A 144,179-nucleotide genomic window follows, 5' to 3' on the forward strand; every position below is an offset into this window, starting at 1 on the left:
CCGTAACCCGACGATGATGATCCATCCATCCCAGCGAGTGACTGTAAAGAAAAAAAATATATTAGTTATCTTTGATCATCAACACTCATCATCAATCATCATGGTATATTGGCAAACAGTGAGTCCAAGGACATTTAACATATTGGAAAATGCAACGTAGTGGGCCCTGCAGTTGAAGTACAATTTGAATTAAACAAGGTAAAAAAAAGCATAGTAGACTTGAGTTTCTTTAAGTGTGTAAAAGATTAAATAATAACAGAAGAGATTCATTTCATGCACAACAAACAAACAGCAATTGCTTCTATGAGAGCCAGACAGCCATTGCTGTCCACTGCATGCCATCTTCTCATTATTCATTCATTACCTGATCCACTTTTTGTCCGCATCTTCTTCTGGAAGTGAAGTCCCACAGGGCAGCCTCTCCTGTCAATTTCAGAAGTAACTGCGTCAGCCATCATTAATGTGGACTCAGTAATTCCAGTCCCACTTGAGGGGACTCGTCTACGAAGGCAAAGTTCTTTCTTCATTGTGCGGAATCCAGCCATCTGCTTTGAGGGAAATGGATAGGGGGAGTCTGGAGGAGGAGGATAGAGGAGCATGACTGAGTTCTTGTGAACTTGTGAACCTGAGGAATGCAGACTGCGGCACCTTCAAATCAATAAGGAAATAAGTGAAGACAGTTCTGCTGCTGGGCTTGTTGTTGTGATTAGGTGATTAAAGTGTTGTCGTGGTAAAAGTTGCAAAACAAAGAAAGACACACAGGAATAAAAGTGAATAAGGACGAAAAAGAAAGTAAGTAATTTTCAGGGCTCGGTGTCAGGGAAGTAGAGCTCGTCCTCAAACTCTGCGAATTGAGACGAGAGTAGGTCAGGTAACAGAGAAGAACTTCTGTCATCTAAGTCGGTGTCCTCTTCTTCCGCCGTGCATTCACGTATTTTGTAATCTGGTGGTATGAAGTGCTGATTCATCTTGATCATTGTTAACCTCTCCACATTTTTGGCCGAGAGGCGGCTCCTTTTTGAGGTTACAATGCCACCAGCAGCACTGAAAACACGTTCAGAAGACATGCTTGCGAGTGGACAAGACAAGTAATTTATAGCCAGGTTGGTGATCTGTCGCCATAGATGCCTTTTCCCATACCAATACACCAATGGGTTCTGATTAACAAAGACCTCTGTTGGGTCTTCCAGATAGGCCTGCACCATCGACTCAAGGTTCTCCAGGGTTCCTCCACTTTGCGTACTTTATTCTGTGGCCTTTACATCTCTGGAACGAGCAAACCCTTGCTGAGTTAGCCAATCCGCTTCCGACAATATTATGGCTGGGCCTGGTGCAGGTGAGGATGATGATACGGTTGCTGGTGTCGTTAACGGCTCAGAGGGAAAGTGACTCACTTCGGCCACAGATTCAGAAGTGGACCTTGATGCCGGATGGCCTGCTGATTCAGTACTACTACTGCCGCTTCCTTCAATTTTCTGCCGCTCTTTTTCGAACAGAGTGGCTGACACAGCTAGCCAATGTTTGTACTTTGTAACATCTGCTTCATCAAAAGGAATGAATGCTTTGCTGGCCACTGCCTTTTTGTACCGTGGATCCAGAATAGTGGCACAAATGTAATGTTGTTCTGTATGTATTTTTCTAAGCCTTTGATTGCCAACTAGGCGGCTTAATAAGATCTCGGCCAACTGATATGCGTCTTGCTTGTCAGTATCCTCTTTGAACGTTGAAGACACCGCCTTCAGTTGGTGCTCTAGCATGCGCAACAATGGGATAGCTTTGCCCAAAGTACAGTCCTCCCTGCTGACTTCACGCGTGAAGACCTCAAAAGGACGAAGCATGTCTGTCAGGCTTTTAACTAGCTTCCATTCCTCCAACTCTAGCCACATGTCTTTTGTTAGAAATGGGATCCCTGGCTGGCCATGGCTTGCGCCAAAGTCAGTCAGAGACCACCACTTCCACGTCAGGGCAAGGGAGTTACACGCCAAGATAACCCCTGCTCACCCCCTTGGTAACGTAGCACGAGTAGTAAGGCTAAACTTGGAGGCAATGTGAGTTAAGTGTTTGCGCACGCACCCCCAGCAACAACACCCAAGGCCCACCACAAAGGAAACTCCACACAAGGTTATATATAAAAATAGCCTTAGTATTACACCAAAACACATTAGATAAAAACACACACTTTACAAAGTGCCAACAGGCACGGGCAGAATTTACAGGGGATATGTACAAGACTGGGCCACCTGGACCACTATCAGGAATAAGCACTTGGTAAAGAAATAGCACTTTTAGAACTTAGCACTAGGTATAATTAGCACTTAGCACATATAATAACAATCACTGTAGCACAAAATAGAACATAACCAGTAACTACTGGTAACAGGTAAGTACCACCTACGCAACCCTAACCACCTTAGGAACAGGTCACACAGGGAACCAGGACCTCACTAGCACCACCTGTACTAGCAAGAACAACCACCTAAGTATCACAATACCTGTAGGGGTATAAGCACATTACACATGATGCATCACAACACATTCAGAGGTGTAGGGAAGGAAAACACATGATGCATAACATACATTCAGCGGTGTAAGAACATGGCACATGACGCATTAAAACACATTTAGAGGTGCAGGAAATCCCGATAGCGCAAAACTCACATAAGTCACCACCTGTGACTGTCCCTAGGCCAACTGGCCTTGTTGGGGCTAGGACGCCCTGTCTCCCAATGTCAGTGGGGCCTAAACGTAGCAGCTGCCGACGAAGTGCTGGGCAGCTGTGAAGACAATGACGGGCCAACACGATGTGGGAGCCTTGCAGGCTCTAAATAAACAAATATGCCCCACGAGCGTCTCTGGGCTCGCAGCTAACAAAGGGATGCCCCTAGAGCCCTCGTGGCTCTAAAGCAATAATGCCCCCTGAGCGTGGGAGCCTCTTGGCTCTAAAAGCTACTGTGGCGCCTGAGCCCCTCGTGGCTCTCAACGATAACTGTGGTGCCTGAGCCCCTCATGGGCTCTAAATTAGCAACTGCGGGCGTTCGTTGGAGTCCCTCCTCGGGGGACTTGAAAACGGAAATGCCCCCGGAGCCCTCCCAGGGCTCTACACACGAATGGCCCACTCGTTGGAGTCCCGCTCGGGGGACTCAGAATCAGGAATTGCCCCCAAGAGCCTCTCAGGCTCAATTAGGAATGCCCCGAGGTGGGAGCAGCCCTCAACGGCGGCCCGCTCGGAACAGGAGCCGGGATGGGAACGGCCCCTCTGTTACCCTCGGGGAGCCCCCACCAGCCCTCTGGGACTCGCCGGCGGTCCCGGGGACTCTGCTTCTCGTCGGAGCCCCGCTCTCCTTCTCTCTGCGACGGCTCCTACCGGCGACTCGGGCTATCTCTCCTGGGCGGCGGGGCTCTCCTCCCTACGACGGAGCCCCGCCCGCACCTTCCGCCACCTCGTCTGCTACCCGCACTTCTCCCTACCACTCTGGAGCGCGGGGTGGGCTCCCGTCCGCTTCCGGTTCTCGGGGGCGGGACTTCCGGGTCGTCGCAGGCAGCCCGGCGGCCCGGCGGGGGCTGCACACACTCCTGGGCTGCGGCGGTGACAATTTCACGGGGCAATGCCAGGTGGGCACCGGCTTGTTTAAAATAAACAATAAATCGAGGTGGGCACTCGATTGGGACAGCAATCCAGCACGCAGGCAAAGATGCCGGGTGGGCACCGGCCAAAGCACCCAGAGTGCTCCCAAGCGCCAAAGATGAGCACAGCGCTTCCAGGTGCTTAGGGGAGAAATAAAGCGCTACCAAGCGCTTAGGGATTTAGGAGCACAGGCAAAGCGCTCCCCAGGCCCAGGGGAAAGTTCAGGCCCCAAAGTCAGCAACCAAGTCCTTCAGGAACGTGGGGGGGGGGCAAGGCTGGGCCCAGAGCCAGCACACTGGGCCCTCCAGGCAGGAAGGCAATCCCAAGTGGCGGTCCTCCGGGCGCTCAGCCACAGCAGCAGCCCCCCTCTAGATAGGATCAAGACGAGAACAAATTGAAAGGGGACAGAGCCCCTTCTTATACTGTAAATTCCTTTGTCTGTAGGTGCAGGGTAGGGGAGAAACCAGTCGCAGCTGGTTTTGGAGCACCTTGGATGTGCTCAACCACCCTTTCTATTCACTAGGGAGGCTACAGGGTCGTTATATGCACCACAGGGGGCGGAGCCAGCATTGTGTGGGGAAAGCCCAGCCCCATTCAGGACCCAGGTGCACTCCTCCCCAGCCATCAGCATGCTAATCTCTACATTCACCACCGGGGCAGACCCACACAGACTCTTGGAGCCAGAATCCCCAGCCAGCTTCAGCCAATCACGCGCCAGCATACTTACTGCACACGCACACCCATGTCTAGAAGTGGCACTTCCACACTAGACACATACACGCCGCTTACATCATCTCGCAGCATTCAATCACCTGAGTCCGCACATATCAGACTCGAGCCTGCACACCCCACGCATCAGGAACTACCAGGGACACATACATTCCTATGGGAGGGCAGGCCTATCTCACCACATGCACTCAGAGTGTGCACGCACTTTCCACTGGGACACAGTGAAAGTGCGCCGAACCCAAAAATCACCATCACCAGGTCACCATTAAAAGCAAAAAGTTTAGGGCTGAACCTGCCAGAAGGGCCAAGTCCAACATCTTTCATAGTAGAACCCAGTCCAAAGACATACTGATTGGTTACCACCCACGGCTCAGACAGACGCTCAAGCATGTAGAAGGTTGAGTTCCAACGTGTTACTACCTCCTGGATGAGTCCTTTGACTTCCAACTGGATTGCCACCTCAACTACATACAACATCTGGACCAAGGCCGCTTGAAAGCAAAACAACTGCTCTTTGCATTTAAAAGTCTACACCAAAAGCTTTCAGGCTGCTCAACAGGGCACTTGCTCAAAGTAATAGCTGCTAAAGTCCTACCCTCCATTGCATACGGCTCAGAAATATTGAATACCAAAGACGCCACAGCACTAAACACAGCTCAATCCACCCTTTTCAAACGCTTGTTCTCGATTCCCCGATATATTTGCAGTTTATTAAGAATACCCTGTTGTGCGTTTAGGAGCAGACTGTTGCAGTAGTCTAGGCGTGATAGCACTAGACTGGTGACCACTGTTTTTTTATGCTCTTCTGCAAGAAACGGTAGAACTTTCCGAATTGTTTTGAGCATAAAATGGATGGATGAGGAAAGGGTATTTATATGAGGCCTGAAGGATAAAGAGTCATCCATCATGACTCCCAGATTTTTAACTTTCGTGACCGGTGTCGGAGGAGTCCCCATTTCCTGATGATGACTTCTTCAAACCAGTTAGGCCCAGTGATGTAGTTTTTCGCATTGGAGTCTCTCCCAGACTCTTAGTGTGCCTCGTACATGTTGCAGGGGTAGAGGGTGTGGGCGCTACCACTGCAGTGCTGCTGGGTGAACCAGAAAAAATGTCTGTCGCTTCTTCACTTCCCCTCTGCACAATCAGCCTCTCATCATCATCAGATGCAATATCAATGGATACATTTGGATTTGTTTTTCTTTTGGGTTCCTCGATAATGTGGATAATGTGGTGTTTTTTTAGATAACCTCTCTGGCCTCCGGTTCCATAGTTGGTACCAAGCTTACCCCGACTAACTAATGTTTTACAAATCAAACAAACAACCATGTTTTCCGCACTTTGGCTAACAGTAAAGAAGTCCCAAACTGGGGACTGGAAATGTCTGCTGGTGGTGGAGGTGCTACTTTGACTTTCAATGCCAGATGAAATGGAGGATGGGCGTGGCTGAATTTGTTTCTGTTGTTCACTTACATCACCACTACTTGAGGTCGAGCTGGATGGAGGTCCATGCCGGCCCTTCTGACTACAAAATATGGAAGCTGTAGGTCGTGTTGGTGTTGTAGTTAACTGCATTGGTGGTGGTACCAGTGCCACGCCGCCCACATCCCGCTCAGCAGCCATTCGGGCTAGGGTGAAAATGTCGGTCTGCTGCATGCCCGCTGGGGTTGGAGTGATGACTGTGATGACTGGGTCATCGTCAGACTGTTCATCAGCAGCAGGAGACACCAGTTCTTATTCGTCGTTATCACCCATAACTCGAAGCCTTGCGGGAACTTTCCTTTTAGGCTTAGCTACCTTTGTCGTCTCATGGCGTGACTCACTCTCAGACTGCATTGCTGGGTTCCAATCACGATCAAGGTCATCAGAATGAAGGGGGCTTGAAGAAGAACTTGTAGTAGTATCCCTCCTTGACTTTTTTCTTGCTGGGGATCTGGAAGACAATGGATTATCATCAGGAGGAGTGGCTTCCTCGGATGATGATACCCCCGCTTGAATATCAATTTCCTGATGTGCCCCTACTTATGGAGGAACAAGCGTTCTAGGCAGTTGTGCCGCTCCATGAACCTCTAGTTGCACTTCTCCATGCACCTGTCCATGCGCCTCTCCTTGCGCCTCTCCTTGTGGCTCTACTTGCGCCTCTCCTTGCGCCTCTCCTTGCGCATCTACTTGCGCCTCTCCTTGCTCATGTACTTGCGCTTGTACTAGTTGCACCTGTGGTTGTCGTTGCGGCTGTGATTGTTGAACACTCGTCAGCTGAGTTTCCCCCGGCGTTGATTGGATGGTACTTTCTTGTGATGAGCCAACATCACTAGTCGATGGTGATTGAGGAAGTAAAGTGGCTGCCTCAGCAGCACTCATAGTCTTGGACCCAACTTGGCGTGGTTGCACTGAGCCCAATGAAGCGGAGGTGCTGCTTCCAGCTTGGTCCCTGGCGGACACCGCTGCTGCTGCAGGCGTAGTTTTTTTTCTCCCAAAAAAGGTGTCGGTGGGCACACCAGTCTCCTTGGTAGGTGGTGCCACTTGCTTCTTCTGCTCCTTCTTACTGGCAGTGGCACTGACAACTTTTTTCGCTGAGGCGCTACGGCCACCTTTCTTTGGGCCCATCTTCTTCAGATGTCAGAATAGCAGGCCGCTGTAGGAGAGTAGGGTCTGCTATCCTATGGTCACCCCAAATTTTTGCTTTTTGCTTCACTGGTTTTCGACTACTGAGGCTGTGGGCCTGCTGATCAGACCCCCAGCCTGCTGTTCTCTCACTAAATTACTGACACATGTGCTATAGGCACATACCAATTGGAAATGGACTCCTTGTCAGCCCCTGTATAATGCACTATAGGTGCACAGGGCATAGGGGCCACCAAGGCCTACCAGGGGCTGCAGCATATCTTTTGCCACCCCTGGCTGGTTCTTAAATTGACACAACTGGCTGATCACTCAGCTGGGGTAAGGTGGTGTAAACACCCCTTGCTTAGATATAGTATACCTATGTCTAAACCTATATCTGGACACATGTAAACCTGTGAGCCACTCCTATAGAAGGCCTCATCAATCCTGGAGGCTGAGTGCGTGGTTTTTATGTGAGATGGAGCTCTAGCATGAGCTGAGCCTGTCTGCAGCTGTCGGGAACAACTCCCTAGGCTGTTTCAGGATAATGCCATACCATATACTCTTAAGTGCCTTATAATCCTCGCGGTTAAATAGCAACTTTGGTTTGGCTTTATCAAAACATGTCGTGTAAGGTGTCATACGATTTGGAATACCATCCCCTCGCCAGTTCTGGCGACGGGGATGGCATTCCACCCCTCTAGAGGGGTAAGACATGTTGCTTTACTGAAACGCGGTTAATTTCTCCAAAGACCTTAGATCCACAAAATGGATGCCTCTGCCACAGACAAATGTCTGGACCCCTGTAGCTGACCGAAACTCAGCCAAAGGGGTCCTGGACAAAGGGTTTCCTGTCACAGGAGGGTGTCACCGCCCTCCAGACAGGAGATAGTGGATTGTAGCAGGGAGGTTTGAAAGAAACCAGACACTGCCTGGGGCGCACAAGGCTGCCCCTTGCATAATCCGGCCAAACCGGTTCTGGGGCACTCCAGCCCTCGTGCCAGGGCGGCCTGGATCAAAGGAAGGGGGTGTATCCACCCACTTCCTGGGTTCCACCCATAGGGGTGGACCTAGCAGGTAATCACGCCCCCCAGATTCGAATAAGAGTGGGAGCAGTGCCAATGCACATCAGATTTCCTGGAAGAAACATTTGAAACGAAATTCTGGACCCTTCGCCCTCCATCTCAACGTGGAAGCCCGAAGAATCTCCCTTGTGGTCAAGGAGTGACCACCCTGCAGCAGCAGGCACCATCCAGCCCTCGACGTCTACTTAGTTGCAGTTCCCGCCGGAACTCGAGCGACTGAGATCGACGAGATCAAGCCTGCCTGCCTTCTAACAGCCCGATCCACAGTCCCTGCAAAGCTGAGACCCGTGGAGGCGACCGGAAGGCTCTATTTGGCTCAACGCGTTGGCCCGGTCACTTGCCAGCTGGCTAGTGGTCCCTGTGCCGACGAACTAACTAAGAAGACTCGTGAATCTGGTTGCTCCAGATCCACACCAGCTCCCCTGAAAAGGAGCCCCGACTCTGACCTTCCTGGTCCGAGTGAGAAGCAATCTTCCGATCCCGCGTGGATTGCTCTTGCCAAGGCTTGTTTGCTCCAAACTTGAAGCCGACTGCACCGACGGTGAGAGCCTGCGTGGGACAGATCGTGACCTGCTCCTGGACGTCGCAGATGCCCCAGAGCCCACGTGACAGCGGAGAGAAGCTCCTCGACGACCACCTGATTGCGCCCGACATTGCCTGGTTCCGTCCTGGTTCCACCCTGGTCACTGCTGAGTGACCCAGACTCTGTCCCCTCTGCTTTCAGGTACTCTACAACTTGAGTCCACCCTTGGACTCCACCGGACACTTCATCTTTAACCCGCCTGCAGCCCTTTCAGCTTCAAGCACCAAGAGCCTGCGAGTCAGAACCCGACGCCACTTCGACCCTGTGCACCCACTTCCTGTGGGTGAGGTAACTTTGCTCCGCCGGTGTTCCCACACTGGTGCACACCTCTAGGGTCTGTGTGTTAAGTTTTGTTCCTCTAGGTTCAGCGGAAGTGTCCTTTAACTTTAACTTTACAACTTTTACGCACCATTGGTTAACATTGGTGCGTGCGTGCGCTTTCCGCACATCTCCCGAATCCCGAGGGCCATTCCCGACTTCAGCATTGCTTGTCCTGACTGCTCCCAGCGATTCCCTAGGCCCTAGGCCTAACCACTGCTCGAGTGGCATCTCTTATACCACTTGTTTAGTATATGGTTTGAGTGGCCCCCTGCCCTCATCCATAATGGTGCAACTTTGTATGTTTAAACAGTGCTTTTGATTTAACGCTTGTGCCCCTTTATTCATAAAGAATACTGGGGATTGTTTTTAGTAATAAACACATATATTTTTATAATATATACTTGTGTGGTGTCCTTTCATTTGGTATTACAGGATTGTATGTGGTAAAACAGCTCGCTTAACACGACCTCTTAAGTTAAGCCTTTAGGCTGCTTAGTCCATGCTACCCCTAGGATAGCTTGTCTAATAAGGTTGACTTACAACCAGACACCATAAGGGATTGTTTGGTCAGGTAGTAGGTGGTTCCAGAATTGGAAACATCCCCTACCAGGCCAACTTCTCACAGCCGCAGTTGCACGGGTTGCAGAGTTGTCTTGTCTGTGGCCACTAGTGACGTCACGTGACGTTGTGCTGCACACACCACTGCAGGACTTCTTCCTGACACTGGTGGTTCTCTTGTGCACCTAAAAGCAATGGAAGCCAGAGGAACATCAGTTAAACACCCCAAAAAGTCGAAAAACACACACAAATCACCACAATCCAATGCCATCCATGCCCTCAATGATGTTTAAATTCAAGACACCCCACAGAAAGACTAGGTCCATGCACCACTGAGTACCCCTGGGCATAATGGATGAAAGCAGGGCAAAATGGGTGCAGGCCTGAGCACACTGCCTGGCTTCAAAATGGTCCCTTGACCCTCACCACATGGCCAGGCCCTGCCTGTATCAGGCCTCAAAATGGCCCCCACCCACTTGGCCAGGCCCCAACAACACCCCAAAAAGTCGAAAAACACACAGAAATCACCACAATCCAATGCCATCCATGCCCTCAATGATGTTTAAATTCAAGACACCCCACAGAAAGACTAGGTCCATGCACCACTCACTACCCCTGGGCCTACTGGCTAGTGAGGCTTTACAGGCACCACACAATTTAAAAAAAATAATAATCATATAACAGTGAGCTAAAATTCCATGACATAAATGAGATTTAAGTTCAAAAACTCACAGAAACAGTTGTATCATGCACCCATGAATAACCCTGGGCCTACTGGATACTGTGGCTACCCACAATATATATATTTTTAAAGTTGTGAAAAAAGTTTTAAAACTGTAGTTACAGCAACTGCAATGCCCCAAACAAACAACACCAACTTACTTGTAAAATCTGAAGTCCAAAAGTGATCCAAACTCCAAAGTCCAAAAAGTCCTCAAATACAAATATCCAGCAGCAGCCACAAAAAGTAATCCTTCCAGCTCCAGATCCAAATCAAAAGTTACCAGGACATGGACAAAGCACTGGGAGGAGCCTGCTGGACAGAACCAGGAAGTTGGAGACTCTGGGGCACTTCCTTCCTCCCACCCCCCTCCCCCCAAAATGGACTCCTTGCACCAAAAAGTGCAGCGAAATGTCAATCTGAGGAGTTATTCTGATAAAAATCATCATTTTCAGAAGGTTTATGCTTCCTGCGGTGGATTTCTTGTGCAGAATTGCAATTTTTGCAATTTCGGGAAAGCGAGTTGTTCAAATCTCCCGCCGGAAGTCAGCTGCGCGCCGCATTTACGTGTTCGGCATTGTTTACTCCCGCAATGCGTAATCGCGGGCCCTTATGACGTATTCCCGTTGTCAAACTCTCGCTGTGCAAGATGGCGAGCCGCGATGAAGTAATTGCGTTCAAAAAGCTCTCGCGCGATCACGCAGCAAGATCGAAAATGGCGCAGCACATGCATACCGGGAGAAAAACAACTCGGCGGACTCAGAATCACGGTAAGTCAACGCCGCGCGCGCGATATTGTATTTTTCAAGCGCAACCAAGCAAAATAATTCGCAGCTTGCGAATTTGCAGAATTTTGGGCAACTTTGCGTGATTCACGGACCGCGAATTTGTCAAAAATCCACAAATTCCGCGAACGAAATGGATTTTTCGCCCACGCTTAGTATAAACATGTCTTTTTCCCAAAGGCCAAAGGCACATTTCCAGACGTGATGCTCCAAATTCTCATAAGGCAACAGGTAGGGATCTAATCACCCAGGTGCTAGAGCCCCACTACTCCCTAGTTAGAGCAAAAGATGAATTTATTCAACTTTGGCTGATTACTGTAGATAATTCTAGCACGTTTTTCACCCACAGTTTTGATCCCTACAGATAATATCAAGGGCCCATCCCACCGGACAGGTGTCTGGGATGAAACAGGGGCCTATGATGAAGCAAGGCACACAATCTCATCTAATAACAGGGATCCTGTGTTCTGTCAACATTTAATGCGTTTCATGACCTCATGATGATACTAAAAAAGGTTGTGTCACAAGCTCTCTACTTCTCACCCCCTTCCTTGAGTCCATTGTCTTCATTACCTGTACATTGTGGGTCTGACCTTCCCATTGAAGGTCACTTCAAGAATGCATGCAGAATGTTCAATCGCTTCTATTCCTCCCACTTCAATCACTCACTGGAGGCTCGTTCACAAGCAATAAATAGATAAGAGTTTGATGAGGAGGTGTAAGGAGAAACCTAACAGGCGCACATTTTTATCAATCTTACAATGTCGTATTACTGTGTTTTCCACCACATGTTATAGACCTGCGAGCTGCGATCGCCATACTGCCAATAACATTTCAATGAAGGAATATCAACCCTGTCTACTATGATGAAGTCCATACAGCTGATTCACAAAAAGAAAGAAGGCGCAACCGTGGATTTTTTACTTTGCATGGCTGGAGATTTCATACTTCTAGAAAACCTCTGCACAGTTGTCTCCCACATTTTTTACATAAGGAAATTGTATAAGTGCAAACTACGGAGTAGACCCTTGCCCAATCTCATCCACAATATTTGGGGTTTACCTTCCTATCCTGAAAAAGGACTTACACCTGAGCTTGACTAGGGCTAGGATTGTCTGTAAGGTCCTGGTCTCCTATTGGGTCTAGATTTTAGGGTTAATGTTGTGATTGGATAGTGTTAGGGCTAGGGGTTCCCATTGGCTGAAGGGGACACCTGATTACAAGGGCTATAAAAGGCCAGGCGTAGGGCGTCTCAGCCCGGGCGTTGAGGCTAAAGGCAGAGGGGACAAGGGCAGCTGCCTGTTTGAACGTGTTTTATACTGACCAGGGCCAGCAATGCTGCCCATATTCCCATTTAGCAATACCCAGCCCACACCATCCACATCCACAAACTTAACCACTTGGATGCTAAGTCTATTTTTTCTTCTTCATGTAATTTCCATTGAAACCAATGGAAACTCCATGACGAGCTGGGCTCGTCATGAGCGTCGAAGGGGTTAAGGTACTTATGGATCTATTTATTTATCACTTTCTTCTAATTTAGCATTTCCAATGCACCCTATTTCTCAGCCTATACTTCGCTCAATATATCTTCTAGCCCAACCTTCTGACTCATCTTAAACTTCTTCTACTACTCTTTCCAATGCACTACCATATCTCTCATCCTATACATCTATCAATATATCATCTACATCCACTCTCTCATTTATCCCAAACCCCATACCACTACTATGATCGCCAAAATAACCCTTTCTAGACTCTCTCCTACTCTACCCCCTCCTTGTATCATCTGACACCTCTTTCTACTATACCAGTGCTTCCCAAACTGTGCGCCGCGGCACCCCGGTGCGCCGTGATTAGAAGCCAGGGGCGCCGCTCCGCCGCGCACAATGAAGAAATTGGAGCCTCAGAAACTTGCAGGGCAGGGTTTGAAATGCCACCTAAAAAATGTTTTGGCCGAAGAGCGCACTGCTATACGTGCGTCTGTATGAACAATTGAAAATGCGTTTGAATGCGTAGTCTTCACATTACTCTGCCCACGCAGCTCAGAGCATTTCAGTGGCGTTGTTCCTGCCTGCAGTGTTGTGCCGTGCCTTGCCTCGTGGGATCGTGATAATTGTACTATGGGCATGAGTTTATGATATGACATGGAATCAGTTACCATTGTATGATTTTACGTATGTTTGCATGTACTTATGTCTTATAGCACAACGTTCATGAATGAACCTGTGTGCCACAAATACGGGAGGCGGTTTACTCTGTTTTTTCTTCATGAGCAAAGGTGCAGTTTGATCAGTGTTCATCAGGATGCATATATGTCATGTGCCTGTCCAGAAGAAGCACTGTTGGAGTGTCTTACGATGAACCATGAACATAAAACCATTATTAAACAACTATTTACTAGACTGCACACCAGCTGCAAGTAATTAGCTTACATGATTTTTTTCCTAAGCACATTTTAGCAATTCCATTTACAGATAAATAAAACATTTTGCCTGCAATCAATTGATTTTGGTGACATCACAGAAATGGGACTAGGACTCAGGACTGCATGTTCCAAGGTCAAAATGAAGACCTTTTGTTTCAATGCTGATAAAAAAATGTTTCTCAAATTTTGGTCCCCCAAGCCAAATTAATCTCTTACCTGTTTTGCAACTTTCCTAACCCTCACTAGAAAAAAGGTGCCTTTCAACATTTACAAAATTGATTTTTGGGAAGAAGAAGCAAAAATAGAAACAGATTTACAAAATGTTCTTCTTTCTCTCGAGTGGCAGGTTTAAAGTATGAAGTGATGTATTGTGGACTATAAGTATATTTCCTACTTTTGCTTCTGGAAACTTACATAAAGAGATATGATATACTCTTTCCTATTGTCTGTTACGCCTGAAAAAAATGGTGGGGAGCCACGGCCAACTGCTAATGAGGTCAAGGGAGCCAGGGGTCAAAAAAGTTTGGGAACCACTGTACTATACCTATCTCCCAAAACAAACCTTTCTAAACTCTTCCCTCTGACTCCTCCCTTCCAAAACTCCTTTTTACTCATCCAAAAGCCTCTTCCTACTGCTAAGACCTAAAAAAAAAAATCTTTCACCCTTTTATCTCTCCACTATCCTTTTCAATCTAAATTAACAGACTAACTTCTCAAATTCCATATTCAACTATACTGATTCACCACTAATCTGTATGGGTTCCAGAGTGGCGTGCTTCAACACCCATCAGGGGTAACAAGTGCTATATGAATGCAAACCTTTCTTCCCCTTTTATCCCTCCGCTATTTCTCACTCCAAATAACTGACTAATATCCACCATTGAGATTACTTTCATATTTCACCATACTAATTCACCACTAGTCCTTTATGGGCTTCCGCAGTAGTGTTCTTCAACACCCATCAGCAGTAACAAGCGCTATATAAATACAACCCTTTTTCCCTCCTCTATCCTTCTGCTATCATTCCAAATCCAAATAACTGACTAACGTATCCACCGCTTAAAATGTACTTGCATGTTTCACTATACTAATTCAACACTAATCCTCTATGGGTCCCGGAGTAGCGTGCTACTCGCCGAAAAAGCGCTTTGACGCCTCGTCAGGGGTAGTAAGCGCTATATAAATGCAATTACAATACAATACAATACAATTGAGGTTTCAGTGCAGCCAGCCTGTATTTGTTTATTCTTATTGCAGTCTTGGCTGCACCAAGAGAGGTGACTGGGTTGTCATGGAAACGTCTTCTGGGCCCAGCTTATTACAATATTGTGCATTGTTTCTCGCGCACACGCCCGGAAACAGTAATGAAAGCGTCTCTGACCCTAAGCATCTGCTCTGTTCACACCTCCAGTCCAGGGATGGACCGGCTTATAGGACACTGTGACTGTGCCAGGACTGGTCCCAAAGGTCAGTATGAGGGCCATGGTGTTGGCTGCCTGTGGGGCTGTTTCATGGACTGGTGGGCCATATTTTTTACTATAGATTTTCATGACATTTATATCGCATAGACTGTAATTTGTATAGCAACCAAAAGTCTGATCCCGACGCATTACCTGTATCCATTGGGGGTGTTTCAGCACCCCCAGCATGCCTTAATGATTGCGCACCCCTCCAATTTGAAGACAGATGTGTGATCGAGTGGACCTCCCTCAGTCATGGGTTGCTCTCCAAGCCCCAAAGCGATTAAAGCTTTTACAGGAGCTCATTTCCATCCCGTGCCCCTTGCTGTTTGTCAAGAACCGGCGTTTCCCGTTATGGGTGTATTGGAATGGTGGGAGGAATCAAGATTGTTCTGCTGTTGCCTCAAGCAGGGCATTTCCTCATGGACGGTGTGGCTGCGGGCCCATCCTTCACTGGAAGAAGGCCAGTCAGTCCATTGAGTTGAGGTGTCACTCTCTTAACTGATGGGAGAGGATGTGGCATTAGGGCCGGAGCCATTGACTTTGGAAGCTGCGGCATCCCTGGCTAAAACAGCCTCCCTGAGGGGTTTGAAGCTCTTTTACCCTAATGGGGACTGCTCACCTGACCACAAACATTGCCTGCAGCAAGCACAAACACGCAAAGTCTCCCATCCCTTGCAAAACACCCGCTCACTGTGTCTTTGCCGGACCAAAACGACCCCAATTCTATGTCAGGACCAGAGACGAGGATTCTGCATATCTTTCTTCACCTTTATTTACATAGCAGGTTCAAAGGTAAAATAAAACAGCAACTTCACAAACTACATCTCCCATGAACCTTAGGGAGTAACCATAGAAACCAATAGTCCAATCCATTCACAGTCCGACAGTCTATAAAACCCACAATGAAACGTAGTCCATCCTCTTTATTCACTGTTACACCATCAGTTAAGTCGCCTTACTTTTCCTTCTTGACACTGTTAGGAGGAGAGTGGGACTTTGTCCGACGCTTTGTTTTTATATTATGGTTTGCTTCATTGCCTGGAGTGCTCTATTATAGCGATTGCTTTTTCCCTTGCCTAATTACCTCAGGCTTACTGCGCAGCAGGCAAAGCACCCGAGAGCTTCCTAGCACCACCAGAGTGCACTGAAGGGCACATTTCGTGCCTTCCATGCATAAACCCATTTTGCAAAGTTCAGGAGCCCGTGGATGCCGCTCGGGCGTGAAACCACACAAAAGACAGGGAATTGTCCCCCCCTGTCCCGGTCCTCCCTAGAAAGGTGCCCAGAGCTCCTCCAGGTGGTTAAATGATTCTGTCTTGTTGAATCTTGGCCCCTGGGAGCCTCTGACTGGCTAGGACAGCTGAGTAGCATCCTTGACCCCCTGTGATAGGTGGATAAACAGGTAAGAGGTTCTTCCCCTTTTTATGGTTCCTTATCAGCTCCGCTGAGGGTGGGTCCTTAGATTTGTTATGTTATGTTATGTTATGTTATGTTCATTTATTACGCGCACAGCTGCTCCAGCGAAGGAGCGTCCCGGCGCCCGACAAGATAACAACATAACACAGCTAAAGTGGAAGACTAAAGGTACTAAAGGTACAGCAATTAAGTAAATAGGAAGGTCTTGACGGCCCTACGAAACGAAAAAAGAACGTCAAGGGCACGAATCTTTGAAGGGAGGGAATTCCACAGGGCCGCAGACAACAACATCTAGATCCAACTGCCTGTTTTCTGAAGACTGTCCATAGACTCTTCTGTGGGTGGACTCTGGAACTCTGATGTTCTTGAAGCCAGGACTTATGACATGACTGCTTCAGTGGGAAGATTCCTGCTGCATCTTTGTCCCTGTGCTTTTTCAAGTTCTGCAACTCTGTGGCGTGCGTCCTCTGAGTCGCCAATGACTCAGCCTGCATCCCAGCTAAAAGGAATCTCCATTGAAATGAAGGAGTCGCTTCCCTGCATCTGCAGGCGCCTCTATAACAACGACAGGTTTGCTGATCCTATTGTCCCACGGATTTCGCCCAGCTCTGCCACACAACTGGTGGCTAGTTGGCTATCGAGAGGCCTGATCAGTTTTCCCTGCAAGTGGGGTGGCTGTATTCCCGCTCCAGCCGACGTGAACTGCCTCCCTGTGCACCGTGTCTGTCTGTCGTTACCAAGGCTTGTTGGCTATCTTTACTGAAGATCTTCGAGCTCAAAGAAGCCCCATTCTGGCACAGCTCCAAGAACAATGTCCTGCCTGCATCCTCTGAATCCCGGGCCTTCATCTCCTGTGTGCTGCTGAGGCTTCCTTGCGACTCCATGTACCTGCTGGCAGAGGGTCCTCGAGGGAGCTACAAGGATTCCTGCTGGCAGAGGGTCCTCGAGGGAGCTCCATGGATTCCTGCTGGCTCTCCTGCGTGCTGAGGGCAGCCCTGATTTACCAATTGCTGGTTTAGTCCCACAGGCCTTGCTGGTCTAAACACAGCATCCTCTCCTACGAAACGGTGTTTACATTTACCAAGGCTTGTTGGTGATTATGCCAGACACTGACCTTCCTTCACTTGTCGACCAGGGTGGGACAGATCGTTGATGGCTCCGATGCTCCAGCATCGTTGACTGGGCTCCACAACTGCTGCGTCATCCACACCGTGCTACAGCAGAACCCCCGACCAGGGCTGATACTGTGCTCCGGTGCCTCCTGATAGGACTCCTAACTTTAGGACTCCTAAACTGAGAAAAATCCTAACTTTAAGACTTTTGGTATTCACAGAAGACTCCTAGGACTCCTAACTTCTGTGAATACCGAAATGAGTAAGTGCCTTCTGTGAATACCAAAATGATTAAGTACCTTCCGTGAATACCGAAATGAGTAAGTGCCTTCTGTGAACACCAATATGAGTAAGTGCCTTCTGTGAATACCGAAATGAGTAAGTGCCTTCTGTGAACATCAAAATGAGTAAGTGCCTTCTGTGAACACCAATATGAGTAAGTGCCTTCTGTGAATACCGAAATGAGTAAGTGCCTTCTGTGAATACCGAAATGAGTAAGTGCCTTCTGTGAATACCGAAATGAGTAAGTGCCTTCTGTGAATACCAAAATGAGTAAGTGCCTTCTGTGAATACTGAAATGAGTAAGTGCCTTCTCTGAATACCAAAATGAGTAAGTGCCTTCTGTGAATACCAAAATGAGTAAGTGCCTTCTGTGAACATCAAAATGAGTAAGTGCCGGGGGCGGAGCCGGGCCGGCGGCCAAGATGGCCGCACCGAGTCCCGTCTCCGCCGACCTTCCCTCCTCGCCGCCTGTTCTGCTTGCCTGCCCAGTGAGAGCGCGGAGCTTCCGTGCGTCGGAAGGGACGCTGAGGTGAGGCGTCCGATCCCGGCGAAATTTCTGACTCCGGGGACGGAGATACGCTCGTCAGAGTAGGGCGGCCTGCCCGATGCCGGTGACCGGGACCTCGCGTTTCGCTGCACCCGACCGCCAGTGCAACAGCAGCGGACACATCGACCTGTGAGGCGCCGGTCTCCCGCCAGGGAGCCTGAAAATACCCTCGACACCGCCGCAGCCCTTTCCAGGTGCACTGCACAATTCTCCTGTGCTGCTAGCTTCTCCTCCCTCATTACTCCCCCCCCCCCAGCGATTTTTGTTGGCTGCCGGACTCTGAGACTTGCTCCCTGCCTGTCTGGGGCATTCTGCATGCCTGCAAATTGAATCGACGTTTTATCTCCAGCTCATGGGCGCTGGTGAGTGCACGATATTACGGTGCTTTTTGGGCTGGGGGGGCCGCTAACGATACTTGGTAGTGGGGAGGAGGGCATCCTGTGTTGCCCATTGCTGATACACAGACAATCCGCCATCTTGACTGGAAAGGGACCGAAGACTCCTGAGCCTGCCCGTGTGGTGCCGTGGCGCTGCTTGTTGGAACAGTGGCGATCCGATGGATTATATCTTGTGCGGCGAATGGGTGTATTGGAGGCCGGTGGACGGCGACTGTACTTCTCTAAGGGGCCGCGGCCCTATATTCTGGTGATGATGAGAAGTAGTCCTGCTTATTATTGAATCGAGGTTTTCTTGGGGCCGTCACCAGCTTCATCCGCCACTTTCGTTGTGGTAAAGGTTACTGCTATCACGGCGATAATGCGGCTCGACGTAGCAGTGGCTTACTGATGGCGACATTGTGGACTTGCTCCCTTGGGGGGTCTTCCTGATGTCTCACGGCGGATCGGCTACAGGACAGCGTATTCCTTGGACTACGATCGGTGGTGGCTGATTGCTCTTTTCATGTACCTTTGGAGAGGTTTTGGTTATTCCTGGACTGCCATGACTGTTTCACTTTGTGGTTTCTACCCCGGTCCGGCATTTTGGGGCGGGTGGGACCTGCATCATTGATCCTGTTTCCCTGTGAGAATCGAATGTGCGTAGGGCGCCATTTCTGTGGTTGGGAGTGTATTATGCCCCCTCTGTGGGACTTTGACTGTGTAGCGACTGATACATCCTGATTAAGTAGGTGCTCCCAATATTGTCTATTTGTTCTCTGATTGATTTTAAAGGTGGGCGGGGGGGAGGGGGGTTGGGGTTCCCGCACGGGGAGTCTCCCCCATGTCTCTTTCCCTATTGTGGGCTGTTGGTTATTTTTTCCTTTTCCCTTTTTATTTCCTTAGTTCTCTTAATCTTGTCTATATTTCGGGTTCACAATGGGCGACAGGCACGCTGCTGGGGGGGTGGGCCGTAGCCACATGCAGGGGTGCAGGGTGGGGGGATGGGGGCGGGGTGTTGTCGTTTTCTTCTTTTTCTTTGTTTCTATGGCCTTCTTATCTTCTTGTTCTTGGCTAATTCTATTTTCTCCTTTTTTTTTATTTGGGATCTTTGTGGGGGTAGTTTTCTGCACACTTACCTACTTCGATCCTTAAGGGGGATTTAGACTGCTTTGTTATGGCAATCGGGAACTGTTGGTGGGCGGACTACTTGTTTTTTTGATTATCCTGGTACCGAGTGGAATCATTACGTCCCACTGGCAGTTCTCCTGGACTACGATCATCCTGCCCCTTGAACTTCCCATGATTTGTTCTGATTTACATATACTGCCACAGATCCTGCCCCTTCTACTTTATCGTAAAATTAAACCTTCATTGATCCTGTTGTTCTGACAAAATAGCTCTCCTGGGTTGCAACCGAACATTTGTGGGACGGAAATTTGCACTGCCATGGTCTAATTGCTTTGCTCTGTTTGAATCTGTTCCGATGGCTGATTATGATGTTCTGCTTTGTATCGATTGTAACTGAACTCGCTTTTAATAAAGGTTTTAAAAAAAAAAAAAAAAAATGAGTAAGTGCCTTCTGTGAACACCAATATGAGTAAGTGCCTTCTGTGAATACCGAAATGAGTAAGTGCCTTCTGTGAATACCGAAATAAGTAAGTGCCTCTGTGAATACCAAAATGAGTAACTGCCTTCTGTGAATACCGAAATGAGTAAGTGCCTTCTGTGAATACCAAAATGGAAGTAATTTTAGGATTTTGTCTTAAGTTAGTTCTGTGAATCAGGCCCTCTGTTCACAAAAATCTCCCTCTGAGGGTGGATCACAATCCTCCTCTTTCACTAGTAATAAACCTTGTTGGTGCTTTGTTTGTAAGCAAACGTCCATAGGACAAATGATCCAATTTGTCCTAAATAAGGCACCAAGACTGCTACTACTCACCCTAGTGTCCCTAGCAGTAGCACTAGTAGCAGTAAGCCCCAACAGGGTGTAGCTGGGTTCACCTTGGGTACAACAGTGAGCTCTGACCTCGCCAGAGAAGTCACTGAGGCTGTCCCGCTATCAGAGGGTGGCACTGAACTTGCCACTTTGGCTGCCCGGCCTCCTAATATGAGGAGTTTGAGGCAGTTTCCACTCATCAATGGTATGGAAGCAGAAGCTTACAGGGACGCAGGTGCCAGTGTCACTATGGTGGCAGAAAGACTGGTGTCACATAAGCTATACTCACTTGGGCAACACTTACCAAGTTACCAACGCAGACGATATCACAAACAGCCACCCCATGGCAGCGATCAATCTCCGCTGGGGTAGGGGGTTTCTGGCCCTAAAAAGGTGGTGGTACCCTCTAACATTCCTGTAGGGTTTCTTATGGGCAATGATTTGGAGACGTCAGCAGGGGATGAGGTTGAGTTGAGGACTCATGAATCCATACTTGGGATCTCTGAGAATGTACAAATACCCCAATGCACAACTTCGGGAAAGCTCGGGAAGTCGATGCACTAGCAAATGTACAGGATGTCCAGTATTTCCAGTCCCACATCTCTCGTGATAGCTACAGGTCTCAGCTTTGTTGGGCACTCGTGTCAGCCTCGAAAATGTCTGGAAGTCCATGTCCTGTGTCGCAGATTCTTCAGGATCCATCGGGAGCTTTGAAAATGCAGACCGGCAAGATGCATCTATGGTGCCTGTTTGAACAGGGGAGTCACTCCTTGACCCCAAGGGAGATTTCTTCCATCTTCCAGTCGATATGGAATGTCAAAGGTCCAAGATTTCTGTTTCAGAGTTTCGTCCAGGGTAATCTAAAGTCCTAGTGACTGGGTTCCTATACTTATACTAAGTTTAGGGGTTGGACTAACTCTAAGGTCCCACCTATGGGAGGACCTGGGCAGGGGGTGGTTACACCCCTTCCCCTTTGTCCAGTTTCCTGCCAGAGCTGGGGCTGAGTGCCCCAGCAACCGGTTTGAACTGGGAAATGTAGGGGACACCTTGTGTGCCCCAGGCACTGTCTGAAAAGCATTTACTGAATGCAACTCACCCTGCCCCATTACACTAAAGCCTGTCTGGCAGCTCCCTGGACAGGAAACCTATTGTCCAGGCCTCCCCTGGTGGAGTTTCATCTAGCAGCAGCATCCATTTTGTGATGCAGGGGCTCTATTTACCTTCTACCAGTCAGGTATGTGTGTACATGTCTTCTCTAGAAGGGTGGAATTCTACCCCCGCTGCCAGAACTGGCACGGGGGGTAGGATTCCAAAGTGTTTGACACCAAACACGACATTTTTTGATGCAGCCATCCTAAAGTTAGCATTTACCGCGAGGTTATAATGCACTTAAGAACATATGGTATGGCTGTATCATAGAACAGCTATAAGGAAGGGATTCAGAAAGCTGCAGAGGGGCTCAGCTCATGCTAGGGCACCCTCTCACACAAAACCAAGCACTCTGCCTTCCGGATTGTCAAGACCTGCCATAGGAGTGACTTATAGGTTTCTATGTGTCTATATATATATATATATATATATATATATATATAGGTAGATATAGGTATAGTATATCTAAGTAAGGGGTACTTACACCACCTTACACAGGCTGCAAGTGCAGACCTGTGGTGCCATTTTGGAAGGCTTCCCAGGGGTGGCATAATACATGCTTCAGCCCCTGGTAGGCCTCTGGAGTACCTATGCCCTTGGTACCTAAGGTACCATATACTAGGGACTCACAAGGGTAACCCAGTAACCAATTTGGAGTGTACCTAATGTACATGCAATCAATTTAGAAAGAGAACAGCGAGGTTGTGGTCCTGATTAGCAGGGCCACAGCCACACTAAAGTTGATAGACCAGTGAAACACAGCAAAAAGTGGGGGTAACCATAGGAAGCAGATACTACTCTCCTACACATAGTAGCTTGGACCTGACATGGCAGAGCTGCTGGAAGCAAGGGAACCCCCAGGGAGGAATTGAATCTGGTGCAGAAATCCTGCCCCTCGTTTGAGTGCCTCAGGCAGCAAGCTGCTGCAGGGGATGTCAGTGGAACCCACAAGGTCTACTGGTAGGATGAACTCCTTTATTTTGAGACTAAGGACCCCAAACCTGGTGACACCAAGAGGATGGTCATACCTCAGACATTTAGGGAGTTCCTCTTGCTCTCTCCTGTGTGTACACTTTGATGCCGTACAAGGGTCTCCTTATGAGAAAAGAGCTTTGAACACACAGTGCAGTGATGAGGTCTCTCTCCGGTGTGTACGCTTTTATGCCGTACAAGGCCTTTCTTATAAGCAAAGCGCTGGGAACACTCAGTGCAGTGATACGGCTTCTCTCCTGTGTGTGTTCTTTGACGCAACACAAGGTGTGCCTTCTGAGAAAAGCACTTTGAACACACAGTGCAATGATAAGGTTTCTCCCTTGTGTGTTTTCTTTGGTGCTGTAGTAGATTTGTCTTTAGACTGAAGCTCTTCTCACACATGGTGCAGTGATAATGCTTCTTTCCTGTGTGTACGCTTTGATGCCGTACAAGGCCTTTCTTATCAGCAAAGCACTTGGAACACACTCTGCAGTGATAAGGCTGCTCTCCTGTGTGAGTTGTTTGATGCAGTACAAGGTGTGACTTCCGAGAAAAGGATTTGGAACACACAGTGCAGTGATGAGGCCTCTCTCCTGTGTGTACACTTTGATGCCGAACAAGGGTTGCCTTACAAGAAAAGCGCTTTGAACACACAGTGCAGTGATGAGGCTTCTCTCCTGTGTGTACACTTTGATGCCGTACAAGGGTTGACGTACGAGAAAAGCGCTTCTCACACATGGTGCAGTGATAAGGCTTTTCTCCTGTGTGTATGCGTTTATGCTCATGAAGAATTTTCTTTTGAGTGAAGCTCTTGGCACATACAGTACAGTGATGAGGCCTCTCTCCTGTGTGTACACTTTGATGCCGTACAAGGCTATTCTTATGAGCAAAGCGCTTGGAACACTCTGTGCAGTGATACGGCCTCTCTCCAGTGTGTGTTCTTTGATGCTGTAAAAAAGTTGCCTTTTGACTGAAACACTTTTTACACGTTTCGCAGGGATATGGCCTGAGGATGGTGTGTCCTTTTTTGTGCCTCACAAGAAGTGTCTCATTGATAAATCCTTTGTCACACACATTACAAACAAAGCGTCTCTCCCTCATGTGCATTCTGCGCCGTTTCTTTAAGTAGATATTTTGAGTTATATTCATCTTGCCTCCGGAACATTTATGGCTTTCTTTCCCATTCATACTTTCTAGCTGTGATTGTTGTTCTGCAAAATAGAAAAAACATTGAAAATTACATGAAGACAATATTTCTTGAAAAAGCTGCATTGATATAATATGGAGAAGTGAACAGTTACAATTCAGGGGAAAATGTATGTTCTAAGAAGAAGAGTCACACTTCCCTTTAAGACACAAATGGTGGCTAGTCCTCCTACACAAAGTGCGGTGACTTAGTTTGCAGCAGGAGCATGCTGGGAAATCAAATGATTCACAAGAACCACTGTTGGACATGGGGTTTCTGGTTGGCTAGGGTAGGCACCTAAGCCAGGCAGAATCCACCACTCTAGTCAGGGTAAGCCAGATACACACCTGAGATAACCTGCGCTCATCCTCGGGTAGCTTGGCGCAGAGCAGTCAGGCTAGTTTAAAGATGCAATGTTCAGAGCATTTGTGCAACGCACTAGCGCAGCAACACAGTGAGTAAATCACAAAAGGGAATCCACGCAGGATTATGTAAAAATAAATTCTATATTGTACATCAAACAAGACCAAAATGACTTAAATCACACCGTTAGTGCAAATAATGCAGGTTTGACAGAGAAAAACGCAAATTACTATGAAAACATAGGTCACAGCGCACCTGCGCTCCTATTACACTTCATACGGTAACTGTAGTGAACGTGGTTGAAGTGATTGCATTTAGAAACCAAACGTAGGGTGCAGGAGCACCTACTAAACGCTAAACAGTAATTGAGCTTGGGTCTTACAGCTGTTCTCCTCTATGGATGGCCCTGCACCATTCTTGAGGTCATCTCCAGAGCAGAGACAATGCTGAACAAGAAATGCCCCTCACGCTCTTGTGAATTTGGAACCCGCTGGGGCTGCTTGAATCGCGTCTCTTTGCCCAAGGGAAACCAAGCCACCCGTGAAGGAGAGCAGGGAGGCTTTACCACTCTTCTGGACCCAACCCGCCTCACAGTACCTTTGTGGGTGCAGGGTCACTGTCCTCAGGACATCTGTAACTTGCTAACAATGTTGCCATGTCTCTGGAGTGCGACCCGACGTTGAGAGCTTCGTGCAGTATACGCGTTAAAACCAGAGGGCGAGGCTGGCTGGAATGAACCTCGGAATGCTGTCCCGCCGCATGTTACGGAACAACATGTCGTTGAAAGGCCTGCCTTGAAGGCTTCGTGCAGCTCAGGTAGCTCTGCAGCCTTAGATGCTGCACTGTACCACCTCAGAGCAGTACAAGTCTTCAGGGGGCTGTTCCTCGGGTCTCAAGGCCAGAGGGGACACACTGGTTTGTTCTTTGTGGCATCTGACGGTGGCGATATATTGCCAGACTCTGGGGGTGAGGTTCACAATCCAATGCAGCTGCAGTGAGCACGCTGGCTCAAGGACGTGTTTGTTTCTCTGGTAATGCCTCCAGGCGAAACAACGCTGTTCTCGCTGCAGAAAAAAACGCTCACCACTTGCTGGTTTGTAAAACATGGAGCACTTCCCTAGAATGCACAAAGGCACTCCCCTGGTCAGAGCACTGCACTGTAGGCCCATGGTGCACTGTCCTGTAATGCACAAAGTTTTACCTTGGTGCAGAAGGGAGCACTGGGGACATGCTAGCCCTTGTGAAATGGCTCTCCCAGCAGAAGTCTTGGAGAAAAGAGGCAACAAGGTTGTTGATGGCCCAGAGATCTCGAGAGAACAGCGGGCAAGCAAACAAACCCTTGGAGAGCCCTTTGGGGCACAAAAGGAGATAGCAGGCAGCAGACAGCACATAGTTAGGTTGCAAATTGGAAGTCCCTCTTGCAGCCCAGCAGCAGCAGGTCAACACAACAAGGCAGTTAGTCAAAATGGTGGTTGCTCCTGGCAGCACAGCAGTCCTCATGGCAATGAGCAGTTTATAGAGCCAACAGTGTCTGGTTACAAGTCTCAAGCAGTGTCTAAAAACATGGGATCAGAGCTCTAGTTCATATACTCAAAAATGTCTGATGAACGGGTGACTCCAAATGAACCCTCAGAAGTGTGCAACAGTCTCTTGCAGCCCAGTCCTGCCTCCAGACGATCAGTAGGGGGTAAATCAGCCCTAGTCTAGTGGTATGCCCTTGGGTAAGATCTGAGAATGTAGAATTCCCTCCAACAGCGCTCTTTCCGGGCACAGGTAATGTATCCGGGCATCTGGGTGGTACCAGCGATATGTGTAGTGGCACTGGGTTACCAAGTAATAAAAGTGTAGATCTGGCACCTCAAGGCCTCCACGCTCATGAGGGAGTGTATGCGTGTCCTACCGAATACGGGGGCGAGCCCCCGCCCAGATCAGCCATATCAGGGCTCCGCGAAGTGCACGAAAGAAGTGTTGGGACATATAAATGCCCAAGTATTTTGTCCCATCCACGGCCCATTTAAGAAGGAACTCTGCAGGTGGTGGATGAGTCACCTCAGCCAGTGGAAATAGTTCCAACTTAACCCACTTTATACGAAGGCCAGAAAGTTTGCCAAATTGCGCTATCTCCTGCATAAATGGGGGGAGATTGAGATGGGGTTTCCAAATAAAAAACAGGATGTCATCTGCATATAGTGACATACAAAGGGGCCCCTATGTAAGCTGTAGTCCAAGGTGCAGATGCAATTTCTGCATCACCTGGACCGGAACAGGAGGGGGGATAACGGACACCCCTGTCTGGGGCAACATAGAATCTGGAATGCAGGGTGCCGTTTACCCATACCCGGGCAATGAGGCTGGTGTATAAGAGCATGATTAATGCGATGAATGAGGTGAATACTGAGTTCACCCCAAACAGCCTAAGGAAAGGCCACTCAAGAGAGTCAAAGGCCTTTTCTGCATCCAACAGGGCGACTGCAGCAGGGATGGAGGGGGACATTTTATTGAGCACCACAAAGATGGTTCTGAGATTGAGAGAGGTGGATCTGTTTGGAACAAAGCCAGACTGGGAAGGGGCAGATAAGCTGTTCCATTAGCAGGGCCAGTCGGGTCGCCAGTACTTTAGCCAAACTTTTATCATCTATGTTGAGTAGTGACAGAGGACGGTATGAAGCGCAATCACTAGGGTCCCTGCCAAATTTCAACAGGAGGATGAATACCACCTCACGAAGTGTGGGGGGTAGGGTGGCAGTCGTTATGGCCTCGTTATATAATGCCAGAAGGTGCAGGGTGATCTTTATAGAAGTCCCCAGTTAGGCCATCAAGGCCAGGGGCCTTGGACCCATCTAAAGTATCGATGGGCTGTGTCACTCCTTCCAAATTTAGCGCTTCACACAGAAATTGCCTCTGTCCATCTGGAAGCCATACCATTGCTGCGATATGAAGATATTGCATCTGGGTCATGAGGGATATGAGAAGCGTAAAGGTCCTGGTAATATGACTGAAATCTAGTAATGATACATTACCCACCTGTGACAGTCTCCCCGTATAAGGGTCCCTCTCCCTCTCCATAGCGACGTGCCTGAACATGTTTACCCATGTACCCGATTTCTTTCTCTGCCTAATCCCGGTATACAGACAGGAGCTGCACCCGTTTAGCAACCAAAGATCCCCACGGCTATTGCTTTAAGCTCCAAGTCCCGTATTTCTCCCTCTACCCAGCCCAGTTGCGTGCGGATATCCCGAAGAATACCCACTTGCTTGGAAATACATACTACCCGGACATATGCCTTGAAGGCCTCCCACAGTGTGGCCTGTGTCGACACGGTTCCGGCGTTGATCTTGAAATACTCTAGGACAGAGCTTTGCAGCTCACTATGGAACACCTGGTCCCGGAGCGCATTGCCATGAAATCGCCAGCTGTATTCAAGGCCGCATCCATGTGGGATCTGGAGTTTCAAAAGAACGGGATTGTGGTCCAAGAGTGTCTGTGGGAGCACAGTGATCTCAGACACCCACATGTGTGCGGCAGCCGACATAAACCAATAATCTAAACTTGACCAAACCGCGTGTGGCGCCAAATAGAACGTGAAGTGATGGTGGGGTGAAAGGTCTGCCAATCGTCATGCAGTGTGTAGGTGTCAGTGATATGGAGAAATACCACCCTATCCCGGGGTTTATCTGATGGTTGTGCACTAGTGGAGTCGGTTTGCAGGCAGGGTGGTATGTTAAGGTCGCCGCTAATTATTAAATGGTCCACCCTGAAACCATCTAGTCGGGAATATAGGTTGCGAAAAAAGTCAGGGTCATCAATGTTTGGAGCATAAATATTTACTAACAAAATGCTTATGTCCCCAAGCGTTCCGTCCGATAACAAGTACCGACCTCCTGCATCTGAATTATCAGAATGGCAAATGAATGGTATTGTCCTATGGATTAGTATACAGGCACCTTGAGAATATGAGCTGTAACTTAAAAAATAGCAATGTGTGCCCCAGTTCTTGCGAAGGAGGAGATGCGTTTCCTGAAGGAAGGCAATTTTAACGGAGTTTCTATTAAGATATGACAATACCTGCTTCAACTGTTTCTGTGGTGGTTGCTGTGTCTCTTGTACAACTATGAGTCCCAGGGGGCCAGAGGAGTCAGCCCGCACCTGAGCCTGATCGTGCCTGCTGCCTACATAGCGCCTCGCCGCTCCCGCTTCGCGGGAGCCACTTCAACTGTTTCTGTGGTGGTTGCTGTGTCTCTTGTGCAACTACGAGTCCCAGGGGGCCAGAGGAGTCAGCCCGCACCTGAGCCTGATCGCGGCTGCTGCCTACATAGCGCCTCGCCACTCCCGCTATGGAGAACGCGCGTGGCATGTGCCGGGCGAAGCCCGGGCCAAGGGCGGGCCTGTTTTAGCCTGTTGGAGACCGGAAGAGGCCGGGCCGACCCCTCCTCTAACATCGCTCACTCCAGTGGTCTGGCAGGTCTGTCTGTTTGACATTCATCCTTTTTAGCCTCCCTGGGTTATTAATTTTATGGGCTTTCTTTGTTTATTGACCCCAGCGTGAGATGAATATCTGCGAAGGAAAGACTAGACTTCCACCTACGGGAGGAAGTGTTGCAGGGACCTGGGCCAATTTTTAATCAGGGCCTGTTCTGTCCTTGCACATGAGATCGCCCTGACTGAGCGCCGACTATCCCTAGATGTCCTACAATCCAAACGATCATCATTGGGTGGTCTGTCTTCGGCGTGTACGCCTTAACGCTGCTTGGTCACAGGCGCTGACTTTGGTGGCTTATCTGAGGGTGTTAGTCTGCCATGACATGCCTCAGTGGATTTATCGGTGTTTGGGGAGACTCTAAATATTGCACCTATTGATGATCGGGCATGTCAAGGTGTATCTGCTGGCGCTAAAACACGTGCGGCTACTAGGTCTGTGCCTAATCCCATAGCCCAACCCAAGGAATGTACAGTAACCAGGCCGGAGCCATCTACAAAGAGGAAGAGAGGAGGGGGGCAGCAAAGGCAGAGAAGCGCAAAAATGCAGAAGACCAATAAGAATGGCAGGACACTGATTATGACACCTTCTTTAATCACTGATTATGAGCCTATGACACCTAGTAATGGTACTCTGAATCTGGATCTGCTGGGTGTTTCTTCGGAAGCTTTAGTGGCTCTATGTGTGAAAATGGGGCTCCACGACTCCACACCCTCCTCCTTGGTTTAAAAACTCAAAATCTCTGGTACACAAAAAGGATTGAGAGATACTAACGTCCTCCTGCTGGAACAAGCGACATTCAGGCAAGAACGCCTTTTGAAACACGCCTTCTCTGCCAGTGCTACAAGGATCTGGAACTCCCTCCCATAACGTCCTTGCACAACCACAAGTCATGCCACAAACAACAAGCATTTGCAATGCAAAAGGTCTTGCATTTATGAGAGTTTGGGCTATTGACATTGCAAATAACAATGCCTTTTATTTTTGTTTGTTTTTTAAAACATAAATAAAAGGCATTGTCATTTACAATGCCAATAGCTTAAACTTGCGTAAATACGAGACGTATTTCATTGCAAATGCTAGTCTCAACAGGTGAACTCATGCTAGCCGCACAGCGGAATAATGCCTCCTGCTTCAAGGTAATGTGTGGGGTATGAAAAGCAGGAGCTATTGTTTCATACACTCAATGTCTGTTATTTTAGGTTCATATCTTCCTGTTATCAACAGTAGCTCTTGGTCTATGGTGACTCCAGAAAATAGTGGTTTATTCTAGGGTCTCTTTGTACAGGCCGTAATGGGTGGATATGATGTGTTAAGGGTTCATCCTGATTGTCTGAAATAACCATTGACACCATTGTTATTATATTGCCTAGTTATGCTATGCCCTTGTGAATTACTCATAGACATCCTACTATTTATTGTTAAGAATTAGGCAGCAGTGCCTTTCATGATATCTTTGTACACCTCGAGATTCCTTGTATGTAGCAGTGTTTGTTAGTTCATTTTGACAGCCCAGTCTCTGAAACATTGTAATCATACACGTGGGCCCGGTGTTCAAACTGAAGAATCAGAACACGTGCGGAGCGCTAGACTCGTGCAGACGCTCGCGCGCTGTCAACTATAAACCCCCCACCTCATTGCAGAACGGTGCTTCGCTTCGTCGCATTCACCGCTCACCGCTGGGATCCCCGGACAAGTTTCCAAGACCCTGCTTACCTGATAGAGAAGTCGTCTTCGAGTCCGCTCCTCTTCTTCTGCTTCCCTGCTGCATCCTTCGGTTCCCTCGATTCCTCAGCCCTGCCGGAACTTCTCCCGACTCCTTCCTGGATCGGCGTTCCTGCCAAGAGCTTTTCTTTAAACCTGATGGAAGAAAAGAAAGCAAAAGAAAGATTACTTCAAACGCTGCAACCGGTAATTCATTCTAGTGCTGAATCTAAAACCAGAGAAGCTTCGGTAAGCGTTCTTTTTGGGCATATGTTGACATTCTTGCTTAAACTTGCATATTTTGATGAATAACATCATAGATAACATCGCGCCTTGAAGAAAAAGCCCAAGAGACACGTGTTAACAGTTCTGCGACGTGAGAGACAATTATTTAGCGCTCCTACAAACATTTTGAGACATATTAAAAGAACTTGTTCTTGCGCTCCGATTAATGAATAATTACCAGATAAACAATTATTCCTAGTAAGTGCAAGTACTTCCTGACTTTAAGGGAGTTTAAAGGTGCATAAAGTGCATATTTGTTCTGTGTTGTTTTCTGATTTGTAATTTCAGAACCCCTTCAGAATAAGTGGTCCCTGAGAAAGAAAGGTATGATTTAGCATTTGCCAACTTTTCTTAACACGACTAATCCTCTAACTCCATGAAAGAAGTAATATATATCTATATGTATTGATTAATGCTGATGCTAATTATTCTCTTACCGTATTTAGAGTTCTTCATGAGGATGTAAAAGTTATTAACCATTGAAGTGTGCACATGAGCTCTTGCAAGATTAGGTAGGCAGACTCCAGAATCATTTGATATTGTATCAAGTTATTGTATTATTCATATAGCTACATTGTTGTTCTCCTATGCATAGATCATAAGAAAAGAGAGCTCAGAGTCACTTCCAGTTGAGAAACAACTACACGGCTACCTCAAGAAGACGCAGTCCAGTGGTTGTCTTGTTTTCTCATTCCACTTCCTCTTTCCCCCAGGGATCATTCAGACTGACAGGAATTATTACAATTTTGTTGGTTTGACTGGTTCAGGGAGGATTTTGGAACACGCAGCACCAAGATCGAAACAATCGGAGACTTGGGAGATCCTGGTAAGTGACATCGTGACAGAAAGAGAAGCCAAACGCCTCTCCCTTGTTTCCTTTTTGCTTCTGAATCTTGAAACCATGGATACTGAACAATTAACACAGTTAGTTCACGAGTTAAATGAGGAGATGCAGGAAATGCTGGTGGAGAATCAGAGTCTAAGACAGGAATTAGATAGAACTAGAGTACGTTTTATAAGCTGGAGGGATCCGATGGGTAAAACTAAAAAACCTATTCTCTCTCCCCCAACGTACAGTTCTACTACCTTCACTTCAAGGATTACTTCAGGCCAAACCACTGAACAACAATAGCAGGTTAATGTAATTACCCCTAGTCCGGTGCCTCTTGCTAACCCAGAAAGATTCACAGGAGACAGCAGTCGTTATTCGACTTTCATGAGTCAGTGCAAGCCCCAGGTGTTTACTAATGATACATCTAAGGTTGCCTTCATAATCTCATACTTGGGAGGTGTAGCAGCCAATTGGGCCATGCCCATGGTAGACTCTTATGATCCCCCATTGCATAATTTAGTCAACTTTAAAGCAACCGTGTCTAGTCTAATTGCTAAACATGTCTTTATTCAGGCCTCTGACAATGAACTTCTGAATCTCCGTCAAGGAACCAAGGATCTGTTAACCTATGTCCCCACCTTTAATAGATTATTAGCCGAGACTCATTTGCCCGAAAATGAAAGGATATCATTATGTTACAGAGGGCTTAAAGAGGACCTAAAGGATTCTTTAGCACATATTGTTAATTTGCCTGAAGATTATGCTGAGGTTTTAGACTTAGTAGTAAAACTAGATCACAGACTGAAACTCTATTATAGACTACATTTTCATGTCCCCTATGTTATTGAATAAGGTTAATTTTTACAACGCTCAGGAATCTCCTTTGAGTGATCATAACCCGGTTATTTTAATCCTGGACACTACTTGTGGCATTCTGGGCAAGGGAGGCAGGAATTGAGTCCCGAATAAGGTGCTACCCTGTGATCAGGGGAGGAGGCTTAGACAGGCTAATATAACCCTAGACACATTTCTCAAGGGCCTGTGGGAGAAATGGTCTGTAGGCATTATGTTATGTTATGTTTAGTAGCTTTTATATAGCGCTGGTTCACCATCAGGTCTCTTCGTGCTTCGAGGGGGGAGTTTACGACAAACAGTGCGTATGAGCTAGTGTGGACGAATTATTTCATGGTCAAGGCCTCCATTACCATCTGCACTGACCCCCTAAGCACTAAGGATGCGGTTCTTAGAGCTTTTGAGGGCATCTGTAGTCAGATAAGCAATGACCTAACTACAAACACCAAACTGAGACCCAAATGTGGCCCAAAGTGGTTTGATGAAAAAATGCTCACCTGCTCATCGCTCAATAATCCTAGCCCAGAAAAAACAACACTGGGATAGGGATTTGATAGCCAGGTGGAGGAAGGAGTACAAGCTAGTTCTTCACAGGTGGTAAAAAGAGATTAAGGAGAGGAATGGAACTCTTTATTGTCTGTGGAGGTGTTAAGGGATAGCTCCAGGTGTTGGGCCATCATTAGCGCCCCATTTTTCTCGGGGTGGTTTATGAAGCTCAGGATTGTAACATCAGAGAAGCCCAGTGGCTTTCTCATTTTGAAGCGATCCATGAGTCCAGGGGGGCTGTGGATTGCTCCCTATGGTTCTCTTTACATCAAGAAACCAACTAACGAGTAGCATTCAGTCAAAAAGCCCTCTGAGTGAGGGTTGAATGGATGTATGTGTGTACTGATAGCAAAATCATCCATGGGGCACCTTCAAGTTGTTTATAGTGTTCCCATCAGAGTTCCAACCTGTACCGCCCTACATCATTTGGGAATACCACCAATAGTACACCAGGGAGGACCCAATGTACAATTTGGCACAGCGTTAGCCTAGTGGGGATTTGTTACCCAATAGATGTTCTATAGCAGGTAGGAATCAGGATGTAACTGGATAAGCAGTGCTAATTGGTGTAGAAAATAAAGAATTTTTCAAAAGTGGTGGTTTAAAAAGGGGTAGAAGAAGGAAAATGAATTTAATAGAAACCTTCTGCTCCCACTATCTAAAAACAGTGCAGAAGGTAGTGTCAGCAAATAACTACCTAGACAGTTCACATAGTCATGGTCGACATGTTTCTGCAGTTTTACCTGTGCCCCGGGGTCACTTACTGCTTCGTCAGGACCTACAATGCTACTGCTTAATTTAGTGCATAAAAAATATATATAAGGAAACTTAAACAAGTTAAATATCACCTTCGATTCTCCTGATGAGAAGACCGTTGGATTTCACAACACAGCACACACATAAAAGAAAAAGAGAACACGCCTGTTAGCAAGTATCTCTGGCGAGGCTAAGGTTCTTTAAAATGTCTCGCTGTAAATGGTGACTTATCCATTATCTTTAACACTTATCTTGTTCTATCAAATAGTCACAAGAGAGCAAAATTACCACTCGTGTAAAGCACTCACCCGCTATTAGGGAGAATGTTGCCCCACCTCACCCGGCATTAGCTCAGGTACAACGGAGCCCCGCTCTGTGTAGACATACAAAACAAACAAACAAACAAAATAACCGGTTAAAGGAAGCACTATCTGGCCGAGACAAGCCACTCGACATTACATGGGTAAGGAAGCGCTCATTTGTGCCCCACAACTCACCTATCCGTCGGTACTCCAGACGTCCAACTGGGCTGTCTGAGGGAGGTACCGACGGGGTGAGTCCGCCCGCTTTTATAAAGGCTAGTGTACATACCGGGAGTAGACGCCGCGCCCTCAGCCAGGAGCGTCGTGCAGATACTTCCGGGTAGTGAGAAGTGTCTCCCGAGAGGTCGGCGCTGCGCGATGACGCGACTGCGTCGCACTTAGACCTCTGGGCATTGTGGTTCTACTGTGTCTAGTGGTTCACGAATGAGAACTACTGAATCTTAATTCTTATCTTGAGGCGTCTACTGTTATCGTAACTGGGTGGCGTCAATTCGCCTTGACGCAGTATGTTATGTCACTTTATTAGAGGGATTTACGGACAATCTAGCAAAATGCGCCCATCTAGTATTAACCAAAATTTAAAGAGGCACACGAGGGGAAGAGCGAGATATGACATCCGATGACAATATTTAGTCGCGCCACTAGGGCACTATGTCATCTTGTTAGTATAGAGCATCCTCAACTCTACTACCTAGTCACATATCAATTAACGCGTGTAGACATGGTGTCTTGCACGCAGTGTGTTGTTTCACCTTAATAGAGTGATTCATGGGCAATCTAGAAAATGGTGCCTCTCTCGGCCCGCTTCCGAGGTCCCTTCAATGGGGAACGCAGCTCTTATGTGCCGTCAATATTTGGTATCATGCTAGAGCTAAAGTAAACACTGGACGGAAAAATGCGATTGCGCCGCTAAGGCACTATGTCATCATGTTAGTGTAGTTCGTGCTAGAAACTGCACAAGTGTCACATATCACTAATAACATTCGGAGCTGGTTCCTTATGGTATCGTAAAAGTAAACTGCTTGGGGCAATCAACTCACAAATGTCACATCATTATTTTGACGTGATATGTGTAGTGCAAATAGCTTCAGAGAGACATCCAAGGGATATCTTCGTTCAATCCTTGCTTATCTGTCCCCAACTTGTACACCCATCTCTGTTCACGCCGGAACAGAAAGCTTTTGATGTCAATGATATGGGTGGGTATCAGTGGTTGCTCTATCACAGTCCAATGTAGATCGGATGGAGTATGTTTGGTTTGTAAGAAGTGGTTCGTCAGTCTCGTTGCTTGCCTAGAGCACCGAATGGAACTTTTGTGTTCGGAGATGCGTGTCTTAATTTTGTGGGTGGTCATGCCCACATATCTCTTATTGCATGGGCAACTGATTAAGTACACCAAGTTGGAACTATTACAATTTGTAAATCTCCGCTGTTCCCACGGTCGACTAGTCCCTATATCAATAGTATGTGATCTGGTGGTATTCGGACAAGCTGCGCAATTCCCACAGGGATGGTGTCCTGTGGCTGCAGGCATGTCCCACAGTGTGCCCAGTGCTCGTGGTAGCTCTCCTTTGGGGCGAGTATGGACTAGTTTGTCCTTTAAATTCTGCCCTCTTTTAAAGGCGAACAGTGGAGCTGGGATGGAATCGCCTCCAGTGTTGAGAATACTCCAACGTTTCTTTATTATTCTCTGGATTTCATTGGACTGTGTGGTAAACGTACTCACACAAGTCAACCGATCTTGATGAGGTTTAGGTGGCAAAATCTCCAATAACCCTTCACGGTTATTATTGGAGGCTCTTTTTTTCGATATCCGGACTAGGCTTTTCGGGTAATGTTTTTGTACCAGATCCCTTTCTAGGCCTTCAGCATGGTGTTCAAAACGGTCTTTCCTAGAGCAATTTCTTTGAATACGCAAAAATTGCCCATAGGGCAAATTGTCCCGGAGAGACTTGGGATGACAGCTGTTATAATCTAATAGAGAGTTTCGTGACATCGGTTTGCGGTATAATTCTGAGGCCAAACCAGTGGGAGTAGGTGTGATAAGTATGTCGAGAAACGCCAGCTTGGATCTGCTTTGTTCCATTGTGAAGCGCAGAAAGCAATTTCTCTCATTCAGCCAATTGTGAAACGTTACAAGTTCTGCTTCACTACCTCTCCAGATCACCAAAATATCGTCGATATAACGCTTCCACAGACACACCTTGTCTGTGAAAGGATTGGTGTCGGAGAAGATATGATCTATTTCAAATTTATGAACGTAGAGATTCGCTAGCGACGGAGCAAAAATGCTGCCCATGCTCGTCCCACTGACTTGGAGATAGAGCGAGTCTTCGAATTGGAAGAAGTTTTCCGTCATGGCTATATTGGCCAGAGTCATTATTAGCCTGACTGGGGTGATGGAATCCAGGTCTCTCTCTGTGAGGAGTGCTTCTACTACTTCTAATGTCTCTCTCTGTGGGATTGAGGTGTACAAACTCTCCACATCAAATGATACTAGGATGTCGGTTTTGCAATCAAATTCGATCTCTAACAGCAATCTCAAAACATCCTTAGTATCTTTGAGGTAAGTAGGCATTTCACTCACCATAGGCTTCAAAAATACATCAACGAACGTTGACAACGGCTCTAAAAGAGAGCCGATCTCTGAGATGATAGGGCGACCAGGAGGCGGATGTTGTGGTTTATGTATTTTGGGTAAGTGATAGAAGTAGGGAATTCTAGGGTTCGCAGTACATAAAAACTGCCCTTCTTTCGCTGTAATCCAACCCTCGCTGAGGGCTTCCTCCACAATCTGAGCTATTTGTCTAGTCAGTCTTTCAGTGGGGTCTGAAGTGAGTTTTTGATATGCTCTTGTATCATTCAATTGACGAAGACACTCTTGCCTATAGGCATCAGAGTCGAGTAATACAGTGGCCCCACCCTTATCGGCCGGTTTGATAACCAGCGATGGATTGTTAGCTAAATTCGTGACTGCATCATGTTCTCTTCGAGAGAGATTCTGGAAAGGTCTATGTTCTTTCCGAAACAGTTCTTTCAGATCTTGGTCTACTGCTTCTTCAAAAGTGATGACTTTTGTTGGAATCACCATTGTGGTGGGATTAAATGTTGAGGGTTTCTTCAAGCCGGTGTTATCTACTCTCGTGGGGGTTTGGCTTAAAGCCTGTTGTTTGTGCGCAAACAGGTAATGTAGTCTTATTTTACGATAAAACTTGCCCATTTCAACTTGGGTGACGAAGGGATCACTACTATTAGTGGAAACAAAGCCTAAACCTTTGTTCAGAACTTTCTCTTCCATCTCTGTAAGCTGGTGTGAGCTCAGGTTTATCACGATGTTTGACCGCTCGACGTCCCTGCTTGGTCCTGCCTGATTACCTTCCCGCTCCTCAGTCCCATTGCCTGGGGGGGTGGTATATTCCAGCGCACTTGGCCCTGTTGTGCCGTCCGTTGGCGTCCTCGCGACCTCCGGCCAGACCCTAAAAAAGGCTGCTGACCATAAGTTTGAAAGGATTGATGTGGATCGTATACTCCCATCATAGGAGGATAAGCAGGAGGTCCCCATGGTGATGGTTGCCACCAGGGAGGTTTACATCAAGCCAGCACCCTGATTTAGTTTAATGAGGGGGAATTGAGAAAGCTATAAGAGATACTGCTAGTAATAAATCGCTGGGCCTAAACGGCGTTCCCGCAGATCTCTATAAAAGTAACCCTCAAGTCTGGGCTCAAATCCTTGCTAATGTCTTTAGTGCTGTGGGTTCAGTAGGCTTCCCGGCCTCCTGGTCTAAATCTATTATTATTCCTATTTAAAAAGGGGCAGCGAAGGGAACCCCGGTGTTATAGGCCAATATCCCTCATTGACTCCTCTGCTGTGAAACTTTTAGGAAAGGTAATTTCAACTAAAATCACAGATTGGGTAAATGAGAGGGGGATTTTGTCGATTATGCAATATGGATTTAGACGCGGGAGGAGCATCATGGGCCAGTGCTTAAATTTGCCTCTTTTATTAGGCAAATACACTATGGCCAGAGAGGGTTGTTTAACAATGGCTTCTATGGATTCATCCAGTGCGTTTGACCTGGCTAATAGGTCGAAGCTCTGGAATATTTTATTGGAAAAGGGTCTTGATCCCTGTTTAGTTAATTTTTTAGCTAATCTTCACCTAGACCTCACAGCCTCGGTTAGGATATCCCAGGCTGGCGATTGTACCAGATCTTTTAATTCGGGCAGGGGCGTACCGCAGGGATGTATTTTAGCGCCCCTACTTTTTATTCTTTATGTGAATGATCTAGACAAATCGCTTGTAGAGGCAGCGCTGGATATTCCGCGAGTGGGAGAGTGTCCAATCCCTGTTCTCCTCTACGCGGAGGACGCTGTTCCTTTAGCCCGTACTGCAGTGGGTCTACAGCGGCTTTTAGATGCTTTTGGGGTATTCATGCATTCACTGGACCTAATTGTGAATAATGGAAAGTCACACACCATTACTGTAGGTCACAGACCTAGAAAGACATTTTATTGTAATGAAGTGGACGTTTCCCCTGTGTGTTCCTTCACTTACTTGGGAGTCCTTTTTGATGACAGGTCATCCTGGGTTCAAAAACAAAAAGTTAAAAAGAACACAGTTACATGAGCTTCCTCATCCCTTTCAGGGTTTGCACGGCGTCTGGTGACCAGACCGATAGAGGCTACCCTAAAGGTTTACAAGGCCAAGTGTTTGGCTATTGCGGCTTACGGATCCTCTATATGGGGTTATAACGATCAGGCTGGCATACAGATAGATGAAAACTAATTCTTAAGGAGTCTTTTGTCTGTCACACAATCAACCCCATCGTATGCTATACATCAGGAGTTAGGGTTAGGCTACGTCAGTGACATTTTGAGTACAGCCCCGTTAATTTGCTGGCTCAAAACTTGGCTGAATCCCAAATTAACCCTGAATCACATGATTTTACGAGACTGTATTATACTGGATAAGTCTGTGAAAATCAAATGGTTGGCGTACGTTAAAAGTATGTTATCAAAATTAGTGCGGCCAGAGCTTTATGAGGAACCTGATAATATTCAGAAGGAGGATGTGTTGTGGGTAAAACTGAATTTTAAGAACTTTGTGTCGCTGGGACGAGAACAACAGGAGCTATGTAAACCCTTAGGAGGGGCGCATTACTTGTTAAAAACATCTATAAACATTAAACCTTACTTGTTAATTGTTAACAAGCTGTATCATTGTTGGCTGATAACTAGGCTCTATTTTAATGTGATTTATCTAACATTGGGGGATTATCAGGGATGGTGTAATCCTGACTATGCCGAACCCTGTCAATGTGATAATGTCTCACCCCAGGATACATTACATTTTATGATGTTCTGTGGCTTTTATTCCAATATTCGCCTGAATTGTTTGATACCTGTCCTGAGAGGTAGGGGTTTTTCCCAGGTTAGACCAGCGCTAGTTTTTCTACAATCTTTGTGTAACCCTGGTGATATATTTAACATTGCGTCTTTTCTGGTAGCAGCAGTGAAGATTAAAAATAAGAGAAATCGGAGGATGAGCGTATCTTATGTTATCGCTTGAGGTCAACTGCTATCTTTAGGTCAAGGGGTCTGCTTAGGTGATAGACAATATTTAAATAAAACACTATGTATTCTAATTGTTATTTCTTAAGACTTGAAATATTGCTCATGTCTTTGTTTTGTTTTTGTACTTTTATGATTTTAAGTAATCGAATAAAGTGGATTGTCTGACTGACTGACAATACCTGCTTCCCTTTATGCGGGTTGTTGATACCACGTATGGCTCATGAAATAGCCGATAGATCTACTGTTTTAGTCATCCTATGTAGCAGGATTATAAAAATGCAGCTCAGGCTTTAAGCCCAGACAATATGTGGCAGTGAAGGCATTGTGCAGTCCTGCCAAGGATCACGCATCACGCGTTAGACTAACGCATTTCAGTGTGGTACTTCGCATTACCGCACTGAAATGCATTGTCACGCATATGCTGTGTGGTGGCTATCACAGAAAGCACTTAATAAAATGTAGAGTCTGTAGCTTGCCCATGACTTTGGCGCACTGCTCCAGCAGGCTTGAGGCTCTCAGCTGAGCTAAGGCTGCCAGCAGCCTCACTCAACTGTTACAGTGTATCATAGTGATTCCAATCCCGCAGAGCACTCTCACTGTCAGCAGAACGTCCTCGCGGGGGACGTCATGACGCTTCCTAGTACTGGAGCGCGGGGAGTGTAGAGCTGAAAAAGGCGGCTCACTCGTTTATCATGGCTGTAGGGAGGGCTGCCTATAATCATGGCCGGTGGGACTGAGCGCAGGATAATACCGTGGCCAGAGCGCCACAAATAACTGTGGCCTGAGCGCTACAAATAATCACGGTCAGAGCGCTACAGATATTCATGGCACCCAGCCGTTACTCTAGCGGCGCTTCCTACATTAGCTCGCACAGGCCTGGGCTGCTGTGTGCTGCGCTATTTTACCCCCTCTTCCGAATTCAATATTTACGGTGGCCGAAGACTGGATGGCCCCGTCCGGGACTCACTAGATCAAGTCAGAACAATAGCGCGGCCTGGACCCGTCAGGCGGCTTTCACTGGAGGCAGGCCTCGGGGCCGACTGGAATTGCCACGGCCCGCAGTGGCTACAGCCTGCCTTCAGCCAGCTGTAGACCAGAGTCTACCTGCAATAGAGTGCACAAGGCCTGCATTGGTTAAGGAAGTTATTGGAGCCCACAGTCTGCTGCGTCTAAAGGTGTCCAGGGGTCTCTCCAGCAGGCATTACCTGGATGATGGTAAGATCATTTTCTTGATATTTTGACGCGGATAGTGAGATGTGCTAACCTCGAACTTTGCGAGGGAAAGGTTGATGTTTTTCCTGAATATAGGTCCCAAGTACAGTGACGGTTTCTGAAATTCGTTTAAAGCAAGATCTGCATTATATTTTATTAGCTCTTCTGATTTTGCGTTCACAATCCTGAAGCACTGTAAATCGTAACCTGCATTAGAGTCCTTTAGCAATATAATTTGAAAAGTAATTCTTGATAAATACAAGCACAATAAACTATATAAAACAGTGCCCATTATATTTTATCACCCAGCATTAGTCCTCAGACCAGCAGGTACCTGAACTCACTGTCTCTCGAGTGCTGCTCTCTTTGATTCTCTCTCTGCAGAGACGAGAGCTGTTGCGGCCTGTGGAAGAGACACGGACCAGTAAGACCGGGACCTTTCTGGCTCTGGCGGGCTGCTAAACAATGGCCAGCATATGATTCCTGCGTGCCCCGGCTACATTAATAGGAACTGGGGTGAGTGCTCTGCCTGTGCCAGCATAGACCCTGATTGCATGTCTGCCTCTGTGCTAAAGAGTGCGCTGAAGATAGAACCGCAGCGAGCTGCCATTGCTCAAGGTAATTTGTGGGGTATGAAAAGCAGGAGCTATTGTTTCATACACTCAATATCTGTTATTTTAGGTTCATATCTTCCTGTTATCAACAGTACCTCTTGGTCTATGGTGACTCCAGAAAATAGTGGTTTATTCTAGGCTCTCTTTGTACAGGCCAAAATGGGTGGATATGATGTGTTAAGGGTTCATCCTGATTGTCTGAAATAACCATTGACACCATTGTTATTATGTCGCCTAGTTATGCTATGCCCTTGTGAATTACTCATAGACATCCTACCATTTATTGTTAAGAATTAGGCAGCAGTGCCTTTCATGGTATCTTTGTACACCTCGAGATTCCTTGTATGTAGCAGTGTTTGTTAGTTCATTTTGACAGCCCAGTCTCTGAAACATTGTAATCATACACGTGGGCCCGGTGTTCAAACTGAAGAATCAGAACACGTGCGGAGCGCTAGACTCGTGCAGACTCTCACGCGCTGTCAACTATAAAACCCCCGCCCTGCTGCAGAACTGTGCTTCGCTTTGTGTCATTCACCGCTCACCGCTGGGATCCCCGGACCAGTTTCCAAGACCCTGCTTACCTGCTAGAGAAGCCGTCTTCGAGTCCGCTCCTTTTCTTCTGCTTCCCTGCTGCATCCTTCGGTTCCCTCGATTCCTCAGCCCTTCCGGAACTTCTCCCGACTCCTTCCTGGATCGGCGTTCCTGCCAAGAGCTTTTCTTTAAACCTGATGGAAGAAAAGAAAGCAAAAGAAAGATTACTGCAAACGCTGCAACGGGTGATTCATTCCAGTGCTGAATCTAAAACTAGAGAAGCTTCGGTAAGCGTTCTTTTTGGGCATATGTTGACATTCTTGGTTCAACTTGCATATTTTAATGAATAACATTAGAGATAACATCACGCCTTGAAGAAAAAGACCAAGAGACACGTGTTAAGAGTTCTGCGATGTGAGAGACAGTTATTTAGCACTCCTACAAACATTTTGAGACATATGAAAAGAACTTGTTCTTGCGCTCCAATTAATGAATAATTACCAGATAAACAATTATTCCTAGTAAACACTTGTAAGAAGTGCAAGTACTTCCTGACTTTAAGGGAGTTTAAAGGTGCATAAATGCATATTTGTTCTGTGTTGTTTTCTTATTTTTAATTTCATAACCCCTTCAGAATAAGCGTCACTGAGAAACAAAGGTATGATTTAGCATTTGACAACCTTTCTTAACACGACTAATCCTCTAACTCCATGAAAGAAGTAATATATATCTATATATATTGATTAATGCTGATGCCAATTATTCTCTTACCGTATTTTGAGATCTCATCAATCAATCAATCAATCAAGACATTTATAGAGCGCACTACTCACCCGTAGGGTCTCAAGGCGCTAGGAGGGGGGGTGCCGTTACTGCTCGAACAGCCAGGTCTTGAGCTTCTTCCTGAAGGCGAGGTGGTCTTGGGTCAGGCGCAGGTCAGTCGGGAGGGAGTTCCAGGTCTTGGCGGCCAGGTAGGAGAAGGACCTTCCTCCTGTTGTTGCTCTTCGGATGCGGGGGACGGCGGCGAGGGCGTGGCTGGTTGATCTGAGGTGGCGCTTGGGAGCGTAGAAGTTGATTCGGTTGTTGAGGTAGCTCGGGCCTTGGTCGTGTAGGGCTTTGTGTGCGTGGGTGAGGAGACGGAAGGTGATTCTTTTCTTGACGGGGAGCCAGTGCAGGTCTCTCAGATGTCCGGAGATGTGGCTGTTTCGTGGGAGGTCGAGGATGAGTCTGGCTGAGGCGTTCTGGATCCGCTGGAGTCTCTTCTGGAGCTTGGCGGTGGTTCCGGCGTAGAGGGCATTGCCGTAGTCCAGTCGGCTGGTGACGAGGGCCTGGGTGACGGTCTTCCTGGTCTCGGTGGGGATCCACCAGAAGATCTTCCTTAGCATGCGTAGGATGTTGAAGCATGATGAGGAGACGGCGTTGACTTGTCTGGTCATGGAGAGGGAGGAGTCCAGGATGAAGCCCAGGTTGCGTGCGTGGTCCGTCGGTTTGGGTGCGGAGCACAGGGCGGGGGGCCACCAGGAGTCGTCCCAGGCGGAGGGTGAGGAGCCCAGGATGAGGACCTCCGTCTTGTCTGAGTTCAGTTTCAGGCGGCTGGTCGTCATCCACTCGGCTACATCTCTCATCCCTTCGTGCAGGTTGGTTCTGGCGGCGGCGGGGTCGTTGGTCAGGGAGAGGATCAGCTGGGTGTCGTCGGCGTAGGAGATTATGTTGAGGTTGTGTTTGCGTGTGATGGCCGCGAGGGGGCTCATGTAGACGTTGAAGAGGGTGGGACTCAGCGAGGATCCTTGGGGGACGCCGCAGATGACTTCGGTGGCCTCTGACTTGTACGGTGGTAGGCGGACTCTCTGTGTTCTTCCGTCGAGGAAGGAGGTGATCCATTCCAGTGCCTTCTCCTGGATTCCGATGTTGCCGAGGCGCTGTACTAGGGTGCGGTGGCAGATAGTGTCGAACGCCGCGGAGAGGGCTAGGAGGATGAGGGCCGCTGTTTCTCCGTTGTCCATCAGGGTTCGGATGTCATCGGTGGCAGCGATGAGGGCGGTCTCGGTGCTGTGGTTGGCTCGGAAGCCAGACTGTGAGGGGTCGAGGGATCCATTCGTCTCGAGGAAGGCGGCCAGCTGTTTGTTGACGGTCTTTTCGATGACTTTGGCCGGGAACGGGAGGAGCGAGATGGGACGGTAATTCTTGAGTTCGGTGGGGTCCGCTGTAGGTTTCTTGAGTAGAGCGCTGAGTTCTGCGTGCTTCCAGCTCTCCGGGAAGGTGGCGGTGTCGAAGGAGGTGTTGATAATGTCCCGCAGGTGGGGTGCGATGATCACGTCGGCCTTGTTGAAGACGTGGTGAGGGCAGGGGTCGGTTGGGGATCCGGAGTGGATGGAGTTCATTGTGCGGATGGTGTCTTCGGTGCTGATCGTAGTCCAGGCGCGGAGAGTGGTGGTGGGTGGCGTTGCTGTGGTCGTGGCGTGCGTCGGTTGGATGCTGAAGCTGTTGTGTATGTCTGCGATCTTGTTGTGGAAGAAGGAGGCGAGGGAGTTGCAGAGGTCTTGCGACGGGGTGATGTCGTTGTTTCCGGCGTTGGGGTTGGAGAGCTCTTTTACGATGCTGAAGAGTTCCTTGCAGTTGTGTGCGTTGTTGTCGAGCCGGTCCTTGTATGCATTTTTCTTGGTGGTGCGGATCAGTTGGTGGTGTTTCCGGGTGGCGAGCTTGAGGGTAGCCATGTTGTCCATTGTTGGTTCCCTTCTCCACACTTTCTCGAGGGCTCGGCAGTTCTTCTTGGTGCTCTTGAGTTCGTCGGTGAACCATGGGGTTTTTCTGCTGCAGGGTCTGCTGGGCGGGGTCCTCAGAGGGGCGAGTTCGTCCGCGCAGTTGCTGATCCACTTAGTGAGGTTGTCGGCGGCCTGGCTGGGGTTCGTTGAGCCGGCGGGAGGGTGCTGACTCAGGGAGGCGGTGAGCTGGTCGGCTGTGATCTTGTTCCAGCTTCTTCGGGCAACCTGTTGCTGGTGGTGGTGGATCGTCGTTCTCATGAGGATGTAAAAGTTATTAACCATTGAAGTGTGCGCATGAGCTCTTCCAAGATTAGGTAGGTAAACTCCAGAGTCATTTGATATTGTACCAAGCTATTGTATTATTCATATAGCTACATTGTTGTTCTCCTATGCATAGATCATTAGAAAGGAGAGCACAGAGTCACTTCCAGTTGAGAAACAACTACACGGCTACCTCAAGAAGAAGCAGTCCAGTGGTTGTCTTGTTTTCTCATTCCACTTCCTCTTTCCCCCAGTGATCATTCAGACTGACAGGAATTATTACAATATTGTCGGTTTGACTGGTTCAGGGAGGATTTTGGAACACGCAGCACCAAGAAGGAAACAATCGGAGACTTGGGAGATCCTGCTGAGTGACATCGTGACAGAAAGCTAAGCCGCACGCCTGTCCCTTGTTTCCTTTTTGGTTCTGAATCTTGAAACCATGGATAGTGAACAATTAGCACAGTTAGTTCACAAGTTAAATGAGGAGATGCAGGAATTGCTGGTGGAGAATCAGAGTCTAAGACAGGAATTAGATTTTAGGTTTTCCAAGCTAGAGGGATCCGATGGGTAAAACTGAAAAACTTATTCGCTCTCCCCCAACGTTCGGTTCTACAACCTTAACTTCAAGGACTACTTCAGGCCAAACCACTGAAGAACAATTGCAGGTTAATGTAACTACCCCTATCCGGTTCCTCTTGCTAACCCAGAAAGATTCACAGGAGACAGCAGTCGTTATTCGACTTTCATGAGTCAGTGCCACTTACATTTTATGTGCATGCCCCAGGAGTTTACTAATGATACATCTAAGGTTGCCTTCATAATCTCATACTTGGGAGGTGTAGCAGTCAATTGTACCAAGTCCCTGGTAGACTCTAATGATCCCCTATTGCATAATTTAGTCAACTTTAAGGCAACCATATCTAGTCTATTTGCTAAACATGTCTTTATTCAGGCCTCTGACAATGAACTTGTGAATTTCCATCAAGGAACCAAGGATTTGTTAACCTATGTACCCACCTTTAATAGATTATTAGCCGAGACTCATTGGCCCAAAGATAAAAGGATACCATTATTTTACAGAGGGCTTAGAGAGGACCTAAAGGATTCTTTAGCACATGTTGTTAATTTGACTGAAGATTATGCTGAGTTTTTAGACTTAGTAGTAAAACTAGATCACAGACTGGGAGAACGAAAGACAGAAAGACCCAGAGGGGATATCAGAAATCTGCATTTTAAGACAGACAAGAAGGGAACAGAGGAAAAATATAAGAATTCACATGTAGAACCTGTGCAATTTGGTGGCTTGAAAGGCCCGTTATCTGTAGAAGAGATTGTTTCCCCGATAGATAATGACAAACAGATCTCCCATTATGCAACCAATGTGATTAATCGAACCCCTAGACACTTCACCATACGGTTAACTTTCATCTTAACCAATCAACAGAGACACAATATACCTGTTCTTTTAGATTCAGGACCTACTGGTAACTTTTTTGAACTGGAGTTTTCTAGACACTTAGATATAACTCTAGTTCCCAAAAAAGAACCAAAGCCAGTTCGGGCAGCTGATGGGTCAGCTTTGTCTTCAGGTCTAATCAGATTTCACACAGTCCCTCTAACTATAGTAGTGGATAATGGTATACTGAGGACGTTGTTTTTGACCTCATTGACACTCCAACATTTGGGGTAATTCTTAGAGTTCCATGGTTGGAGCTTCATAACCCTCAAATTGACTGGATTAAGTGGACAGTAACCTTGGATTCATCTTATTTTCGGGTTCACTGTTATGAAGAGACTAAAGATCCTGTGATGCCCCTTTTTTGGCCCACCTTGAATCAAGAAACCTCCTGTATCCCTGAAGAATATCAGGAATATTCAGACGTTTTTGATCCTGTTAAAGCAACTAGATTACCGCCACACAGAGTCTACGATTGTAGAATAGACTTAATTCCTGGAGCCACTTTACCTTGTAGCAGGATTTATGCTCTTACAGAGCCTGAAAATCAATACTTAAGATCATACCTGGATGAGTTATTGGAAATAGGCTTCATTCGCAATTCAACATCGCCAGTTTCTTCGCCACTTTTCTTCGTGGCTAAGAAGTCTGGCAACTTGAGGCAGTGCAACGATTATTGAGCCTTAAATAAAGCTACCATCAAAAAACAGGTATCCTCTACCTCTGATTCTGGTTTTGCTAAACCAAGTGAAAGGCTTGAGTGTCTATACCAAGCTGGACTTGCGGGGGGCTTATCACCTTGTACGCATAAAGGAAGGTGATGAGTGGAAAACGGCCTTCCATACAAAATATGGTTTATTCGAGTATACTGTGATGCCTTTTGGTCTTTGCAATGCTCCATCAGCATTTAAATATTTCATCAATGAAGTCTTGCATGACCTATTGGACATCTGTGTCATAGTTTACATCGATGATATACTGATATAATCCAAAAACCCAGAAGAACATACACAGCATGTTTGTTCCGTTTTGCAAAGATTACGGGATAACTCCTTATTTGTAAAGTTGGATAAATGTATTTTCAACACTTCTAAAGTAGAGTTCTGAGGTTACTGGCTCTCTCCTGATGAGATAACCATGGACCCAAAAAAGGTAGAAGCAATCCTGAATTGGCCCACCCCGGTGTCAATAAAAGACATACACAGAGTTCTGGGGTTTGCAAACTTCTATAGGCGCTTTATCTCAAAGTTTTCCGAGATAGTAACACCAATCACACAGTTGTTAAAAAAGGAAAAAAAAATTTAATGGACCCCAGAAGCTGCACAAGCTTTCGAAGAGTTAAAAAAGGCATTTTCATCAGCTCTTATTCTAATTCATCCAAATCCGGATAAACCATTCTTTGTGGAGGCAGTTGCCTCTCAAACTGCCTTGGGTGGTGTTTTAATGCAAAAAGATCTGAAATCAGGGCATTTACACCCAAAAGCCTTTTACTCACGAAAACTATTACCCGCAGAACAAAATTACACCATAGCTGAACGCGAGTTACTTGCTATTGAGGCTGTTTTTTAAGAATGGAGGCATCATTTATTAGGTGCAAAACACACCACCACAATATTTTTGGATCACAAGAATTTGCAATTCTTTTCCACTGTTAAAGCTCTTACCACAAGGCAGATGCGCTGGGTACAGATTTTTAGCGAATTTGATTTTCTAATAACTTACAGCCCCAGACCTAAACAACTCCTATCTGATACTCTGTCGCTATTGGTTTGCAATAAACACAATGATCAGGACACAAAAACACAAAGCATAATTCCTACTGAAAAGATAATCATGGTCACCTATTCAGATAAATTCTTCGAAACCACAAAAAAAGCTTCACAAAAAATGGATCAGAACCAGTGGCTATCTCAGAAAAATCATACCATACGAGAAGGTTTTTTCTTTCACATGAAAAAACAGTTTGTTCCAAGTAAAGAATTACATCTACAAGTATTAGAATGGAATCATGATTCTGGATCCAGGAATCAATAAGACCCTTGAGTTATGCCAAAGAAATTTCTACTGGAACGGTATGAAAACTGACATACAGGATTATATTAAAGCTTGTCCAGTATGTGAACGGCAACAGTACCTTCATTCCCTACCAGTAGGTCTTTTACAACCAATGACTATTCCTCCTTTACCTCGGCATACAATTAGCTTAGATTTCATCACAGACCTACCAGAATGTCATGGACAGACCACAATCCTGGTAATGGTCGATCTTTTATCCAAAATGGGGCATTTCATTCCATTAAAGAAAATACCACCAGCAACAGAGTTTAGTTCCATATTTTTTAACAATATAGTTAAACTCCATGGCCTTCCAGGTAACATTATTTTGGACAGGGGCCCTCAATTCATTTCAAGATTGTGGAACCAATTGAGTCATCAGTTAGGAATTGAATTGGCATTATCTTCAGCGTTCCATCCTCAGACAGATAGCCAGACCGAAAAGGTAAACCAATTCCTAGAACAGAGTTTACGATGTTTAACTACCACTTTATCTACACATTGGGATGAGGTACTACCTTTGGCCGAATTCTCATATAACAATAGCGTTCATGCAGCATTAGGTTGTTCACCATTCTATTTTCTAATTGGTTTGCATCCACGTTCTATGCCAGTCACGTTTCCTGACTCTGAGCAATCAATGCCCGCAGTTTCAGAAAGACTGCTTGAATTACAAAAATTCCAAGAACAAGTTAAAAAGGTTCTGGCCAAAAGCAAATCAGAGATGAAAAGGGCAGCTGACAAACACAGATTACCAACACCACCATATAAGATAGGAGATCTAGTTTGCTTGTCAACCAGAAATATTCAGTTAGAAGGTCCTAAAAAATGAAAGCCCAGATTTATTGGACCATTTCCAATTGAAAAGATATTGAACCCACTTTCTATCAGATTAGATTTACCTAGGGACTATGCTATTCATCCAGTTTTTCATGTATCCCTTCTCAAGCCCCACAATCCATCTACAGGACCCGATAATCCTCCTCCACCGGTTGTCATAGGAGACCACCTTGAATATGAGGTGAAACAAATAGTGAACTCAAAACGCATACATGGACGTTTGTATTATTTGATTGGAAGGGATATGATGCATTGGAACGGTCTTGGGAACCCCAAAATAATGTCCATGCCCCAAGAATAGTCAAGGCCTTTCATACTTCACACCCTGAGAAACCTCGCCCAGTGAGACGACCTTTGGGGGGAGGAACTGTTAAGGGTTCATCCTGATTGTCTGAAATAACCATTGACACCATTGTTATTATGTTGCCTAGTTATGCTATGCCCTTTTGAAGTATTCATAGACATCCTACTATTTATTGTCAAGATTTAGGCAGCAGTGCCTTTCATGATGTCTTTGTACACCTCGAGATTCCTTGTAGGGAGCAATGTTTGTTAGTACATTTTGACAGTCCAGTCTCTGAAACGTTGTAATCATACACGTGGGCCCGGTGTTCAAACTGAAGAATCAGAACTCGTGCAGACGCTCACACGCTGTCAACTATAACAAACCCTCCCCGCTGCAGAACGGTGCTTCGCTTCGTCGCATTCACTGCTCACCGCTGGGATCCCCGGACCAGTTTCCAAGACCCTGCTTACCTGATAGAGAAGTCGTCTTCGAGTCCGCTCCTTTTCTTCTGCTTCCCTGCTGCATCCTTTGGTTCCCTCGATTCCTTAGCCCTTCCGGAACTTCTCCCGACTCCTTCCTGGATTGGCGCTCCTGCCAAGACCTTTTCTTTAAACCTGCTGGAAGAAAAGAAAAGAAAAGAAAGATTACTTCAAACGCTGCAACCGGTAATTCATTCTAGTGCTGAAACTAAAACTAGAAAAGCTTCAGTAAGCGTTCTTTTTGGGCATATGTTGACATTCTTGCTTAAACTTGCATATTTTGATGAATAACATTATAGATAACATCGCGCCTTGAAGAAAAAGCCCAAGAGACACGTGTTAACAGTTCTGCGATGTGAGAAACAATTATTTAGCGCTCCTACAAACATTTTGAGACATATTAAAAGAACTTGTTCTTGCACTCCGATTAATGAATAATTACCAGATAAACAATTATTCCAGGTAAACAATTGTAAGAAGTGCAAGTACTTCATGACTTTAAGGGAGTTTAAAGGTGTATAAAGTGCATATTTGTTTTGTGTTGTTTTCTTATTTGTAATTTCAGAACCCCTTCAGAATAAGTGGTCCATGAGAAACAAAGGTATGATTTAGCATTTGACAACTTTTCTTAACATGACTAATCCTCTAACTCCATGAAAGAAGTAATATATATCTAGATGTATTGATTAATGCTGATACTAATTATTCTCTTACCGTATTTAGAGTTCTTCATGAGGATGTAAAAGTTATTAACCATTGAAGTGTGCACTTGAGCTCTTGCAAGATTAGGTAGGCAAACTCCAGAATCATTTGATATTGTACCAAGTTATTGTATTATTCATATAGCTACATTGTTGTTCTCCTATGCATAGATCATTAGAAAAGAGAGCTCAGAGTCACTTCCAGTTGAGAAACAACTACACAGCTACCTCAAGAAGACGCAGTCCAGTGTTTGTCTTGTTTTCTCATTCCACTTCCCCTTTCCCCCAGGGATCATTCAAACTGACAGGAATTATTACAATTTTGTCGGTTTGACAGGTTCAGGGAGGATTTTGGAACACGCAGCACCAAGATGGAAACAATCGGAGATCCTGGTAAGTGACATTGTGACAGAAAGAGAAGCCAGACGCCTCTCCCTTGTTTCCTTTTTGGTTCTGAATCTTGAAACTATGGATACTGAACAATTAACACAGTTAGTTCAGAAGTTAAATGAGGAGATGCAGGAAATGCGGGTGGAGAATCAGAGTCTAAGACAGGAATTAGATAGAACTAGAGTAAGTTTTACAAGCTGGAGGGATCCGATGGGTAAAACTGAAAAACCTATTCTCTCTCCCCCAACGTTCGGTTCTACAACCTTCACTTCAAGGACTACTTCAGGCCAAACCACTGAACAACAGTAGCAGGTTAATGTAATTACCCCTAGTCCGGTTCCTCTTGCTCACCCAGAAAGATTCACAGGAGACAGCAGTCGTTATTCGACTTTCATGAGTCAGTGCCTCTTACATTTTATGTGCAAGCCCCAGGTGTTTACTAATGATACATCTAAGGTTGCCTTCATAATCTCATACTTGGGAGGTGTAGCAGCCAATTGTGCCATGCCCCTGGTAGACTCTTATGAACCCCCATTGCATAATTTAGTCAACTTTAAGGCAACCATGTCTAGTCTATTTGCTAAACATGTCTTTATTCAGGCCCATGACAATGAACTTCTGAATCTCCGTCAAGGAACCAAGGATTTGTTAACCTATGTACCCACCTTAAATAGATTATTAGCCGAGACTAATTGCCCGAAGATAAAAGGATATCATTATTTTACAGAGGGCTTAGAGAGGACCAAAAGAATTCTTTAGCACATATTGTTAATTTGCCTGAAGATTATGCTGAGTTTTTAGACTTAGTAGTAAAACTAGATCACAGACTGGGAGAATAAAAGACAGAAAGACCCAGAGGGGATATCAGAAATCTGCATTTCATGATAGACAATAAAGAAACAGAGGAAAAAGATAAGAATTCACATGTAGAACCTATGCAAATTGGTGGCTAGAAAGGCCTGTTATCTGTAGAAGTGATCGTTTCCCCGAGAGATAATGATAAACAGTTCTCCCATTATGCAACCAATGTGATTAATCGTGCCCCTAGACACTTAACGATACGGTTAACTTTCATCTTAACCAATCAACAGAGACATAATATACCTGTTCTTTTAGATTCAGGAGCTACTGGTAACTTTTTTGACCTGGAGTTTGCTAGACACTTACATATAACTCAAATTCCCAAAAAAGAACCAGAGCCAGTTCGGGCAGTTGATGGGTCAGCTTTGTCTTCAGGTCTAATCAGATTTCACACAGTCCCTCTAAGTACAGTAGCGGATAATGGCATACTAAGAACATTGTTTTTGACCTCAATGACACTCCAACATTTGGGGTAATTCTTGGAGTTCCATGGTTGGAGCTTCATAACCCACAAATTGACTGGATTAAGCTCACAATAACCTTGGATTCATCCTATTGGCGGGTTGACTGTTATCAAGAGACTAAAGATCCTGTGATGCCCCTTTTTTGTGCCACCTTGAATCAAGAACCCTCCTGTATCCCTGAAGAATATCAGGAATATTCAGACGTTTTTTTATCCTGTTAAAGCAACTAGATTACCGCCACATAGAGTCTACGATTGTAGAATAAAATTAACTCCTGGAGCCACTTTACCTTGAAGCAGGATTTATGCTCTTACAGAGCCTGAAAATCAAAAATTAAGATCATAACTGGATGAGTTATTGGAAATAGGCTTCATTCGCGATTCAACATCGCCAGTTTCTTCGCCACTTTTCTTCGTTGCTAAGAAGTCTGGAGACTTGAGAGCGTGCATCGATTATCGAGCCGTAAATAAAGCTACCGTCAAAAACAGGTATCCTCTATCTCTGATTCCGGTTTTGTTCAACCAAGTGAAAGGCTCGAGTTTCTATACAAAGCTGGACTTTCAGGGGGGGGGGGGGGGCTTATCACCTTGTCCGCATAAAGGAAGGTGATGAAGTGGAAAATGGCCTTCCATACAAAAAATGGTTTATTCGAGTATACTGTGATGCCTTATGGTCTTTGCAATGCTCCAGCACCATTTCAATATTTCATCAATGAAGTCTTGCATGACCTATTGGACATCTGTGTCATAGTCTACATCGATGATATACTGATATACTCCAAAAACCCAGAAGAACATACACAGCATGTTTGTTCCGTTTTGCAAAGATTACGGGATTACTCCTTATTTGTAAAGTTGGAGAAATGTATTTTCAACACTTCCAAAGTAGAGTTCCTAGGTCACTGGCTCTCTCCTGATGGGATAACCATGGACCCAAAAAGGTAGAAGCAATACTGAATTGGCCCACCCTACGGTGTCAATAAAAGACATGCAAAGAGTTCTGGGGTTTGCAAACTTCTATAGGCGCTTTATCTCAAAGTTTTCCGAGATAGTAACACCAATCACACAGTTGTTAATAAAGGGAAAAAAATTCAATGGACCCCAGAAGCTGCACAAGCTTTCGAAGAGTTAAAAAAGGCATTTTCATCAGCTCCCATTTTAATTCATCCAGATCCGGATAGACCATTCTTTGTGGAGGCAGTTGCCTCTCAAACTGCCTTAAGTGGTGTTTTAATGCAAAAAGATCTAAAATCAGGGCATTTGCACCCAATAGCCTTTTACTTACGAAAACTATTACCCGCAGAACAAAATTACGCCATAGCTGAACGCGAGTTACTTGCTATTTAGGCTGTTTTTCAAGAATGGAGGCATCATTTATTAGGTGCAGAACAAACCATCACAATATTTTCGGACCACAAGAATTTGCAATTCTTTTCCACTGTTAAAGCTCTTACCCCAAGGTAGATGCACTGGGTACAGATTTTTAGCGAATTTGACTTTCTAATAACTTACCGCCCCGGACCTAAACAACTCCTATCTGATACTCTGTTGCGATTGGTTTGCAATAAACACAATGATCAAGTCACAAAAACACAAAGCATAATTCCTATTGAAAAGATAATCGCTGTCACCTATGCAGATAAATTCTTCGAAAACACAAAAAACTTTAGAAAAAATGGATCAGAACCAGTGGCTATCTCAGAAAAATCATACCATACGAGAAGGTTTTTTCTTTCACATGAAAAAACTGTTTGTTCCAAGTAAAGAATTACATCTACAAGTATTAGAATGGAATCATGATTCTGGATCCAGGAATCAATAAGACCCTTGAGTTATGCCAAAGAAATTTCTACTGGAACGGTATGAAAACTGACATACAGGATTATATTAAAGCTTGTCCAGTATGTGAACGGCAACAGTACCTTCATTCCCTACCAGTAGGTCTTTTACAACCAATGACTATTCCTCCTTTACCTCGGCATACAATTAGCTTAGATTTCATCACAGACCTACCAGAATGTCATGGACAGACCACAATCCTGGTAATGGTCGATCTTTTATCCAAAATGGGGCATTTCATTCCATTAAAGAAAATACCATCAGCAACAGAGTTGAGCTCCATATTTTTGAACAATGTAGTTAAACTCCATGGCCTTCCAAGTGAAATTATTTCGGACAGGGGCCCTCAATTCATTTCAAGATTTTGGAACCAATTGTGTCATCAGTTAGGAATTGAATTGGCATTATCATCAGAGTTCCATCCTCAGACAGATGGCCGGACCGAAAAGGTAAACCAATTCCTAGAACAGAGTTTACGATGTTTAACTATCACTTTATCTACACATTGGGATGAGGTACTACCTTTGGCTGAATTCTCATATAACGATAGCGTTCATGCAGCATTAGGTTGTTCACCATTCTATTTTCTAACTGGTTTGCATCCACGATTTATGCCAGTCACGTTTCCTGACTCTGAGCAATCCATTCCCGCAGTTTCAGAAAGACTGCTTGAATTACAAAAATTCCAAGAATAAGTTAAAAAGGTTCTGGCCAAAAGCAAATCAAAGATGAAAATGGCAGCTGACAAACACAGATTATCAACTCTACCATATAAGATAGGAGATCTAGTTTGCTTGTCAACCAGAAATATTCAGTTGGAAGGTCCTAAAAAATTAAAGCCCAGATTTATTTGACCGTTTCCAATTTAAAAGATATTGAACCCACTTTCTATCAGATTAGATTTACCTAGGGACTATGCTATTCATCCAGTTTTTCATGTATCCCTTCTCAAGCCCCACAATCCATCTACAGGACCCGATAATCATCCTCCACCGGTTGTCATAGGAGACCACCTTGAATATGAGGTGAAACAAATAGTGGACTCAAAATGCATACATGGACGTTTGTGTTATTTAATTGATTGGAAGGGATATGATGCATCTGAACGGTCTTGGGAACCCGAAAATAATGTCCATGCCCCAAGTTTAGTCAAGGCCTTTCATGCTCTACACCCTGAGAAACCTCGCACAGTGAGACGACCTTTGGGGGGAGGGACTGTTAAGGGTTCATCCTGATTGTCTGAAATAACCATTGACGCCATTGTTATTATGTTGCCTAGTTATGCTATCCCTTTGTAAAGTATTCATAGACATCCTACTATTTATGTTAAGAATTAGCCAGCAGTGCCTTTCATGATGTCTTTGTACACCTCGAGATTCCTTGTAGGTAGCAATGCTTGTTAGTTAATTTTGACAGCCCGGTCTCTGAAACATTGTAATCATACACGTGGGCCCGGTGTTCAAACTGAAGAATCAGAACTCGTGCAGACGCTCACGCGCTGTCAACTATAAAAAAAAAACACCCTGCTGCAGAACCGTGCTTCGCTTCGTCGCATTCACCGCTCACCGCTGGGATCCCCGGACCAGTTTCCAAGACCCTGCTTACCTGATAGAGAAGCCCTCTTCGAGTCCGCTCCTCTTCTTCTGCTTCCCTGCTGCATCCTTGGGTTCCCTCGATTCCTCAGCCCATCCGGAACTTCTCCCGACTCCTTCCTGGATCGGCGCTCCTGCCAAGAGCTTTTCTTTAAACCTGATGGAAGAAAAGAAAGCAAAAGAAAGATTACTTCAAATGCTGCAACCAGTAATTCATTCTAGTGCTGAATCTAAAACTAGAGAAGCTTCGGTAAGCGTTCTTTTTAGGCATATGTTGACATTCTTGCTTAAACTTGCATATTTTGATGAATAACATTAGAGATAACATCGCGCCTTGAAGAAAAAGCCCAAGAGACACGTGTTAACAGTTCTGCGATGTGAGAGACAATTATTTAGCGCTCCTACAAACATTTTGAGACATATTAAAAGAACTTGTTCTTGCGCTCCGATGAATGAATAATTACCAGATAAACAATTATTCCTAGTAAACACTTGTAAGAAGTGCAAGTACTTCCTGACTTTAAGGGAGTTTAAAGGTGCATAAAGTGCATATTTGTTCTTTGTGTTTTCTTATTTGTAATTTCAGAACCCTGAGAAACAAAGGTATGGTTTAGCACTTGACAACTTTTCTTAACACAACTAATCCTGTAACTCCATGAAAGAAGTAATATATATCTATGTATATTGATTAATGCTGATGCCAATTATTCTCTTACCGTATTTAGAGTTCTCATGAGGATGTAAAAGTTATTAACCATTGAAGTGTGCGCATGAGCTCTTCCAAGATTAGGTAGATTTGATATTGTACCAAGTTATTGTATCATTCATATAGCTACATTGTTGTTCTCCTATGCATAGATCATAAGGAAAGAGAGATCAGAGTCACTTCCAGTTGAGAAACAACTACACTGCTACCTCGAGAAGACGCAGTCTAGTGTTTGTCTTGTTTTCTCATTCCACTTCCCCTTTCCCCCAGGGATCATTCAGACTGACAGGAATTATTACAATGTTGTCGGTTTGACTTGTTCAGGGAGGATTTTGGAACACACAGCACCAAGAAGGACACAATCGGAGACTTGGGAGATCCTGGTGAGTGACATCGTGACATGATGTGCATCAGTGACAAACAGTGCCAGAAGTTGTTGTGCATACACAGCGCTTAGCAGTTGGTAAACACAGCTGAGACTCCTTTACAGAAGGGACAGTACTTTTGAAAGTATTGAGGTCACCTAAAATATTAATGTTAGAAATGGGATCTCTGGTTGGCTGAGGCTTGCGCCAAAGCCAAGCAGAGACCACCACTCTAGACAGGGTAAGGGAGTTACACACCAAGATAACCCCTGCTCACCCCCTTGGACACAAGCAGTAAGGCTTATCCCGGAGGCAATGTGTAAAGCATTTGCGCACGCACCCACCCACAAAAAGAACTCCACACAAGGTTGTATCAAAAATAGCCTTTGTATTCCCACAACACATTAGAATAGTAATCACATTATGTACACTGTGCCAACTGGCACTGAGCAATATTTACAAGGGATTATGTACACCTGACAGGGCCACATGGACCACTGTCAGCATCAGCACTTGGTAAAGAAATAGTACAATAGATAATTTGGTAAAAGTAAAATAGGCCATAAAACGTACAACCAGTAAACACAGGTAATCACTGTACTTTGCAACAGTCTGTGACATGAAACCATCATGCACAGTATCCCACAAGTCTAACTACATTAGACTCTAACCACCTAAGTAAAAATTACACTAGGGGCGTAAATCACACAGTGAAGTATAATCTCCCTAACACAAACCTAAACAGGTAAAACAACCTCCTATGCATAAACCATGTCTATAGGTATCAAAACAGGGTGCGCAAAACATACTATACAGCATACATTTCCTAGCACCCAAAAACATTAGCATATAAATCAAAATAGCACATAAAATCACATTAGGGCCTGCGCCCTATAAATGTAACAATCCCCCCGGCCAACTGGCCATCTCAAATAAGGGGGGCTCAAACGCCCTATGTCCAGAGAGTCAGGGCTGCTGCCTAAGCAGCAAAGGTCAGGGCTGCGCCATTGCACCAGAACCTAAATGTTGCAGCTGCCCACTACTTGCTGGGTAGCTGAGAACAAGAACTGGGGCCTAAACGTAGCAGCTGGCACTAAGTGCTGCGCAGCTGTGGAAGGCCAAGGTAGCGCAAAGTAGTGCGTCTCACTCCTTAGTCCAAAAGAACATGTCCCCTGAAAGAAAATACCTAAACTGTGCAGCTGGCCACTACTTGCTGGGCAGCTGTGAATCAGCAAAACTGTGGCATGGGCTCTCACAGGCCCTAGGAACAAATGTGCAAAACGGGGGAGCCCTCTAGGCTCTAGAACAATACTGTGGCACAGGTTGGAGCCATCTTGGCGCTAGATCAAATAATGTGCATTTTGGGAGCCCTCTAGGCTCTGAACAAAACATGCCCAAACGCTGGAGCCATCTGGCTCTTTAAAATAAAGATGCCCCATCGCTGGAGCACAATGGCTCTGGGGGAACACGGGCCCTCGGGACCTCAGGACATCATGAACAAATTGTTGGGGCGGCCCACTGCCAACCAGGCCGCCCTAAATGCACCCCTGCAATGGTGCCTTTCTCCGGCACCAACTTCAGCCCCTACGGAGCCCCCAAGCCCTTCTCACTTACCGGGCTGCTCTCCTCTGGTGGGGGCTTCTCTTGGGCAGCTTCGCTTTGGCGGGACTCTCCCTTGCTCTGGGGATCCCGCGTCTCTCCTTGCACCGGACTTCGCTTCACTCGCGGCACTGGGGCTCTCCTCACGGTGCGGCGGGCGGCATCTGTGGTCTCCCTCTCCACACGGGAGACCAGCAAGGCACACGACGGCTTCCCCAGGCAGGGGGTAGAGGAAACAAAAGCGCACCAGGCCCTTCCCATGTCCCGGGTGAGAGGCGCCTGACTTCCGGGTAGGGCCGGTGCTCGGCAAAAGGTTTAGAGAGCGGCCCGGGCCACGCGGTAAAACGCGGGGTGGGCACCCGTTTGGATTTAAATAAACATACGGGCCAAGTCGCGGGGTGGGCACCCGCGCAATTAACACAACCACGGGCACAATGCAGGGTAGGCACCTGCTGGTAAATATCGCAATAAGCGGGGTGGGCACCCACGCTGGGAACAAAAGGGCAGGAGCGCTTCCCTCTGTGGAAATAACAGCGCTCTGCCCATGAATCAAGATAAAGCGCTCACAAGGCGCTGGGGGCACAGAAACCACCAAAGGCCCCAGAAATGACCCCTAGAGCAAGGAGGGTCCCAGCAACACCGTCCTCACAGGTGAAGAGGGCAGGAGGGTCTCAGAAACAAAGACCATCAGACATCGAAGGGCTGGGCAGGGCCCAGAGAGGCAAGCCTTCCCCTGGGCCCAGCAGCATCACGCCCCTGGTAGAATCCAGTATCAGAACAAGAACATTTTCATGGGGTCACAGCCCCTCTTTTATACACACATTTCCTTTGTTTCCAAAGGAGCAGGCAAGGGGCGAACCAGATTCAACTGGTTCCTGAGCACTTTGTTTTGCTCAGCCCCTCTCCCTATTCACAGGACAGGACAGGCCAGGGACATCAGACACACCACAGGGGATTGAGCCAGCATTGTGGAGGGAAGGCCCAGCCCTATTCAGGTCCCAGGTGCACTCCTCCCTCCCATCAACATGCAGATCTCTCCATTCACCACCGGGGCAGACCCATCCTGACTCCTGGAGCCAGGCACACCAGCCAGCTTCAGCCAATCACAAGCCAGACAGTCAATTCACATTTACTGCACAGACATGCACACTTCTAAAAGTGGCACTGCCACACTAGACACATTAAATCTGCGCACATCATCGCGGAGCATTTAATCTCACGAGTCCGCACATACCAAACTCAACCCTGCACGCCCCACACATCAGGAACTACCATGGACACACATATTCCCCATGCGAATATTCCTATAGGAGGGCAGGCCAATCTCACCAGACGCACTCAGAGAGCGCACGCACTTTACACTGGGACACAGTGTCAAAGTGTGCAGAGCCCAGAAATCACTACAATTATGCAATATTAAAATGCAAAATGTTCAGGGGTGAACCTGCCAAAAGGGCCAACTCCAACAATTGATAATAGTGGCTCTTTTGCCCATACATCCATGGCGTTTGTTGGTCCCATGGTCACTAACTGGCCGGCAAGAATGCCTGTTTAATTAGAGGTAGACGTGGCAGCAAGAGCTAACGCTTACTAAGCTCGTTGTGACTATTGATATTGTCATGGCTACCCATAGTTGATAGAGGTCAAAAAGTGTCACGAAGAATAATTAAATGGAGTGAAAAGACCCCGTTTACATTCAGTAGATTCCACCAAGCTAATATGAGCCTGTTAATGTTTGAGGGACGCAAAAGGTCAACCATTACCATTTGATGCAATCATGCAACCTGTGGGGACAAAGTGTGCATGATGTAACTTCCCTTGCCCAGTACGCTTTGGTGACTGCTTTCAAGATGCAAATTTACGGCACTGTGTGTCTGTGCAACGACAAGACCAAGGCAGCTTGAGCCCTGCAGTTAGAATAATTAAATGGAGTGAAAGGACCCCGTTCACATTCTGTAGATTCCACCAAGCTAATATGAGCCTGTTAATGTTTGAGTGATTATGAAATTAATGAAATGAAATGAAATGAAATGAAAAGGGGTTTTGTTAAGCGCAGCAGCTGCCCTGAGGCGTCCAGGGGCTAGGAACTAGATTGAACCTTCCGGTGAAATCGGTCCATGGGTAAGCTTGGTTAGTTAAAAAGAAAAGTTTTTTGTACCCACCCGACAATGCGCGGACAACACTAAGCGCCTAATGCATGTTATAGACAAGGCTAATTTCAACGCCTCAGATGCGGCACTACTTTCGGTCGACGCCGAGAAGGCGTTCAACAGGGTCGACTGGAGATTTCTGGACAACACGCTGGCGAAATTTGGCGTGGGCTCCCGCTTCCGTTCCTGGGTGGCAGGTTGCTATGCGTCACCCCGGGCGACGATCAAAGTGAATGGGGTTAGCTCCAAGCCGTTCGACATCCAAAGGGGTACACGGCAGGGCTGCCCGCTCTCGCCGCTACTGTTCGCTCCCTACATTGAGCCGTTCGCCCAACGCGTTCGCGACAACAAAGACATCACAGGGGTCAAATTCGGAGGAGAAGAGCAGACCCTGAGTCTATACGCGGACGACATTCTTGTCGCGGTGGACAGCCCTCGGGTCTCGATACCGGCCTCTCTATCAGAAATGAATGCGTTTGGGGAGGTGTCAGGCTTTAAAATGAACATACAGAAATCCGTTGTCCTCCCGTTGGGAAGCAACACTCGGCCTGCTAGCAGGGAGACGCTTCAGATAGCGGGACTTGAGGTTCGTACCACAATACAATACCTGGGGATAGACCTGACGCTCGCGACGGCTCAGACAGTGGAACTAAATTACACTAAACTCCTGTCACGTATTCAAGGTGACATCGCACGATGGAAACAACAACCGCTCTCGTGGCTGGGCCGCGTGGATGGCCATCAAGATGTCCCTTTTGCCAAAGATTCTCTACCTATTTCAGACTATTCCGGTCACCCCCCCTGTGGGGATGCTGAAGAAGTTGCAGGATACCCGGCACCAATATGTGTGGGCTAGCAAACGCCCCAGGCTGCGGCGCGACTTGGTCACACGGGTGACAGCGGAGGGGGGCTTAGGCGTGCCGGACCTACGGCGCTACTTCCAAGCGGCACAGCTCAGATATCTCCTAGAGTGGTCTCGACCCTCTTCCGAAAAGCACTGGTTATTCCAGGACAGGGCCATGGCGGGCCTACCCCTCTGGAAAGTCCCCTTCTTGGCACGTCCAGACAGACCGGCCTACCTTAAGAAATCACCTATCACCAGGGCACTTCTACAAGTGTGGGATGCAACCGCAGTCCCTAGAGGCCTAACATCCTTTCCTTCCCCTATGACGCCCCTGTTGGATAACCCGGCGTTTCCTCCGGGGATGCCACCGGGCTCGTTCCCCCAGCGGCGGCAATCTGAGTGCCACTCCGCGGGTCACTTATTTGACACACAAGGCTTTTTGGCGTGGGACATAGTGACGGCGGACTATGCGCTCGATAGGCCGCACCGCTACCAGTACTTCCAACTCAGGCACTGGCTGACGCACAAGGACGTGGCGCCCCTGGCTGGCCGCCTTCTCACCCCATACGAGCGATGGATCATGACTAAAACATCGGACTCACGGTCATTTACCGAACTGTATCAAATGCTATCCCCGCCACCACCTACAGCGAAATCCGCCAGACAGAGGCGCTGGGAGAGGGAACTGGGGCGTGCTCTCTCTGACAAAGAATGGCAGGATATATATTATAGGGCTCACCACACGGCTAGAAACACAGCCAGCAGGGAGACGGAAGTGAAGGTTGCCTATTATTGGCATTTGACTCCAGAACGCCTGCACCAAGGGAACCCAAGCAAAGACCCCGAATGCTGGAGGGGCTGTGGGCACACGGGGACCATGCTACACTTACTCTGGGAATGCATTGAGGTACAGGAATACTGGGAGGTGGTGCTTAAAGACGTGCACACCCACTTCGAGACTGACATTCCCCGTTTCCCGGCCTATGCGATCCTGGGGCTTCCCAACAAACTCATGTTTCCACTTAAATCACTAAGGGGGAGGCAGATGGGATTGGCGCTGGGGGCTGCGACCCAACACATCCTATCACTATGGGGCACATCGAGAAAACCCACGCACACGGGGTGGCTGCACAGACTATGGTACATTATGGGGATGGAGAGGATACAGGCTGCACTCACGCAGACATCAGACACCTTTAGAGAAATATGGCAGTCACTCCTTTCCCTGCTTTCCCAAGAATTTACGGAGCTCACCTGCCCCAAGTACCTCAGGGTTCTGAAGCTGGCGGAAGAATTCCACGACAAGACGGCCCAAGCGAAACACAAGGTTTAGACTGAGCCCACAACAGACACCTCTAGAAGTGATTAGGAACACACCGAGGGGGGCGGGTGGGGGAGGGCTAGTAAGGGTTGGGGGTTGGAAACGGTTGGGGACAGTTGGGGCGGGACGGGGTTACGGGGAGGTTAGTGGATAAGAGTTCTAGCAGACATTGCTGGGTTTGAATCCCGCCATACGAGATTATATGGACACATGGCTACCCTCCTATAGATTTGTAGATGTGAGAGACATGTAATGTCCTGGGTACATGTGTCAGCGCACTGCTCATTTTGTCCTAATTTTGTACTGCTTTGCTTCGCTGAACTCAATAAAATAAATTTGATCAAAAAAAAGAAAAGTTTTGAGCTGTCTTTGGAAGGTCAGCAGGTTAGGGTTGGATCTTAGATGTAGGGGGAGTGAGTTCCATAGCTTGGACGCATTGTAGGAAAAAGACCGGCCCCCTGCTCTGGATCTCCGGATCTGGGGGACTGCTGCCAGAAAGGCATGGGAGGAGCGAAGCTCTTTCTTTGGATAGTAAGGGGTGATCAGAGAATGGCTGATTGTTGGGCCAGCTTTCCAGTAAGCTTGGTGGGTGATACACATGGATTTGAACTTAATTCTTTCTCTGACAGGGAGCCAGTGTAGAGCTCTCAGCCCAGGCTCTATCGGGGTTCTGCGTGGGATTCCAAGGAGTGTACGTGCTGCACAGTTCTGAATCCGCTGCAATTTTTGCAGGCAGTATTCAGGTGCCCCTAAGTACAGGGCGTTACTGAAGTAAATGCGGGACTGGATTAGGCCCTGAATAACTACCTGCTTGGCGTCAAAAGATAGAAGTGGGAGGATTTTTTTCATCATCCTGATGAGACCAAAGCAAGTCGCTGACAGTTTAGTTGCTTGCGTATTGAAGGTCAGGGATTTGTCCAGCCACACCCCAAGACTTTTTATATTTTCTTTCGGTGTGGGAGGTGCACCTAAACTAATGGGCCATGACAGCTCCAAGGTGGAGGGAGCTGAAGGGCCAAGGAGCATGAGCTCAGTTTTATCCCCGTTGAGCTTCAGGCATGACTTTGTCATCCAGCTCTTCACCTGCTCCAAGCAGGTAGTCAGGCTGGTCTATGGTTGGTGGCAGTTCTTATGCGTAAGAGAGACCACCATCTGGGTGTCGTCCGCATATGTAATGATCTTAATACCATGCAGACGGACAATCCCAGCCAGCGGTCTCATATACGCATTAAATAGCGTAGGGCTCAGGGAGGAGCCCTGTGGCACCCCGCAGCCCAGAGACTTGGTTGCGGAGACAGAGGCTCCTTCAAAGAACCAAGTACCAGTTGATGCAATCATGCAACCTGTGGGGACAAAGTGTGCATGATGTAACTTCCCTTGCCTAGTACGCTTTGGTGACTGCTTTCAAGATGCGAATTTCCGGCACCGTGGGTCTGTGCATCGACAAGACCAAGGCAACTTGAGCCCTGCAGTTGCAGGCTTGGGGCAATCCAAGAGAGCTCCACCCTTAGCCTGCTTGTGGCTGCCTGTGACAGGTGCCAGAGGACTCGAGCAGTTGAATACAGACGAGCCCCGGACAACATTGGAATTGGAAAGCCTAGATCAGCCCGGTAGCTGATGGGGGCAGGCTACGGGCGGCATGGACTCTGATTTATGACAGGCAACAGCACCTGTGGCCGCAGCGACCGTGAGGCTGAGAGCAACGTGGGGTCCGCCCCATCCAGCGCTCGAGTACACCGGACTCAGAAGCAAATGCTGCAACACGCGTAGCAACCAAGCAGACCAACTCTCAACAGATGGGTGCGGCGCAAAGAAGCCAGGCCTGGAGACTAGTTTCGGTGACAGTGACCGTCTGGATCTACACTTCAGCGGTCGCTCCCACTCGCTCCCCCTCGCCCCCTGCCTGTCCCGAGATTCTGTACCAGCGAAGAAGCACCTACTTGAGCGCCTCGGCGAAATCATAGCGCCTGGTATCGTTTTGAGATATTTATTTATCTATCGCTGCTCATTGGTCCTGCATAGCGGGAAAATAATTAATTAATTAGCGCTCTGTGCAGATTATTGCTATTTAGGCTCGATGACTGTGCCCCTGCTCTGTTTAGCGCTACCCTACTACCATTTTGCTGTTGTTGTTGTTCACCTGGGCCCCATGTCTCCTCTCCGCTCCCGCCTCCCAGCTGACCCTCCCACACACGAGTATAGGTCTGTAGCCCCGTCCGCTTCTGCCTCTGTGACCGTCTGGATCTACACTTCAGCGGTCGCTCCCACTCGCTCCCCCTCGCCCCCTGCCTGTCCCGAGATTCTGTACCAGCGAAGAAGCACCTACTTGAGCGCCTCGGCGAAATCATAGCGCCTGGTATCGTTTTGAGATATTTATTTATCTATCGCTGCTCATTGGTCCTGCATAGCGGGAAAATAATTAATTAATTAGCGCTCTGTGCAGATTATTGCTATTTAGGCTCGACGACTGTGCCCCTGCTCTGTTTAGCGCTACCCTACTACCATTTTGCTGTTGTTGTTGTTCACCTGGGCCCCATGTCTCCTCTCCGCTCCCGCCTCCCAGCTGACCCTCCCACACACGAGTATAGGTCTGTAGCCCCGTCCGCTTCTGCCTCTGTGACCGTCTGGATCTACACTTCAGCGGTCGCTCCCACTCGCTCCCCCTCGCCCCCTGCCTGTCCCGAGATTCTGTACCAGCGAAGAAGCACCTACTTGAGCGCCTCGGCGAAATCATAGCGCCTGGTATCGTTTTGAGATATTTATTTATCTATCGCTGCTCATTGGTCCTGCATAGCAGGAAAATAATTAATTAATTATCTATCGCTGCTCATTGGTCCTGCATAGCTGGAAAATAATTAATTAATTAGCGCTCTGTGCAGATTATTGCTATTTAGGTTCGGCGACTGTGCCCCTGCTCTGTTTAGCGCTACTCTACCGCCATTTTGCTGTTGTTGTTGTTCACCTGGGCCCCGTGTCTCCTCCCCGCTCCCGCCTCCCTGCTGACCCTCCCACGCTCCGCCCCCCTCCACTATCCACTTAAGGATAGATGAACCTACGTGCAGCGTCCACGCGCTGCGGCCGCGCCAAAGGTGCGCCAAAGGTAAGCCCGTCTACGCCCGTCCGTGCCTGGACCGCGCCCAGCGCGTGTCCCCCTGGTCCCCGCCGCTCCCAACCCTCTAGATTCACATATGATGCCGCTACCCTCCTCGCCCTCAACCCCGGACGTACACCACTATGCTGCGAAGCTACTCCAGGACGTACCCATGGCCCATTCGCCTGCCTCTCCTGCAAGTTCATCTGCTTCAGAACCCTCATCAAACCCACGTCCCCCAAACACAATCCCGACGTTACTCGCCTAAAGTGCATCCTGCTCAACACCCGCTCGATCCACAGACATGCAATAGAACTCTGGGACCTACTCGATACTGCGTCACCTGACATCGCCTTCCTCACTGAAACATGGATGAACACATCATCAGCTCCCGACATCGCCATAGCCATTCCGGACACCTACAAGATTACCCGAAAAGACCGCACCAATCAAACAGGAGGAGGCATCGCCATTATCCACAGAAACACCATCAAAATCACAACCAGCTCCGACGACAATCTTGCAACCGCCGAACATCTCCACTTCCAGATCCACGCCGACCCAAGGACCACACTCAGAGGCCCCCTCATCTACAGGCCTCCAAGTACCCGCTCTCAATTCAGCGATGACATCACGGACTTCGTTAGCCCACATGCACTCGCCTCCGAGAACTACATCCTTCTAGGAGACTTCAACTACCACCTTGAAAACAAACACGACAGCAACACCACCACCCTTCTGGACAACCTGGCCAATCTCGGACTCAAACAACTTGTTGACACCCCCACCCACATAGCCGGACACACGCTTGACCCTATCTTCACCTCCAGCAAGCACATCTCCTTCGATCGCACTACAGCTCTCCACTGGACGGATCACAGCTGCATTCACTTCAGCTACAGAACTACCCTGACCCACAACCGTCCACAACCTATTCCTCGGAGAAACTGGAACAAAATCACCACCGACCAACTCCTCACATCACTCAACCAAAACCCTCCCACCCTCTCAATGGACCCAGACCAAGCGGCCACCAACCTCAGGCAATGGATTACCCACAGTGCTGACGAATTAGCACCCCTGAAAAAGCACCAGATTAAATCAGCCAGCAAAAAATCTCCCTGGTTCAATGATGAACTTAAAAAATCCAAGAAGCTATGCCGCACCCTGGAAAAGATATGGAGAAAAAACCCAACCTCAGACAACATGGCCTCCCTCAAGACAGCCACCCGCAAACACCACCAACTGATCCGCTCCGCCAAGGAGTCTGCATTCAAGGATCGTCTCAACAACAACACTCATAACAGCAAGGAACTCTTCAACATCATCAAAGAATTCACCAACCCCACCGCAGCATCTAACTACATCACTCCCTCCCAAGACCTCTGCGACGCGTTATCTTCCTTCTTCTACAACAAAATCGCCGACATCCACAACAGCTTCGAGAACTCTCCCAGCGATCAACCCTCCCCTCCTCCCTCTGATCCTACTCCTCCAACTAATTACCTCAGCGCCTGGGACCCAATCACCACTGAAGACACCATTCGCCTCATGAACTCAATCCACTCTGGCTCGCCTTCTGACCCCTGCCCCCACCACATCTTCAACAAAGCTGACTCCATCATCGCACCCCATCTCCGTGATGTCATCAACTGCTCGTTCAACTCTGCCACCTTTCCAGAAAGCTGGAAACACGCCGAACTCAGCGCCCTTCTGAAGAAACCCACAGCAGACCCCTCAGAACTTAAAAACTACCGACCCATATCCCTCCTCCCATTCCCGGCCAAAGTCATAGAGAAAGCCGTCAACAGCCAGCTCGCCGCCTTCCTTGAATCCAACAACTCCCTTGATCCATCTCAATCCGGGTTCCGAGCCAAACACAGCACCGAAACCGCCCTCATTGCAGCGACCGACGACATCCGAACACTCCTGGACAACGGAGAAACAGTGGCCCTCATCCTACTCAACCTATCCGCCGCTTTCGACACAGTCTGCCACAGCACCCTTATACATTGCCTCAGCAACATCGGCATACAAGGAAAAGCCTTGGACTGGATCATCTCATTCCTCGCTGGGAGAACTCAAAGAGTCCGACTTCCCCCATTCTACTCAGAGGCCACCGAAGTCATCTGCGGCGTACCTCAAGGATCCTCACTCAGTCCCACCCTCTTCAACGTCTACATGAGTCCTCTCGCCTCCATCGCGCGTCAACATAACCTCAACATCATCTCTTACGCTGACGACACCCAATTAATCCTTTCCCTCACCAAAGACCCCAACACCGCCAAAACCAATCTTCACGAAGGCATGAAAGAAGTAGCCGAATGGATGAAACTTAGCCGCCTTAAACTCAACTCAGACAAAACGGAGGTACTCATCCTAGGATCTTCCCCCTCAGCCTGGGACGTCTCTTGGTGGCCTTCCGCTCTGGGCACAGCACCCACACCCACAGACCATGCACGTAACCTTGGCTTCATCCTAGACTCCTCTCTCTCGATGTTCAGACAAGTCAACGCCGTCTCGTCCTCCTGCTTCAACGTACTTCGCATTCTCAAAAAGATCTTCCGCTGGATCCCCCTCGAGACTAGAAAGATTATCACCCACGCACTGGTCACGAGTCGACTGGATTATGGTAACACACTTTACGCCGGAATCACAGCAAAATTACAGAAAAAACTCCAGCGCATCCAGAACGCATCAGCGAGACTCATATTAGACATCCCGTGCCAAGACCACATCACCGGACATCTAAAAGACCTCCACTGGCTTCCCGTCAACAAAAGAATTACTTTCCGCCCTCTCACCCACGCACACAAGGCCCTCTACAAGCTTGGACCCGAATGCCTCAACACTCGACTGTCTTTCTACAAACCCACCCGCCAACTAAGATCATCCAATCAAGCCCTCGCCGCAGTGCCGCGCATCCGAAAATCCACAATGGGTGGCAGATCCTTCTCCTTCCTGGTGGCCAAGACCTGGAACTCACTCCCCACCCACCTCCGCCTTACTCAGAACCACATCTCCTTCAGAAAAGAACTTAAAACCTGGCTATTCGACAAATAATGAACCTCTTCCCCTAGCGCCTTGCGACCCTCTGGGTGAGTAGTGCGCTATACAAATGCTCGAACTTGAACTTGAACTTATCCTGCAGCATTCAACAGCCCAGGGCTTTAGCTTAGAGTCAAACACGGCCACTGTGTTTGTTTGGTTTTATAACGTCCGTTCTTCAAGTAGGGCTTGGCAGTCCATTTGCAGTTGAGTGCCATTTTGAGCGCCTCCCATTAAGATAATTATTTCTCTGGGATGATAAACGGTGACTGGCTGCTTAGTATTCTGTTGCTTTGGAGGTATTAATGGAGGTGGGTGGTGAGGTTGGAGAGCGTTCAAAATGGCCAGATGACGAGACGCCGTGCACAACAGACGCCGTGCGGATGCACATCATCTCGCGTGCTTGCCGCTTAAATGAACATGCGTGTCTGAAGAGACGCCGTGCGCCAGCGTCCGCGACCCAAATCTCCAGTTCAGGTGGGCAGGGCCTTAGGGCGACAGGGCGGACACCAACCCTACTTCTAGAGAAGCCGGACAGAGAAGCAACAACTATAGATCTCACCAAGGTGAACCAGCGCATGCACTGCATCGCAGGCGAGACCTAAAAAGGAACTCATAATCCTCCTATTCGAGAGACACTATGGATAAAGCTATGATAACGTTTCTGCATCCACTTTTCCAATGCATCTACATATGAACTTTCTCCCCTAATGTCATCCGTGGGATTACTCTTTTCTTTTTTAGGCCTCGACTAGTATTGCAGCGTATGTGCTGCTCACTTTGAAAGGCATGCAGTATACACTATAGTGTGGAAGCTTTGTGGAAGCTCCGCCCACTCTCCGCCCATCTTTTGGATTGGCTTAGATACTAAATGCTGCCTTTTGATTGGTTTTAGGCTTGTTAGTCCCTCCTCCTGACGGCCATGTTGTGATTTGTATCACTCCCTGGCTATTGACCCCTTTACTACAACCCTACTTTCTTCCCTTTGTCCCCCCCATCCACTCCTGCAGTCCGTGACTTCTTGCCACCTCTCCCCACTCCAGTTTGTGCCTTCTTGGATGCCCGCCCTCCCATTTCCAATGCTATAGGTCTTGTGTAAATACGAGTCTTATTGCATTGCAAATGCTTGTTTGTCGTGGGATTGGCTGGGTGAATTTGCACTCTTTTTTTATCTTGTACGATGTTTGCTATGCTGTCCTCGAGGTCAGGAATGCGCTCAATCGCAGTGCGCATAAAAATGAAAGTCCGTCCATCACCACCCCCTTTTGTACCGCCTAAAGTAACGGAAGCAGTGAACGATTTCTATGGTGCTGCAGTGTTGCGGGGAAAGCAAGCTCGTTGACATGTCTATGCAACTAACTCCTTCGGAGAGTTATACTTGGCACATCAGAAAAAGTTGAATGTTATGCCCAGTCTTGATCACTTAAGAAGCCGCACAAATTGATTGATTTGTGCATATTAGGGCGAGAAGATCAGGCACAAATAAAGTGTTAAACTGTTCAAACGTCAATCTCTGCCTGACGTAAAGATGGCAGCGGCACAGCTGCATTGTCTGAGTTGACTGTGCTTAGTCGCTGTGGGGGTGTACTCAGCTTCGAGGTGCATGCGGAACCCTGCTGATGCACTTGTGGTGGTTATGGGAGGGTATGTGTTTTATCTGCAGTTTTGGTGTCTATGGGGGCATTGAGCTGCGATGAGGCAGTTGTAGTGCCTGCATGGGACAATTTTCGAAGATAGTGTAGTGGTGATGCTTGTTTAAGGCAGAGCCCTGTGATGATTGAACAGAGGGGGGCACTGTTGTGTGATGGTGTACGTTTGGCACACTGGGTAGGACATAAGGTGTGACAGTCTTTAATCTGAGGTGGTGGCTGTCTGTGAAAGGCAAAGAACTGTAATGTGGCAATGTAGATGTTATTGGTGCCAGTGGGGCACATGTGCTATACTGGCGAACTCTTGGTACATGTGGGAGGAATGATGTTCCAGTGTCTTCTTACGGCCATTACGGTTTCATTGATGGTGTGTGTTTCTGTATTACGTAATAATAGGATCCTGTCTATGCAAATTACGTTTGGGCTGAGAGTGTCCACAACGCCCTCCTCCGTCTACCAAAGTTACCCAGTGGATTTGGTGCTTCAATTATAATTCAGAAGATTATAAGGTTCAGGATATAATTTCATGCCTATCTAATGTTAAAACTATACAGAGAAGCTCACCCTTGTGATATCCCTGGCATTGCCATGCCTACTTCCCCTCCTGTTTTGTTGACCTAGATGGTGTTGGGTAATTTTCAAGGCACACACAGGGGCCAGTAAACACACATCCATATTGGATAATATTTCTGTTAGTTTTGGGGGTCTCTAGTTGGCACAGGTAGGTACTAAAGACAAATAGGGACCCTCTCCTCTAGTCAGGGTAAGGGGGATTACACTCCTAAAATAACCCCTGCTCTCCCTCTAGGTTGTGTGGCGGGAGCAGCAAGGCTTTACTTCAGAGGCGTTGTAAGTTAAGCAGTTGTGACCACATACAGTAACCCAGTGACAACACTACAAATGGAAACCACACAGGTTTTATATAAAAAATAAGTAGACTTTACATAGAGTTAACACAAGACCATAAACGACAAAAATTCACACTATGATTACTTTAAGATGGTAGATTTCAGCTTAGTTCAGTTCAGTTCTTATATGCGACACTCTGCGTCAATGTACCTTAGTTGCGTTGCGCTTCCACGACAATCAATTTTGCAGCGATGGAAAATACGGCAAAGTTCAGGTGCAAAGAAATAAAGACATGAAGATCTTCCAGATGCGGCACGCTTCTCGGGGATGCAAGAAGCTCTCGGTTCGATGCGTGGACTGCCGCGGCAACACCCGTACGATGCGATGCGACGGCAACAGCTCCAGCGGCGATGCTCTTCTCCCATGATGCGTGAAGCTTACGCTCGATGCGACAACTACAGCTGAGACATCCGAGATGAGACGGCAGCAGCTCTGACGGCGGCGCGCTTCTCGGGGATGCGACGTGCTCTTGGTCGATGCGGTGCAATGCGACAGTTCCAGCAGTGACACCCTCCTTCTTAGGAGTTGCGACAGCAGGCACAGTGACGGCGACACGCTCCAACCTCGTTGCGAGATTCTTCTCCTGATGCGGTACAGTGCGACAGCTCCAGCAGTGACACCCTCCTTCTTCGGAGTTGCGACGGAAGCAGCAGCAACGGCGACACGCTTCCTCTTCGTTGCGGCACACTTCTCTCTGATGCGGTGTAGTACGACAGTTCCAGCGGCAACACCCTCCTTCTCCGGAGTTGCCACGGCAGGCACAGCGACAGCGACACGCTTCTTCTCGTTGAGTCGCTCTTCCAGCTCCTTAAAACACGCAGTCCCTCAGAAGGCCCAAAATAGCAGCAGGCACTTCCACAAGAACTCTGGGGAGCTGGGGGGTTGAAGTCTGTTGTCCCTGAGACTTCAGAAGGAGGCAGGCTCTTTTCCAAGCCCTTAGAGATCCTTTACAAGTTGAAAGCAAAGTACTCAAAGTTCCTTTCTCCTTCCTTTGGCAGTAAGGCAACCACTGCAGGCCAATCCCCCAAGCAGCACTTCAGCTTGGGAATAGTCTCTCCTCAGTTTTTCCAGGTTCCTCTCCTCAGTAAAGGTTTCTTCTTGTAGTCTAAAGTGATCTAATTTCATGTGAGCAGGGTCCCAATATTTATACCCAGAATGCCTTTGTTCTCTGAGGGGAGAGGGGCCTTTGCCCAGTCCAAACCAGTTCTGAAGCAACTGTTTACCACACTTATTCTTTCCTTTCACAGTGCAGGGCATGCACATCAGACGCCCCACAGGAGGTGGAGCCAGCGTGTGGAAGGCAAGTACATTCCTGGAGCACTTTGTTTACTTATTTCAGTGTGCAGGGCAGAGACATCAGCCGCTCCCCAGGGGGTGGAGCCAGCATTGTGGAAGGCAGGCACAGCCCTATTCAGAGTACAGGTGGACTCCTCCCTCCCATCTAGATGCAGATCTCTCTATTCACCACTGGGTGACTCAGCCTGTCTACTGGAATTCCCCAGCCCTGTCACTCACAGAAACCAGACATAGGAATACACAACCTAGCAGAGGCAGGTTTGAATGGTTAGACAAACAAAAACCTACTTTCTACCATGTTCTCTGAGCCTGTTAGGATTATAAAGTGTAACAATTCTAACAGCCCATTAAGGCCTATGGAGAACAGGTATCCATGCAATAGTGAAAAACGAAAATGACTGTAATTCACTATTAGGACATGCCACACACACCAGGGCTTGTCCTACTTTATACTTACAATGCACCCTGCCCTTGGGCCTACCATAGGGGTGACTAATATGAAGAAAAGGGAAGGTTAAGGGACTGGCAAGTGGGTGCATTTGCCCAGTCAGCATGACAGTACCAGACTGCATGCAGGCTCTGCAATGGCAGACCTTAGACACATTTTACAAGGCTGCTTTGGTGGGTGGCACAACCAGTGCTGCAAGCCCACTAGCAGCATTTGGCACACTCAGTGCACTACACTAGGGTCTGACAAGTAAACCAAATAGCCAAACATGGAACCACTGATGATTAATACATCAATTTACAATAGGGAGCACTTGCACTGTGGCACTGGATAGCAGTGGCAGAGTGCCCAAAGCATCTAACACCAGCAAAAACACACGAGGCAACAGCAAAAATGGAAGGGAGACCCACGCCAATGGTGCCAGGTCTAACAATTTCTTTTAGTGCTACAGTTCCCTCAATGAAGGGTTTGCTATGTAACACTCTTGTAGTGTAGTTCCTATATTACCAATAGGCTCTGCGCATTGGAATAACATAAACGATAGTTTAGACGTAGGACTTAGGTCAACTAGGTCTCTATTGAATATGTTAGACTTAATTATGAATGCCAGCTAGCTCAGAGGTCACTAGAAACTTTCTAGAGTACACAAGAAGGGATTAGTTTCTGACAACCGCATAAACATGACAACTTTGCTCCCTCAAGAATAAGGAGTATACCTCTATAGTCGCTGAAACAATAGATAGATATTTTACTCAGTCAATCGTGCATGCTTAGTTTCACCAGAAGTGCAGAGAAACAGAGAGAAGGGCGTTTTCAATAAAAGAGGTTATTTATTGAACAGTCTTTTTTCTTATGCAAGAGAAGTGAATTGCTACAATTGTAATACTTGTCGTAAAGTAAAGTGCGTACAGTAAAAAGAGTATTACAAAGTAATACTGTAAAAGCATGGTATGGTTTCTAAGCCATACGTTGTTTAAAATGGGTACAATACATACAATGATAAAATAAGTACTAAACGTACTCAACTGGTGCTTCTAAGATACGCCTACCCCGGTGTACCTAACCTAAGCCTAGTACGTGGGAAGGAGCAAGTGAGATTTAGTTTGAGTTAAGATAGTTTCTGCCAAGAATCTAATCAAGAATTCTCTACGGGTCTAATCAGCTCCGTACCTTGGTTATAGAATGAAGGAGGTCTTGTATCTCTTTCTCAGGACTCGATATCCCAGCAACCCGCAAGGGTGACAGGGAAACACTGGAGCTGGATTTCTCGGCAGGAGAAAAGACAGTGTCTTTCTCAGTGCGTCAATGGGAGGGTCGGCTTCCTTTGGCACTTGCTACAGCAGGGCGTTGGGCAAGTAGATAGTCGATCTGCTCCAAATGTAAAATGTAAATGTCATGGTACTTATAGAGCGCACTGTCACCAGACGGTCACCTTGCGGTGTCGCCTATTCAGCTTCCTGGCGCTGATACTCATACCGCTGTGGAACCCCTCCTGGCTTTCCCTGTGAAGTGTCCACTCCTGGGCACCCCCAGGGTGAAGCTAGGCATCCTTAGCGCTGTTGGGGCCGGTGTGGAGGCTAAGCAAGCTATTGCCCAGAGTTGCAGCACAGGCCCGATTAGAATAGGCACCGAGGCAAGAATTAACAGGTCCGAGGAAATTGAGCCCGAGACCCCGCCGAGGCGGGAATCAAACCCTGGTCCCTGGCCAGAACTCTGCATCAGGGTCTGCCGCTCTAACCATTGAGCCACACTCTTCCACCGTGTGTTTTGCTAGGGCAGCTTCTGGTATATTTATCCCTGGAAGGTGCCGAGTTTGACGTAAGGTTGGACATAAGACGTCACTAAGAACTCACAGTTCTTTCAGGATTCCAGGAGTTCTAGGACAAATCAATACAGAAGCAGGGGGAATTCCCGGGCTGCTGGAGGCTTGGTTTGTTTAAGAACACGTTGTGCTTTCTAGGAGTCTATGGGAGTAGCCTTGCCGTATTTGGACTGCATTGGCTATGTCTTAATATGGGTATGATTCTTATGCCTATATAAGGATATTATTTGATATAACCACATAAGGGCATAAATCGGGAATATTTAATTAGAGTCCTAGATTCGTCTACAACACTCTATATTAGTGCAGTTACAGGCTGTAATCTTTCCTCCTCAGCGCTCTTCCCATTAGTTCCTGCCCCCACCACTCGCTTTGCATTCTTTCCTCTCGCCTCATTGCTTACCAGTCCCCCAAACCTTCCTACCTTGCTGCACTAAGTAAAAGCAGGGCTAGGTAGGCGGAAAACAAGTGTGTGAGCTGGTTAGGTTGTTTAAATGATTTGCTTTCTCAATAGTAGTTAGTTACATACAATAAATAAGCACTATATATGGTTTTCTTGTATATAATATTAAAATGGTTTAGGTCTAACATGATGATACTCTAAAACAACTACAACAAGTCCTTTTAAAAGTTCTATCAAGGGCAGTGAAATGTGGTACTGCTAGAACAGTAAATGTTTCAGCACCCAGGCTAATATGCTGCATAGCTAAATACATATAAGGTCCCAAAGGTGAGACCGATTGCATTGCAAATGCTTGCTTGATTAGCTGTTATTTTATGACACATATAATCTGCATTTTTTCGTTTCTTCTTTTGAAAAGTGCTTCAATGCCCTTGGGCCAAGATTGTACTATTTAAAACCACAAAAATAAATAAACACATACGGTATAATAAAATGAAACCAGAAAAACATCTGTTTGAAAACTTTTTGAAGATTTGTCAAAAGATTCCAAAGTTATTAGCAAAAGAAATAATTGCTTTTCAACAGAAACTCTGAACAACCATAACCACAAAACACATTATGATTTATTAAGTGATCTTCAAATATTTTGTAAACATAAATAAAGATGTTAAAAGCAATACTAATCATAACTTCGCTGTAACCTTTGTTTTATAGGTCAAAGACTACCAGACAGCACTGAAATCCCTGGGAATACATTCCACCCACTGCTTATCATTGGCTTTGTGGTTTGTAACCCACATTCGTCCCTCCCGCTCCCCAAACCTTGTTGACTGTATTGGTCCACAAACTCGCTTTCTGTAAACAGACCTTTAAATATTGTTCCTATCTTGTCACATTTGCTGTGCATTCAAAAACAGAGGCCAAATGTCAAGCTCTCTTATCAGAGGGAGCTTGGTGTTTACTTTTCTTTCTAGGACTTCTAATTAAGAGAATTTATGTGACAATCCTGCCGAGTATCTATTGTAAGAGGAAAGGGTGTAAGTTTTTATTTTTATTAAGCAGACAACAAAAAAACAAGTATTAAAAAAGTCAATAGGTCTTGTCTTAGGGACCTACTGACTTTGCAAACGTTTTTTTGCAGTGCTACACAGCAACAGTTGAAAAAAAAGATTGTGCTATGTTTTGCCGGTTATAAACAATGAGGCATGTTTTTCCTGTTCCTGACGACACACGCTGCTAGCTGCAGCGAATCAAGCTGCAGCAGGACAGCTGAGCCTTGAGACACGTGAGCCAGAGTCCGAGGGGCGCCGGGTACTGGGAGGAGCCATATGTCTGGACACCCAAGTCACCAGCCCTCCGCGGTGGGTCGCAGGCTCCCGGGAGTGCAGCATCCACGGCATGCGAGTGCAGCATCCATGACATGTGAGTGCAGCATCCATGGCATGCGAGTGCAGCATCCACGGCATGCGAGTGCAGCATCCATGGCATGCAAGTGCAGCATCCATGGCATGCAAGTGCAGCATCCATGGCATGCGAGTGCAGCATCCATGGAATGTGAGTGCAGCAGCTGTAGTCAGGTGCCACAGAGAGCAAGCCCCAAGCAGTCACGGAGGGGCCCAGATAGATCGGAGTGAGGCCTGCAGCAGGCCTGGTGAGCCCCACTCGTCACTGCCGCAACCCATCTGGTCACTACCATCTGCCATAGCGGCCATTAGGACCATAGAACACAGGCGGGAAGTGGGCAGAGACAGACACAGGGAGTCACAAGGACTCACAAGTATGTGGAAGAGAATGGCAGTGGGCGGGGCAAGGTAGGAGCAAGGCAGAACAGCAAATCGGTGGTGCTCTCTCCCGCAGCCATTCCAGCACAAGCCTTGATTCAAACCCCTGGGGCGCCACCAGCCCACATCAACCCAGTTGTGTTGAGAGCATCTGGCTGACTGCCACTCAACCAAGGGGACTATCCCAAAGTATTGGACCACCGGAGGGGGGCGGGGGGGTTCAGCCACTGCCCCCTCTGCATAGGAGCAAGAGTGAGGGGGGACAGCATACACACTGCTCCTCCTCTACCACTTCCTTGGCTGGCAGTAACAGGATGAGTGGAGCTTCAGTCTAGACCACAAAGACGCGCTTATACTCCCCTCTAGCCCATTCCCCGAGGCTAAGACCCTGAGCCACTGCTCAGGGTCTTAGCCTGATGCACTGCTCACAGGGTGGTAGTTCTTATTCTTGCTCCCTATGTTGAGTGTGAGGGGAATTAGGGGCATTAGCAGCTTCCATCATCCCTGCTGGGCATTCTTATCAGATTGGTGCCCACAGCACCATGGTAACCTGACAGAACAACAAGCCCATGTTGTTTACCAGCCTGGGTGATGGAACCAAATGAGATGATTGCTTCGGTCCTTGAGACCCTGACCACTCTTCACATAGAGGTACAGACTTTCCGAGCGGAAAATTAGGACCCACGCAAAGAGATGGTGTCCATGCGCAGGGAAGTAGCGGGGCTAATCAGACAGGGCAGAAAGGAAAGCAACAAGGGGCAGTTCATCAATCAATACATTTGTAGAGCGCACAACTCACCAGTGAGGGTCTCAAGGTGCTGGGGGGCGGGGGTGATGCTACTGCTCAATCAGCCAGGTCTTGAGGAGTCTCCTGAAGGCCAGCAGGTCCTCGGTCTGTCGTACGCAGATGGGGAGGGTGTTCCAGGTTTTAGTGGCGAGGTGGGAGAACGATCTGCCGGCGCTGGTCGCTCGACGGATGCGGGGGAGTGTGGTGAGGGAGAGATCAGCAGGGCGAAGCTGGCAGTTCGGGGTGTGGAAGGTGAGTCGTTTGTTGAGGTATGCTGGTCCGGTGTTGTGGAGAGCTTTGTGGGCATGGGTGAGGAACTTGAAGGTGATTCTCTTGTTGATGAGGGGCCAGTGAAGGTCTTTCAGGTGGGCTGTGATGTGGCTGTGGCGGGGAATGTCGAGGATGAGGCGTCAACTCGTTTCTGGAGTTTGGCTGGTGTTCCTGCGTAGAGAGCGTTGTCGTATACCAGTCTGCTGGTGACAAGGGCCTGGGTGACTGTCCTTCTGGTACTGGTGGGGATCCATCTGTAGATCTTGTGGAGCATGCAGAGGGTGTTGAAGCAGGAGGAGGAGTCGGCGCTCACTGGGTCATTGACAGTGCAGAGTCCAGGATGACTCCCAGGTTGGGTGCGTGGTTAGTAGGCATTGGTGCGGCTCCCAGTGTGGCCGGCCACCATGAGTCATCCCAGGCGGAGGGGCTGGATCCGATGATGAGGACCTCCGTCTTCTCCGAGTTCCTTTTTAGGCGGCTGATCGTCATCCATTCGGCGATGGCCTTCATTCCTTTGTGGAAATTGGATTTGGCGGTGGTGGGGGCCTTGGTCAGGGAGAGGATCAGCTGGGTTTCATCGGCGTATGAGACGATGTTGAGGTCGTGCGATCTGGCGAAGTTGGCAAGCGGTGCCATGTAGATGTTGAAGAGTGTCAGGCTGAGAGACGATCTTTGGGGTATGCCGCAGATGATCTTGGTGTCTTTAGAGTAGAATGGGGGAGGACACTCTGGGTTCTGCTGGAGAGGAAGGAGGTGGTCCAGTCCAGTGCTATGTCACGGATCCCTGCATTGTAGAGGTGTGTGCGGAGGGTGTGGTGGCAGACGGTGTCGAAGGGGGCCGAGACGTCCTGGCCCCGGTTTCTCCATTGTCCATAATGGCCCAGATGTCATAGGTTGCGGCGAGGAGGGCTGTTTCGGTGCTGTGGTTGCTGCGCAAGCCGGATTGGGATGGGTCCAGGATGATGTTTTTTACGAGGAAAGAGGTCAGTTGCCTGTTGACGATCTTCTCGATAACTTTTGCCAGAAAAGGGAGGAGGTAGATGAGACGGACGTTCTTGATGTCCTTGGGGGTCAGCTTTGGGCTTCATCAGTAGGGCGTTGATCTCGGCATGCCTCCAGCTCTCCGGGAAGGTGGCGGTCTTGAAGGAGCTGTTGATGATTTTGCGGAGATGGGGTGCGATGTTGGATCTTGTTTTGTTAAAGATATGGTGCGGGCAGGGGTCGGATGGTGAACCAGAGTGGATAGTGTTCATAGTTTTCCAGTGAGTCCAGGAGAGCAGGGAGTCGATGTTGATGTGGCTGGTGGGTGGTAAGTCTGGGGTGTCTGTGTCAGTCGGGGAGGCCTGGTTGCTGAAGCTGTTGTGGATGTCTGTGATCTTGTGATGGAAGAAGGTGGCTAGGGAGTCTCAGAGGTCCTGTGATGGCGGGATGTCGTTGAAGTTGGAGCTGGGGTTGGAGAGTTCCTTCATGATGTTGAAGAGCTCTTTGCTGTTGTGTGCGTTGTTATCAATGCACTCTTTGAAGGATGTCCTTTTGGTGGTACAGATGAGTTGGGGGTGTCTGCGTAGGGCGTTTGTGTAGGCTGTGTTGCTGTCTGGTGTCCGTTCATGGTGCCACTTCTTCTCGAGCCTACGGCAGGCCTGCTTGGATACCTCGAGGTCGGTGGTGAACCAGATGGCTTTTCTGTAGGAGCGTCTGTTTGAGGGTTTTTTGATCGAGGCGAAGGTGTTGGCGCAGTCGTCGATCCAGTGCCTGAGGTTGAAGGTGGCAGAGTTGGTGTCGGTAGTGTCCGTTAGTGGGTTTCGGGCGAGGATGATGAGTTGGTCTTCGGTGACTTTGCTCCAGCTGCGGTGGGGGGCCCGTTGTGTGCAGGGATGTGTTGTCGGCTTCTCGAAGGTGAAGTGGATGCAACAATGGTCGGTCTAGTGGAGTTCGGTGTTGTGGCTGAAGGTGACGTGGTTACTGGCTGAGAAGATGAGGGCGAGCGTGTGTCCGGCAGAGTGGAAGGGAGTCGTGACGAGCTGTTTGAGTCCGAGGGTGGCAAGGTTGTCGAGCAGGGTGGTGGAGTTGCTGTCGTTGGCATTCTCGAGGTGGAAGTTCAGGTCTCTGAGGAGGATGTAGTCCGTGGATGCAAGGGAGTGCGCGCTGACGAAGTCGGCAATGGAGTCGCTGAACTGTGACCGGGGAACGGGTGGTCTGTAGATGAGGGTTCCTCTGAGGGTGGTTTTGGGGTCGGTGTGGATCTGGAAGTTCAGATTTTCAGTGGTGATAAGCGTGTCATTGGTGCTGGTCGAGATTCTGAGGGTGTTTTTGTGGACGATGGCGATTCCTCCTCTTGTTCCGTTGGTGCGGTCCCTGCGTGTGATCTTGTAGCCATCAGGGATGGCTATGGCGATGTCGGGGGCCGAGGAGGGGTTCATCCAGGTCTCCGTCAGGAATGCGACTTCTGGGGAGGTGGAGTCGAGTAGGTCCCAGAGTTCTATGGTGTGTTTGTGGGTGGAGCGGGTGTTGAGTAGAAGGCATCAGAGGCTGTTGCGACCTACCCCGGTAGGCGTGGTAGTAGTTTGGAGGCTGGTGTAGCGGCAGTTCTGGCAGGAGAAGGGTCCACATCGGGGAGGCCTAGAAGCAGGTGTGGGATCAGCCGGCATTGAGTGCATGAAGGCTGCTGGCGTCGTAGCGGCGTCGGGTGTCACGGCGATCTCGGGGGGGGGCAGGGTGTCCTGCTCTGGGCGCGGTCCAGGCGTGGATGGGGCAGACGGGCTTGCTTTAGGTGCGCCTTTGGCACGCCAGCGGCATGGCCAACATTATAAGGAGAAGTGGGAGGGAGGAGCAGCTTGGAGCAGGGATTGTGAGGACGAATAGGCAAGCAGGGGGGCAGAGCCGCAGGGGACGCAGCGGCAGAAAAACAGGCGAAATAATGGGGGCACAGAGAGAAAAAGGGCACAAGTGGGGGCAAGGTGAGGGGCACAGAATTCAAAGGCAAGGGGGACAGAGAGGCCAAAAGGAGCAAGACAGGAGACAACAATTAACAATGAAATTATAAATTACAGTGAAACACAACTCAGGCAGAGGGGCCTAGAGCCTACAGCTGTGGCAGAGAGCACAGGGACACGGTCACACAGGTGGTGCTGTGTGGCTTGTGGGAGTGACCTACCTGAAATCCGGGTCAAGGGTTGCTCCCCTCACCGTGCAGCGCCAGCGTGGAAAAAACTGCAAAAAAAGAGGGTACGGAGAGAAAAAGGGCACCAGCGGGGGCAAGGTGAGGGGCACAGAAGGCAGGACAAGGGAGACTGAGAGGCCAAAAGGAGCAAAACAGGAGACAACAAAAACAAAGAAATTACAAATTACAGTGAAACACAACTCTGGCAGAGGGGCCTAGAGGCTACGGCGGTGGCAGAGAGTCATCTTTACACCTCACAGTTCTTGCAGAGCGACCTAACTGAAATCAGAGTCAAGGGTTGCTAAAATACTGGACTTTTTCTCCACCTGCCCCTACCGAAGACTATCTTGCCGATCGTTTATCCTCTCAAGTGTTTGATGGGAGCGTTCCCAAAGCGGGATTCTTTTTTGCCAATTACACTGCCTCTCGGGCCGATGGCGGCAACATCCCCATCAACCTCTTCCAACAACCCCAAATACATTTGGCTCCTCCGGAACGCTTCTTTGGGGACCCAAAGAAGTTTAGAGTGTTCCTGAATCAATGTCGTCACCACTTCCTGTGTAACCAGCTATATTCCACAACAACCAAGTCAAGACAGCCTTCATGATGTCCTACCTAGGGGGAAATGTGGCTAGCTGGTCCATCCCACTGATTGAAAAAGACGCCCCTGTGTTGTATAGTTTTGCGGCCTTTTGCGAAGAGATGAGGACACTCTTTGATCAGCGATCCCATTTGCTCACGCTGGGTTGAGAACTCATTACCTTAAAGGAAGGAAAGCATGATCTCCTGTCTTACATAATCACATCTGACCGGTTAGTCATTGAGACGGACTGGTCATCAGAGAAGAGGGCCTCTCTTTTCTGTCAGGGGTTGCGGAGTGAACTGAAAGACGTATTAGCCCAAGTGGTTTATATGCCCCAATCCTGTGAAGAATGAATCACTCTCACAGTACAACTCGATCACTCGATATGTCCTATTAGTTGGCAGATGGGTCAGCCAGGAAGATGGCAGGCATAAGAGCATCGCTACTAGGGTTAATGATTCCACTAATCGAGAAGAGCCCATGAAATTTGGGCTTGAGCTTATTAACCCCTTTAAGCCAGAGATATTTAGTGGCCAACCACACCTTCTCCCCCAAACGATACTTGGTCCGCGTACCGTTTATCAGCAGTTTGAGCCTTGGCAAGGTGGGTCTTCACATCCTGGTGCACCACCCATAGGTGGGTATGATCTTGATGCACCGAAGGAAGTTTTGAGGAGATGGGCCATTCAAAAGTTAGTACATTGAGATGATAGCCTTTCAAGCAAAAGAAAGGGGAAGAACCCAACGAGGAATGTTCAGCATTGTTGTAGGCGAATTCCACCATCCACAATAAGGAACTCCATTCGGACAAGACGGAGGTCCTCCTCCTCGGACAATCCCCATCCGCCTGGGATGACTCCTGGTGGCCCACGACGCTGGGCACCGTAACTTGTTGCTGTAGGCAACATGGCAGACAGACCCGTTCCACCTGCAGGGGTTTATGTGCTTCGGGATTCCAAAAGCAAAGGGAGGATGATTTGGCCAACTATCAGGAGGACTGTCAATCTATGTATCCACAACTTGCACAGCTTCAGCAGAACTTGTGGATCTTGCCTCAAAGCCAACATAGCAGTCAAGATCACCCTTTCCCTTACGGGAATCCAGGGCGATGCAGTAACAGTTGAAGCGTATATAAACCCAAACCGTAAAGCAAAAGCAAAAGACTCTAAACACTTAATAGACCAATTTCTAAAGTACAAAAGCAAGTCGGACATACCAAACTTCATCCTCTCATTGGATCTGAACCACCAGCTTCTAGGTACGCCACTGGAGGATAAAATGCGAAGCCAAACCTTACACTGGAACATACCAGCACAAAGTGGGAACTCCCACAGGAAAATAAACAGCAAAAGTAGACACCTACTGGATGATCTACAGCACCTTAACCTCAGGGCACTTAATGGAGGACTCCCTGAGGATTCTCCACCAGTGGCCGCCTTCAACTCTTCCTCAACTTGCTCAACAGTGAATTACACTTTCACCAGCCTCTCGCTGTTCAATTGCATCTCTGCATTCCGCTTAGGAGTCAATGGAGACAGCCATCACCGACCACAAGAAATACACCTATTAGCAACTGCACCATCATTTCACCGCCCGGAAGAGACCCAGACTCCATTTACATGATCAACTTTAAGAGAATCAAATTTCCGGGAGAAAGCATCAACACCCTGTCAGCATCAGCAATGGACTTGCTACAAACAGAAAGCATGGACACCCTGCTGGCATCAGCAATGGACTCGCTACAAACAGAAAGCATGGACATCCTGCCGTCATCAGCAATGGACTCGCTACAAACAGAAAGCATGGACACCCTGCCGGCATCAGCAATGGACTCACTACAAACAGAAAGCATGGACACCCTACCGGCATCAGCAATGGACTTGCTACAAACAGTAAGCATGGATACCCTGCCGGCATAAGCAATGGACTCGCTACAAACAGAAAGCATGGACACCCTGATGGCATCAGCAATGGACTTGCTACTAACAGAAAGCATGGACACCCTGACGGCATCAGCAATGGGCTCGCTACTAACAGAAAGCATGGACACCCTGCCGGCATCAGCAATGGACTCGCTACAAACAGAAAGCATGGACACCCTGCCGGCATCAGCAATGGACTCGCTACAAACAGAAAGCATGGACACCCTGCCGGCATCAGCAATGGACTCGCTACAAACAGAAAGCATGGACACCCTGCCGGCATCAGCAATGGACTCACTACAAACAGAAAGCATGGACACCCTACCGGCATCAGGAATGGACTTGCTACAAACAGAAAGCATGGATACCCTGCCGGCATAAGCAATGGACTCGCTACAAACAGAAAGCATGGACACCCTGACGGCATCAGCAATGGACTTGCTACTAACAGAAAGCATGGACACCCTGACGGCATCAGCAATGGGCTCGCTACTAACAGAAAGCATGGACACCCTGCCAGCATCAGCAATGGACTCGCTACAAACAGAAAGCATGGACACCCTGCCGGCATCAGCAATGGACTCGCTACAAACAGAAAGCATGGACACCCTGCCGGCATCAGCAATGGACTCGCTACAAACAGGAAGCATGGACACCCTGCCGGCATCAGCAATGGACTCGCTACAAACGGAAAGCATGGACACCCTGTCGGCATCAGCAATGGACTCGCTACAAACAGAAAGCATGGACACCCTGCCGGCATCAGCAATGGACTCGCTACAAACAGAAAGCATGGACACCCTGTCGGCATCAGCAATGGACTCGCTACAAACAGAAAGCATGGACACCCTGCCGGCATCAGCAATGGACTCGCTACAAACAGAAAGCATGGACACCCTGCCGGCATCAGCAATGGACTCGCTACAAACAGAAAGCATGGACACCCTGCCGGCATCAGCAATGGGCTTGCTACAAACTCATAAAGGATCAACAAGCAGTTACAAAGTCAGACGGGAAAGTTTGACTGCCAGATCTACATGCCACATCACCGAAAACAAACTTGCATTGGGACCACAGCAAGGGAAGTAGGATCACAAATGGCCAACTGGAACAATTAAAGCAAATCAAAAGAACCATATATAGCACTCTAGGATCTGTGTGACACAACCCGGGGAGAACAACACTCCACACACTTCTCCGACAACAAAGTACCTCACTCAAAAACCTGATGTAGGAAATCAACAGAGCGTGGAAGGACGAGGCATGGGCAAGGCTACTGCATGACATTAACCCTAATGACAGTGAACGCTTCTGGGGAACTGTTAATGAAATAATGAGCTCACAGCATGGGGGAATTGCTTCTTAAATTCCGGAGAAGACCTGCGTAAACTTTCGACAAGACCACTTCAATTACCAAACCTGCCAAAAAGGTCTAAGAGGCCAATTCAACAATCACACTGTGCAAAGAGTGACAAGCCAGACATCCAGGGAAACGGTAGAGTACTCCACCACAGGAGACCTACTAGAAGATGACAACGTCATACCCACGCCGGATGCAGCTGACGCACAGGAGTATGAAGCCAAGGCCTAAAGCATACATTGATAAGGCAACAAATAGCAGGACTGGGCTGGAATCGAGGGCCCTCTGTTTCTGGAAGTTATATCCCTATCCCTTGGCATAACTCCAGCTTTCTGGGAAGGCTCAATGATCTCTCCAATCCACAAAAACAGGGATAAGTCACTACCACAAAACTACTGCTTGGTGGCCTTAATCGACAATGAGTGAAAATATTTTGCAGGTACTGAGCTAATGGAACTTACACCTTGGGCAGCTAGAATTCAGTCATTCAATTTAACCAGACAGGATTCGCCAAAACTTCTGGCACAACAACAAACATACTGGCCATCTCACTACATTTAGATGAGGCAAATGCCTCTAATCTCACGTTACACCTCTACTTCATCGACTTTCGCACGTAGACAAGGCAAGGCTGTGGGGCAAGTTGATCGACTAGGAAATTCCCCAACCTCTACTAAACATGTAGAGGTTGTCCATACAGACACATGGGTACAAGTGAAAATAGGAACAGGCACACACCTTTCCAGGCGAGTACCAACAACCAAAGACTTGAAGCAGGGGTGCGTGCTCACTCCCACCTTATTCAATCTATTTCTGCCCGACTTGACGCAGGAACTCAACATCAGCAATTTCCAAGCGTCTAAGCTGGGAGGAAAGACCTCAACCAGTTTCCTGTATGCTGACGATGACGTTCTGGTCAGTCACACCCAGGTGGGCCTGCAACATTTCCATAACAAAATGCATGAGTATGCTATGGAGAACAGCCTGAAGGTCAATTATATAAAACAAAAGGAACAATGACAATCACCAACAAGAGAAAAAGGCCACGAACCTGGGCAACACACAAATAAAGCCGGCAGAAGACTATACGTAACTTGGCATCGTTATTGACAAAGAAGGTCTCTTTTCCCGAAAGAAAGAAGTAATCAAAGGAAAAGTAACACTGAAAAACCTCAAATCTAAACTGACGGGCCCACACTAAACCACCGTCCTCAGGATTGCACAAGCCAAAATACTTCCAACGATCACCTGAGGCAGCGAATCCATGCAAGGCAGAGATGCCAAGAACTGAAGGCAGACATTTCTTCCGCTTCGCTGCGCTAGTGCTTTGAACTTAAAATCTGAATTTGCGAATGGTTATTTTTAAATATCTGCACTGAATGAAAACTGTTTTATGAATTAATTTCTGGGAACTTACATTTGTACTTACATCGCAGCCCTTCGCTCGCTGACTCCCCAGTCCACCACAGCTGCTCTAGTGCTGGTTGAGTGGAGGGAGATTGTAGAGCCCGGCACTGCCTGGTTGGACTATTGCAGGCGGCCATCTTGGCAGGGTGACGCTCCAGCTCTCCAAGCGACCTAATCTATTTCTGAGAGAATGCGCCAAAGGCAAGCCCGTCTGCGCCTGTCTGCGCCCGTCTGCACCTGGCCGCACCCGGCCGGGTCCAGGGGCCACAAACCCTGGCCCTTTTCCTGGAAATCCACTAACTTACAGCTCATCCCGCCTGCATGAGCTGGGACCAGAAGGTAAACTGGAATGTCTTTACACTCTAAGCCCAGCAGAGTACCATTTATATTGTTGTCACTGTCACTATCACTACAAGCCGTTAGCTCATATAGACCCGGAACCCTCGGCCACTAGATCTCGAAACATGTCTCTCTTAAACTGCAGGTCATTGCCAAAACACTGCACTGAAATAGCATTACTGATAGAAGAACATAAAGTAGACGTTCTGTTCTTAACGGAGACATGATTACAGATTGGGAATGACCCAGATATTATTCAGGCCCTCCCCTCGGGCTATGAGATATGTAGAACTGATCGTACCTCTGGTAGAGGCGGATGCCTAGCAATTATCTATAAGGATATATTTCTGTGCCGACTTCTACCATCTACACTCGATGACTGCAAAAGCATGTCTTTCTCTGTAGAATTTATGCCCACCAGTACTTTTACCGGCTTGCTGATCTACCACCCTCCAGAAGCCTTAAAACAATTTATTCCCAAGCTCACTGTTCTAGTCGCATACTCAGCTTTGGCTTCGGCGAACTTTACAGCGTTGGGGGATTTTAATCTACATATAGATGATCCATTCAACCCTATAGCTAACGGACTTCTATCAAGCCTTCAGGCAATTGATCTTAATCAAAAAGGCTCCCTCCCGACACATGACAAAGGACACCTCCTGGATCCAGTTTTTAGCAACTTCGACAATTTGAGTACAGGGATCCCATCCCACTCCCCTGGACGGACCACTATTTAATCCCTCTAACCTGGGCAACGACCACTACCTTGTCAGTCTAGAAACAAATCGCATCTTGGGGTAGGAAGTGGTCTAGACTTCCCTTGGCGGAATGGAAGACAACTCTTGAGGCCTCAAAACCTTTAAAGGGAATCTCCATTAATGAGGCGAATAATAACTTTAATAGTTGGATCCAGGATTCCCTTGATGTAATTCTCCCTAAAACTTTTATTTTAACTAAAAACAGGAAAAACAATGCCCCATGGTTTTCTCCTAAACTAAGGGCTTTAAAACAATCCTGCCGAAGATTAGAACGGAGCTGGAGACAGGATCCCTCACAACACAGAAAGGATGATTATAGGAAAGCTATTAGGCTGGATAAAGCTGAGATTAAAACAGCACAAGCCCACTTTTATGAGACTGAGATTAGTACCACTGCCAATTCACCAAAAGAGATTTTTTGGATAGCGAAATCACTCCTTTCCCCTCCTCAAAAATCTACACCGAGGGAAGGAGCTTTGACACGCTGCAATAACTTAGCGGTCTTCTTTCACCAAAAAATCCATACTATTTATACAGCTTTCCCCCTCACTCCACCTGACTCAGCGGAAACTGAGATAGGGGGCTTTGTTGCAGTGTTGGAACAATTTTGTCATTTAGATGAGGACACACTAGATCTGGTAATTTCCAAGGTGACCTCAGGCTCCCCACTGGACCCTGCCCCACCACAACACCTTACTGCGATCATCGAAACCATCCGCCTAACGGTCCTTGATGTTTTGAATCAATCATCTCTAGTACGGTTCCCTCCTCCTGGAAATGTGCGATGGTTAGGGCTCTTTTGAAGAAGCCAAGTCTGGATCAATCTAATCTATCCAACTATCGCCCAATTTCTCTTCTCCCTTGGTTGAGCAAATTATTGGAAAAACATATTAACAAAATTTTGGTTACTCTTCTAGAATCCAACAATTTGTTGGAGGTTTCACAAACGGGCTTTCGCCCTCAACATGGGATGGAAACAGCATTGCTGTTGGTGACAGAAGAGGCAAGGAAGCTGGTGGATGAGGGAGGAGCAGCTGACATCATCCTCTTGGACCTCAGTGCCGCGTTCGACATGGTTAATCATACCATATTGACCCACCGACTCAAGAGTATCGGAGTGTCGGGCGCTGCACTGGCATGGTTTCCATCCTTCCGTAGCGACCGCTGCTTTCAGGTCTTTGAGGGGGATGTGGTGTCCTCTAGACTTCCTCTGAGCTGTGGGGTTCCGCAGGGCTCTGCTCTGAGCCTGACGCTCTTTAATATCTCTGGCAGGGGTCGCCCATCCTTTTGGTATTGAGATCGTCAGCTATGCAGACGACACCCAGCTAGTGGTGTCTTTACACCATGCTGAGGGGTCATCTAGCTTTCTGGGCCCTTACCTAGAGGCAGTGGCTGGGTGGATGGAGCTCTCTTACCTTCGACTCAACGGAGACACAACAGAGATCATTGTTGGACCCGGTCTCATGGCGTGGTCCTACCCCTCCCGCATGGCGGGCCCAGAACGACATCAGCCCTCCACCAAGCCTCGGGCAGCCCCTTCTGCCCGACCCTGCACGCCCCAACACTGCCGGTCCGGTTACCATCCCGGGCCACCACCACCGACCTGGCTCCATCTGGGTCCCATCATGTCCTGAACACGAGGCCTTGCCCGACTCCATCTTGGGCCCACCACGTCACGAACACGTAGCCTCCGCCCCGGCCCAGGCCCCAGCGAAGCCCCGACATCGAGGCACCAAGATGCACCCAGGAGGTCGAGTGGCCACTCGACAAATCCCGGAGGAAGGGGAGCTTCGATGGCCCTCCAGCCGTCCCTGGACGCCTGGTATCGATCGCCCTCCGGCCTCCCTGGGCGCTGGCTCCACCCCCCTGCTGGGTGTCTGGAAAACATCATCCCGGCCCCTCTGGCCCCCAGGCGCGAGGGTCCGGACATCAAAGGACCCCAGTCCTATATCTGGGCCAGCCCCGGAGTAGGACCCCAGTTGTATCCTGGACTGGAAAGCCCTGCTGACGCTGTCACGGCCGACACCAGAAGAACCCATTTTCCTGTAACCTGAAGATACCCTGAGAGCCTGCAGGCGCTGCCGCGGCCCACCTTTGCTGAACCATCTTGGGAGCCTGCTGGCGCTGCCGCGGCCTACCTTTGCTGAACCATCTTGAGAGCCTGCTGGCGCTGCCGCGGCCCACCTTTGCTGAACCATCTTGAGAGCCTGCTGGCGCTGCCGCGGCCCACCTGTGCTGAACCATCTTGAGAGCCTGCTGGCGCTGCCGCGGCCTCCCCTCCGTTACCGACCACCTGTCGAGTCCTGCTGGCGCTGCCGCGGCTCGGCCTGTCGGAACCCCCGGCTCGAGGATTGAGAGCTGTGCGCAGGTTATCCCTTTCCGCACCCATATTGAGACTGTCCCGCTACCCCGTCCCTTTTACGAGACTCTACAGATCCCTCGATCTGCCTGAACACACCGCTGAGAATCAGCAACCTTTATTCCTGATAAAGCTTGAGAACTTAACTTCTTGTGTGGTGTCCGTTCGTAGTATTGTGGTTACTCTGCTGTACGATCCTAGGAGAGGACCCTCACCCAGGAGGCCTCTCGATAACGCTCGGCTGCTTCTCGACGGAGAGGTGGACCTAGGGGTGGTCAGTCAGACATCTTCTGCCTGCCCCGGGATCGCCTTTCTAACAGTGGTGGCAAGCGACAGGATCCGAGCTGACGCAGATCGTACAGAGAGTGATTCACTCACTACCGGGAAAAACACACCGCGACCATGACTACGCAAGAAACGAGACCGACTACGGAATTCCAGAAAGAGAAAATGGAGGACTACAGTCACAAGGAATTAAAACAATTCTGCAAAGACCTGGGCATCACTACCACTGGCCTAAGCACCAAGGTAGACTTTAAATCGGCCCTACAGGCATGGGTGGACGCCGGTGACACACCACCCCAGAGCGAGGACAACCCGGGTCCGAACGGAAGCCCGGAGACCGACACGATCCCAGTGGGAGAGAGACCCGCAAATCCAGGCACGGGCACCCACGAAGACGCCCGAGAACGAGAGAGGAACCGGCTCCACGAATTGGAGCTCGCCCGACTCCGGCTGGACGGAGAACTGCAGCTGGCGGAAAGGAAGATAGCACTCGAGCAACTACGGCTAGAAGGAGACCTGGAGGAGAAACGAAGACAAAGAGACCTCGAGGAAAAGAGACTCATGCTCGAGCATGAGCGCGGCTTAAAGGAACTAGAAATCAAGGCCAAGACACACGAGACCAGCACCGCCGGGGGCAAGACCTCGCCCCCACCGGTGGACACGAAGGTGCACATACCCAAGGATGTCGTCAAAGAGTACTACAAGAACGACGACATCCAACAGTGGTTCAAAGCCTATGAAGTAGCCATGACCGCCCATCGAGTACCCCTCAAGGACTGGGGCACCGGCCTGTGGGGGAAGTTCGTCAACGAAGGGAGGGACGCTCTGCTAGAGCTTCCCGATGCCGAAATGACCTCATATGAACACATGAAAACCGCTCTCCTCACCCGCTACGGACTCACCCCCGAAATGTACCGGCAGCGATTCCGAGACTGTAAAAAAATCCCCGGTACCACTTGGGTGGAGTACGTGAACTTTTACAGCAGAGCCTTCGAGGGGTGGATCAAAGGCAGCCAGGTCACCACCTACCAGCAGTTGGTCGACCTCATTATATGGGAACATCTTTCCAACAACTGCTTCATCGAACTCCGGAAGCATCTCCTCGACAGCAAACTGACAGAGCCACGAAAACTCGCCGTCGAGGCGGATAGATGGGTGAGCACCCGAGTCCCACGGAGCCCGATGGGAGACTACGGCCGGGGATCCCTGGGGAACCACCAACCACGAGGTGGCGGAGGAGGCCAGAGCAGGGGCCGAGACGCCCCCATGGGTCCATCCCCTACCTCCACTTCGCCATCCCTGGGCCGACGGGGGGTTCCCCCAGCCAGACCGGGGCAACGCCCGAATGTTACGTGCCACCGATGCCAGCGACCGGGTCATTATGCGAATGACCCCTTCTGCCCGATCAACCAGCGACCCGGCACCACCGGCCCCCCGAACCGCCAGATCGCGGCCGCCATCCTGGGTACAGAAGGAGGCGAGGAAGAAGACAACGACCCCGAACAGGCCGAGTGGGAGCCCGCCGCTATGATCTTGGCATGCCTGGGTGATCGAGACCTGATCCCCCGAGACCTGATCCCAAGCAACACACAGAAATACCGCCAATGGGTCACCATCAATGGACGCCGGGCCGAAGCCCTCCGGGACACTGGAGCCAGCGTGACGGCGGTCCGCTGCCACTTGGTGACCCCAGAACAAATTCTCCCCAATGTCCTGTGCCCGGTGCGGACAGCGGACAACTCCGAGAGTTTATGCCAGATGGCCCGTATCCCCTTCGAATGGGGAGGAGTGTCGGGTATGCTGAAGGTGACCATCCGGGACGATGCCCCCGTGGACTGCCTCCTCGGGAACGACCTGGAAAGTTCCCCCTGGGCCGGCGTCGAGCGGAGAGAGCATCTAGTGATGCTAGGCCTTCCCGAGTGGGTCTGTGCGACCACCCGCTCCATGTCCGCCCGAGCCTCCGCCCCAACGGAGGACGCCCCGACCGAGGAACCAGAGTGGCCCGCACCTCCACCGGCCGCCGTCCCTGAGGACGCCGACCCTGAACCCGGCCCCCAGGGGCCCAGCCACGAAGACCTCACCGTGCTCGGCCACCTTCCAGAGCTAGCGCAGTGGCGCCAAGAAGGTGGCCCCACCCGCGAACAATTCCGGCAGGAACAGAAAACCTGTCCCTCCCTCGAGGGAATCCAACAACAAGCCGCCACTCAAGCCGCTGGAGACCCCTCGGGGTCCCACTGGGTCGATTGGGACCACGACCTCCTCTACAGCGAGCAGAAGATTGCCGAACTAGGGGCCAGCCGAGTGCTGGTCGTCCCCCTCCGATTCAGAGACTTCCTCCTGAACTTGGCACATGACGTGCCCCTCGCCGGGCACCTGGGGCAGGACAAAACTTACAGCCGCCTGGTGACCCATTTTTACTGGCCGAAAATGCGCAACGATGTGCATATTAACTGCCGATCCTGTCCGACTTGTCAGGCCAACGGGAAGAGCGGGGGAAAAGTCAAAGCTCCACTCCAGCCTTTTTCCGTGGTCACCACCCCCTTCGAGCGAGTAGGGATCGACATCGTGGGGCCCCTGGACCCCCGCACCTCTCAGGGGCACCGCTTCATCCTCGTCCTGGTGGACCATGCCACCCGCTATCCTGAAGCCATCCCCCTCCGAACCATCACGGCCCCAGTAGTAGGCCGAGCCCTAATGGGGATCTTCTCCAGAGTCGGCTTCCCCCGAGAAGTCGTGAGTGATCGGGGCACAAACTTTATATCCAAGTATATGCGGTCCCTGTGGCAACAGTGCGGGGTCACATATAAGTTCACCACCCCGTATCACCCCCAAGGAAATGGACTTGTGGAGCGGTTTAACCGAACACTGAAAGGAATGATCAAGGGTCTAGAGGAACCGCTACGACGCAAATGGGATGTCCTGCTGCCCTGCCTCCTGTTTGCATATCGCGAGGTACCCCAGAAGTCCCTGGGGTTCAGCCCCTTTGAACTATTGTATGGGCACCCGGTCCGAGGCCCCCTCAGCCTGGTCAAGGAAGGCTGGGAGACGGCTGTCCGAGGTGCTCCACCTGATGTTTATCAGTACCTCCTGACACTCCGCAACCAGACTCGGAAGTTCCGGGAACTTGCCGAGGCCAACCTGGAGGCTAGTCAGGAGGAGATGAAACGCTGGTATGACCAGAACGCCTCGTCCATCGAATTCGAGCCGGGCCAGCAGGTCTGGGTCATGTCCCCGGTTGAACCTTGTGCCCTCCAGGACAAATGGACGGGGCCCTTCAAAGTGGTGGAGCGTAAGAGCCCCGTCACCTATCTGGTGGACATGGAGTCCCCCAGAAACCCCCTCCGGGTTCTAGACGCTAACCGGCTCAAGCCACACTTTGCCCGCACTGAACTAAGTCTGCTGCTAGCGACCGATGACGGAGCGGAAGACGACTCCGACCCGCTACCAGATCTCCTGAGCACCACCGAGGAAGACGGCTCCATCGAAGGGGTCATGCTCTCCTCTACCCTGACCCCTGAACAGCACCAAGACTGCCGACAGCTGCTGGGGCAATTTGCAGATCTCTTTTCCCTCACTCCTGGAGTCACCCGGTGGTGTGTCCACGATGTGGACACCGGAGACTGCCCGCCTGTAAGACACCGAGCTTTCCGAGTGCCCGACCGAGTTCGGGCCTGCATTCAATCCGAAGTGGCCAAGATGCTAGCTCTGGGGGTAGTCGAGCCCTCCGACAGCCCCTGGGCCAGTCCCGTTGTCCTGGTCCCTAAAGCCGCCACCCCCGGCACACCCCCGGAGCTCCGGTTCTGTGTTGGGCGGATGAACTGATCAATCGACTGGGGGCCGCAAAGTATCTCAGCACCTTCGACCTCACGGCTGGGTATTGGCAGATCGGCCTCACCCCCGGAGCACAAGAGCGATCGGCCTTCTCGACCCCTGATGGCCACTACCATTTCAAGGTGATGCCATTCGGCATGAAAAACGCCCCGGCCACCTTCCAGAGACTCGTGAATAGGGTGCTGGCCGGACTGGAGGAGTTCAGCGCCGCCTATCTAGACGACATTGCGGTGTACAGCCTCCACTGGGATGAGTACCGGACCCACCTCTGGGAGGTCCTGTCGGCCCTCCGACGGGCCGGACTGACAATAAAGGCCAGCAAATGCCAGATAGGCCAAGGGTCCGTGACCTACCTGGGACACCAAGTGGGGAGCGGCCAGGTGGCTCCCCTCCAGCCGAAGATTGACGCCATCCGGGCCTGGGAGCCCCCGGTCACCCAGACCGCAGTCCGAGCCTTCCTGGGGCTCACAGGATATTATCGGCACTTCATAAAGGACTATGGAAGCATTGTGGGGCCCCTCACAGAACTGACATCCAAGAGGCTACCCCAAAAGGTGCGCTGGCCAGGTCGCCTTTGACACACTAAAGACCGCTATGTGCACCGCCCCTGTGCTCCAAGCCCCCGACTACAGCCGAGAGTTTGTGGTCCAAACCGACGCCTCGGAGCACGGCATTGGGGCGGTCCTCTCCCAAGTAAACCCTGAGGGAGCCGACCTTCCCGTGGCCTTCATCAGCCGAAGGCTGCTGGCCAGAGAACAACGGTGGAGCACCATCGAGAGGGAAGCCTTCGCCGTTGTGTGGGCCCTAAAGAAGCTCCGGCCCTACCTCTTCGGCACCCACTTCCGGGTCCAGACCGACCACCGGCCCCTACGGTGGCTGATGCAGATGCGGGGAGAAAACCCGAAACTGTTGCGATGGTCCATCTCCCTGCAGGGGATGGACTTCACTGTGGAGCATCGCCCCGGCAACGACCACGCCAATGCTGACGGCCTGTCCCGATTCTTCCGCCTTGGCGAGGAGAACCCCCAAGAAGATGGGTGACTCTCCCCTGCCTTCAGCTGGGGGGGACGCGTGTTGGACCCGGCCTCATGGCGTGGTCCTACCCCTTCCGCATGGCGGGCCCAGAACGACATCAGCCCTCCACCAAGCCTCGGGCAGCCCCTTCTGCCCGACCCTGCACGCCCCAACACTGCTGGTCCGGTTACCATCCCGGGCCACCACCACCGACCTGGCTCCATCTGGGGCCCATCATGTCCTGAACACGAGGCCTTGCCTGACTCCATCTTGGGCCCACCACGTCCCGAACATGTAGCCTCGGCCCCGGCCCAGGCCCCAGCGAAGCCCCGACATCGAGGCACCAAGATCCACCCAGGAGGTCGAGTGGCCACTCGACAAATCCCAGAGGAAGGGGAGCTTCGATGGCCCTCCAGCCGTCCCCGGACGCCTGGTATCGATCGCCCTCTGGCCTTCCTGGGCGCTGGCTCCACCCCCCTGCTGGGTGTCTGGACAACATCATCCCGGCCCCTCTGGCCCCCAGGCGCGAGGGTCCGGACATCAAAGGACCCCAGTCCTATATCTGGGCCAGCCCCGGAGTAGGACCCTAGTTGTATCCTGGACTGGAAAGCCCTATTGACGCTGTCACGGCCGACACCAGAAGAACCCATTTTCCTGTAACCTGAAGATACCCTGAGAGCCTGCTGGCGCTGCCGCGGCCCACCTTTGCTGAACCATCTTGGGAGCCTGCTGGCGCTGCTGCGGCCTACCTTTGCTGAACCATCTTGAGAGCCTGCTGGCGCTGCCGCGGCCCACCTTTGCTGAACCATCTTGAGAGCCTGCTGGCGCTGCCGCGGCCCACCTGTGCTGAACCATCTTGAGAGCCTGCTGGCGCTGCCGCGGCCTCCCCTCCGTTACCGACCACCTGTCGAGTCCTGCTGCCGCGGCTCGGCCTCTCGGAACCCCCGGCTCGAGGATTGAGAGCTGTGCGCAGGGTATCCCTTTCTGCACCCATATTGAGACTGTCCCGCTACCCCGTCCCTTTTACGAGACTCTACAGATCCCTCGATCTGCCTGAACACACCGCTGAGAATCAGCAACCTTTATTCCTGATAAAGCTTGAGAACTTAACTTCTTGTGTGGTGTCCGTTCGTAGTATTGTGGTTACTCTGCTGTATGATCCTAGGAGAGGACCCTCACCCAGGAGGCCTCTCGATAACGCTCGGCTGCTTCTCGACGGAGAGGTGGACCTAGGGGTGGTCAGTCAGACATCTTCTGCCTCCCCCGGGATCGCCTTTCTAACAATCATGCTGTTGAGTAATTCATCACCCATTGTCTCTGTCCCCATGTGGCTGCCATGCTTGGGCCCGCACCCCCCCCAAACCCACAGATAAAGAGCCTTGGTATGTGGCTTGACAGCTCCCTTAATTTCACGTACCAGGCAACCACACTTTCAGCAATCTACTACGGATTGATGAGCATGCTTCGCAAAATTATTCCCCTCCTTCCCTTCCAGGCGAGAAGGATAATGGTTCAAGCACTTATACTATCTCGCCTGGAGAACAGGAATATTTTGTACCTTGGAGCTCCCCAAACCACAATAAACAAACTGCAAGTAACCCAGAATTGTGCTGCATGGATGCTTCTTCAGATCCCACGATGGCAATCGGCAAGACCAGCATTGATACAGCTACACTGGCTTCCGATCTCAGCCAAGATACAGTTCAAAGCTATGTGTCTGGCACACAAGGCCATATGGACAACCGATCCACCGATCATGCACTCACTAATAACCCCATGCCTCCCGCATAGAACTTTACGTTCTAGCTCTCTACATCTGGCCACCATTAAGAAAATAAGGAAGGTGAGATGGGGCGGACGCTCTTTCTCATTCACTGCACTGCTGCAAAGATGTGGAATTCCCTTCCCCAGGCTGTGCGGGGGAATAATAATCTTCTGGTCTTCCGTAAACTCTTAAAAACCCATTTTGTTTGGAATGCTTGTATAGCTCTGCAGACCGGCCCTACTCTGTTATTCTTTTCTTCAGCGCTACGAGGCCTCCTGGTAGTTAGGCACTATAGAAATACAGTTTCATTCATTCATTCAAGATACCGGACACCACACTAGTCAAGGTATACACAATCACGTTCAGCCACCCAAATTATACCTCACCAGCTCAGATATGGCTGGAGTTCGGCTTATCAAAACAAGCCTTGGCCAGGCATGGAGCTTACATTATCTGCTGGAATGAGATCAGAAATGCTGCTCCAAACATCTTAAACCAACCACTATGACCTGAACTACTATGGCGGGACACATCACACACAAGAAGCTAAATCCAGGAGTCCCTAGCAACAACTGGGCTGTCTCATCTCTGGAACGCGCACATGCACCATGCAGGTTTTAAAAATCTGGTATGGACAGCAATAAAACAGCTTTCACTTGTGGAGGACAAGGTTACCTTCTCAGCTCCAGCTCTCTCCTGGATGACCTTAAATCACTATAGAGCTCTCGCACCTCAAAAATATTTTAACCACAGTTACCCTAGATCTATTAAAACAAATCTCCTGGGGCATCACCTGGAGATACTCCCATGTGCTTTGAACCTTCTGCCATGTTTGAGGGACCTGACAAACTTCCTGCTGCTTATGCTTATGCAGCACTTGCTAGGAATTGTTGGAGGAAAGAAGGCAGCTGCTCACGGCTCCTTTTAACCAAGGAGGCAATCATTCCCGGAGGCAAGCAGTGCTGGCCTGCTTCAGGCCTGAGGACCCACAACTAAACTGTAGGCTGGTAAACTTTCTCATGCTAGAAGAAAAGAAAACGCCACTGAACGGAATAGGTGCACGGTCGCACAGGGCCTGCAGAATCAGAGCAGCAAAGCATTGGTACGGACTGATCGCCTACCCTGCACAAGGAAAGAAAACACCAAAGGCAGCGATGTAGAATCTAGGTAGGCTGCAGGTTTAAGGACTTTGTAGTTGTTAATCACTGTCCACAAGTGAGATCTTTGGGAGAATTTAATATCAGAGAATGATATTTTGCTGCTTTATTTATTGCTAGCTTGAATTTTAAAATCATTGGTACAAGTTGCTTTAAGTGCGTTGTGCAAAAATTGGTTGGCCGGCGATTTTCTTTCCTTTTCTAGTTCCAGCCATAGTGACTTGTTGAGGCTATTCTCCTCCACATTTGGTTTTATCTGGTACCAGACCTTTATATATGTATAAAGTCTACCCAATGATTCATTCATTAACCCAAATTCTAGGTGCATTTGTGCTGGCGAGACGGTCGTGGGGAGTCGGAAAACCTTTTTGTAAATGCTTGTTATTAGGTTATTTAGAATCACTGAATCTTTCCCATGCATAGCTGCTCTAGCGTACGTTAAGGTTGGCAGGGTTTTGGCGGCTATAATCGACAGGAGCGGCCGTAGTGATGGTCCCTCCAGTTTCTTTGCCAATGACCTGAAGGCAAATGTCAAGGCACTCGCTCCCTGTGTCATGTAGTTTTTCTGGTCAGGAAGGGATAACTTATCATCTATATATTGTCCCAGGTACTTACAGTTGGATACGTTCTCCAATAGTTTGCCTTCTAGCCAGATGTTGTATTGTGGGGCAAGCCTGTTAGTAATAAGCATTGTTTTTGTTTTGGATATTGTAGTGTCTGTCTTTTTTCTTCTTTGCTTATCCACTGTTGTCGTCTTGTGGAATGTTAGCATTCATTGACGATGTATTCGAATGTTGGTTTCCCTGGCTCTGAGGAGTTCCGTTGGGAGCTTGGGGCTGAGCTGAAAGGAGCCTTTTTGTATGTTCTTATATAGCGCTCGAATCATCGGGAGGCATCTCGGCGCTTGCCTTGGGAACCCGTCCTGGCTTTTCCCTGTGAGATAGCCCCTACAGGGCATCCCCAAGGTGAAAGCCAGGCATCCCGCCGCGGGGGGGCCGTTGTGGAGATTAAGCAAGCTTAATGCCCAGAGTTGCAGAGTGTGAACCCATGATTAGGGCAGGCACCGAAGCGAGAATTATCGAGTCCGTGGACATTTGAGCTCAAGACCCTGCCGCGTCGGGAATTGAATCCTGGTCCCGGGTCTGACCTCTGCTTCAGGGTCTGCCTGCTCTAACCAGTGAGCCACACTTCTCCACCAGCCTGCTCCTGGTGGGGGTTGTATTTATAAACCTTAATTACCACCCTTGGACTCACCACCTTGTACCATGCACATGAAATAAATATATACATTGAGACTACTTGATTCCTGATCATCCTTCACTACAGATATGTTAATTTCCAGCTTATTTATGGACAGGAACTCATAAAGTTCGGTTAATAGCCTAGTCAAACCAACGTTTGTTAGACTTAACAGGACAATGTCGTCAGCATAGGCAAGGTGCGAGAGTTGTATCTTACATAAGTGTGGTGAATGGGAGGCAATTCTATCGAGCTTTCCAGATGAAGCTGATATAAATGAGTTAAACAGGTGTGGGGCCAGCACACACCCCTGCACACCCCTGTTTCAGGGCCATAGTCGTATACACTTTCCTTGAGATTCTCGCACCATCTCCAACTTTCACTCTAACCCAAGTTGCTGTATAAAATATTAAAAGACTCCTTAGGATTTTCTCCTGTATGTCCCAGGCTTTTAATTTTGCCCACAGTAGTTTCCGGTCCACACTATCAAATACAGCTTTGAAGTCTATAAAACAAAGTTGCAGATCCTGTTTCATGTTCTTGCATTTTTCTGAAGCCTGTTTGCTTTTTTGGAATCAAGTTGAGTTCCCCAGACCCGTTGACCAGATCTTCAATGATTAATGAGGTAACATGTTTAGCTTCAACATCCCGTAAATGCAATTAGCCTGTAATTTGAAGGATTCGTTCTATCTCCTCCTTTATAAATAGGGGATATAATGGATCCTTGCCAACTGTCTGGAATTTGGTTGTTGATCTCAACATCGGCATAAAGCTTCCCTAAGTGAATACAGCAATATTCAGAGCTGCATTTTTATGTGGCTTGGGGAATACCATTGGGGCCGGGAGCCCAGTCATTTTTGCATTTATATATTATGTTTGTTATGTCCTCTGTTATGTATTGGGGTGGTTCATTAGTGAGACCCATTCTTGCACTGGTAATTGAATCGTGCCCTTTTTTATTTATTTTTTATTTGTTTATTGACATTTTGAAAAAAGTCAAACCGTACAACACAACAGTCCAGCATGTTAGCAATGTATGTCAGGATTCGAAATGATCACAGTTCTTGCATTAAACAACACTTTCCTGTTAACTTGCGTTCCACACGCCCACAACCAATAGGACCATAGCTTTTCACAAAAAAAATGTCATTATCTAACAAGAAGAAACATTACAAAGTATCACATGAAAGGTCTAAAACTCGTTAAGCATATCCGACCAAGCATGTCAATCCTAGAGATTAAATAGAGGCAGCAGGGCAAGAACAGGTTAAAACCATTATCAAATCACATCGATTCACCAGAGTTTCGATTGTCTGTGCTTCCACAGTAGGTCCCTGCTGCTCCCGAGCCCAAACCACAAATGGTTCCCAAATGCCATGTGGTCTTGAAGTAGGGGGCATGAGTTCCCCAAAAATATTTAATTGTGTATGGCCGTAAGTAACATCTCTAATCTACCCTTTAACTGAATGCACCCTCCTCCTTCCCCAATGTACTGCAACCTGACGTTTAGCAAACAGCAGAAGTGCATGTAATTTGCGCAACTTGGCTGGCGTTTCTTTGAGGGGGGATGTGGGGGATGGGGCAAGTGACATTCCGATAATTTGGTTCACTGATGTAAAAATTGTGGACCAGAATGCGACAAGCTCCGGACAATCCCATGCCATACTTTGAAAAGAGGCTGGAGTGAACCTGCAGCGCCAGGCGTCCTATAATATCTGTGTAGACATTTGAAATGAATCAAAGGAAGTCGGTAGTTAGGGTAAAGTTCAGTAAGCTGCCCACAGCAAAAGTCCCATTGAGCCTCAGTCAACGGAGTAGGAAGCTTGTTCCCCCACATGCATCAAAGGTTTTTGGTATCGCAAACGGTGCGAATTGGAAAATTCGGCCGTTTGCGATTCCAAAATCACTTTTTGCTATGCATGAAAGTTTTAGGACTTTTTTGCACTTCTAAAAAATGCGTTTGCATTTAAGGAATCGCATGTGTGCGATTCCTTAAATGCAATGCATGATTTTTAAAAAAAAGCGATTTCTAAAATAGGAGGTGCAAATTAACACGAGGTTGACCCTCGTGTTAATTTGCGAAAATTTTAAAAGAAGCAAAAAAATGCATTTTTTAAACATGCATGTTACAGACACACATGTCCTTAGGACATGTGTGTGTGAAACATGCACTTGAAAATACATTTCAGGGGTGCAGGGGAGGTCCTTTGGACCCCCCTCTGCACCCTTGCAATGCATCAACAAATTGCGAGTGCAAAAAAAAGAAATGCAAAACGGCATTGATTCCTATGGGCCTCTAGGCCCATAGGAATCAATGTAATGCCATTCCTTAATTGCGATTCGCAATTAAGGAATGGCAATTTCCGAAAATTAAGAAATCCATAAAAATTTTAGGATTTCTTGATGCATAGGATTTTGCATTTCCTAAATAGCGATTCCTTAATTTTCGCTATTTAAGAAATGCAAAATCCTAGATTGATGCATGTGGGGGGTTATTCCACCACTGGAGGGCTCTAGGTTTCACCAGCAGGGCAGTGTTTTGCATGTGTGTGTAAAGACATGTAATAAGTTTACGGGAAGATGGGGATCGCAACAGGTTCTCTGATGCGGACAAAGACGAGGGGCGGTCGGGAAACGCTCCCAGAGGGAACAACAGGCCCTGCGCAACTTATAATATAAGAATAGCTCAGCAAATGGAACCACCTGTCCCTCAGCCCTGTCCGGGGGTGTCTGAACGTGTCTCCCGGGTAGAGGTCCACGAAAGTGTGAAGCTTCATCTTCCATACCGGTGTCCTGCCAATACCATCCTGAATGCAAGGTAGCATGGGGTTCTGTGCCAGTGAGATGGAAGGGGCATACAATATCGGGATATCCGCTCTCTTGCACAACTCGTCCCATGCCCAACGCAGTGTCTATGTCACTGCGGGGGCGTCGTGACGGCTGATAAAGCGCCACCCTGAGCGGGACGGGTGCCACTGCATCAGTCTCAACTGCCACATGGGGTGGGAAGGGCGTTGAATAAACCCAATAGTGCAGGAATTGCACCTGAGCGCAAAGGGCATAGAGTTGCATATCCGGAGCACCCAATCCTCCCTGCCTCAACGGGAGCGTCAATAAATCCCAGGAGATTCTGGCCTGTCCGCCCGCCCACACCAGGGAGACCAGCTGCGACCTCAGGGATTTAAAAAAAGCGCTGTGTAAGGGGGATCGGGATGCTAACAAATAGATACAAAAACTTCGGTAAGATGACCATCTTAGCCAATGCAATTTTCCCCGCCACGTAACAGCCCACCCATTATTTTAGATTCCATACCTCCTGCATGGCATGATTTATCCATACGCTCAAATATTTGGCCACCTCAGGCATCGTGCCCTTTAATAGTAATTGACAGTAGCCTATGTCCAGTAAATTGTGTCTTATTTGAGACATATGCTTTAGATTGTTCCAGCTGAACGCTAGATGACTTCTGTTTGAATTTCTGCGCGAGAAAGTTGGTCCATTCATGCTCCTGAACTTTGCCATTAAGATGTTTCGATGCCTGGTCAGTTGATTTATCATCTGCCAAAATGTATTCAGGTTTGGATTCCTTACGCTGTAAATTAATTTAAGATCAAAAGCTCTCCGTTTTAACTTTTTTGAATTCCCATATCTTCTTTGTTTTCTTAATTGTCGAAATGTTACCCATGATTGCAACTTCCTTTGTGTTCTTTTTAGGTCCCTCTTTAATTTTTGCACTTCGTTTGGCAATTCCCTAACTGGATCATGTCTTTTAACCTTAACTTGGGTTGCTTTTATTTTCATTGCTAATTTGCTTAGAAAGAGAGACCAAGCTTGGATCCTATTCCTAGGTTGATATGCAAATTTGGCCAGGAGATCTTTTATTATTAAGAACCATTCTGTTTTAGTTTCGCTTGTCCATTTGAGAAGTTTTACATTTATTGAGTTTATTTGGCCCTCTAGTATCCTAGTTGTGAGAAGGTGGGTTGGTATATGCTGTCCACTAATTAAAGTGGGCACCTTGTACCAGTCCACACGACCCTTAAGTTGTATGAGGTCAAAGATAACCTTATTGAAAGCTATGCTAGTGGTAGCTGTGGAGAGCAGCCTTCAGGCTTAATCTTGAAGGAATGTAAATCAGCTTGTTTTACCAGCATATCACCTCCTAAATGACTAAATGAAAGGAGAACCACACAGTGTTTATATAAAAATATGTATTTATTAATAAAACACTCTCTACTAGTCTCTATGTGAGACTAGGGCATAAAGCACACAATACCAAATCAATAGCACATTCAATAGAACATGCGTAAATAGCACAATACACAGCGGACTCCAGGGGAGACCGAACCATATGCAAAAAAAATGGTATAACAACAACATCTTGACTAGACACCGGGCCTAAAACACGTGAAATCGCTGGGACCCAAAGGAACCACCAGAGGACTGACACAGGGAGCCCACTGAGGATGGGTGCAGTGAGCAAACACAGATGTATGCTCCGTACAACTTTATGATAAAGTCGCAGTTAGAAATGACAAGGACACTTCTAGGAGGACTTCGAGCAAACCCTTTGGAACTTGGGAGGTTCTAAGGCCAACCCACCAGTGAGTACCGAGGTATCCCTGTTACCTATCCCAGAGGACCCGGGAGCATAGGTGCCAAGTGGAGTCGGAAACCTTTGTTGTTTTCAATGGAGAGCTACAAAGTACTGCTGCCAGGAAGGCAAAGAGTGACTGGTGGAATCCAAGCCTGCATTCAAGGTGAGAGGAACCTGAAAGCAGAGGGGACAGACTCTGGGTAACTTCTAGTGACCAGGGGCTCGGTTTTCGAATGCCCACCGATGTCGGGTGCTTCAGGTGAGAAGAAGGGTTGCTTGACTTTGCAGCCACGCGCAACAAGAGACGTCTAGGACAACTAGAATCCAAAGGTGAGCTGTCCCACAAAGGATGTTGTGAGCTGAGGGGTTGATGTCCGGCTGGAGCACCAACAAGCCTTGGCAACTGCAACACACACAGTTAGAGGAAACCGGTTATGGTGTGGACCAGCAAAGTCCAAGGTACTCTCCGAGCAGGTGCTTGCTTCTGGTATTTCAGGAGTCCAGAGTGGACTCCTCTTCGTTCTGTTTTCCGTTGATGGTTCGGTACCCCGAGGATTGGTGCGGAACGGCTGCGATAGGTCCCGGAGCTTCCAAACTTGGTAGCGAGGCAGATCTGGGTTGAGGTCGTCAGGGAGCAGCAGGTCAACCAACCGGGCACATGTGATCAGTGCCTGCGGTGTGCAGGAGAGCGATACTTTCACTCAAAGGTAGCTTCAGGGCAATTTCTCGCAGGCTGCAGGTGCTCCAGGGTTCTTGGGGGCCTTTCAGGTTTCAGGACGATACAGCAGCAGCAATTATAGAGTCCTTATGGCAGCAGGCAGCGTTTGGCGCCTTTTTCTTCTGCAGCAGGGCTTCAGTACTCGATTGGCGGGTCTTCTTTGCCGTGGTCTTCTCTTGCCCGTTGATTCAGCTGTTCAGGTCTTGGGGTTCCACCTATATACTGAATTGAGGGGATTTACAAGGGGAGATAGGTGGTACCCAATGGGCTACTTACGTTTAGAGTGTCTACACTCTCTAGTGACAACCACCCTGGCCCGATAGGAGGTTTTCTCACCATCTCAAGATGGTGGAATTTCAGGAGAGGGTTTCACCTCGCCTGCCCTGCCCTAAAGGGGGTGTAGGCTAAGTGGGGACCCTCCTCCTCACCTAACTCATTTTCCTGCCGAAAGTGGTGGAAAGAGGGTTTGGCCTCAGTCACTATCTGGAGGTTCCTGGGTTGAATCTCAAAGGCGGCGTTGACTTTGAAGCTTTCCGCCCAGGAAGACCATCCTGTCCTGGAGGTGGTGTGAAGCACCTCCGCCGAGAGCAGGCTTTGTTCCTGGCCTCTGTGAGCGCCGGCTCTCACCCCATGATGTCAGAAACGTGTGTGGTGGTGGCAGACTGGCAAAAACAAGTCAGGAGCCACTCCAGTGCTTGGTAGGTTTTCAGGGGTTCCTGTAAAAGGGTCTCTTGTCTGAATCCATTATTAAATCCACCACTGGCATCAGTGAGGATTTATTAAGGCAAGATGTTTGGTCCCAAACATCTTTTTCTTTTACACAGAATTTTATATAGCGCAAACTTGCCCCGAATCGGGTATCAGAGTGATTTACATAGCACCAGTTACGTTAAATGAGGACACACATTCATTTTTGTTAGGCACGGGGAGATTGAGTGATTTGCCCAGAATCACAGGATGTTCAGCGCCATTGCCGAGACTCAAACCCAGTTCCCCAGATTCGAAGTGGACCGCCCAAGCAGTTAGGCCAAATCCCCTTCTTAGAAATCAATAGCCTTCTCGGGCTCTGCTCCAAAAATTTGGAACTCTCTTCCACCGGAAATCTGGAGAATCTCCTCCAAGGTTGCTTTCAAACTGGAAGCAAAAAGATTCCTCATGAACAAGTTCTTACCTTAATAAGAGGAGCGAATGTCAGCTCAAAGCGCATCAGACACACTACAAGAATGTCTGTCAATCTGGTATTTTACTATTGTATTTGCTCCCCTTTGTCATTATATTTCAATGCCTAGCCCATTATACGCCTAGCCTAGGCTTATACTTGGTCTTTTTTTATATGCACGATTTGATTCAAGCCCATGTATATTCCTTATTTGACTCTTGTATTGATCTGTTACCTCATTCCCCTCAAATTGTAAAGCGCTCTGATATCCTTCGGGATTAAGTTTTCGCTATATAAAACTCTATAAATAAAAAAAACAATAAATGGAGCCATCATGGAGCTAGGAAACTCTTGTTGACAAGTATCCAGCCCGTGTACTCGTTATGGCGTCCCTGTTCAATAACAACATCCCCAAGTAGGCTGGACATTGTAGGGGCGTATCTGCTCAAGCTGATATGCCCACATATAGGATATAGTGCCCCCTTCCTTAAGACAAAAGGCCTGCAGTAGCGATGACTTACCTATACCGTATGCGGTGTATGAGGGCATGGTACACAGGGCTGTGTGCCATGTCGCATCTTCTGATTTCTCTGCAGCAAGACACGCAGCCTGCAATGGCAGAGTGCATAGCCTTGGTGAGGGGTCCCTGGGGTGCCACAGTCAGTGCTGCAGCCCCAGAAGACCCTCTTCAGTACCCATGGCCTCGGCACCAGGGGTACCATATAATATTAGGAACTTACTGGGGCAACTGAAGTGGTGCCAATCGTGGTACAGTTTTGGGGAACGAGATCTGGCACCTGGTTAACAGGAACCTAGTGCACTTACAGTACAAAACTACATCAGAGATCAGCGAAAACATGGGGGCCTACCATGTCAAAAGAGGCACTTTCCCACACTTGCAAACTTGTGTATCCTTATTGGACATCGATAGGGTTTCAGACCAAGCAACAGGTCTCCGAAAATCCCAATTGTCCACCAGGGTCCAAAGCCAATTGAATGGTTTCGCAGTCATTTGTCCAAGGTTTGCAGACCTCATGGGCCACATTGTGGAACCCAGCTTCGGTCTTAAAATCAGCTACTTGTTTTCCAATGTTAACATTAGGCAGCTCCTGTGCCAGGAAGAGACAGGATGGTACCACAGCTCCTTAAGGCTTTAGTATTGTTTCACGATGCGGGGAACAAGTCCCTTTATCCTGTAATGGTTCGAATTGTAGCCAGCCAATCAGGGAGCTTCAGGTCGGATGACCCAACTTTGGGTTTATGTATCCGAAATGGATGACAGGAGGAAAAGCTCCTTAATCCAATCGGATTCAATATATTTTTATATTTGGTTCTCAAGCCCAGATTCACTGACCATTTCTAGGCTAAAGTTCCAGCTCGCTTTAATTTAATTGACTCGTGGCTTGATTTGAAGCCCACAAAAAACACACTTTTCAAATGCTAAACTTCACAAACATAACTGATGGATTTGTAGCAAATGAATTAAAGGCCCTTCCATGAGTAACGTTTGTTGACATTTCGTTCAGTCTTTTTTCTGTAGCTCTATTAATAGCTTTTTCAATGGGAATTAAATGGAAAATGGCACTTGGCCACCCACTTGACAGACATGCATAAAACTAGCCAAGCCAAACCCAAATAGTTTTGTACAGATTCACTGCTCTGTCCCAAAGGTATTGTATGTTCATATATTTATATTACATGGGATTCTGTAATCCCTGTTAAAAGGAAGTCTCATTAGCCGAGATGTACGACTGTTATTTGTGGTCACAAAGGGGATTTTGGCCCCTTTGCGACCGCAAAATAGGTCTACCCAATGTACTAACCCTATTTCGCGAGCCGCTAATCGATTAGCGACTCGCAAAATGGGGCTAGCGACTCCCTATTAGGAAGGGCCATGCCAAGAGCGTTCCTTCCTAATAGCGAGTCTAAAACCTATCTATGAATGTTGTGCGACCGCAATTGCAAAACACTCGCAGTTCACCACCCTTCTTAGATGGGTGGTAAAGCACTCGCAAACGGGAAGGGGTCCCCAAGGGACCCCTTCCCCTTTGTGAATGGATGCACAAATATTTTTTAAGGGCAGTCAGTGGTCCCAGGGACTACTGCCTGCCCTTAAAAAATTAAACTGAAAAGCTTAATTTTCCTTTTTTAAATGCATCTGTTTTCCTTTAAGGAAAGCGGTCTGCGTTAAAAAAAAAAACTGCTTTATTGACAAAGCAGCCCAAGACATGGTGGTCTGCTGACCGCAGCAGGCCACCATCCCTGGGAGTACCAGCCATGCCTGGTTTTGGTATCGAGACCAGCAGTGCCTCCCTCATGGATTGTGGCATACTGCCCTCCACGCAAATATCATCGAAGAGTGTGGAGAGGTGCGGGAGTAGTTTGTCCTTAAAGGCCTTGTAGAACCCTACAGTGAGGCCGTCTGCACCCGGTGCACTGCCAGAACGCATACCTGTCAAAGCCTCCATGATTTCATCTTCCTCTATCGGGTGCATCAGGAATTCCCTGTGCGCGTTAGTCAGCGAGGGAATATCAATGTGGTCAAGGTAGTCAGTGATGTCTTCCTCAAGGCCTCCGCTTTTGGACTTATATAGTTCAGCATAATAGGCCGTAAAGAGTCTAGCTATGTCTGCTTCCTCCGTCAGCACCTCTCCCTCCTCCGATTTACCCTCAGAAATATGTTGTCGCCCCCTTTTCCCGCTGATAACCCTGGCTAGGACTGAGCTGGGTCTCTCACCCTCCCCGTACGTTCTCGCTATCGCGTACTTTCCCATATGCGTCACTTCTCTATCTGCCTCCTCATGATACTCAGCGAGGAGAGTCTTGAGTTCCTCATCTACCGTACCGGTCGTTTGTCTACGTTGTGTATCTTCCAGGGCAGCAATCCGTTGCTCAAAGGTCCGTCAGTCTCCGTCTAATGGACTTGAGTACTCCAGAGTGTTTGGACATTGCTATACCTCTGATGTATACCTTAAATGTTTCCCAGATGACCTGGAAGCTGTCCACCGAAACCACGTTAGTCTCAAAGAATACGTCTATAGCTTCTGCTAGCTCCCCTCTAAATACCGGGTCCAGAAGCGAGTAAGGAGGGAATCTCTATGTGAAGGGCGGGATGGCCTTGCCTGGTGTGTCCAGCACCAAAAGTACTGGTGAGTGATCTGAGAGGGTCCTGAGAAGTACTTTGCAGTCCCTAATCTGTCCCAGCATGGATGCTGATGCCAGCCAGTAATCTATTCTGGTGTGGATCTCATGGAATGCGGAATAATGGGAATACCCCCTTGCTCCGGGTGTCTGTGCCGCCACACGTCCTCAAGGCCCTGACAAGTATTGATGCTTCTTAGCGCCAAGGCAGCCATCGAGGGGCGACGGGGAGGGCCGGCAGATCTGTCCAGAGCAGGGTCAAGGACCAGATTAAAGTCCCCACCCCATAGAACACTGTCAGCGTCGTACTGCTTGGCTATGTCAGCTAGGGACCGAAAGAAATCTGGGGAATCAAAGTTGGGGCCATAGGAGTTGATTACCACCACATCGATGTTAGGTCCTGTGCACCTAGAGACGACATATCTGCCCTCTGTGTCTGCGCACAGCGGGTGGAGGGAGAGGCCAGATTTCGGATTGACCCAGATGAGCACCCCCCTGGCATGCGACGTGAATTCTGCCGCAGCAATGTTATCCTCCAGCCCTCTGCAGCGCAACATTCTGCTGCAGATAGCTAATGACTTTCCTAACCTTGCAGTAGTCATTCAGGCCTCGCACATTCCAAGTGAGAGCTCTGAGTTTAGGTGTGCGTGCAGTGTTGCTTGCATTGGCCCTGTCAGCCATTAAAATATGGCGGGTGCATATTAAGAGTGATTGTCATTTTTGTGCCCAGTGTCCGTAGTATGTCTTGAGTCAGATACCGTACCCCTCCTTCACTCCACAAACTTTCCCACCCCAAGAGTCCCACATCCCCCCTCCCGCAGCAGACCAACCCCAACAAGGCCTCACATGAGTGTCCCCCTCCCCCCTCGTTCCCATCTGAGTCCCCAACTGTTAAATCCCCCTTAGGGCATTCAAGATGCATAGCGCGGGGGGGGCGAGGTTGCCAGGCAGCCCTCGAATGTGTTGATTTCAGTCCCTGCCAACAACCCCACTCCGAATCCCCACCGCACCCTGCAATTACATCAGCTTGCATGTATTTACCAACATTAAGTGTCAAGAATATCAGTCGTGCCCTAATGGCACCGCCCAGCCACTGTCTCTCCCCATCCGCGCGGCCCCAGCATCCGCCCAGGCCTACTAGCAAATAACAGCCCACCTGCGCCCTCCACCACCAGACTTACAGTTCAGTTGAGTCTCACCAATAAGTAGGGCGATCGAGGAATCAAGGCTTCTTCAGAGGTGCCCCGCTGACTCTCAGCCCGTAGGGCGTGACGGCAGTTCAATGTAATGGTCCCATCTGATTTGGCCCAGTCCATTGCAATCTTGCAGAGATTAGCTTCACCGCATGTCAGTTGCGTTGCCGCCCTATTCTTGCTCATCGAGCTGACTTCGTCGGTCCTCGCAGTCCACCTGGCCATCGGAGTCTGTGCGACGTGTCTTGGACCATCCTTTCAGTGCTTGCTGGAGTGCTTTTGGGTCTGTAAAGAAATGGGAGTGCCCCTGCCGGTTAACTCGTAGTTTTGCCGGATACAGCATGGCATAATCCAGTCCAAGATCGCGAAGCTGTCTTTTATAGGGGTCAAAGTGTTTACGTGCCTCTTGCACTATGGCCGTGAAGTCAGGATATAGGGAGATTTCGGAGCCCTCAAACTGCAATGTCTTCTTGTCTCTAGAGGCCCGGAGAGCAGCGTCTCTATCTCTATAATTGAGGAGCTTGGCGAATATGGGACGCGGCGGGGCCCCTGGGCGAGGTCATGGGCCAAGCGAGCGATGCGCGCGTTCCACTATGTACATTGGCGAAAAAATTGACTCTCCCAGCAAGGTGACGAGGAGCTGTTCCACAAATTTTTCCATAACGCCGGTTTGTGTCGTCTCTGGAACGCCGGTGATGCGTATGTTAGAGCGTCTCGATCGCACCTCCAAATCTTCCATCTTCTCTTGAAGAGTTTGCATGAGTTTCCCTAGTTTCTTGTGGTTGGTATCCAGTTCCGTTTGCGCCTCCTCGACCTCTGTTAGGTGTCGTTCGGACATATCCAGGCGCTCCGCGTGTTTTTCGACGCGCTCCGCCATGCGGTCCATCCAGTAGGTGAGTGAGTCTATTTTGGAGCCGAAAGACCACATGCTGTCCTGTAGGCCTTTTTCCATGGCCAGCAGCATATTTTTATTGTCCGAGTAGTCCGTATTCGCCACTCCACCCACCGAGTTGGTTACCTCTGTCTCTGGGATGTCCGAGGACTTAGGGTGTCGCTGCTCAAATGGGAGTCTGGCCTGGGTTTTATCGCCTTTCCCCATGTCGATTTCCTGCTGCGCAGTCTTCTCTGGCTGGCTGGGCAGCAATATGGTGCTGAGGCAGATTGACTGCGGGAGTGCAACGCTGTCGCATTGTCCAGCAAGGCGTCTGGTGTAGAATTCCCACCAGAGCGTTCCCTGGCGTCCCGTTGGTTCGGAGCACCTGAACCCAATTGCTGTACTACAGCTGATCCCCAAGAAGGTCCGGCCGCAGTGGCGTGGGTGCTGCGTCTGCTGTGCTGTCCGCTCGTCGCGCCACCAAGCCTGCACGAAGGGGGGGGGGAACCGTCGCCCACTCTCCGCTTCAATACCGCACCAGCTATCAATGTCAGGCAGGCGACCTTAGGGATGTGCTGCTGTGATCGCCGCCAATCTGTCACAATATCAGCCGTTAGGCCTCCAGATTACCGTCTATGGCCACCTGTTTTAGTAATGCTGCAGCTGTGTCTCGCATGAAAAAGGACACTCTAAGGAGAGTGCCACCGGTCCTCCGCTGTTGCTGCCACGGTCGTGCGGGAGCCGCCCTTTCTGCAGGACTCTCTCCTGTGTCTCTCCCCAGTCTGTACCAACTTCAGGGGCCCGGGTGACATGTACCGGAGTGCCCCACCAGTAGCGCGGCCGCGCCGTAGAGGAGGGTCCAATGTGCCCAGCAGCTAATCAGGCGTACTCGTCTGTGGGGGGGTGGAGGGAGAGAGGTTGGGTGTAGTGTACCTCTCCCCTCTCGATATTCGGGCCTCAGCACTCCTTGCGTCCGGGCCACAGACGCCACCGGCCCAAGCCACCTCACAGGGCCGCACGTCGCAGCACGCAGACCGGCCTCTAAATCACTCGGGAACGTGGCTCGCGGCCCTCCTCACCGAAGGATTTCACTCTGCTGCCGGAGCACTCAGCAGCGTCTTCAAGCGCGATCTAGGGCACCGGAGGATGCCAGGGCGTCGCGGACGGCAGGTACTGTGTTCCAGAGTTAGGGCGCAAGCTGGTGGAGGATTTTGAAGGATTTTACTGGGGCAGCGACGCGGAGCGAAGAGATTACTCCTCCGCCATTGTCGCCGGCAAGTTCCGCCCCCCCAGCAGCTCTCTCTTAGCTGCTGCAGCCCACATGACAGAACCCAATGATGCAAAGTTGGCAAAAGTGCGGGCACACAGCGGCAGCAGCTCTCTCTTAGCTGCAGCGGCCCACAGGACGAATCACGATGATGCAAAGTTGGCAAAGGTGCGGACACTCAGTGGCAGCAGCTCTCTCTTAGCTGCAGCAGCCCACAGGACAAATCACGATGATGCAAAGTTGGCAAAGGTGCGGGCACTCAGCGGCAGCAGCTCTCTCTTAGCTGCGGCGGCCCACAAGCCAGACCACAAGGATGTAAAGTTGGTGAAGGTTCGGGCACTCAGTGGCAGCAGCTCTCTCTTAGCTACAGCATCCCACAGTACGAAGGATGGTCTCAACCGTTTCAGACTGTCCAGAACCGGTGGCAGAGGTTTTGGTGTCATTGCTGCCAGACTCTGGAATTCCCTTCCGCTTGAACTGAGGTTTTGTCCCTCAGAAACCATCTTCCGAGCCAAACTTAAAACCTGGCTTTTCTCCGGACTCTAGTTTCCCCTTCATCTCCTTCTTTTTCTCTTCCCTTTTTCACTTGGGTACCCCTGGATTTTAGCGCCGGGACACCCCCTTGGGGGTAGCTGCGCGCTCTACAAACTCCATAAAATAAATAAATAAATAAATAAATAACCAGGTTGGCACAATGGTGGGCACTCAGCGGCTACAGTCTCTTAGCTGCAGCGGCCCACACATATTCAGCGAAGGTTCCGAAGGTTCAAATTAAGGCAGACTCTCAGCGGCGCCAGCTCTCTCTTAGCCACAGCGGCCCACACAGACTCAGCGAAGGATCCCAGTCCGTGATCCTCACAGTAGAACTAGAGGCTCCGGATTGCTCGACGGAAGCCTCACCTGTAAGCAGATTCCCTCGCACAGGAATTCCGACGGCTGACGGTGTAAAGTCTAATGTCCCTGAGACTTCGGCAGGAGGCACTCTCGATTCAGGACCTCAGGAAGTTTCTTTAGCAAGCTTGGTGAAAGTTTCAAGTCTTTCCCTCTGTTCACCCGGACAGAGTTTTGTCTTGACATCCAGAAGGAACACACCTTGAGAAGGTTCCAGGGCAGCGTTTTATACCTAGAAAGTCTTTGTCCTCTAAAGCCACGAATCACTAAATCCAGCCAGAACCAGTTTGCTGGGGTCGGGGAGCACTTGGTTTACGAGGCGACATCCTGCCCTTTCAGAATGCGGGTGTCTGATATCAGACGCCCAGTGGAGGGGGTGGAGCCATCATTCACCTTGCCAGGCAATGCCCTGCTCGGATCAAAGGGTCACCCCTCCCCATGCCCTGAATACCAATCTCTCTCTCCAGCCAGATCTGATCCAGCTGGCCCTGCTGATCCAAAACCAGATGGCCAATGCACATACTAGTAAAGCCTACAGGAAAGCTCAGGCAAGAAAATACCGCATTTCCAGAAGAGCCATTTTCGAACATGGGATATATAAATGGTACTTACTAAAAGGTGTATCTCAATGTCCTGAGCATAAACATATCAAACTCGAATATCCTATCAGGTTATGGGGGTCAGATAATACTATAGAAGGTAATCATCAGCCTGCCGATTCTGGCCTATAAGAATGGATAGCTTCACGATAGTAACAGTGAAATGGAGGGTAACTCGCTATTAGAACATGCTGCACAGACCTAGGCATTATGGTTATCCTAATTCATACAGTCATCTTTACATGGGGACCATTCGCGGTGTGGCACTGATTAGCAGTGGTACAGCATCCAGAGCATCTAAATCTAGCCAACATAAAAGATAGGAAGGGAAAAGAAGAAGGGAGACCCAAGCCAATGATGCCAGGTCAAACAAAACATAATTGAAGCATCTGTTTAAAGCAACAAATGGAACGTTGATTTTCTTTTTTCTGCTCTATTTTGCTAGCATACTGTGACAAGCAGAGAGAACATGCTTATTTATTCAACTCCTTAGATAGAGGAAAGGTGGAATTGTGGAATCGTTCTGCATGTTTCTACATGTTCCGAGGTACTGCAGCATTTTTTTTAATGACTTGTATTGAACTGTTTCTAATATTTGTGTGCAAAAATATCTCACAGGTATTTGATGTGTTTAATTTTGCACTAGAGGCTTTATTTTTATTCTTCTTGTTTGCAAACACGTTTGCTCTTTCATATGACAGAGCTACGCAACACGTTTTTAAGTGGTTTGTGGGACAAGTGTAGTCAGGAGCACTTTGTTGACAGTCTTCCCTCTTCCTGGACCAGGTGTCGGGCAGAGTCATCAGTCGCTCCCCAGGAGGTGGAGCCAGCATTGTGGTGGCAGAGAACAGCCCTATTCAGAGTCAAGGGGCACTCCCACCACCCACCGTGGTGTAATGCCTCCATTCACCACCTGTCATCCCCAGCCCTGTCACTCACAAAACCCAGACAGCAGATACACATCCTGGCAGAGGCGGGCTGAAATGGTTAGGCAAGCAAATGCTAACTTTCTAAAAAAGCATTTGCAAACACAGGATATTAAAATAAACTTTACTAAAGGAAGTATTTTATTATTCTGAGTTCAGGCATACTAAACTTGACCTTCCACCATGTTCCCTGAGCCTGCTGGGATTATAGAGTGTAATAATTCCAGCAGCCCATGCTGGCCTATGAGAACAGGTAGCCTGAAAAACGAAAATGGCTGTAATTCACTATTAGGACATGCCACACACATCAGGGCTTGTCCTACCTTATGCTTACAATGCACCCTGCCCTTGGGTCTACCATAGGGGTGACTCACATGAAGAAAAGGGAAGGTTTAAGGGCTGGCAAGTGTGTGCACTTGCCCAGCCAGCATGACAGTACCAGACTGCACGCAGGTTTTGCAATGGCAGACCTTGGACACATTTTAAAGGGCTGCTTCTGTGGGTGGCGCAACCAGTGCTGCAGGCCCACTAGCAGTATTGGTATTTACAAGCCCTGGCACTCCTGTTGCACTTTACTGGGGACTGACAGTAAATCCACTGAGCCAATCATGGAAATCAATTACAGGTACACTTTACATTAGGGAGAGCATATGCACTTTAGCACTGGTCAGGAGTGGTAAAGTGCCCAGAGTCATTAAACCAACAAAAACAGGTCAGAGATAATATTGGAGGAAGGCAAAAAGTTCAGGGATGACCCTGCAGAGAGGGCCAAGTTCCGACAGGTGATGGTGTGAACATGTATTATATGAGACAAAGTACCACCTGGCGCACATTATAAAATTACTGCAAGTCACCTCGGAGTCCAATAACCTTATAAAGTAACTCTGCCTTCGGCCTCGTTCCTCTATATAGCTCTTTTTTATAATCTCTTTATTCGAATGATGAAAATATTTAACTTGTGCTGATTCCGTTTTGACTACCTCATCTTGCCATCTATTTTGGTTTTTCATTACGCATGACTCATATGGATACTTTGGAATTTTGCTATTTATTTGGAGTTCATAGTGACAACCTTACCTTGACATCTACCCAGCTATCTCACTACGCTTGACCCATTCGGATAATTTGGACTTTTGTTATTTACTTTGGAGCCTTATGATCATAGCTACATTCGTATGATTTGATGATACATGCGCCGCATATTCCAGCTTTATTAGCCTTGAAAAAGTCCCAGTACTTATTTAGAGTACGGACGAAACACGTGTCGGCTGTCGTTTTATCAATTGGAAAATAACTTTCATGGATCAATAAAGAAAAAGATGACATAAATATGAACTTTATCCACTGATTTGTTTTGTCCTACATTACAAGCTTCAGATTGTATTTGGATTCAATACTGTTATGACTATAAATCACATTAGTCTTAAATTTACTTGTACCTGAGGATTGTGCTCTCCTTGACCTTTCTTGTCTGGTTAGAACCACAATCCATAACTCACACTATGGGTGTGCAAACCCTAACTCAGCATGTTATGTGTGATGATGCGATGACATTTTACAGAGTTTACTAAAGCAGGATGCTGCTGTAGGGAGATCATAGCTACTTTTATCTTCCCTTAAAACCATTCATAGCACAATTGGGCCTGAGCTAGAATTCAGGTGGGTGAACTCACAAGTCACATACAACGAATCACGTGGTGTATCTGTCTTTCACAACGAGGCCGTGTGCACTCTTGGAGAACCCTGCAGTGGCAAGAATATGCCTGGTCGGCCCTGCTGTTGAGGCCGAATACATACTAGGATTTTTATATTAGGAACTGGAGACAACTGCGTCTTACCAATGTAACTGTGCAACTGGAAACACAGTTCCCTCTCTAGACTGTGCATGTCTACTATCCTCAATAAATACCACATCACTTGTATCCGACTATTACATGTGATTCTGGCCAGTAATTCCTCCCACGAATTGCGCAATTTCCAGTTCCTCAGCCTGGAATAGGGACGGACAAGGAAGGACAAGAGCTACTGGCCTATTTGTCTCATGCAGAGTCCCATAACCAGGCCTGTTTCTGCACAGGAAGGATGCAGTCCTGTGTGGATACAGAGAAGAGTGCAGGGACACATCTGCACCCAGTGTACTCTGGGGGTCAGTATCTCTCAGGGGGTTTCTCCCAAACCATATTAATCCCCTCGGAGACTTACTAAAATATGCACATATGCATTCTAAAGAGGTTACATGTGTTAGTGCACTCAGTGTGTCCATTCATTGCGAAACACATACCTGGGGTGGCTCTGAACGGCAATAAATGTGACTGTGTTGGTCCTGTCTCCATTGAGTCTGAGGGGGTAGCTTCATCTGCAGTAATTGTGTACAGTTCTACGCATGTTGGGGGCACAGGCTTACCCCGCTCTTCAGGAGAGAGCAGTTTTGCCTTGCAGTTCTGATGTTGATGCTGTGATTCAGGATGCAGTGATTTGAGTATGTAGCTCTGATCTGAACCCTCTGCATCAGTACAGGCTGGTATTAGCCTGTACTTCAGATTTGAATCCTGCTCCTCTGGGTGTAGTGGTTCCACTGTATTGTTCTGATCTGTTTTTTGCGCTTCAGGAAGCACCGATTCTCTCTCTCGATCCAGTGCAGCAGTGTGCAGTGGTTCCACCGTGTTGTTCTGATCTGTTTTTTGTGCTTCAGGAAGCACCGATTCTCTCTCTCGATCCAGTGCAGCAGTGTGCAGTGGTTCCACCGTGTTGTTCTGATCTGTTTTTTGTGCTTCAGGAAGCACTGATTCTCTCTCTCGATCCAGTGCAGCAGTGTGTGGTGGTTCCACCGTGTTGTTCTGATCTGTTTTTTGTGCTTCAGGAAGCACCGATTCTCTCTCTCGATCCAGTGCAGCAGTGTGCAGTGGTTCCACCGTGTTGTTCTGATCTGTGTTTTGTGCTTCAGGAAGCACTGATTCTCTCTCTCGATCCAGGGCAGCAGTGTGCAGTGGTTCCACCGTGTTGTTCTGATCTGTTTTTTGTGCTTCAGGAAGCACCGATTCTGTCTCTCGATCCAGTGCAGCAGTGTGCGGTGGTTCCACCGTGTTGTTCTGATCTGCTTTTTGTGCTTCAGGAAGCACTGATTCTCTCTCTCGATCCAGTGCAGCAGTGTGTGGTGGTTCCACCGTTTTGTTCTGATCTGTTTTTTGTGCTTCAGGAAGCACCGTTTCTCTCTCTCGATCCAGTGCAACAGTGTGCAGTGGTTCCACAGTGTTGTTCTGATCTGTTTTTTGTGCTTCGGGAAGCACCAATTCTCTCTCTCGATCCAGTGCCGCAGTGTGCAATGGTTCCACCGTGTTGTTCTGATCTGTTTTTTGTGCTTCGAGAAGCACCAATTCTCTCTCTCGATCCAGTGCAGCAGTGGTCAGTGGTTCCACCGTGTTGTTCTGATCTGGTTTTTGTGCTTCAGGAAGCACCGATTCTCTCTCTCGATCCAGTGCAGCAGTGTGCAGTGGTTCCACTGTGTTGTTCTGATCTGTTTTTTGTGCTTCAGGAAGCACCGATTCTCTCTCTCGATCCAGTGCAGCAGTCTGCAGTGGTTCCACCGTGTTGTTCTGAACTGTTTTTTGTGCTTCAGGAAGCGATTCTCTCTCTCGATCCAGTGCAGCAGTGTGCAGTGGTTCCACCGTGTTGTTCTGATCTGTTTTTTGTGCTTCAGGAAGCACCGATTTTCTCTCTCGATCCAGTGTAGCAGTGTGCACTGGTTCCACCGTGTTGTTCTGATCTGTTTTTTGTGCTTCAGGAAGCACCGATTCTCTCTCTGTATCCATTGCAGCAGTGTGCAGTGGTTCCACCGTGTTGTTCTGACCTGGTGTTTGTGCTTCAGGAAGCACTGATTCTCTCACTTGATCCAGTGCAGCATGGTGCAGTGGTTCCACCGTGTTGTTCTGATCTGAACCCGGTGCATCTAAACAGGTCTGTTCTAGCTTGTCTTTCTGTTCTGGTTCCTGTGCTTCAGGACGCATAGATTCTTGCTCGTAGTTCACGTTTGGATCCTGTGCATAAGGAAGTTCCTGCTTCAAGCATAGGTGTTGCTGTAGGCACTGGGTTTGTTGTGACCCCAACTCATCAAAGAACAATAGCCCAGACTCTAAGTGTTCGTCTGATGACATCCCATCAAGTGACACAGGTTGTAGGCTGCGGTTCTCCTGGGGATCTTGGAAATTAAAACACATCAATTCTTCCTCCAAGGCATCATCAGGTCCCTTCCCATTTGATAACACGGGTTCTAAACCGTGGTTTTGCTGTGGTTCGCGTCCATCAGGAAATAGTGGGCGTGGGCAGAGGTTCTGTTGTTGGTCCCAGCTATTAGTAGACAATGGGGATGGTTCTTGCTTCAGGTGCTCATCTGGTTCCCTCTTTTCTGGGAACGTTGACTGTACGCTCTGGTCTTGCTCTGGTGCTTTGCCAACAACAAATTCCGAGGGAAGATACAGGTGTGCCTCCAGTGATCTGCCTGGAGGATCTGTTTGAGGGTACCTCGATAGAGTACAATCCAGCTGTAGTAAATTTCCATTTGGAAACCCAGGTTGCATGCACTGGTCCTGCTTCGACTCTTGGACATCTGGAAACCCAGGTTGCATGCACTGTTCCTGCTGTGACTCGTGTACATCTGGAAACCCAGGCTGCATGCACTGGTCCTGCTGCGACTCGTGTACATCTGGAAACCCAGGCTGTATGCACTGGTCTCGCTTAGACTCGTGTACATCTGGAAACCCAGGCTGCATGCACTGGTCTTGATTCGACTCATGTACATCTGGAAACGAAGGTTGCATGCACTGGTCTCGCTGCGACTCGTGTACATCTGGAAAACCAGGTTGCAAGCACTGGTCTTGCTTTGACTCGTGTACATCTGGAAACCCAGGTTGCATGCACTGGTCTTGCTGTGACTCGTGTACATCTGGAAAACCAGGTTGCAAGCACTGGTCTCGCTTCGACTCGTGTACATCTGGAAACCCAGGTTGCAAGCACTGGTCCTCCCATGGGTCACGTTGATCTGGAAACACTGGCTGTAGCCAAAGGTTTGGCTCCTCTGGGCACACTTGAATATTGGTCGGAGAAGAGAGCGTACACTCCTGCTTTGGTGCATGCACGTCAGAGAACACCGGCTGAAGACACAAGCTCGGATCCCCTGGCCTGTCCAGTTGAGATGTCGCAGGAGACCGGCTAACAGCACAATTTCTAATGCTCACTGGACAGACCACCTCCAAAGACACTGCACCATTATCTAGGGAACCTTGATCCTTTTCTATCCAGATTTTCTTAATCAGCCCAGCGACTCTAGAAGGTACGTCCTTCACAGTATTTAGCAAGTTATCCAGTTTGGCTTCCAACTCCTCCAGCATGGATAAAAGGAGAATGTGGGGCAGTTTCTCTGAAAGCGATTCCAGGTCCTCGTCCCTCTGAGCATCATTTCGGGATCTTGAAGCTGATTCGTCATGAAGAGGTAAAGATGAGACTGTGGCTCTTACGGATTCACGTGAACACTGCGCATTCGCTTTCTTTCCTGGAGCCCGTCTTCTGCCCATTCTGGTACTTTGATTTTCAAGTCTCAAGTGTCTGCGGAGGAGAGGAAAAGAGACAAGACAACACGTTATCACAGGACAGCTGGGTCAAAATACTCCTGATCAGAGAAAATTGCGAATTTCTAAAACCTGAAAATGTTTAAATCATTAAAATTTAACAATACCCACAACATAGTTCATATTTTATTAAAGGCACGGATTTGAAATTTGTTTCCAACGCTATGTCTGTTCCTTGGTCTGCTCAAATTGCACACGGTTACGAAAAAAATAGAATATTGTAACACCCTTGCAGTAATCAAAGGTTTATAGTACCCTAGCAGACAAGACTGCAATATCATCCTCACTTGCAAAGTACACCTCTCTTTTGCAATAATCGGGGAAGTGACTGAAGCACGCGCCAACATACTCAACCTCTACAGGATCTACAAAATGCTTGTTATGTCATTGCACATAAAGAGAGCATGTTCAACCTGGGGTTTCTTGGCACTGAATCATAAATACATAAAAGAGGAGAAAACAAACCATAACGGGGAAGAATCTAGTCTGAATAGGTTTGTGGGTTGTCAAATTTCTGGGAAAACACTTGGAGTTAGATTCAAATGGATGTAGATGGGAGAGAGATCCGAATGGAAGGAGCTTGTATCAAAGCTGCGTCCACCTGATCTGATCCTCTGTAATTTCGGAATAGAAAGTAAATTCAAGTGAGGAGATCTCTGCTTTTGTACGGGTGTATGCATTTCCACCTGGTTTGCAATGAAGTGAGGGGCTAGACCTCTCGATCCTTTAGGGCTGCGGCAGAGGGTCTTAGAGAGGATATGTTATTTCAATATAGGTATGATGTGTGCCCACCTCTGAAGATGATGTAGTAAACAAGCTGCGTCGCTGTGAATTACTTGTAGTCTATGAATGGTTATACTGGGTATTCTTACATATACTCGGTTGGCATAATGCGATCTAGATAGGACTGCGGCCACCACTATTGCTTTTCTTGCCTAAAGTGGGAGGAGAGGGGTTAGTTTCTGAAGCAGTCTCAGCATAAATCTGCATTTAGATCCTACTGCTCCAGCAGCTGGTTCTTGCTAAGATTGCTATTGATTATCACTCAGAGGCTTTTAGCTGTGGGTTTAGGCTCCGGTAACAATCTCAATTTTGTTGTTGAGTAAAGTTGGTTCCAAAGATTGGTCTTATTCTTTAGAATTACAATCTCACTTTTGTCCACATACGGTTTTAGCTGATTCAACCTCATCAAGTAATTATCAAATTGCATCATAAATAATTCCATTGATAAGAATTAACAACTGAGAACTGGTGTTGTTTTAAAGCCTGGAACCTCTTGAAGACAGTTCTCTGATCAATAGTTTTTGCAGGTTAAGGGAGAAGAGGTATTGCCCTATAATTCTTGGTTATATCCGGGGCTACTCCCTGGTTTTCAGTAACGTGAGCTCTACAGCATTTTGAAACGCGCTTGGAGCGACAGCTTGATGAAAACGCTCTGCAGGGGATTGCTGAAGACCTGGCTTTACGACTGAGACGCAGCACCCTCGGCGCCCAGATATCCTTGGGGTACGCTTTATAAATGCTGATTGATTGATTGATGAGGTCAGAGATTCTATGACTGCTGGAGGGGAAGGGTCAGTTGGTGACCCGGATTTGACCTTGATCATAAATTCATGGATTTTATTATCTTAGTTCCACAAACAAAACGGTTCAGGTGAAACACAATTAACACTTAAACAATAAACATTAGAGCGAAGAAAACTAAATAAAGGAAAAGAAAAAGAAGAAGCCTTTATACACACATTGACAGATTATCAAAATCAATTGTAATTTATTCTATATATATTTTCCATAAAAAGCTCCTGCATTATTGGCCATTCCGAGCCCCGTGGCTCCTACATTGCAGGCAACCTTTTTATTTAGCGCCCGAGAGGCTCCTACGTCCCTGGGGCATTTTTTATTCAGAGCCCACGAGGCTCCAACGTCCCGGGAGCATTCGTTGCGGTCCCACGAGGGTCCAGGGGGCATTTGGTTTTCAGAGCCCCGTGGCTCCAACGTCAGTGGCGGCATTGTGGTTTCGAGCCTGAGAGGCTCCAACGATGGGGGCATTTTGTTATCTCGAGCCCACGAGGCTCCACGCGCATTGGGGGCATTTTGGAGGGTAGAGCGTCCCCGGTTGTTTATTCCTAGAGCCTGCAAGGCTCCCACGATGTGTTTGGGCACTGTGTTTATTTGGAAGCCCAGAGGAGAGCCAGGAGGCACGCTGGATACAGGCTCCGTTCCCCAGCTGCCCAGCACCTAGTGGGCAGCTGCTACGTTTAGGCCTGGTTTTTTGCGCATTCTTCTTTGGCTGCCTGCGCAGCCAGCCCAGACATTCTGGACATTGGGCCTGTGAGCCCCTGAGAGGCCAAGTTGGCCTGGGGTCAGTTCTGTGACCTTTTGCGCAAATGTGATACTTGCCTAATGTTATTTTATGCATAATATGCACTGCCGTTTTAACTATACCTCTACATGTGTGTTTATGCTTAGGAGGTTGTTTTACCTAGTATAGTTATGCTAGTGAGTTCATGGTTCACTGCGTGATATATGCCTAAGGTGGTTAGGATTGCGTAGGGTGTACTTACCTTCTACCAGTGGTTACTGGTTGTGTGCTACATTTGCTATTTGGTGCTGCAATTATTCTATGTTCTAAGTGCTATTCCTACAAAGTGCTATTTCTACCAAGTGCTATTTCTACCAAGTGCTAGTTCTACCAAGTGCTTATTCCTGACAGTGGTCCATGAGGCCCTGTCCTGTGTTTATAATCCCCTGTAAATTCCGCTCGTGCCAGTGGCACAGTGTAAATTGTGTGTTTATTATCTAATGTGTTTGGTATAATACAAAAGCTATTTTTATATATAACCTAGTGTGGAGTTTCCTTTGTGGTGGGCCCTGGGTGTTGCTGCTGGGTGTGCTCCGGGATAAGCCTGACTGTTTGTGCCAAGCTACCAAGGGGGTGAGCAGGGGATATCTTGGCGGGTGACTTCCTTGCCCTGACTAGAGTGGTAGTTTCTGCCTGGCTTTGGCGCAAGCCTTAGCCAACCGGAAATCCCCATTTCTAACAGGGTTATTTCACCCTGTCGGATATCAGGACAGCTCCTTTTATGATTTATAGATTCCTTGCTATACTGACCGTATCTGTGTTAGGCTTTTCCTTGCTTATTTTGGCACATGTATTGCATATTAGAGCATGATCGTTAAAATACACATTTTAAACTTGTCTTGTGTCTCTGTCTGAATTTACTGTGGAGAAGTACATGTGTGAGAGCGAAAGGGTGTGTCCTGTCACCACGATTGCTGAGAGTCGGGAGTGTTGTGTTCTGGGGTGTCTAATCACTTGGTCCTTGGTGAGTAGGAGGGCAAGTGAGACATGTTAGCGAGTCGGTCCAGCACTCATGGGTGCTAAGGTGCTAGGATGACTCGGTCCCTGCCTGTAGGAGAGTAGGGTCTGCTTCCTATGGTCACCCCCACTTTTTTCTGTGATACTCTGGTTTTTCGACTTTAGTGTGGCTGTAGGCCTGCTAATCAGACCCACAGCCCAGCTGTTCTCTCTCTAAATTGATACCATGTACTTTAACGTGACCGTCCCTGCTCTCTGCAGACGAGGTCGCTCCCCCACGCTGCTCCCTGACCTGATTGGTATCGTGGCACATTGCTCCTTGTGAAACTGACGAGTGATATTGACGCCTGCTTTGCATTTATTTCACCTTATTGCGCCCTGCTTTGTGTAGTGCTTAGACACTCTTTCATTTTTGCTGCTTAAGGACATCTGCTTGCTCCGTGGAAGGCCGCCGGCCATTTTGCTGTTGTTGTTGTTGTGTCGCCCTGCCCTGGTATCCACCCCGCTCCCGCCTTCCCAGCTGACCCTCCCTCCCACGAACAGTACCTGCGCTGCTCTGCCCATATCGCGCTGTGACCGTCCCTGCTCTCTGCAGACGAGGTCGCTCCCCCACGCTGCTCCCTGACCTGATTGGTATCGTAGCGCATTGCTCCTTGTGAAACTGACGAGTGATATTGACGCCTGCTTTGCATTTATTTCACCTTATTGCGCCCTGCTCTGTGTTGTGCTCAGATAATCATTTATTTTTGCTGCTTCTGCACCCTGACCTGATTGGTATCGTAGCGCATTGCTCCGTGTGAAACTGACGAGTGATATTGACGCCTGCTTTGCATTTATTTCACCTTATTGCGCCCTGCTTTGTGTAGTGCTTAGACACTCTTTCATTTTTGCTGCTTAAGGACATCTGCTTGCTCCGTGGAAGGCCGCCGGCCATTTTGCTGTTGTTGTTGTTGTGTCGCCCTGCCCTGGTATCCACCCCGCTCCCGCCTTCCCAGCTGACCCTCCCTCGCCCCTCCCCCTCCACTTTTCATTTATGACAGCTGACTTTCCGCGCAGCGTTTACGCGCAGCGATCGCGCCCCAGTCGCGCCGAAGGATCGCCAAAGGTAAGCCCGTCTACGCCCGTCCGCGCCAAGACCGCGCCCAGCGCCAGACCCCCTGGCCCCCGTACCACCCACCCCACCCGCATTACATACGACGCCCCCACCCTCTTAGCCCTAAACCCCGGCCAACTCCCCAACTGCGCCCAAGCCGCACCTGGACACACCCATGGACCCTTCACATGCAACTCCTGCAAGTATGACGGCACCAAGACCAACTCCTCATCCACTAACACCAAACAGAGATCTGACACCAACCACCTAAAATGCATCCTGCTCAACACCCGCTCGGTCCACAGACACGCCATCGACCTTTGGAATCTACTAGACACCATCTCTCCGGACGTCGCCTTCCTAACAGAAACATGGATGAACACCTCCTCAGCCCCAGACATCACCATTGCCATCCCGGAAGGCTACGAGATCATCCGAAAAGACCGCACCTACCAAACAGGAGGAGGCATCGCTATCATCCATAAGAATTCCATCCGCATCTCAACCAGCTCGGACGTCAACCTCGCTAGCGCCGAACACCTTCACTTCCAGATCCACACCGACCCCAAGACCACACTCAGAGGCACCCTCCTCTACAGGCCACCAGGACCCCGTGCACAATTCAGTGAAGACATCACTGACTTTATCACCCCACACGCCCTCCCCTCCGAGGACTACATTCTATTGGGAGACCTCAATTTTCACCTGGAAAAGAGCAACGACAGCAACACCACCACCCTTCTGGACAATCTCGCCAACCTTGGACTCAAACAACTTGTTAATACCCCCACACACTACGCAGGTCACACACTCGACCCTATCTTCACCTCCAGCAAACATATCTCCTTCAGTCGCACCACAGTTCTCCATTGGACGGACCACAGCTGCGTTCACTTTGTCTACAAAAAGACCACAACCCACAACCATCCTCAACCTACTCTGCGAAGAAACTGGAACAAAATCACCATCGACCAGCTCTCCTCATCGCTTCTTCAAAACCCCCCTGCCCACTCATCGAACCCCAACCAAGCAGCCATTAACCTCACTCAATGGCTAACCAACAGCGCCGACAACCTAGCACCTTTGAAAAAACGTCAAATCAAACTAGGCAGCAAAAACGCCCCCTGGTTCAACGATGATCTTAAGAAATCCAAGAAACTCTGTCGCTCCCTTGAGAAGGCCTGGAAAAAAGACCCAAACACCAGCACCAGGGACGCCTTCAAAAACGCAACCCGCATACACCACCAACTGATCCGGACTGCCAAGAAAGCCGCATTCAAAGTCCGACTAGACAACAACGCCAACAAGAGCAAGGAATTATTCAACATCGTCAAAGAGTTTACCAACCCCACTGCCAACTCCAACGACATCACTCCCTCTCAAACCCTTTGCGACTCCCTAGCTTCGTTCTTCCATGACAAAATCGCAGACATCCACAACAGCTTCGACAACCAACCCGGAGACCAACCCACCCAACATTCTGCCGTACCTTCACCCCCCTTGAACATCCTTAATGACTGGAACCCAATCTCCACCACTGAGGACACCATCCGCCTGATGAACTCCATCCACTCAGGATCCCCCATAGACCCATGCCCTCACCACATCTTGAACAAAGCAGACTCCATCATAGCACCACACCTCCGATACGTCATCAACTGCTCCCTCAACTCCGCCACCTTCCCGGAAAGCTGGAAACACGCCGAACTCAGCGCCCTTCTGAAAAAACCCACAGCTGACCCCACCGAACTCAAAAACTACCGCCCCATCTCGCTCCTTCCATTCCCGGCCAAAGTCATCGAGAAAGCTGTCAACAACCAGCTTGCCGCCTTCCTCGAAACCAACAAATCCCTCGACTCCTCACAGTCCGGCTTCCGAGCCAAACACAGCACTGAGAGCGCACTCATCGCAGCAACAGACGACATTCGAACTCTACTGGACAATGGAGACACAGTCGCCCTCATCCTCCTCGACCTCTCCGCAGCCTTCGACACAGTCTGTCATAGCACCCTGTTACAACGCCTCAGAAACATCGGAATCCAAGGAAAAGCACTGGAATGGATTACCTCGTTCCTTTCCGGAAGAACTCAGAGAGTCCGCCTCCCACCATTCAAGTCAGAGGCCACTGAAGTCATTTGCGGCGTGCCACAAGGATCTTCACTCAGCCCCACCCTCTTCAACATATACATGAGCCCCCTCGCGGCCATCGCACGCCAACACAACCTCAACATCATCTCCTACGCTGATGACACTCAACTGATCCTTTCACTCACCAAAGACCCTAACACCGCCAAAACCAACCTACATGAAGGTATGAAAGAAGTAGCCGAGTGGATGAAGCACAGCCGTCTGAAACTGAATTCAGACAAAACAGAAGTCCTTATCTTAGGTACCTCCCCCTCCGCCTGGGACGACTCTTGGTGGCCAGAGGCCCTTGGAAAATCACCCATCCCGACGGACCACGCACGGAACCTGGGCGTCATCCTGGATTCCTCACTCTCGATGACCAAACAAGCCAACGCCGTCTCATCATCTTGCTTCAACATTCTTCGCATGCTCAAAAAAACATTTCGCTGGATCCCCACCGAAACTAGAAAAACGGTCACCCACGCACTGGTTACAAGCCGCCTGGACTACGGAAACACCCTATACGCCGGTACCACCGCAAAACTTCAGAAAAAACTCCAACGCATCCAGAACGCATCAGCCAGACTCATACTAGACATCCCGCGTAAAGACCACATTTCTGGTCACCTGAAAAACCTCCACTGGCTCCCCGTCAATAAGAGGATCACATTCCGCCTCCTAACCCACGCACACAAAGCACTTTACGAACTTGGACCCGAATGCCTCAACACACGACTTTCCTTCTACACCCCCTCCCGCCAGCTATGCTCTTCCAACCAAGCCCTTACTGCTGTTCCTCGCATCAACAAAACCACCATGGGAGGAAGATCCTTCTCCTACCTGGCGGCTAAAACCTGGAACTCACTTCCCATTCACCTTCGCCTCACTCAGAACCACCTAGCATTCACAAAGCAACTTAAAACCTGGATATTCGACAAGTAATTCCCCACCCTTCTTCAAGCGCCTTGAGACCCTCTGGGTATGTAGCGCGCTATATAAATTAATTGACTTGACTTGACTAAGTACATACCAGATTGGTTACTGGGTCACTCTTGTGAGCTCCTGTATAGTGTAACATAGGTACCCAGGGCATAGGTGTACCCAAGGCCTACCAGGGGCTGCAGCATGTATTGTGCCACCCCTGGTTTGCCTTCCAAACTGACACCACGGGTCTGTTCACACAGCCTAAGTAAGGTGGTGTAATCAACCCTTACTTAGATATAGTATACCTATATCTACCGTATATATAGACACATATGCACGTATAAGTCACTCCTGTGGTAGGCCTCGACAATCCTGGAGGCAGAGTGCTTGGTTTTATGTGAGAGGGTGCCCTAGCATGAGCTGAGCCCCCCTGCAGCTTTTGGAACCATCTCCTTATAGTCTGTGTTTACCAACCCCACTGCCACTGCCCACTGTTCTATGATATAGCCATACCATATACTCTTAAGTGCATTATAATCCTCGCTGTTAATGCTAACTTTGGTTTGGCTTTATCAAAACATGTCGTGTAAGGTGCCAAATAGTTTGGAATACTACCCCCCGCCAATTCTGGTGGCAGGGGTAGCATTCCACCCTTCTAGAGGGAAAAGACATGTATGTTACTGCTTTACTCGGTTAAAGTTAGACAGAGCCCCAGCATCACAAAATGGATGCTGCTGCCACAGACACAGTCTGACCTCCTGCTGCTGGATGAAACTCCGGCAGGGGAGGCCTGGACAATAGGTTTCCTGTCCAGGGCGGCAGATGTGTATTGGGACAGGGAGGGCTGCATCAGCAGATGCTTTTTGAGACATTGCCTGGGGCACACAAGGTGCTCCATGCATAGCCCGGTTCAAACCAGTTGCTGGGGCACTCCAGCCCCAGCTCTGACACGAAACTGGAGAAAGGGAAAGGGGTGTAACCACCCCCTTCTCAGGTCCACCCATAGGAGGGACCTAGGCAGGTAAGGTAATCCAGCCCCTTAGCTTAGTATAAGTATAGGAGCTGTGTCCCCAGGACTTCAGATTACCCTGGAAAGAAACTTTGATACAGAACTCTTGGACCTTCGACATTCTATTCTGTCTAGAAGACAGAAGGCATCTCCATTGTGGAGCGACCACCCTATGCAAACAGGCACCACCAGTAACTTGCCAGTCTGCTTGGCCGATGCTCCTGAAAAAACCCAAAGACTCAGCGACACAGAAAATAGACTCTCAGACTTCTCTAACTCCGACCCACATCCACAGCAAAGCTGAGACCCATGGCGGACACGAAAGACGTGGGACCGGACACCCTGGACATCCTGTAGTTTGCTAACTGCATCGACTCCTGAGGTAACTCACAGTTGTGCTTTGGGGTATGAGAAGCCCAGACCCAAGCACCATTTGCACTGAAGCTTAGCCCTCCACACTCCACGAGTGCTGCGTGGGGCCTGCTCTTGCATTTCAGCTTGACGCGTCTTCCCAGTTCCTTGCCCGTTTGCTAGTGAGCCCCCTGAAGATTTTCTTTCAAACTAAACTACTTTCCTGGTTGCTCCAGGCTTGCTCGAGCATCCCTTCAAAGGAGAAGCGCTAAAGACCTTGCTGGTCTGCAACAGAGCCAATCTCGACATCCTGCGTGGGTTGCATTTGCCAAGGCTTGTTGGGTCCAATCCAGATAACGACGCTGCAGTCAACTAGATCCTTTGTGGAACAGCTCGAATCCAGTGCTTGGTCATCGTCGATGCCTCTTGGACCTCGTGGCTGCAGAGACAATCTCACCTTCTTCGCCTTCAAGCAAGTGACATCGCCTGGTTCCTTCCTGGTTCCTCCCTGGTTCCTTCCTGGTCACTGGCTAGTGACCCAGACTCTGCCCCCTCTGCTTTCTGGTTCTTCACATCACCGATCCACCCTTGGATCCACCCAGACACTTTTCCTCAGGTCGCCTGCAGCACTTCTTTGCAGATCTCCATAGAAAAAGATGACGAAACCTGACACGAAAAGACACCTATGCACCTGGCTTTCCTGGGTGAGGTAACACAAGTACTCCGTTGCTCCTGTGGGTCTTGACTCTCGAAGTGTCCTAGTTTAAAAGGGTTCTATTCTAGTCCATCCGGAAGTGTCCTTAAACAGTAACTTTGTAACTTCTTAGTTTTCCATTATAAGTCAATGGTAACTCGCGACTGTGTTTAGACACTGGACACGTCTCCCGTGGGCCTCCTACTTCCTAACCTTTAGTTGTTTAGTGTATTCCCAGCGATTCTACAGGCCCTAGGCCTGCTTTCTAACTCTCACGTGGTACTTATACCACGTTCTTAGTATATGGTTCGTGAGGCCCCTAGGGCATAACTGTATAGGTGCAACTTATCGTATGCTAATTGAGTAACTTGTGATGTACTTTGACCTCTGACCTCATAAACAGTGCAGAGGGGTTGTGTTAGAAATAAATACATATAAATTTGATATATACCTTGTGTGGTGTCCTTTCATTTGGTATTCAAGGGGTTATAATTGGTAAAACAGCTTGCTTTACATTCTCTCTGAAGTCTTAGTCTGATGACTGCTGGTCCATGCTACCACTAGAATAGCTTGTCTATAAGGTTGACTTTACAACCACCATCAGTAAGGGTCGATTAGACTGGTGCAAGGTGCCCACTAGAATAGTGGACATCATATGCCAGGCTAACTTCTCACACTGCCTACTAAGGTTCTATGGTCCCAAGCATAGTTCCTCGACTCCGCAGAATCCCTGCAATCTTTCTCACAGTAAACGTACCATGCCCAGGAAAGTGTATCCAAGTTTTTCCAAGTTTATTAGTCTTTATTTCGAATGATAAAAATTCATAAAAGACGATACACAATCATGTACAATATAAAATACACTAGCGATCCCTAGAACTAAAAAAGCACAATACATGACAGTATACATAAAATACATCAAAATGGGACGATCAGTGCAAAGGTGTATTCAGTTTCTTAATTCGAATCAGCCAAGACCATCCCAGGAATCTAGCAACACAAATCACCACAATTTCCGATCTTATTACTTGCATTTTCCTGAGTGCATCACGATAACCACTGCAATTCAGGGATGCACATATGGGTTTAAGCCACTTATTTCTAGGATCACGATAAACAGGGCAACCAAAGAAAAGATGACCAATGCTTTCTTCCTGGTCAAAACACCAAGGACATTTACTTCCTGACTTCGAATCCCATTTAGCAGTAAAGGAATTCACTGGCAAGGTGCCAGTACGAAACTGATGATAAAGCTTGCGATCTAACACCTTGGGTATCAAATCCCAATACTGCTCTAGTACAGGGGTGACCTTGTGCGTTAAAAATATTCCTGTTAAATTAGTATCCAGGGATTGGGTTACCAAAATAGATTTTTTCCATGCCCAAAAGAGCGCTTTAAACTCGGATTTGGATGGAAATGTAGACCCCCCTGGATTTGACCAGAGCTCAGGAAGGCCCATCATATGTAGGGTGATTCTAACTTCCCTAAACCAGTGTAATTTTTGCGCACCCCATAGTGATTTTACCTCGTCCAGTTCCCGGGCAAAGAGACTAAGCTCGGGAGTGGACCAAAGGCGACGCCAGAGTGACACTATACGATACTGGGCCAGATCATTGATAGGTCTACAACCTAGGTCAAGTAACAGAGGTTTAATGGGCGCAGACTGCGGGAGACCTGCCAGGTTCCGTAGGAACCTATTTTGTGCCACAGCCAAGCATGATAGATCTTTATGACCCCAGACTTCGGCTCCATATAAGGTTGCAGAAAGAACTTTAGCCTCATAGATCTTAAGGGCGGGGGTAATACGTTTTGTAAGAGAGTTCTTTTGCTCAAGAACCAAACAACCGGCCAGCCTATTAAATTTCAGTTTGGACGTCTCCAGTTGGGAGTTCCAATCGAGATGCTGATCAAGAGTCACACCAAGATATGTCATAACTTTGACCTGCTCAAGTTGGACCCCATTTAGAGACACCGAACAGGTTGGGGGGGTTTTCTTACAAAAAACCATAAATTTGGTCTTTTCTACATTTATTTGTAGGTCATTTGCATTACAAAACTCCGAAAATCTATTCAGGGCAACCTGGAGCCCTCCTCTTGTTTTCGACAGAAGGAGGGTGTCGTCTGCAAATATAAGCATAGGATATTTGCGGCCACCCAACATTGGTGCATCGGTCTGTATATTGTTAAAATATTCGACGACCTGATTGATAAACAAGAGGAACAAGGTAGGTGCCAGGACACAACCTTGTCGCACCCCACGTTGTACTGGGAAACATTCTGTTACCTGCCCCTGGCTGCCCCATCTTACCTGGGCAAAATTATCCTCGTGTAAGCGCTGAACGAGACTCAAAAGCTCTGAGGGAAGACCCATTGATCTAAGAGCTTCCCATAGCTTCTTCCTTGGAACTAAGTCAAAAGCCGACTTAAGGTCGACGAACGCGGCGTATATTACGCCGCCACCCAACAGAACCACTTTCCAAAAAAGAAGTGAAAACCGGAGAACCTGGTCAATAGTGCTAATGCCAAACCTGAATCCTGCCTGCATAGGAGAGAGTATGTTATTGGCGTCGATCCATTCCTGGATTCTTACTAAAATCATCCTAGACACAATCTTCTGAAGTGCATCAATCAGACTAATTGGCCGATAATTATTTGGGATGGAGCGATCACCCTTCTTATATACTGGCAGGATTTCCGCACCTTTCCAGGATTTTGGGATCTCTGCGCCTGCGGCTATGTAATTGGCCAATTGCGTGATATAAGGGACCCATAAGCCAGGATTAAGCTTAAAAAGATCAGCAGGAATAACATCAAGGCCGGGAGCTTTTCCCGACTGGACTGACTCCAAGGCTTGTGAGGCATCAGTTTCCAGAAAGATAAGTCTGTCTCCTAGTGGTTGTAGAGGACTCTGTGGGATGGTTGCTATTGTGTGATCTAGGGCTATATTAGGGTCATTGAATTGTGCTGCAAAAAATTTAACCCAAGATTGCGCTGACACATGATTATTGGGTGTTTGGGCGACTGAGGCCCTTCCCCTCCTCACGATCAGCCAAAATTCAGTTGGATTGGAAGACTCACAGGCTCTAAGAAGAGCGAGCCAGTAAGAGTCGTCCCAATCCCGCTTGGCCGCACAAAGAGTTTGTTTGTAACGCTGCCTAGCAACCCTAATATCTGCGGTATTCCTAGCCTTAACAGCATCTATTAGGCTGCTATGAGCTGCTCTGCAGCTCTTGTTATACCATTTTTGGTACACCTTAGTGGGGGCAGCTTTAGGGGGCTTAGTAAGGAGGTTTTTGAGACTCATAAAACACTCCTCATGGAGATTGATGAAGGTTGGGTCGACTGCACCAAAAGAGGATAGTGGTGGCATCTTGCTCCTCGTGCTCCTGACCTTCTCCTCTAACTCAGCAATAAGCGCTAAATCATCCAACACTCTGGTCCACTTTACACGACGTCTATTATCACACAAGACTACGTCAGAAGTCAGGCAATTAGTTCCACACGCTTGCTCACCCAAGCCGGTGACCAAAATCTCGAGTGAAAGAGGATTGTGATCGCTCTCTGGACGGGGCTCTACCACCATATCTCGCACAATCGACCAATATTCGATATTGATCAAAATGTAATCGATACGGCTAGAGCTTAAACCGTTGTCAAAGGTATTTGCCCCTAACCTATCAGAGCGCGTGCGCCCATTAACAGCCCGAAGGCCCCGTTCCAAACAGAGGCCCAGCCAATGAAGTGCAGCCTCAGTACCCCTAACTCCCCTAGAGATAGTCAACGGAGGGATATTCCAAGCTGTGTCCTCCTCAGCACCCACGTCCTCAGCCAAAGTAAGTATAGGCTCAAAGGAGGAGTTCAAATCGCCCGCTACCATAACGATCTGATCGGCTGTGAGGTTCTTCAGTGCCTGGTCAAGGTGGGATGTCACGGTTTGTTTCCTCCCACCCTGGCAGCCACGAGCATAGACATTAACCAAAAAAAAATCAATGGCATTGGCTTTACTCAAGGTGATACACAGAAGATCCAGGCTCTCTACCAAAGTTTCCTTGCCATGAAAGCCCAGATTGTTTTTAATCCAAATGGTTAAGCCACCTGAGGCCCTACCCTTGATACTCGGAGTGGCGGGTTTTGAGAAATTAAGATAACCCACCCTATGTAAGGGGACTGTTGACCAAGTTTCCTGGAAGATAATGATATCATATAGGTCGATAAAGTTGGTCCAGTCGACGTTATCCAGGCGTCCCCTTAGCCCTGCAATGTTCCAGGATACCACTCTCAATGGGTTATCCATACCGATTACTTGATAGGTGGGAGCCACACCCTGCACGTTAACCCCAGACATAGCCGGAACAACGCCAGAGTCTGGTGGTGAATACAGGTTTCCAGACATACTGGGTCCAGGACTTAACAAAGTTAGAATAGTGGGTTGGGCTGCCTCCCTAGTATAGGGAGAGTTCGTCAGATTTCTGGAAGGGATTAAACTTACACCAGATTTTATGGGGGTGGTAAATGGGCCTGTCGCCCCAGTAAGCGGGAGGTTATTTAATAACGATATGTCGACAGACCCCCCATGTCAATCGACATCCTCCAGACAACCAAACCTATTAGATGTCGGTGCCCCCTGCCACCAATTGTGCTGGGTGTACCCATCAGCCATATAAGCTGGCTGTCTAGGGTGCTGAACATTTGACCATAAGGCCTCCTTCATGGGTTGATGTCTGGGAGGGTAAAAGAAAGTAAGGGGTCTCACGACGATAGTGGTGTTAGCTCCATAGGATGGCCGTGCGCAAAGATGCTGGGCTGTGTGGGGGTCGGCAAAGGATACCACAACACAGTCACCCGCTATAGACTTATGCGTGGGGCCTATCCAGGGCACTCTCCGTACCATTAGGACACTACTTCTATGCTGACCAGGGAGCTGGTTATTAGTATTAAGCCAATGAATGACCTTGTTTTTTAGGGAAAGATCATTCTCCTGAGAATAAGGGTCCAATTCAGGAACACCAGCTAAAATGATAACATAGGACCCTGCTTCAGGGGGTAAATCAATAAACCCTCCTCGAAAGTTAGAGCGGGTAGCCTGTCGAGGTAGATTTTTCGTGCGTTCAGGTCTTGAATATTGGTGGGTTGCTACTCTTGGGACAGGATTCTGTCTAATGGCTGATTTTTGCAAAGGAAGAGATAACGGAACAACTAAACTAGGGGTAGATACTGCAGGATTGGGAATAATGGTGCGGGGCTTAGGTGTTGGTTTTGTTACTGACAAGGTCACAGGATTACTTACAGATACATGCGGGGGAGATGGTATAGGGACAGGTTCCTTGGGTTGGAAAGTAGGGTCGGTTACACATGGAAGCTTAGCTTCCATGTTTTTTAGGCTTAAACTAGCCAGGGTGACTATGGTCCTGTCCATTTCCAGCAAGTTATTCTCTATGCGGGAGAGTCTTAATTCCAGAGGGGATAGTAATTGCTTAAGCGTGCCCCAAACTATCTTAAGGAATTCTTCGTCCCCCTCCCTTCCTTTCACGGGACAGCTCTCCCGACTCTCGGGATTAACCACACTATTCAACTCTGGGGAGGTGATAAGGATGGTATCTTCCACCAGGCTAGATGAAATAAGAACGTGTTCCCCCCCCGTACCACTGGGAGCTATATTCTGACTATCAACTTTCGCCCCAAGAGAGCCCATGGTACGTCTGTGATTAAAAAACTGTGATCTTGCCATTTTGGCTTTCTTTCGTGCATAAATAGACCTCGCTAGACATTTCTTTTTAAGGGTTGCTGCTTTCTTGGCACTACCCGATCTGGTAACTAAATTAGTTTTAGAAAAGGAAGAAGAAGTAGGGCCTATACCATTAATTAGTGGGACAAGGGCTTTGCTTTGCTGCACTGGATGTGGAGTGGGGATAGGGGGGAAATTTATTAGGGTTGATGGCGGTGCGGGATGAATAGCTGCCGTTGTTATTATTAAGGGCCGGGGAGCTATGGTACGATCAGGAGTACGGGCAGATGCGATATTCCCCAACGATGATTTTTTTGTGCTGGCAATATGTTCTGACAGCCTTCTTGCAGCATCAAGTTCTAGAGAGACCTTGTGCTGCATTTTACTGATCTCTTCGTCAATAGCCAGGTTGGTTTTGACCAAGAAATCATCCAGGGTGCGATTACAATTGCCAGCAGCCATAAGGGTTTTGCTCCGACTACCCCGTGAGCACATTTTACAGGGTACAAGTGAATAAATAACAATACAAACAACAATAAAACTGTAAAATGTACCAACAAGGGGGGGTGGCCCAGCCCAGTCCTCTTAGTCCTCGAACGGCCTCAAACGGCCCGCTCTTTGCCCGGTCTTCGCCCCGGGCTGCGTCCCGCGCTGCGGGAGTGTTGGAACAATAAATAGGTGGACAGGTAAGACAAGGGGGCGTGGCAGCAGGGAGAGCGGACCGGATGTCAAGCAATGGTCTAGCAGGGACTCCTGGGCAATGGAGTCCCCTGCACGCTCGCAGCCCCGCTGACCGCACTCACCCGGTGGCCGGTGTCCAAGGCAGCGAAGCGGCACCCGCGGAGCGGGTGCGGCGAGTCGTCCTGCAGAGTCCTGAAAGGAACAGGGAATACCACTGTAGTTACAAGGTCAGCGACCTGATGATCCTCCAAAGTGCCTCTGTGCTTGCAATTGCGTCCCGCAGGTGGAGAGAGGAAGAGGGTTTTTTAAAACGGCTGGGGGCGGGGGGCGGCAGCAGGGAGAGCGGACCGGATGTCAAGCAATGGTCTAGCAGGGACTCCTGGGCAATGGAGTCCCCTGCACGCTCGCAGCCCCGCTGACCGCACTCACCCGGTGGCCGGTGTCCAAGGCAGCGAAGCGGCACCCGCGGAGCGGGTGCGGCGAGTCGTCCTGCAGAGTCCTGAAAGGAACAGGGAATACCACTGTAGTTACAAGGTCAGCGACCTGATGATCCTCCAAAGTGCCTCTGTGCTTGCAATTGCGTCCCGCAGGTGGAGAGAGGAAGAGGGTTTTTTAAAACGGCTGGGGGCGGGGGGCGGCAGCAGGGAGAGCGGACCGGATGTCAAGCAATGGTCTAGCAGGGACTCCTGGGCAATGGAGTCCCCTGCACGCTCGCAGCCCCGCTGACCGCACTCACCCGGTGGCCGGTGTCCAAGGCAGCGAAGCGGCACCCGCGGAGCGGGTGCGGCGAGTCGTCCTGCAGAGTCCTGAAAGGAACAGGGAATACCACTGTAGTTACAAGGTCAGCGACCTGATGATCCTCCAAAGTGCCTCTGTGCTTGCAATTGCGTCCCGCAGGTGGAGAGAGGAAGAGGGTTTTTTAAAACGGCTGGGGGCGGGGGGCGGCAGCAGGGAGAGCGGACCGGATGTCAAGCAATGGTCTAGCAGGGACTCCTGGGCAATGGAGTCCCCTGCACGCTCGCAGCCCCGCTGACCGCACTCACCCGGTGGCCGGTGTCCAAGGCAGCGAAGCGGCACCCGCGGAGCGGGTGCGGCGAGTCGTCCTGCAGAGTCCTGAAAGGAACAGGGAATACCACTGTAGTTACAAGGTCAGCGACCTGATGATCCTCCAAAGTGCCTCTGTGCTTGCAATTGCGTCCCGGAAAGTGTATCTGCTCATCGTCAGCAGTGGTCTTATTCCATTTTGTAAGCCACAAACATGTATGTAGCCGCGGATTCAGTAACATTCCGTGGGCTGGCGCACTAGCTGGAAGCAAAGTCTCTCCCTCGCAAGTAGTATTCAGAGATGTATGACCTGCGCACCCATTCACAATGAGAATCAAGACAAAATAAACAAACACAAAAGGCGAGACGTTTTATCAATGACCAAAACAAATACACCTGTGTCTGCCTTACCAGGACACAGGAAGGAAACCAGAGTTACAACTGAAAGGAATGTTGGTGTCCGCTGCTCCAATCCCAGCAGAGAGCACGCGTTATCAACAAGGTTCATGTTGAGGCACCAACTACAACAGCCAATAACTGTTCATGAAAACAAAGCTCGACAACATGTAGCTAAACAAAACGCACCAATAAAATGATGAATTAATTGTGACTCTATCCCTCAAAACAAGAGAATGACATCGCACTTTGCTTGTTTTACAACAGAGCGCGCTCTTTGAAGTCTTCAGTCTAGCAGGAGCTCTTCTCCAGCCAGAGTACTCTCCATAATCCCAAACACATTCAACTCACCCTAAAGTGAGATTATGCTTAAGTGAAAAATTAATCTTTCTGAGAAAAAGTTCATTTTGAGAATATTTTGGGGGCACGTTTTTGAAAAGATATCAAACAAGAATTACTGAAAGAACTCAATGTGCACTGGGGGGGGGCCCTTTGAACAATGACCACCACAATAAATCCTAAGCGCAATTTGTCATTTTATTCTTTTCTTTCGCTAAAACTTCCTCATTTAAATTCAACTGTAAGGGTGTCCTTAACTAAACCTAAACTAGGAGGCGCTTGGCTAGTGCGCTAACCTGAGGTCAGTGTAATGGGTGAAGCAGCGTGAGCGCGGAGCACCAGTGAAATGAAATGAAATACCAGCATTCGTAAAGCGCACAGCTGCCTCCGGAGAGGTGTCCAGGCGCTGGGAGCTGTCGGAAAGATGAAGCGAGCTATTGCCCAGAGTCACATGGTGCTGGGCTAACCTGCCGCCGGGGATCGTACTGTGAACCCCGTGGTCCAGAGTCAGTCTCCCTGGCCGCTGCGCCACACCTCTTCTCAGTGAGAGAATGATGGTAGTTACTCGTGCATCGCGTCCCACAGACATCAAGAAAGAGGTCTCTGCAGACTCCAAGCCCACCACACATCACTCACCCTTACCAGGTTCAAAGTTACTCACAACATGACCCCATGTTGTCTGCCTGCCCCGATGACACGCGCGCTCCCCGCCAGAGAGATCATCTACACTTACGAGTTGTATCCAGCACTGTACTCTTCTTTACAGATGCTTACTTCTCCAGGATAGGCCTCTCATCCACTGCACCCCAGGACAGGCCACGCCTCATCCACACTCCCTGAACAGGCCTCACCTCCTCTGCACCCCTGAACAGAACTCACCTCCTCTGCACCTCTGGACAGGCCTCTCCTCCTCTGCACCCGTGAACAGGCCTCACCTCTGCACCCCTGAACAGGCCTCTCCTCTTCTGCGCCCCTGGACAGGCCTCTCCTCCTCTGCACCTCTGGACAGGCCTCTCCTCCTCTGCACCCCTGGACAGTCCTCACCTCTTCTGCACCCATGGACAGGCCTCTACTCCTCTGCACCTCTGGACAGGCCTCTCCTCCTCTCCTCCTTTGGACAGGCCTCTCCTCAGCTGCACCCTGGACAGGCCTCTCCTCCTCTGCATCCCTGGACAGGCCTCTCCTCCTCTGCACCCCTGGACAGGCCTCACCTCCTCTGCACCCCTGGACAGGCCTCACCTCCTCTGCACCCCTGGACAGGCCTCACCTCTGCACCCCCTGGACAGGTCTCACCTCCTATGCACCCCCTGGACAGGCCTCACCTCCTCTGCACCCCCTGTACAGGCCTCACCTCTGCACCCCCTGGACAGGCCTCACCTCTGCACCCCCTGGACAGGTCTCAGCTCCTCTGACCCCTGAACAGGCCTCACCTCCTCTGCACCCCCTGGACAGGCCTCTCCTCTGCACCCCCTGGAGAGGCCTCTCCTCTGCACCCCCTGGACAGGTCTCACCTCCTCTGACCCCTGGACAGGCCTCTCCTCCTCTGCATCCCTGGACAGGCCTCACCTCCTCTGCACCCCTGGACAGGCCTTACCTCCTCTGCACCCCCTGGACAGGCCTCGCCCTCGCCTCCTCTGCACCCCTGTACAGGCCTCACTTCTTCTGCACCCCTGGACAGGCCTCACCTCCTCTGGACAGGTCTCACCTCCTCTGACCCCTGGACAGGCCTCGCCTCCTCTGCACCTCTGGACAGGCCTCTCATCCTCTGCACCCCCTGGATAGGTCTCACCTCCTCGTTACCCGGCTGGACAGGCCTCACCTCTTCTGCACCCGCTGAACAAGCATCACCTGCTCTGCACCCCAATGGACACCCTTCATCGCCTTCGCACCCCCAGACTGGCCACACATTCTTTGTAATTCCCCGGACAGGGAAAACCAACTCCATAACACCCTGGACATGCCTCAACTCCTCTGCACTCTTGGACAAGCCTCCCCTCCTCTGATCCCGAGACAGGCCTCACCTCCTATGCACCCCTGGACAGGCTTCTCCTCCTCTGGACAGGCCTCTCCTCCTCTGCACCCCTGGACAGGCCTCACCTGCCCTGGACAGGCCTCACTTCTTCTGCACCCCTGGACATTCCTCACCTCCTCTGGACAGGCCTCACCTCTGCACCCCCTGGACGAGGCCTCACCTCCTCTGCACCCCTGGACAGGCCTCACCTCCTCTGCACCCACCTAGGACAGGCCTCACCTCTGCACCCCCTGGACAGGTCTCACCTCCTCGTTACCCTGCTGGACAGGCCTCACCTCTTCTGCACCCGCTGAACAAGAATCACCTGCTCTGCACCTCATTGGACAACCTTCATCTCCTCCGCACCCCCAGACTGGCCACACATCCTTTGTAATTCCCTGGACAGGGAAAACCAACTCCATAACACCCTGGACATGCCTCAACTCCTCTGCACTCTTGGACAGGCCTCCCCTTCTCTGACCCCGGGACAGGCCTCCCTTCCTCTGACCCCTAGACAGGCCTCACCTCCTCTGCACCCCCTGGACAGGCCTCTCCTCCTCTGAACCCTGGACAGGCCTCACCTCCTCTGCACCCCTGGACAGGCATCTCCATCTCTGCACCCCTGGACAGGCCTCACCCCCTCTGCACCCCTGGACAGGCCTTACCTCCTCTACACTCCCTGAACAGGCCTCATCTCCTCTGCATCCCTGGACAGGCCTCACCTCCTCTGCACCCCTGGACAGGCCTCAACTCCTCTGCACCCCTGGACAGGCCTCTCCTCCTCTGACCCCTGTACAGGCTTCACCTCCTGTGCACCCCTGGACAGGCCTCTCCTCCTCTGACCCACCCCTGGACAGGCCTCACCTCCTCTGCACGCTTGGACAGGCCTCACCTCCTCTGACCCCGGGACAGGCCTCCACTCCTCTGACCCCTGGACAAGCTTCACCTCCTCTGCACCCCTGGACAGGCCTCTCCTCCTCCTCTGCCCTCCTGGACAGGCCTCACCTCCTCTGGACCCCCTGGACAGGCCTCACCTCCTCTGCACCCCTGGACTGGCCTCACCTCTTCTGCACCCCTGGACAGGCCTCACCTCCTCTGGACCCCTGGACAGGCCTCTCCTCCTCTGCACCCCATGGACAGGCCTCTCCTCCTCTGCACCCCTGGACATTCCTCACCTCCTCTGCACCCCTGGACAGGCCTCGCCTCCTCTGACCCCTGGACAGGCCTCACCTCCTCTGCACCCCTGAACAGGCCTCTGAGCGTTGCCTCTAGGCGCTGTCTCCTAGCGCTGCCTCTAGGCGCTGCCTCCATGCGCTGCCTCTAGGCGCTGTCCTGGGTATCAGTGCTTCTAAAGCTGGGGCCCCTGAGCCGAGAGGGTCTTGTCTGAGCCCCTCAGACACGGAGGCTCTCGGGTGGGGGGAGGGGGGGCTGCTATATCCGCGCCCCTCTTTGACCCCACAGACCCTCATGTTTATAATGCTCTCCATTGTATCTTTGTAGCGCCTTGAGGCCCCGGCGGTGGCTGCAGCGCACGGACGCTTTCCATATGGGGTGAGGGGGGCTGCGCCAAGCCCCTGGGGGCCCCCCAAGGTGCAGCTGGAGAACCAGGACCCACCCTTGATGGGGGCAGAGAGGGGGGGGGGTCTCACCTTTATCCCAAATATGATAAAAGTCTGGACACATCCAGGGGGGTCTGAGGCGCCGCTGGGGGGACAGGGTCTGCTCGCACCCCGAGTCCTTCTGCCGAGGGGGCTGATGGGAAACAGGGGCCCCTCCTGCACCCCTCCTGCGCCCCTCCTGTACCCCTGCACAGGCCTCTCCTCCTTTCATCCTCTGCTCCCTCCTGCCTCGTGCTGTTCCTTGGCAACCGATCCATCCAAGGAGCCGTTATTATTTCTTGTCCAGGCACAAAGGCAAAAAAGGCAAAATAGAAAGATAAAGGCCCTTCCAGGGGCAGCTGGTTTGAGGGGCGCGCAGTCGATTCGGGGCGTGTCTGTGACTGTGCAGCAGGTGCAGCGCACCGGGCACAGGAGTGTGAGGGGCTCAATGCACGTCACTGAAGGCTGTGGATTGTATCCGCTGCATGAAGTGTCCGGACCCCCCTGAGTGGATGTGCCCCCCCCCCCCCCAGTCATTCATTCATTCATTCCCATTGATGGAGCCAGACGAGGGCTCTGGAAACGTCCACAAAGAAGCCCCCCCCCCCCCCCCGCCCCCCCCAGGGGCTGCACTGGATCCGAAAGAAGGAAGGACAGACAGACAGAGAGACACCCGCCTCCAGGACAGACAGACACACCTGCCCCCCTCAGGAAAACAACCTCAAACTGCGTCCATTGGACACGAGTAAAAGAGGCTTTTATGTATCTGCGGCTTCGGGGTTCGAAGATGAACAGCTTCAAGCGGTGAAAACGAATCAATAAACTTTAGATTTGATAGAAACGAGCTTCGCTCGAGAACCATCTGCACCAGAAAACTAACAAAAATATCCGTTTTCCATGGAGAGAGGGAGAGCGCGCGCTGAGGCTTTGTATTTCTGTATCTTTAGATCTTGTTGAGGGGAATCCACGCACCGCACGCACAGGGCACGCACAGGGCACACACAGGGCACGCACAGGGCACACGTGCATCACGAGTCTGGGGGGAATCCACGCACAGGGCACACGTGCATCACGAGTCTGGGGGGAATCCACGCACCGCACGCGCAGGGCACGCACAGGGCACACGTGCATCACGAGTCTGGGGGGAATCCACGCACCGCACGCACAGGGCACACGTGCATCACGAGTCTGGGGCGAATCCACGCACAGGGCACACGTGCATCACGAGTCTGGTGGAATCCACGCACCGCACGCGCAGGGCACGCACAGGGCACACGTGCATCACGAGTCTGGGGGGAATCCACGCACCGCACGCACAGGGCACACGTGCATCACGAGTCTGGGGCGAATCCACGCACAGGGCACACGTGCATCACGAGTCTGGTGGAATCCACGCACCGCACGCGCAGGGCACGCACAGGGCACACGTGCATCACGAGTCTGGGGGGAATCCACGCACCGCACGCACAGGGCACACGTGCATCACGAGTCTGGGGCGAATCCACGCACAGGGCACACGTGCATCACGAGTCTGGTGGAATCCACGCACCACACGCACAGGGCACGCACAGGGCACACGTGCATCACGTGTCTGGGGGGGAATCCACGCACCGCACGCACAGGGCACGCACAGGGCACACGTGCATCACGAGTCTGGGGGGGAATCCACGCACCACACGCACAGGGCACGCACAGGGCACACATGTATCACGAGTCTGGGGGGGAATCCACGCACAGGGCACGCACAGGGCACACGTGCATCACGAGTCTGGGGGGGAATCAGAACCCAAGAGTCTGCAAACTTTAGTTCATTCATTCATTTTATACAAACATTCAGAATGCCAAGGCCACTTATTTACTGTTCACCAAAGAGAATATCCCTCAGCGACGCTCAATAAACACAGACACCTTTCGGCCTCTGGGCTATAATATGCTGAAATATATAGGGGCAGATTTACGACTTCTGGCGCACCTCTGCCAATCAGCACGGATGCGCCAGAAGAGTTGCGACGCATCTGCCCACCCGTGCGCCGCCACTGATGCGCCGCATTCACAATGCGGCACGCCCTGGCGCATGGATGGACAGATGCGTGACTGGACAGATGCGTGACGCATCCCCGACGGAAATGCAGCGCATTGCTGGAGCTGCGTCACAAGCGCGATGCAGCTCCGGCAAGGCTCGGGGGTGCCCTATCCCTAACATGCTGCGTCAATCCTTACGCCTGCTTCAAGCAGGCGCAGGGTTTTCACGCAGCATGGCCCTAAGAGTGACTGAGTG

At 49.0% G+C, this 144,179-nt stretch overlaps 1 protein-coding gene across 1 annotated transcript; it reads right to left on the bottom strand.

Moving 5' to 3' along the window:
• Positions 1-22,725: 22,725 nt before the first annotated feature.
• Positions 22,726-120,535, bottom strand: LOC144753340 (uncharacterized). Its single transcript, XM_078641092.1, has 6 exons — positions 119,601-120,535; positions 118,921-119,504; positions 118,385-118,467; positions 117,250-117,676; positions 23,613-23,901; positions 22,726-23,528 (listed from the first exon to the last, which is right to left on the bottom strand). The coding sequence occupies exons 1-6, from the start codon at positions 120,533-120,535 to the stop codon at positions 22,748-22,750; spliced, it is 3,099 nt and encodes a 1,032-aa protein (XP_078497218.1). The 3' UTR covers positions 22,726-22,747.
• Positions 120,536-144,179: the final 23,644 nt, after the last annotated feature.

Source organism: Lissotriton helveticus, chromosome 1_1, assembly GCF_964261635.1.
Source record: "Lissotriton helveticus chromosome 1_1, aLisHel1.1, whole genome shotgun sequence".
Taxonomy (NCBI): Eukaryota; Metazoa; Chordata; class Amphibia; order Caudata; family Salamandridae; genus Lissotriton; species Lissotriton helveticus.

Bases quoted from the DNA above. Each gene is read 5' to 3' on its own strand.
- LOC144753340 (XM_078641092.1), bottom strand. From the start codon at position 120,535: ATGGGCAGAAGACGGGCTCCAGGAAAGAAAGCGAATGCGCAGTGTTCA. The intron at 118,468-118,920 runs GTTTAGATGCAC...AGAACAACACAG, and splicing joins AGACAAGCTAGAACAGACCT to TGGAACCACTGCACACTGCT. The intron at 117,677-118,384 runs GTGGAACCACTG...CTGGATCGAGAG, and splicing joins AACCAGATCAGAACAACACG to AGAGAATCGGTGCTTCCTGA.